Source organism: Sorex fumeus, unplaced genomic scaffold, assembly GCF_029834395.1.
Source record: "Sorex fumeus unplaced genomic scaffold, SorFum_2.1 ptg000079l, whole genome shotgun sequence".
NCBI classification, from domain to species: domain Eukaryota; kingdom Metazoa; phylum Chordata; class Mammalia; order Eulipotyphla; family Soricidae; genus Sorex; species Sorex fumeus.
The window spans coordinates 2,310,206-2,454,384 of NW_026606136.1; the positions used below are offsets into that span (position 1 = coordinate 2,310,206).

Consider the following 144,179-nt stretch of genomic DNA (forward strand, 5'->3'; position numbering starts at 1 on the left):
GGCCAGGACTTTTGTGCTTGGGGAGACTTTTTATTACCATTTCAATTTCCTTGATGGTGATAGGTCTGTTCAGGTATTCCAGGTCTTCTTGGTTCAGCCTTGGGAGTCTGTAGGAGTCTAGGAATTTATCCATTTCTTTGAGGTTTTGATGTTCCATGGCATAAAGCTTCTCAAAGTACTCCCTGAGGATCCTCTGAATTTCTGTGGTTTCTGTTGTAATGACCCCCTTTTCATTTCTGATTCGGTTTATTAGGGTTTTCTCTCTCCCTTTCTTTGTGAGTTTTGCTAGAGGCTTATCGATCTTGTTAATTTTCTCAAAGAACCAGCTTTTGGTTTCATTGATCTTTCGGATTGTTTTTTGGGTTTCCATCTCGTTAATCTCTGCTCTGAGTTTTATTATTTCCTTTCTCCTGTTCGGGTTGTGCTCCTTTTTTTGGTCCTTCTCCAAGCTCTTAAGCTGTGAGGTTAGGTTACTTATGTGTGCTCGCTGCTCCTTCCTGAGGAATGCTTGTAGAGCTATAAACTTTCCTCTTAACACAGCCTTTGCTGTGTCCCATAAGTTTTGGTAACTCGTGTTCTCATTTTCATTCGTTTCTAGGAATCTTTTGATTTCCTCTTTGATTTCCTGTCTAATCCACTCGTTGTTCAATAGTGCACTGTTTAATTTCCAGGTGTTCGATTTAGTTTTCTGTTTTTATGTGTGATTTACTTCTAATTTCAGCGCATTATGGTCTGAGAAGATTGTTGATACAATCTCTACCTTCTTAATTTTATGGAGGCATGTTTTGTGGCTCAGCATGTGGTCTATCTTGGAGAATGTTCCATGTACGCTTGAGAAGAATGTGTATTCAGCTTTTTGCAGATGAAGTGTCCTGTATATATCTACTAAGTCCCTTTCTTCCATTGTTTCCCTCAAATGAAGTATGTCCTTGCTAAGCTTGAGTCTGGTTGATCTATCAAGAGGTGACAAAGCAGTGTTGAAGTCTCCCACTAGTATTGTGTTGCTATTGATGTCTTTTTCCAAATCTATGAGTAGTTGTTTTAAGTACTTTGCTGGTCTCTCATTAGGTGCATATACATTTATTATTGTAAGTTCTTCCTGTTGTACAGATCCTTTGATCAATAAGAAATGGCCTTCACTGTCTCTTATGACCTTCCTCACTCTGAAATCGATGTGGTCTGATATAAGGATGGCTACCCCAGCTTTTTTATGGGAGCTGTTTGCCTGTAGGATTGTTTTCCAGCCTTTGACTCTGAGTCTGTGTTTGCTTTGACTATTGAGATGCGTTTCGCTGTACCTGTTTGGAATTGGAGCCGTTCAGCTTTGTTGCCCAGAGCTGGGCCTCTGTGCCCGTCTCACGCAGATCAGGGGTTGAAAACCCTGTATATAGGACTTTTATGCGCAGACTTTACAATTTCCTCCTACCACTTTTCAATTTGTAGTTATACTTTTCTAATGATTTCTTCTTATACATCTCTAAACACATATCATGTACATCTTTTGGTACCTCATCTTTTCAGAAACCTATCTTTCAAATTCTAATTGAGGTCTTTTGATAGTTTATTTTATGTATCAACTTGACCGGATCATGGTACACCTATATTCAATCAAATAGTATTCTAGATGTTTGTAGAAAATGTTTGAGATATTAATATTTAAATCAGTCAACTTTGGGTAATGGGTGTTCTCCCAACTGAAATTGGAAATTATCTAATTAAAGACCTTACCATAATAAAAATCAACCAGTTTGGTACTGGAGCAATAGCACAGCGGGTAGGGCATTTGCTTTGCACACGGCCCACCTGAGTTCGATTCCCAGCATCCATGTGGTCCCCTGAGCACCGCCAGGAGTAATTCCTGAGTGCAGAGCCAGGAGTAACCCCTGTGCATTGCCGGGTGTGACCCAAAAAGAAAAAAAATTAACGAGCCTAACAGGAAAGGAAACTAACAGAAGCTAGTCTTTTTACTCAATTAGCAACATTTTTCCTTAAGTCTTCAGCCTTCTGATGGAACATATATATTTAGACTTTACCGGAGGTTCCAAAATAATGTGAACACTTTTTTTAAAAAAAAATAGATGATTCTTTCCTCTTCCTCCGCCTACTCAGCTCTATCCCTCCCTTCTCTCTCTCTCTCTCTCTCTCTCTCTCTCTCTCTCTCTCTCTCTCTCTCTCTCTCCTTCTCTCCCTCTCTCTCCCTCTCTCCCTCTCTCCCTTTTTCCCTCACTCCCTCTTCAGATTCTATCTGAATCTCAACTCAAGCTCAGTAGACCTGTTAAATAAAGCAACTGTTTGACTTCTTCGCTACCTTTTGTTGCCTTTTCTCTAAGACAGTAATCAAAAGACTCATGCTGACTTCCGGTTGAGCTGGAGTCCAATCCCTGGTCTCTAATCACTCACATGCCATATAATGTTCCATATGTCTGAACTCTCTAAAGTCTTATTGGTAAATCTGATATCAACTGACAATTAAGCTATGATTCAAAGGAACTAGACAGAATGTTTTGCTTTTCTTTTTATAACAAGCACGTACCTGGCTTACTGGCTTAAAACAATTTAATGAAGTTTTTGATCACACACATTGAACTAGTTTGATTAGTTCACTATAACTGGTACAGAAAAGAACTACTTTAATCCAGTTAAACTTCCTCATAATATAAATTTATATTCTTCAGCGACAGATTGAATTCCTGACATCTAATTCATGACTCATCGCAAAAGAAGAACTTAGTATAGGTAGTTAATATGGATGACTAAGTAAAAAGACTGATCATCAGGGGCTGTGGATAAGGCACTATCCCAACACAAAGGCTGAAAATGACAATTATCCTCATTGATAACACAAAAACTGTTCTGTTCAATACTGTTCCCATTAGACACATGTCTATTAAGTACTTACACTGTAGTCAATCCGAATTTAGTTGTGTAAGTGGAAAATATATATTTAATTTCAAAGTCTTAAACTTTTTAATCTCACTGTTTTACAATACTGGTCACAAATTCTAATAATGTATCAGCCATTGATTTAAGTAAGAATAGTATTAAAAGTCGTTTTCTCCTCTTACTTTTGCTTCTGCTAATGGGACTTCTAGAAAAGTTTAAATTATGGCTGTGACTCTCATTATGTTTTTGTTGGTCACTGTAGGTATGCAATAACCAAACACTACTCATTCATTAGAAGGGTCCATTGCCACCCAGTCAACAGTTGTTCAGTCTCTTTGTCCTCCACTCACCATAGTTCCATCACCCAAAAGCTTGCAATAGAAAAATAATGGTGAGGAGTAGCCTCAGTTTTGTTTCATGAGGGATAAGCCATTATTTTCCTTTATATTCCATTTAACCTTATTGTGCCAGGGGTCTTCCTTCTTTTTAGCAGATAGCAATACTCTTATCCAGGTAATTGACATCATGATGTTAGGGAATGGCAACTAATACACTTCCTTCCATTTGTAAAATGGTTTCATCTACAAAATATTAGGTGATACTGTCTTAACTTACCAGTGTGTGACAGGATAAAATGCCTCCTTTTAACTCTTAATTTTAGAAGAAACTGAGTCATCTCAAAGGAACATTTCTAGTAGCTGGGCTTTGGGCCTGGTGATATATCATTGTGTGGGAGAGCACTCAAGTTATAGGGAACATTGCTTATTCTCCCTGCATTTTCAGGGAGCTCTATATACTTTAATTTGTGCACACATATCCAGTTCTTTCAGAAAAGGATTTGAGGCAGTTTTCAAAAATAAATACAATCAAACAGGATTTAATGAACAGATAAGGAAGCGGTGGGTGTTATTCATGTTCTCTGTGGCAAGAATGCAAATCACTTTTCCTCTTGCCCAGCATAATCATGTTGCTTGGAGGACAGAGGCACAAGTCTGCCCTCTTCAACTCTCTGTTTCAGTCAGTGTTTTGGCATAAAACAGGTGAACAGAACTAGAACTGGTTATTGTGAGTAATGAATAATCCTGAGCTATTTAAAGACAAATCTAGAGACCAGCTTGATCAACTCATCTAAACTTGCTTTTCTCTGGAACCTTTTGAACATGCTACTTGAATTTTCAAGACAGAGTAACTTCTGAAAAGACAACACTTCTACTTCTCTATTTACTGTATCTGGCAAGACAAAAATGAGAAACCAAGGAAATAATAGTGATGCTTCTCATTTTGTTTTCTCTATAATTTGGATAGTCCCCTCACTAAAATCCCCCCTCCCCAAATGGTAACCTGATTTAATTAAGTTGGTTCACTAGCAAAAGTATATGATTTTTATATCTGTGGTCAATTAAACTGCAAAATCTCCACATGCCTAAGGATTATCCTAGTAGCTCTGTTCTTTGGGATCTCTGGATCTACAACAAAGCATGTCTGAGCAATGCAACCAAGCACAGCCACGAAGGGTCTGAAAAAGCACAGCCCAGTGTGTGTGACTGTCAGTCATTACAACAATAAAGACAATGGAGGAGGGATAGAAAATAAATAGAATAAAATAAAATTAAGCTTATTAATTAAAATTAAGCTCCCAGGTCTAAGGTAGCAATGTAGAAATGACTTTAAAAAATAATTGGCTGATCAAGCTGCTTAACGGCCATGATCCCAGAGACTCAAAAACAAATCTCAAAACCCAGTGGTGTTTGGCAGAAATGCATCCGGACTCCACAGTACGCTACTGTTGCCGGGCCACCCCAGGGAGGAAAGGGTGTTGTCCCTCCGCCTGCTCCCTCTTGGCGACTTGGTGGCTGTCATCCTCCAGAGGCCATTGGACAGTCAGGCTTGGGCCCGCAGTGACAAAACTTGTTGGGTCTCACGGGATGGGGGGGGAGGTGGAGCCGGGCCTGTCCTCTCCACCCTAACGAGACCCCAAGTCATCGCCCACAAACGGCCTCTCTGGCTCCTCATCAAGCTGCTCAACAGCCTTGATCCCAGAGACTCAGAAACAAATCTCGAAACCCAGCGGCTTTTGTCAGAAATGTGTCCAGACCCCGCAGTAGGTTACTGTCACTGGGCCACCCCGAGGGGAATGGGTGCTGTCCCTCCGCCTGCTCCCTCTTGGCGACTTGGTGGCTGTCATCCTCCAGAGGCCATTGGACAGTCAGGCTTGAGCCCACAGTGACGAAACTTGTTGGGTCTCACGGGATGGTGGGGGGAGGTGGAGCCGGGCCTGTCTTCCCCATCCCAATGAGACCCCAAGTCATCGCCCACGAACGGCCTCTCTGGCTCCTCATCAAACTGCTCAACGGCCATGATCCCAGAGACTCAGGAGCAGATCTCTAAACCCAGTGGCTTTTGGCAGAAATCCCTCCAGACTTAAGTGTTAAAATTTCAGAATTTCAAAACCACATGGCCCTACTGCAGCCACACGACATCATATGTTAGTCATAACCAGCAATAGAACACACATTGTCTACTGTTGCCTTTTCAGCAGATCTAAGTGTTGGGGTAAATCTCAAATAATAATGGTGGGCCTGGTGTCGAAATATTGAATGTGATCAAAGTAGAGAGAGAGAGAGAGTAATGTGGAGATCATCTGCCCCACAGGCAGGGGGAGGGTGTGGGATGGGAGTATACTGGGGTTTTTGGTGGTGGAGAATGGGCACTGGTGAAGGTACGGGTGTTTCATTGTATGACTGAGACTTAGACCCAAAAGCTTTGTAACTGCTCTCACGGTGATTCAATAAATAAAATTATAAAAAATGGAAAAAGAAAAAAAAAGTAAGGTGGAGTTCATGCACAATTCAATCAGCTAATTAGTGGCTGAATAAATAGCAGTACTCCTACAAAAAAAGAAAAAAAAATTGGGACTTCTATTTGTTGTTGTTGTTTTGTTGTTGTTGTTGCTGTTGTTGTTGTTGTTATTGTTGGTTCAGTTTCCTTTTTTTTTATTTATTGAATCACTGTGGGAAAAGTTACAAAGCTTTCAGGTTTAAGTCTCGGTCATGCAATTATCAAACACATTTCCCTTCACCAATACTTATTTTTCACCAAGAACCCCAATAGATGCCCCCCTCCCAACCCTCCCAATGCCTGTGAGGCAGATGAACTCTAGTTAACAACACTCTATCTACTTTGATTAGATTCATTGTTTCGACAAAAGATGCACCATTACTATTTAGAGTTTACACCACCAAATCCGACATGCTGAAAAGGCATTGTGAAATAATTTGTTTTTTACAGCTGGTCACAAGAATCAAATGATTTTGGATTTCTGGTATTTTACTTATTAAGCCTGGAAGTATTTCTGCTGAGAGTCAGATAATTATGAGATTGCTTTCTGTGCTCTGGAGCTATGGCCATGCCGGAGAACCGCTTGTGGGGGGCAACTGGTGACCTCGTACAGCGTGAAGGACGAGCCGGGAACACTCCCCTTCCCATGAGGTTTCAGTCGCCCTGTCACAACCGGCTCATACCTGGCTTTCCAAAAAGCTCCGAGGCAGCTGCCATCTTTCTTTCCAGAGGGAAGAAGGGGGACGGGAACAACACCCTTTCCCCTCTGGGCAGGCATGGTGGCGTGGATGGTCCTTTCACTTTTCTGCCACAAGCTGCTGGGCTCTGTATTAAATCCTTGTGCTTCAGTGCTTTCTTCTATGAATTGCATTTTGGCCCTGAACTATACTGTACCACCTAGAGTAAGGTTTTGAGAATGTCCTTCAGAATTGGAATTGTTGGAGACAGAGAGCAACTGAGTCAGCAAGCAAAGATGTCACATGAAAAACAGGGACAATGGGAGAAATATAAAACAAAGTCACATGAAAAATTAAGAAACAGGAACACGTATTTGATACACCTGATATTATTCAGATACAGTATCAACATATTTACATAATTGATAGATCACCTGTCACTTATAACAGAGATCTGGATCTGTGATTTTTTGCTTTTTAATTTTTAAATCATTTTTATTTAAGAAATTTAACTAATGTAAATATATTAAGTACCTCTTTCAAGTTGTTTCCTACTGTTTCAATTTCCCTACCAAGAACGTTGCTTGTCCATGGGAACCTAACCTTATAATCTAACCATAGCTGATTAAACTAAGGATTAGCTCCTAACCCCTAAGAAACATGCTGCTAGGCTGGTCTGAGAATCTAATTAGATTCACTCCACTGAGAAATTAAACTAAAAACACAAATTCTGCTACTGAGATTTATTCCGGAGAAACCAGATGGATGGGTCAGAGTGAGTACTATGGTCAGCCAAGACATAACCACATCAGAGATGCAAAGAAACAGAAACCCTGACTTTCAAAAAAGAAATTACCCCACATATCTCACTTTTACCCCCCCCCCCCAAACTCCTACAAAATTGCACACATTTCCTACCTATATTGGCTGACTGGGTCTTATGGCAGAGGGAAGTAGCTCTCAAGAAGAGATTTTCCTTTTCACAGGCTCTCCACCTGATCATTCTCCAGCCTCCATGCTTTCAAAGAAATCCTGCCATGGATATTCTTCCTAAGCAAATGACGTGGCAGCCTAGAGCCACTACCACTGTGAAAGCAGTAATAAGGAGGCAAGTGCTGTGGTAAATCAGTTACTGGTTGACTGGGGTGACTATGATGCCGTGATGTCATAGAAAAGCCATGTATTTACACTGTTAAATGTATTCATTTATGACAATGTGCATCAAGCACTGTGAAATGAAATCTTCAAGAGGACCTACTACACTGTGAGAGATAATGCCCCAAGCTCTTGAAAAAGGAAATTGACACTCAACTCTCTAGGAAACAGGATGTCATGCATTAACCTGAGCTCTTGCAGATTAAGATGGCAGTTTGCTACAGCAGGAGACCCAGGAAAATCAATATTGCAACAATCACCACTACAGCATGAAAGCAACAGCCAGCAAAAGTGCCTTTGAGATGCCATTTCATGCTATAGGCCAGTAGTTCCTTTTCCTAATAGAACATTTCAGCTCTTATTGCTTGGCTCTCAAAAAGAACAAGTATCCTTTCAAAAGAGCCCCTGAGACCCTCCTTGATATCCTACTGGATGACTATGAGACAATCTACCCATAGAACCACACTGAGCAGAGAGGGCAGCTGAACATGAGGAAGCACGGACTGACTTGTGGAAGTAATTAAGGCACAGACAAAGGTGTTGTCCCATCTCCCAAATCACGATCCAAGAGTCACAGCTCCCTTCTGGAAAGAGGCAAGGACCAATCAAACAATTCCCCAAACTGATGAACTTTAAGAAAAGTTACAATTCATAGAAAGAATCCCAGAACAGAAATGAAGCACCCTAAGGGCCAAACAATTCCAAAGTGACCTCCCTATCTGTCACAAGAGCAAGGTAGCTCTGTAGTCACCTGATATCAGAAATTCCCAAATCCACTAAGAGCAGTAAACTGGGTAGCAGAGAGCAGGTTCAAAGGGCTAGAGTACATTCCTGGCATGTTTTAACCCATTAATTCAAGCTCCTACACCACATAACCTCAAGAGCACCACTAGGTGTGGCCCTGGTTGGTCTGTTACGATTGGGTCCAAGAAGCAGCACATCACTGTCTAGCCCACACAGACAGGCTGACAAATATAGCTAAACTATATTTCACAGGCAATAAAAAAAGAGTAGCATGGGCAAATGGTATAAAGAAAAAAGAAAGCAAGAAAGTTTCAGTAATCTACTAAGGGGGTATTCTGGTCTTGAGTAATTTAATATGAGGAATTTGTGTTAGAACAGAGTGAAGAATTAGCGGAGTTGCATGTCACATTACATTTTTGTAGACAACAGCCTATATCTTGTGGAGAAAGAAAATTTAATTCAAATGATAAAAGATACTAGTTCCCAAAGGGGTCAATCTTCAGACTAAGATTTCAAAGGCTTTTGTTTTTGTTTGTGTAAATCTGGCACTCTAAGATGCCCTGAAGGAACCCCACTATTTGTAGGATAGAAGCTTTTAAGAAAGATGTCAAGAGGGAGTACTAAAGAGAGATGTATCATTTGGGACTACAAGTCACTGTTTGTGATGATGAAAGATATTTGGGAAACTGTAGTTGAGATAAGATCATAAACAAAGATGGAAAAAAAGCAGAGATAAAAATATCAAATAAAATAAACTGAATCCTCTGATACTCAGTACTATAATTTAGGGGGTGGGGGTGAGGCTTGTTTCAGTTGCCCTGGAGTAACTCTTATCTTTGAAACTGAACAGTCAGGTGACCTTGAATCCATTACTTAGCTTCCATAGTTGCTGGCTACACATTTGTAGGGACAGCAATATAGTTGATTTAGGACAAATGTATAGATTAAATGAGATCAAGTGTATAGTAACACATGTTTATTGCCCTATTCTTTGGAACCCTAGCCCAATATGTAGGGTGGGAAAGCTTTCCCACACCAACAAGCAATTTTTGACACCTATGTTTCCAAGATATTGAACTCAATCCCAATATTTATCTACCTGGAGAGAACATCAGATTCTACAGGTTAAGGGTTTAGTTCCACAAGATTGCCATCCATATCAGACACTAATCTCAAGTTCAAATTGTTACCTGTGCTTTTAATGACTGGCTATAAATGGCCACTGGCTAGAACAGTTCCTGGAATTCAGGAAACACTCTTAATCACTGGATTACTGATTTATTACAAAGAGTAAAAAAACCCAAAACATCAAAGGACAAATGAAAATATGCAGAGTATGGTCCCAAACAAAGGAGTTTCTGTACCCTTACTGCTTGAACCCATCATGGTGACAAGTGAATGTGCTCAGGTTCCTGGAAGCTCTCTAAAACACTCCTTTGCTGTTTTTTTAAATTCAGGCTTCACTATCAAATCATCATTGATGAACACGTTGATCACTGGCAATTGATTTAACCAGGAGCCCTCTTTCTCCCCCAGAAATCAGACAATGGGACTGAATGTTCCAAGACTGAATTTACATTTGGTGCCCCTCCATCCAAAGAGTTTTCCAAAGCCTTGTTAATATAAACCCAGTTATGGTGAAAGGGACTTCCTATTAATAACTTATGAAATATTGTCATAAACTCATTATACAATATTTCACTTTTATGTTTCTGAAAATGTTTCAAAAACTTAGAACAAAAGATGACATACTATAACAAAAGATTCATTATTTTATCACTCAGACAGTTCTAAGATTTGAAGCACTCTCAGTCCAGAGCTGTGTATGAAAGTCACCTGTATGAAAAATATACCTGGTCACTTGAATTGCCATATATACATATATACACATATATAGTTTTTAAGATACAACATTATGATTTTGACATTGTTATGATCATGTATGAATCCTGGGATCAAAAGGACAATATAAAAGTTTTCTCTGAATGACAACTACTGCTTATTAATCAATTCTCTCTGTACCTGCTGAATAAAACTATATCTCTATACTATAACTATAGCCTCCTGCCCCCCACGCCTGGCTGTCCTCGCCGGGGCCCCTTGGAGGGGAGCGGGTTGAGTTTCCTTCCCCACCCCGACCAGGGCTCCGGCAGCCGAAGACCTCCAGAACCAGCCACCACCATGCTGAGACCACTCTCCACATGCATGAAGGTACCAGCAGAGGAACAAAGGCATGTGAGTCCCGGGGCTGAGATCTCCAAGCCTGCTTGGATCGGGGCTGAGCATCCTCCACCCAGATCCTCCATATTCCAGTAGGCAGGGGTCACACCCACCAACTGGTCCCCTGGTGCCGTGTAATCCCATCAACAGCCAAGACCCATCAACTATAAAACCCAGCTCCGGGAAGTGCGCGGACGCATTTGCGGCTACCCGACATCTTATCTCATTCTTACTTTGGACAAACTGGCAGGCTACTGAATGTAACCTGCTCACACAGCAGAGTCTGGCAAACTCCCCTTGGCATACTCAATATGCCAAATACCAGTAACAATGATGGGTCTCATTCTCCTAACCCTGAAAGAACCTTGAATGTGGCACTTTTTAAAAAAATCTCAGGGCTAGGATGAAGGAGATGTTACTGAGGCCTGCTCGAGGCAATTGACGAACAACAGGATATCTCTCTAGATATCCATATTTGTATATATGAAAATATAGAGAGAATTTTAGGCTGCATTCAAGGTTAAGTTTTCAATATCAAATATATACATATGTATATATAATATTCTAAATGTGATAAATCACACAGAGAAAGCTAAATTCCATGTGATCTCAGATGTGTAATATAAAAACAAAATGAATACACAGAAACATACAAGATGGGTGGTGGATGACAAAAAAACAGGGATAAGGCAGAGAAAATGAGTGAAAATTAAAAGGTATATACTTCATTTATAACAAATTCTGCAAGAGTACTATACAGAATGGCAACAATAGTAACCAAAACTATTACATATTTGAGAGTTTCTAAGAGAGTAAAAGAATATATCATAACTTCTGATAATACGAAATATGTAGAATTAGTGAGATAATGCATGCTAAAATTCTTGTAATAATAATTTTCATCATATATACTCAAACATATATACAAATCACTGTTTTATAAGAAAATACCCTAGTGCTACAAGCCCTATGTTTATTTTAGCTCATAAAAAGGAGATAGATAACTATTGAGGTCAGTTGGGTTTTAAAGGTATAAGAAATGCTCCCTCCAAATTAAAAACAGGGACAAGAGTGATAATATACAAGGCAGCGTGTGTGCCTTTCATACAGCCCACCCTGGTTCAATCCCCAGCACCACATATGGTCCCCTGAGCCCTGCTAGGACCGACCCATGAGTGTAGAGCCAGTTGAAAACCCTGAGCACCACTGGATATAGTCCCCTCAAAAAAAATAAAAACAACAAAACATCTGGTCAAACAGTTTAAAGTTTCACAGGATTTGTGGCTGAACTATATTACTAGCTATTTTTTCTGAACAGCTTGGAAAACTAAGCAATTTTCCAGAAGATCTTGCACTGTGATGGGATGAGAGCTGAGAAAATCCACCAACCAGCCAAAACTACACAAGGAGCTCGGCCAAGACATTGACCTTGCTAAAAGAGCTGAATGGTTTCCATTTTGGTTGGTTTCCATTTCAGTTGGATCAATTGCAGAACCAGGAACATAAACTGAGATTCACCTCACTTGCCAGCTTAACCATGTTCTTACTGAAGATGACCAGAGAGGATATGATGGCATCAAAAAAAGTTCCATATGTTCATAAAGTTCTCATAAATCTTCTTATTCTATCTGGGAAAGTACATACTTAATTTGGGCATTGGCCAACATCTTTTAAATAATCTCAGAAAAATTATCATGATATAAGAAGGTCCAACATTAAAAGGATATTACTGCCAAACAATAAAATTTTGATCGGCTGAAGCTTAGTTGTGCTCTTCATGAAGATATTATTGTCCAGAGAATTTTTTTCCTTGGGATTGGAAAGAGAAATATTATTTTTCTCTTTCTGGCAAAATCTTTTGCTTGTGACCCTATTTGAAAGTCTCAACTTTGCTCTGTTACAGTCCTTTCTTGGAATTTCTAAATTCCAGATTTATTTGTTATTTCTATGATAATGAAAATTGTACTGGAAAACAAAATTCATGTTTTTGTTTCACAGAGTTTTCTCAATCAATCAGATGAACTTCCTCTTCAGTAATAAAACTCCATACCTTTGAGAGGCTTTTCTTTTGACATAGGTTGTATCTTCATAACAGCACAGGCCTTATGGTATGTTGATGTCATTCCCAAACTCACATGCTGAAATTGGATGCCGAATATAATAGTATTTAAAGGTAAAAAGGGGAATTTGATCATAAGAGGGATGCACTCTTTAATAGGATTAGTATTCTTAAAATAGACAGTGGGTCACATCAAAACTAATGAAATCATATGGTCTGGCCCTCATACATCATGAGACAGACATAGATGATTCTTGTCAACTACCCACAGCACATGTACCTAGATTATGTGACCCACAAAAGATGTTATAAATATCCTAACAGCACTTGGAGATGAGGCCTTATTGCTCTTCTTTTGAGAGGCAGCATATAAGGCTGGGTAGAATATTGCGGAAACAGAACAGAGTTAGCAGTTTACATTCTCCAAAATGACTGTCACAAGAGCTCCAGAATTCAGCAGTTCTACCACCCTAAACTTGAACTTACAGTCTCCAGAACTGAAGAAAATAAATTGCTGTTGTTTATAAAACTCTCGTTTTGTTACATAGCTACCTTAACTGACAGACGTGGGTTCCCATCTAGTCATAGCTAAGAGGTCTTAGAAATGTAAAAAATCATACTATAAATCTTTAATTAATAAATTTCCTATAAATGCATCTTGATAAACTTTCTTTGAAAACAATCTTTGTTTCTTTCATAACTGAATAATTCTTCATGATCAAAACAAAGTAAAACATGAAATATGGGGACAGATTTACACACACTTTCCTGCAGTATTACTTTGTAGACATGTGTTATTTTCCCCAACTTAAGTCTTAGAAGATCTGACTAACTAAAATATCTGAGATGCCTTAGTTATGTTCCCCTGGGTTGAAAAACAAAACAGCATCACTATTCCCACTTGCACTCTGTTTAGCAATACAATATTAGAAATACATCTCATGGATTTGATGGGTGTCACTACAAATATTTATTTACCTAAAATATGAGCTCCAAGACCAGAGAGGTAGATCAATGGCTGGAGTGCATGGTTTCAAACAGGAGACCCTGGTTGAATCCCTGGTACACAGGTTTCCCAAGAACCTCTGACAGCATCCCCCAAGCACTGAATCAGGAGGATCCTCTGGGCATTGCTAGGTGTAGATCCCATATAAACAAGGAAGCAAACTATTAAAACACATACATGAGAGCATTTTAATTCTTATCTCCTGTTTTTCGGGAAATAGAGGTGAATGGGTGATTTTTAATCTTTAAACATGAAAACATTTTTTGTTAGAAGTAACTTAACTTTCATTTTGGATCACCAACAGGTTGGTTTTAATTGTTATGAATTTATTTATATGTCTTACACTTTTTGTATACAATTTAATTGTGCATGGACATTTTTTCACTTATCTCCCACAAATCTAAAGTTCATTGCTATCACTATAGTATTAATTTGTATGTGATTTTAAAATTAATATAGACAAAAATTGTGAAGAAACAGCACACTCTTAGATAATAACAATAATTTGAGAAGTTTTCACTGAAGAGTTTGAAATTTAGTTTGGAAAGACACTAACATGTTTAAAACTTTAGATCTTCCAATCCATTGCTATGGAGTCTTCCACATTCTAAATATTGTTTGTATGGTTTTCTGCTTAGAAGTTAATATATTTTTTCCAGAAATTTAGAATTTTTATACCTTTGTAATAGTCTTTTCGAAATTTCATTCTTTCCTTATTTCACGAAAATGGAAATTCAATTGATTTTTGCATACTGGCTTTCTAGAAACCTGATAAACTCACATTGTAATCCACATTATTCTTTTGAATTTTTCATGTATACTATATTATTTATAAATAGTGACAGCTTTATTATTGTATTTCTAGTTCTTATACCTTTCTCTTCTTTTTCTTGACTTAATGTTCTTCCTAATATGTCCATGGCATTGTTGAATAATAATGGTAGCAAAAGTATGTATCCTAATCTCATAGATAAAGTTTTACATTTCACCACTGTAGCACTGTAGCACTGTCATCTTGTTGTTCATCGATTTGCTCGAGAGGGCTCCAATAATGTCTCCTTTGTGAGACTTGTTCTTACTGTTTTTGGCATATTGAATAAGCCACAGAAAGCTTGTCAGGCTCTGCTGTGTGGGCAGGATACTCTCAGTAGCTTTGTGGGCATTTCACCACAAAGATATTTATTATTATTTTATTCTTTAACAAATTACATGCTTTCTGTTTATAGTTGATGTTTGAATAAAAAATTAATGGGTATTTTCTCCACTAAATCAAAACAAAATTTTATTATGTTTTATTAAAATAAGTGATGCGTTAATATTATTGGTGCCCTCTGATTAGGTATTACTACAAATATTACACTTATATGAAATCATTCAGTGATCATTGAAACCAATGATATATTCTATTAATATAAACTTTTTTTCAGATGTAAGTACCTGAGGCTCAGATTGTATAAATACCTTATCCAAGGTCACGCAACTTGCTAAGGATCAGAGATTTGATTCAGGAATGCATTATTTTCTATTTCAACCCTCTTATGTTGTACTAATATAGGAAATCACTTGATCACTTGACATCCCATTATTCATTGATTTGCTCTAGCAGGTACCAGTAACATTTCCATTCATCCCTGACATGCGCTACTTGGTGTCTGCTTGATCCAGGATCATGAAGAGCCTCAAACTGTTCATTCAGAGTCTTGATGAAGAAATCTCACCATCTCGTAGGTGGGTGGCTGTAGGATAACACTGTGCTGTCCTTCCTGCATAGCCTCAGGTGGTTTAGGTAAATTGGGTTGTTCCCATCACAGTGCTCCCATTCCTCTGTGTTTATTTGTAACTTCTTTCTTTGTGCTCTGTTGACTTGTAAATATTGTTTTTCTCTTCTCCTTAAGTCCTTTGCATAGTCTATTCAGAGCAATCTCCTTTTTGTATGGACACAAGAAGACATGCTTTTGTAATATGACTCTCAGTGATATTTTCCTCCTAGGCATCTGTTCTTCACCTAAGCCTCAGCTGCATTTACTTCCTAGCTCTCCCAAAAGCAGGGTCCCAACGAGGGACTGGATGGAACCAGGGCAAGCGGTAAGCTATGTGCTACCCTGGCATCGAGTTGGGCCTGGCAAAAGTGCCATGTTAAGAGCTTGGTCATGGACAAATGCTGTCATGATCCAAAAAGTAATAACTAGATTTGGACCCTGCTAGGGTTAGGAATGATAATCTAGTTTGAGCGCTGTAGTCTGTAGTCTGAATCTGTGGCAAGATGGTCCCAGGAGAGCTCCCTATAAGTCTCAATGTTATCTCTTACTGTGTCCATACAAAAATAGCTAGTATTTATATGTTGATAGTTATTGGACTGAGGAAAAGAGAAAAACACCTTAGGAAGTATTTTGCCCTTGGGCAGTCAGGAAGGGCTTTGGAATGCCTATAGGTGGTGTTCCCTTTGAACTTGGTGGGCCCTCAGGAAGGGCTTTCTTATGTTGATTTGGCTACCTGACAGGGTGGAGTGTCAGCCCAGACTGCAGGGGAGTTGGAGGCAAGAGAGCTGGAGAGAGGAGAAAGCAGGGCAGCAAGATGGACCGTGGAGAGGCTAGCAAGAGGGACAGAGAGAAAAGAACGTAGAAGAAGAATAGAGGAGCAGGCACATATAAGAGAGAGAGCGAGCAGGGCAGCAAGATGAACCACAGAGAGGCTAGCAAGGGGGAACACGTGCTTGAAAGAACCTGGGCTCTCCATCACATAAATTTCTTCTATAGGATAAACTTCCTTGTAATAAACTGCTACTAAGACCAACCAGTCTGGCCCTTGTCTCTTCCTTCGTCTGCCCTTGGCCAACAGCTGTCCCAATCCAGGCCACACACAGTGGGTCAAGAGCACTGAACGCGGGAGGTGAGACAGCTGTCTAGAGAGCCTGTGAACACACAACCTTCTGTGTGCGTAGTTTTTTACAGGTGGCCATGCAATCTTTTGATGTCCCATGGAATCCAGTCAGTAATGGCTCTAGTTCAGTGGTCATCTCCAAATCTCATTATGTGTCCAGCTCATCTGATTTTTGACACATTATGAAACAGTGTCCCTGATTCTCAATCTTCGGCAGAGGTCGGAAATCTAGATTCCCTCTCTCGCTTGAGTGAAGCGTGATACTCCAAGCATAGCTCTTTTGGTTCTTCTTTGAAAGACCCAAATAATGTTCTCACCCTGTTTTCATAAGGTCCAGGTCTCTGAGGAGTATGTTAATGCAGGAGAACAGTGGAGTTGAAGAGATAGATGTGCCTGGAGCTGGAGGTTCTTCATCCTCTTAGCTATTTCTTCGATGCTCTTGAAGGCATTCCATGCCATTCTCTTCCTCCTGAGCAACTGAGGTGCCAGGTCATTTGTCATGTTGAGTTCTTGACATAGGTACACATAACTGCTGCATTCGGAGATGTTCGTTCTGTTGAGAGTGAATGGAATATCAGGAACTAGTCTGTTTCTCATAAGCATTGTCTTCATGAGATTCAGCTGCAATACAACACAGTCAAAGAATTATGTCATCAGCAAAGCAGAGGTGGTGTAGTTGCCGACCATCTATCTTCATTCCCATTCCTTCCCATTCCAGTTATTGCATAAAGTTCTCGAGAGTGGCACTTAAGAGTTTCGGTGAAATTGTATCACCCTGCCGACCACCTCTCTTGACATCGATGATCACTTCCTGGTAGAATGGTGAGATCCTGGTGGTAAGTCTGTAATAAAGCTCATGGAGGATCCTGATATACTGAGTTTGAATTGGGAACGACATATCCATCCTGCAGAATTAGGTATGTGGATCTGGCTATCGAAGAGATCCGAGCAGAAGTTATGTATAATCTTCTCCATTGTCCTTCTGGAAGATGTGATAGATCCATCGGGACATTGGAGGGCAGTCATCTTGGTCTCGTAGTTGCAAAGGACAGGTGGGCATTGCGAATGCGTTTCCCGGCTTCTGCTTCATCTGCCAGCACTGCTCTTCTTCTATCTTTAAGTTTTTCCTTTTTTACTTTTCTGCACTGCTTTGCGAGTTTGGATGTTCACTTGTGGTTGCCTGAGGATTGTACCCAGCCATGTTGGCGAATGAGTTTGAGAGTTTTTGAAGACAGGCATCCTTTTCTGGCTTTCTCTCTCTCTCGGCATTCCTCACACAATCACGGAAGTACTTAACCAGTCAATCATATTTTTCGTCAATGTCGTCAACAACAGCATAGAGGAAATAAATCATATTAAATTCTGGATGTAGAACTAAATGCAAAGTAGGTGTCCTATAAACACCACTACCTTCTGCTCATATTGTTCTCCAAGTCTTAAAAAATATCATATATTTCAAAGTTTATGCTTAATTTGATCTGATTTTAGTATAACATTCTTTAGGGTTAAAGAAAATAAGATACAGTCATGAGTTTATTCCAATTAGATAAATGATCTGAGTTTCTAAACCATCCCAACTCAGAGATTCCACACTTTTCTTCCTTCATTCCTCACTTAATAATCCTAAAAGCAGTAGACCTGACATATCACTCAGCTACATTTTTAAAGATTACTTTGCCTTCTAAATTCATGTTCCAACAGAATGTATTAAGAACATATAAATGATATTCAAATGGTAATGTATCTGGCAACTTCCCAATGTTCTGTTATAACTGTTCAAAATATCATCCTAATTTCCTCTGAAGCATTCTTTTGACCTTTCCTTATACTTTTCTACTACATAAATTTACCATTTCAAGTACCAGGATCCACTGGTTTTCTTCTTTATACTATTAATACAATTTAGGGGCTTGCATACTGTTTTGTTTGTACTGATTTCTATATCTGTCTCTCCACATAAAACTTAATTAATGACACTGTGCCATATTATTTTTGTATTACCACCTACTAAAATATGTGGCTCCAAAAAATGGGTAAAGAATGTGGGTTGAAAATATAGATGGATGGATGGATGGATGGATGGATGGATGGATGGATGGATGGATGGAAGAAAGGATAGCAGGATGGATGGATGCATGAATGGATGCATGGATGGATACATGCATGGATAAACCTGATTGAAAGTGATTTCCTTGCTAACTCACCAAGTAGGGGGAGGAGAGCTGAGGGTGAGTAAAATTGAGAAGAGAGAGTATGACAATAATAGCTGGGAATGATCACACTGGACAAGATCTGAGGGTTAAAAGTAGATAAAGGGCCATTCTATTTTTTTTTGTTGTTTTGTTTTATTAGTGAAATACCATGAGGTACAGTTGTAGACTTACTAGTTGTTGTGCGTGGGTTTCAGTTATACAATGATTGAGTACCTATCCCACCACCAGTGCCCATTCTCCACCCCCACAAATCCCAGTATCCTTTCCATCCCCCCATCCCCTATCCCACCCTGCCTCTGTGACAGGGCACTCCCTTTTGTTCTATCTCTCCTTTTGGGTGCTGTGGTCTGCAGAAGAGACATTGGGTGGCAATCATGTTCAGTCTATAGACTACTTTCAGCATGCATCTCCCATCCTGGGCGGATCTTCCCAGCATGCTTTATTTGGTGCTCCCTTCTCTATCTGAGCTGCCTTTACCCCTTGAGTGTGCGACTGGCCTCTAAGCCATGGAGTGAACAACCTGGTATTTATCACAGCTGTTCTTGGGTGTTAGTCTCTTATTTTGTTACTTTATGTTACCCAGATGAATGCAATCTTTCTATGTCTGTCCCTCTCTTTCTGACTACTCATTTCACTTAGCATAATATTTTCCATGTAGTACGACTTGTGTGTAAATTTCATGACTTCATTGTTTCTAACTGTTAAATAGTACTCCATTGTGTAGATGTACCAAAGTTTCTTTAACCAGTCATCTGTTCTCGGGCACTCAGGTTTTTTCCATATTCTAGCTATTGTAAACACTGCTGCAATGAACAAACAAGTGCAGATCTCACTTCGACTATACTTTTCTGCCTCTCCGGGGTATATTCCCAGGAATGGTATTGCTGGGTCAAATTGGAGCTCAATTTCTAATTTTTTGAGAATCGTCCATATTGTTTTCCAAAGGGTTGGACCAGTCAGCATTCCCATCAGCAGTGAAGGAGTGTCCCTTTCTTGCCACATCTGTGCCTGCACCAGTTGTTTTTGTTCTTTTGAATGTGGGCCAGTCTCTGTGGTGTGAAATAATATCTCATTGTTGTTTTGATCTGCATCTCCCTGATGATTAATGATGTAGAGCATTTTCTGATGTGCCTTTTAGCCATTTGGATTTCTTTCTTTGTAAAAGTTTCTATTCATTTCATCTCCCCATTTTTTGATGGGGTTGGGTGTTTTCTTTTTGTGGAGTTCAACCAGTACTTTGTATATCCTTGATATCAACCCCTTGTTGGACGTGTATTTGGAGAATATCCTTTCCCATTCTGTAGACTGTCTTTGTACTTTGGTCACTGTTTATTTGTGGTTCAGAAGCTTCTTAGTTTAGGATAGTCCCATTTGTCTATCTCTGTTTTCACTTGCTTGGCCAGTGGCGTGACATCTTTGAAGATACCATTAGCTTCAATGTCATGGAGGGTTTAGCCAACTTTGTCTTCAATGTACCTTATGGATTCCTGTCTGATGTTGAGGTCTTTGATCCATTTTGATCTTACTTTTGTACGTGGATTTAGGCAGAGATCTAAGCCCAGTTTTTTGCATGTAGTCATCCAGTTATGCCAGCACCATTTGTTAAAAAGGCTTTCCTTACTCCACTTCACATTTCTTGCCCCTTTATCAAAGATTAGATGATCATATGTTTGAGGGGAGATGTCAGTATATTCAACCCTGTTCCATAGGTCTGCAGCTCTGCCTTTGTTCCAGTACCATGCTGTTTTAATTATTACTGCTTTGTAGTAGAGTTTGAGGTCGGGAGATTAATTCCTCCTATTTTCTTTTTCCCAAGAATTGCTTTAGCTATTTGTGGGGCCTATTGTTCCATATAAATTTCAGGAGTGTTTGCTCCATTTCTTTGAAGAATGTCATGGGTATCCTAATAGGGATCGCATTGAATTTGTACAATGCTCTGGGAAGTATTGCCATTTTGACAATACTAATTCTCCCGATCCATGAACAGGGGATATTTTTCCATTTTGTCGCGTCCTCTTTTATTTCAAGAATCAGCGTTTTGTAGTGTTCTTTGTACAGATCGTTTACTTCCTTAGTTAAACTAATTCCTAGGTAGTTGATTTTCTGGCGTACAATTGTGAATGGGATTGTTTTCTTCATGTCAGTTTCTTCTCTCTCACTATTTGCGTATAGGAAAGCCATGGACTTTTGGGCATTGATTTTATAGCCTGCAACTTTATTATACAAGTATATTGTTTCTAGGAGTTTCTTGGGAGAGGTTTTAGGGTTCTCTAAGTATAGTATCATATCATCTGCAAATAGTGAGAACTTGATTTCTTCCTTTCCTGTTTGGATGCCCTTAATCTCTTTTTCTTGCCTAATCGCTATTGCTAGTATTTCCAGTACTATGTTGAACAGTGGTGGAGACAGTGGGCATCCTTGTCTCGTTCCTGATCTTAGAGGGAAGGCTCTCAGTTTTTCCCCATTGAGGAAGATGCTTGCTGTAGGCTTGTGGTCGATGGCTTTAACTATATTGAGGAGAGTCCCCTCTATCCCCAATTTCGTGAGGGTTTTTATCATAAACGGGTGCTGGATCTTGTCAAATGCTTTCTCTGCATCTATTGATATGATCATATGATTTTTGTTTTTCCTTTTGTTGATATAATAGATTATGTTGATTGATTTCTGAATGATAAACCATCCTTGCATCCCTGGGATGAATCCCACTTGGTCATGGTGTATGATCTTTTTGATGAGTTGTTGAAATCTATTTGTTTGTATTTTGTTCAGAATCTTTGCATCCGTGTTCATCAGAGATATTGGCCTGTAGTTTTGTTTTCTCATGGTGTCTTTGTTTCCTTTTGGTATTAGAGAGATATGGGCTTCATAGAAACTGTTTGGGAGATTTTCTGTCTTTTCAATTTCCTGCAATAGCTTAAGAAGGACTGGCAGTGTGTCCTCTTTAAATGTTTGGAAAAATTCGCTAGTGAATCCATCTGGAACTGTGCTTTTGTTTTTGGGAAGACTTTTGATTACAGTTTCAATTTCCTTGACGTTATTGGGTCTATTCGGGCTGGAGCAATAGCACAGAGGTAGGGCGTTCGCCTTACAAGCGGCCAATATGGCCGACCCGAGTTCGATTCCTCCGCCCCTCTCGGAGAGCCAGGCAAGCTACTGAGAGTATTCGATATGCCAGACACAGTAACAACAAAGTCTCCAATGGAGATGTTACTGGGCCCGCTCGAGCAAATCGACGATCAACGGGAGGGCCTTTACCTTTATTAGGTCTATTCACATATTCTATATCTTCTTGACTCAGCTTTGGGAGATTATAGGAGTCCCGGAATTTATCCATTTCTTCTAGGTTTTCTTGCTTCGTGGCATACAGACTTTCAAAGTAGTCTCTGATGATCTTTTGAATTTCTTTGGTTTCCGTTGTGATATCTCCATTCTTATTTCTGATTCGGTTTATTAGGGTTCTCTCTCTCTGTTTCCTTGTGAGTGTTGCTAGTGGTTTATCTATCTTGTTTATTTTCTTGAAGAACCTGATCTTGGTTTCATTGATCTTTCAGATTGTTTCTTTGGTTTCCATGTCATTGATTTCTGCTCTAAGTTTTATGATCTCTTTCCTTCTGCCCGATTTGGGCTCCTTCTGTTGATCCTTTTCTAAGATCTTGAGCTGTGAAGTCAAGTTGCTTATTTGCATCCTTTCTTCTGTCATTAGATATGCTTGCAGGGCTATAAATTTTCTCCTTACTACGGCTTTAGCTGCATCCCATAAATTCTGGTAGCTCGTGTCTTCATTCTCATTTGTTTCCAGGTACCTTTTGATTTAGTCCTTGACTTTCTTCCTGACCCACTCGTTGTTCAGCATTGAGTTGTTTAGTTGCCAGATGTTTGATTTGGTTATCCATGTCTGTGTGTGATTCACTTCTATTCTCAGTGCATCATGGTCTGAAAAGATTTCTGATACTAATTCTATCTTCCTGATTCTATTGAGGTATGTTTTGTGGCCTAGCACATGGTCTCTTTTGGAAAATGTTCTGTGCGCACTGGAGAAGAATGAGTATTCTTTCTTTTGGGGGTGTAAAGTCCTGTATAGGTCTATAAGCCCTTTCTCTTCTATTTATTCATTCAAAGCCAATGTTTTCTTGCTGAGTTTTGTTCTTGTTGATCTATCTAGAGGCGATAAGGCGATGTTGAAGTCTCCATGTACTATTGTGTAGCTAGCAATGTCCTCCTTAAAATCTGTTAGCTGTTGTTTTAAGTATCTAGCTGTTCCTTCATTAGGTGCATATACATTTAAGAATGTGATTTCTTCCTGTTGTACGTATCCCTTGATGAAGAGAAAATGGCCTTTGTTGTCCCTTCTAATCGTTTTCAGCCTGAAATTAATGTTGTCGGATACTAGTATGGCCACCCCAGCTTTTTTGAGGGAGCTGTTTGCTTGCAGGATTGTTTCCCATCCTTTAACTTTGAGTCTGTGTTTGCTCTGATTGTTCAGATGAGTTGCTGGACGGTTTTAGCAGAATGTTGGTTTCAGTTTCTGGATCTATTTTGCCACTTTGTGTCTCTTGGTAGATGCATTTAGATCCTTGACATTAAGGGAGATTATTGTCATGGGGTTTTGTGCCATCTTTCTGTAGGAGTTGGTTGTGTTTATACGTGTTTTCCATCTTATCTTACAGGAGCCCCTTTAGTCCTTCTTTTAGATTTGGGTTTGAGTGTATGAAGTTCCTGAGCTGTTGTTTATCTACAAAGTGGTGTATCATTGCATCCAATTTGAGTGATAGTTTAGCTGGATAGAGTATTCTTGGTGAGGCATTCATTTCATTGAATTTTTTTCACAATATCCCACCATTGCCTTAGGGCTTGGAGGGTTTCCTCTGATAGGTCTGCTGTGAATCTAAGGGGTGCTCCTTTGTATGTAATTTCCTTCTTTGACCTTGCTGCTTGTAATACTATGTCTCTGTCTACAGCATCCATCGTTCTGACTATGATATGTATTGGAGTGTTTTTTCTGGGGTCTCTTTTAGCTGGTATCCTTCTGGCTCCTTGGATCTGGATGTCTGCATTCCTTAACTCTGGGAACTTTTCAGCAATGATTTCTTTGACTGTAGCTTTTTCATTGGGGTTGTTTCCCTGTCCTTCTGGTACTCCAGTGATTCTAATGTTGTTCCTCTTGGCATAATCCCCTAGGTCTCTGATTCTCCTTAGAGGCATTTTGAGGTATTTCCCTATTGCTTGTTATTCCCTATGGGATTTCTGTTGCTCACCTTCAATCTCGCTGATCCTCTCTTCAGCTGCACTTATCCTATTGCTAAGGGCCCTTACTGACTTTTTAATTTCATCTACTGAATCCTTTATTTGTGACACTTCTTTTTGTAGCTTTTTTATTTCTGCTCTCATTTCTTCCTGCATTTTCTCCACTATCTGTTCTATAGTTTCTTTCATTTCTTCTTTTAGTTTTCTGGATATCTCTTCCATTGATTCTTTGAGTAGATCCTTGAACACCCTCTGCATTTCATCCTGGAATTCTTTATCGAAGAGACCATAAGGTAAGGTAAAGGCCCTCCCGTTGATCGTCGATTTGCTCGAGCGGGCCCAGTAACGTCTCCATTGGAGACTTTGTTGTTACTGTGTCTGGCATATCGAATACTCTCGGTAGCTTGCCGGGCTATAATTGTGGACAACTTCGGTTGAGGATTTGGTACTCTTTTCTTTGTATTCTCCTTGTAGTGGAGATTTGCGTTGTTGTTTTGGTTGCCTAGAGGTACAACCCTGAAATCACAGGTACTGTTCCCTCTTATCGTGGGAAAGGATTTTGAATAAGGTTGGTTGATGGTAGCCACCCTTCTCCCTTTCTAGAGTCCGACCTTCTTCTCAATCAGGCATTATTCTTTGCTTTAAAACTGACATTGAGTGAAGCTTTGGAGTAGGTGCTTTTTAGTATTGAGCTTGTACAGTTCATTTCATACAGGTGTTTTGTTAGAAATGGAGTAGGCAAGTGGGATGTTATTGTATTATAGTAGAGGTGGTCAGAAATTTTTGGTCGGTATTAGGCGACAAAGTGTGGGATGAAATTCCTGAGTGCTCAGATTGGGAAATATAACTGTGGCAGCGTGAGCAGCTGCCAGCCTAGGAGAAGGCCATGCCCACTTCTGGGAGGCCACGCCCCCTACGTAGTGGCCACGCCACCAGCCCGTTCCAGGGTCACTTGCACCCAGGATCCTGGAATTGAGGGGCAATGAACAGGTGTCCAGATGGAGCTGCGGCAGGTGTCCCCCGCTGGAGGGTGTCAGGTTTGGTGGGAAAAGGTGCAGGGCTGGGGGGAGGAGCAGCGACCCCAGCTTGGGCTCCCCCTACCCACCTGGAGGGGAGAGGCTGATTAGGTGATGGACAGTCCCACGGAGTTGTGGCAGGTGTCCCCCGCTGGAGGCTGTCGGGTTCTGGGCTAAAGGGCCATTCTTGATAACCTTTCAGTATCAATATTGTGAATCACAATGTCCAAAAGGGGGGGAGGAAGAGAGAGAGAGAGAGAGAGAGAGAGAGAAAGAAAAGAAGAAAAATCTTAAGAAAGAAGAAGGAGAAAGAAGGAGAGGAGGAGGAGGAAGAGGAGGAGGAGGAGGAGGAAAAGGAGGGAGCCTGCCATAGAGGCAGGCAGGGGGTGGGAGTGATGGGAGGGAATCTGGGGACACTGGTGCTGGGAAATGTACACTGGTGGAGGGATGGGTGTTGTAATACTGTATGACTAGAAATTCAATTATAAACAGTTTTGTAAGCATCTATCTCAAAGTGATTCAATGAAAAGAGATGCCCTCGTCATGATTTCTAAGTGATACTCTTCACATCTATTGACCAGATAGCTGTAACTACGGAAATACATGTTTGTCATTCTGTTTGAAAATATTACCATCTTTTATCATGCTTTTATTAGCAAATTGCTCTTCTGATGATAGTTTGCTTTTTCCTCCCATCAGTTTACCTAATTTGACCCTCCATTATTTTCTAAACATGTGACCAGCCTCCTTTCCTTCCCTTTAATTTATTTTCTATTTGGAGCGATAGCACAGCGGGTAGGGCGTTCGCCTTACAAGCGGCCAACATGGCCGACCCGAGTTCGATTCCTCCGCCCCTCTCGGAGAGCCCGGCAAGCTACCGAGAGTATTCGATATGCCAGACACAGTAACAACAAAGTCTCCAATGGAGACGTTACTGGGCCCGCTCGAGCAAATCGACGATCAACGGGAGGGCCTTTACCTTTACCTTTACCTTGCATTTAGCAAGTGAATAAAGGTAAGGAACTGGTTCAAAGGAGTTCAGACTCTAATGCATTGCTCATGGGGGTGTTAGAAATTATAAGCTCTGCTGTGGCTAAATGCAGTCCTCTGCAAATAAGCATTTAAATGTTGAAGAAGTCCACACTTATATAATTTTAAGGCTTTAAGTCAGAACAACAAATAACCAACAATTATTTTTTGTTCTTTTTTTAAAAAATTTATTCTTTTAATCTTTTCAGAACTCAGTGAAAAGTCTGAGATTGAACTGCAGCTGGCTGATCATTTTGGCTCAATATCTGAGTCCTCACTTTGGGGCCTGGTTAGACAAATAGAGGGCATCCAGAAAGCGATACTACCGGCTGTACCTTCAACCTTACAATATATTTTTGTGATTAAGTGCTTTTGTGCTGTGTGGTTCCATGATGCTGTTGGATGTGCGTGCGTGTGTGTGTGAATGCATAGTTGAAATATGGATGGGTTCTTTCATTCAGCTTGAATGTGAAGCAGATCTCTCAATTGCCTCAGGGTACTTTTCAAATTCCCTGTGATATCACCCAGTTGGAATTATGCACACTCGTTTTCTAAATTCTGCATAGAAAATTGTCAAATTCTCTGTGACATTTACCATAACTCTGAAAATGTATGCTGGGTTTCCCCCCCCTCTTCTCCAACCTCTATTCTCTTTTCAAAAGCCTGTCCTCCTGGCTCCATCTTCTTGAGTGTTAAATGCTTATAGAAACTGTTCATTTTTATTATCAGCCATCTTGCTCTGTTTTATTTTTTTCCTGCTCTGTTTTATTTCCCACAGAATTATCCCATAGTCTAGTCTGATTCTTGCTATAAAAAGAGAACATTATTATTTGAGCTGGTATTCTGTCTCATATGTATTACATTTAGCTCAATAATATCAAAATCCTACCCAGATGGATAAAATACACTTTAAATTTCTAAAGTAAAATAAACCTAGTGCTCAGAATCCTAATCTCTGCTTTCCTCATGATTTCCCTCACTTAAACACTTTCCATGGCTCACTATTATGTGACCAGAGATTTTTTTAAATTTTTACATTTTAGTTTTAATAAATATAAACATTCAGGAAGCCATTGTCTTTGTACTTGCATCGTACCCTCTGTTCATTAAGTATTTCTTATTTTGTCATTAACATGGCTAAAATAGTCATATTTTATGTTTCTTATGGGCACTGTTTACATCTTGCTTTTATTCTTTTTTTAAATATTTTTTTTATTGAATCACTGTGAGATAGAGTTACGAAGCCTTCATGGTCAAGTTTCAGTCATACAATGTTCCAACACCCATCCCTCCACCAGTGCACATTTCCTGCCACCACAATATCCCCCTTTTCCCCCCAGCCACCACCAAATCCCCACAGCCTGCCTCTGAAGTCTTCTTCTTTCTTCCTTCATCATCTCCTCCTCCTCCTCCTGCTTCTCCTCTTCCTCCTCCTGCTTCTCCTCTTCCTCCTCCTGCTCCTTCTCTTATACTCCTCCTCCTCTTATACTCCTCCTCCACTGTGTCATCTTCAGGACACTATGGAAAGCTCGTGGCTCTCTTTCTCACTGCCTGCATTGGGTGATCCCGGATCCACTTCCCAACCTGGGATGGCTGATTCCATGGGTGGACAAAGGAGAAAACAAGGCTGGTTGGTGATCGGTTGCCATTTATTCCATTTTCCCCACGTGCCTGTTCCAGTCTCTAAGCTCATTCTAGTCTAATGCTGCCCTTCATTCCCGTCTCCTCCTGTCTCTCCCGTTCATCTCTCCTCACTCCCTCTCACAGCCATGTCTCTTGTCTCTCCACGCTCCTGCTCCTGCATTCTTCCCTACATTCTTTTCCCTCTGTCCTCTTTGCTAGTGTCTCTGGCTCCATCTCGTTGTCCTGGTCTCTCTCTAGTTTCTCTCCTACTCCCTGCATTGGGGGTAGACACCACACCCCATCTGGTAGCACAAATCAGAGTATCAAAAACCCTTCCTGGTTGCCCATCAGGCTCAAGGGAGGGAATACTCCTCTCCTTATTCCAATAACTTAATTAATATCTTAATTTTACTTCTTAATATTAGTTATTTTGTCCGGACATAGTAAGAGATACATTGAGCTTGTAGGATGGCTCTCCTGGCGACATCTTGCTATAGACCTCAGACTAGAGTGCTCAGGCCAGATTCATCTTTCCTAACCCTAGCAGGTTTCTATACCAGATGTTACTTTAGGGATCAGCACAGACTTTGTCCATGACCATGCTCTTAACTTATAGGGCAGCTCACTGTTTGCCCCGGGTCCATCCAGTCCTTTGTTGGGACCCTGCATTTGGGATGTGAGGAAGTAAGGGCAACTGAGTCTTAGGTCAAGAGAACAGATGCGCAGGAGTGAATATCATTTGGAGTCAATTAACTCTCATGTTACTAAAGCATAGCATTAACTGTCTTCTGTGTCTATACAAAAAGGTCTTTGTTCTGAATTAACTACAGAAAGGACTTAAGGAGAAGATAAAAGTAATATTTACAAGTTAACAGAGTCTGGTTAGGAGATAAAGATAATTCACCAGTTGGGGAAGAAGAGCAAAGAAAGAGGTTACAAATAAACAGGGTAGTGGGAGTACTGTGATGGGAGTAATCCAATAGACTTAAATTCCCTGTGGCAAGGTAGAAAGGACAAACCAACATTATCCTACACTTCTCTTCTTGTTCTCCTCCTTCTTCCTCCTCCTCCTCTTCTTTCTTCTCCTTCTCCTTCTCCTTCTCCTTCTCCTTCTCCTTCTCCTTCTTCTTCTCCTTCTCCTCCTTCTCCTTCTCCTCCTTCTCCTTCTCCTTCTCCTTCTCCTTCTCCTTCTCCTTCTCCTTCTCCTCCTCCTCTACCCCCCGCCCCTGCCTTTCTTTTTGAGCATCATAATGCAGTATCTGTTTGCAATACAGATACCTTCATGTTTGGTCCTTTACCTACTTTCAGCATGCATCTCCCTTCCCGAGTGATTCCTCCAACCATCATTGTCATCATGTTCCCTGACTGCCCTCTTCCTAGCCCTTGAGGCAGGATTCCCAATCATGGACCATTAATCCTGACCCTAGTTTCTACTGTCCTTGGGTGTTAGTCACATACTATGTTTTTCGTTTGTTTGTTTTCTATCCCAAAAATGAGTACAGTCATTCTATGTCTGTCCTCCTTCTGGAATTGTTATACTATAAGATGCCTTGTAATCCCCACAAATTAATTGTAAGCTTGTGAATTACACATATCCTACTCTAGGATATTAAGACTGAGGAATATGGGTTAGGACCCTGGAATATGAATTTCTAAAAAGAAATCCCACTGAGTTCTAATTTGTTAAATTTTCATATGTGCCACACTCAAGGTGTGTGAGGCCTCTCTAAGTAATGCTCATTTAGGATGTACTGGACTGATGACTCAGCAATCTCATTGCTTCTCCCTGTCCTCCCGTTGTTCATCAATTTGCTCGAGTGGGCCCAGTAACGTCTCCATTGTGAGACTTCTTGTTACTGTGTTTGGCATATTGAATACTCTCGGTAGCTTACCAGGCTCTCCCAGTGGGGCGGAGGAATCAAACCCAGCTCGGCCGGGCTGGCTGCATGCAAGGCAAACGCCCTACCACTGTACTATCACTCCAGCCCAAGAATTTGTTTATCTCATTATACAAATAAAGATAGTGAGTATTAAAAAGGTAGTGACTCTTCCTTAAGGTACAAAACTGTTAGATACTACAACAGAAAATCAAATTCACTAATGATTTGGTAGTCAACAATTTTTTCCCCTTCACTGCCTTTCATATCTCCTGTACATTAGTTTCTATTATCAATTTATTATGTTGCATTGTGATCCTTATCATAGTGCACTATATTTTATGGACTTTATAGTTTTCTCTTTCAAAAGATGTGTATCTATAAGAGAGATGTTCTCTTGAAGGTAAGGACCACATTTTAACCAGATACAGTAGATATTTATTATGATAGATGATTCAATAAAGAATCAACTCTCTAAATAACAATATCCCTACTAAATACCAACATATTTTTTGAGTATTGAGGGGGGAGTATCGAGCTGCATTGGGCTATGCACAAGCTTACTCCTGGCCTTGCAGTCAGAAATCATTCCTGGAAGTGCTCCAGGGAATATATGAGGTACTGGGGATTGAACCTGGGTCAGATACATACATTGCAAGTGCCTTACATGCTGCACCATCTCTCTATCCCAAACCTATATTTTGAGCACTTACTGGGGCAACTGATTTTCACTCTGAAACCACTGCATTCATTTTTTAATAGAATAGTTTCCAGTTTACTATTGATGTTTACCTTCTTACATATTTTTTATGCAATTCTACAACTCTCTTATACAAAGAAAAAGGGAAAAAGGGACCTCTTGAGTGGGTAACTCAAAGATTGGAGAAATTCTTTTTATTAACTCATTTTGTCAATGGTAACAGTCATGTTCTGATGTGATATTTCAAGGTATTAAGATTACTGAATGATTCCTACCTTCTATTTTATAGTTTTTTTTAGTCCCACAATTCTTTACATTTCATCCTCCATATCTCTGAGTTGTGAATACTTCATATCTGGGTGACAGATTCTCTTTCAGCAGATAAAAAGAGATTCTGTTGTTTGCAGCCAATAATCATATTTGAGGATGCTGGGGCAACAGTGCAGTAAGTAGGGCAATTGCCTTGCATGCAGCCAACCAAAGTTCAATTCCTAACACCACATATGTTCCCCTGAGCACTGACTGCCAAGAGTAATCCCTGAGTGCAGAGCCAGAAGTAACCATCATCATGTGGGGCCTGTCACCCAAAATCAAACAGAAATCCTATCTGATCTGCATGTTTTCAGAATGATCATTTTAGCCTTGCCTGCTGCTTATTATAATTTTTACAAGCAAACAAAACCTATGGAATAGAACTAAACAAGCAAAACTCTCATGTTACTCTTAGGAGATGAGCTGTGCAGAGCAACCTTTAATATCAATATGCCTTCAATGGCTTGTTTCCAGTTGATTGTTCATGCTGACCCTTCTTATAGAAATCAAAGCAAAGTTTTTATTCACATTTTATGAGACAGGCCGTTTATGATCTCCACAGGCAATGTAAATTCGTGATTCATACTTATAAAAAGCAACAGTGGCCACTGAGTTTGACAACATTTACCCAAAGGGAATAATAAGATTTTATAAGTTTTTGCCAATATTTGCTTACTTGCAGATACGATTAGACAAGGGCAAGTGACTTTTGGTGCAGAGACTGTTGGGGGAAAACAAAGCATTGGAGTTCATGGAATATTAATAATAATAATGATAAAAGCTTATAGATATTAATGTACTTTGAAAGGGAGTATTTAAATGCCCAGATGAAAAGCTAGATTTGAAAGGTGTTTTGTTGGCTCACGGATAAGAGATGAAACTTTTTTCAATAAATCTAGTGGCTAATAAAAGTTTTCAAGGCAGAGGATACACATTCATTCTCTCATCTAATATTTATTAAACACTGACTACGGGTTAGGTACTGTGATAAAAGGATAAAGCATACACCAAATGAGACAGTATGTCATCCAAGTTTAGATGAATGAGCAGCATTGTTTCAACGCAATAGCGTTGCACAAGGGGACTATTAGTTCTATTTCTAATCAATAATCTATTAAAATATGCATGTAGAGACTGGAGATATGGTGTAGGAATCAAAACATATGTCCTGTACCAGACTATCTTATTTCAGTTCTTAACACCTCCTTGAGCATCATCACCAGGTGCCGCTTCAAACTCTCCCCTTAATCCTCCAGCAAGGCAGAGGTGGCTTGCATAATCCTCAATATTGCAGGACTCCAGCAGCCCTGCATCTTTGGGCTCTCACAGTGATTCCCTGTCCTGTTTGTAAAGAACCACATTGAGATGCCACAGAACCCTGTGAGGTCACACCTTCCAAATAAATGCACTAAATTTCTTCTTTGAACCTATTACTCTATTAGGTTCTTTGACATAGGTTAAATGAATATCAAAGAAGACTAAATTATAATTCCTGCCCCAGGGAAAATTAGTTAGAAACTAATTTTAGAAAACTATTTCAAAAACTGATTCTCAAAGCATATATTTATGCTGTAGAAAATTTGTATCTCAGTAACTGATTGTAATGTGCAGGCTATAAGTGCAGTAAGAGTTCAGAGAAGTGAGGTGGTTATGTGCTCATATGAATGGAGAAAGCATTGGAAAGAGAGAAGGCTCAATATATCCTGGAAATAAGAAAAAGTCTGGTACTGAGAAGAAATTTAGGGATATTCATGGACTTCATGCACTTTTTGGTTCATCCCCTGCATTCTCTCCTCCAACTAGACAGATTAGCAACCTGACATTCAGGGAGATGATGGGATTTGTATAAAGGTAAAGAGTTAAATGTTTGACTCTAGACCTAAAAGCTCCTCCTGAACATTCTCATGAGCAGAACACTGACAAGTACTTAAAATTTTAACAATTAGAAAGGCTGTAACTGAAACATTTGCTTTGCTTAAATTTTTTTTGTGGTTGTGAAGCTCATACTCAGAGGTGCTTGGAACAGCGTCACTGCAGGTGGTGCTGCATACATGTATTCAGATGAGGATAGGGGGAAAAAGGACCATGTTGTGTCTGGAATCAAACTTAGGGTTTCACACTTGAAAGCCAAGTGGCCTACCATTTGAGCCACATCTCTGGCCTAATCTTCAAAGGTCTGGGGATGAGACTCCATGGGAGACGCTGTTATTCAGGCTTGAGATTTTGTGTTTGATCACAAACACAGTCCACATTATCACTGTGATCTGCTAATATTATCCCCAGAATAACAACAATAGAAAGGAGAAAATATGGGAGGCGCAGGTGGAACATTCTCAGACTACAGTGGCCCTACCTATTTTGGAAGTTGTTTTTGAAAGATGGATGTGGTTAAAGACAAATTAAGTTTGAAAATATGGCAGTAGATCAGCAATGTCCCCCATAAATTATGTTTTAATGTAAACAGTTGGAGATATCTGAGACCTTATATATCAGTCAATGTCTCATCTATATCTAACATTTAAATCTTCAGAGAGCTTGTTTGGTGGTTCTAGCAGGGGAGTGCAGCTACTCGTATACCCTCGACCGAAGACTGGTCCGTCTCTATCGGGGAAGGCTGTCCTCTTCGACTGAGCGCTGGAGCGATAGCACAATGGGTAGGGCGTCTGCCTTGCACGCAGCCAACATGGCCGACCCGAGTTCGATTCCTCCGCCCCTCTCGGAGAGCCCAGCAAGCTACCGAGAGTATTCGATATGCCAAACACAGTAACAACAAAGTCTCCAATGGAGATATTACTGGGCCCGCTCGAGCAAATCTTCAGAATCTTTTATTTCAGAAGTACAAACATGTCATATAAAAACATAAAATAAAGGAATGAACTGGCATGATGGATAGAAAGATGGGGAGGGTTTATTGGGATGAATGTCTTGGAGAAATAAGTATTGGTTTTATTTCAAGTAAAATATGGAGTTTAAACTAGGAAAACGTACTTGATATAACTATTAAAATGTACATTATATTTAATACATTTTACTGAATTGTTTTCTCATCTTTAATGAGTTATATCTCTGAATATCTCATTAAAAAATAAAAATCACCAATAGTTAAAAAATGATAGTGCTAAGATTCTATTGACTGAAAGATGCACTCCAATTTTATAAATTTTAGACGGTGAATGTTTTCAGTATAAATGAGATACTCAGTATTAATTAAGTCACAATAAATTAATTTATGTTTCTCTTTATAATTTCTAAACTGTATATTATAGCAATGGGGCTGGAACCATAGCACAGCAGGTAAGGTGTTTGCCTTGCACGCAGCCAACATGGCCAACCTGAGTTCGATTCCTCCGCCCCTCTCGGAGAACCTGGCAAGCTACCGAGTGTATCTTGCCCACACGGCAGAGTCTGGCAAGCTCCCCGTGATGTATTCGATATGCCAAGCACAGTAACAACAAAGTCTCATGATGGAGACGTTACTGGGCCTGCTTGAGTAAATCTATGAACAACGGGAGGACAGTGACCTTATATTATAGCAATGACTTTTATGTGGGAACCAGCCTGTTAAATTGAGGCAGGAATAAAAGTAAATGTTAGGAACATGCTTTATTAAATGAGTAACTTTGGAACAAGTTGCTTTATTTTTATAATTTTCAGTTTTAAAATAAAAAAATAGAAATTCATAGCTACTAGTTTAGAAATGTTTCAAGAATAGAAATAACAAGCAAAATGCCTACCATAAACAAGTACATCATAACTTGTGCTTTAAAATTCTCAGCTTAGTTAATCACTGTATCACTGTCCTCCCGTTGTTCATCGATTTGCTCGAACGGGCCCAGTAAAGTCTCCATCACGAGACTTGTTGTTACTGTGTTTGGCATATTGAATTCTTGGTAGCTTGCCGGGCTCTCGGAGAGGAATGAACTCAGGTCGGCCATGTTGGCTGTGTGCAAGGCAAACGCCTTACCTGCTGTGCTATTGCTCCAGCTTAGTTAATAATTGTTCATAATTTGTGGTGATTCTGCACAATAAAACACAATTCAGATACAGTCATTGGTGAAATCATGCAATTCATTTCAATTTGATGGAAATGGAGAATCTCATTTTAACTGAAGTAAGTCATGAGCACAAGCACAAATATCATGTACTCATAGATCCATTGTTATGCAGAATAATGTGACAAGAGAAAGTACCAAAGGTGGACAAAATCTTGGACCTGGACTACAGAAATGAAAATTCCAATGAAGGAGAGATATGAAGAAGGGAAGCAAGAAGAGGCAATCTGGGGAGGGAGGTCGCGGGGTTTGACTGGAGAGATAATACCATGGATATGGCTCTTGTCTCGTATGCAGTTGATCTGGGTTCAATCCCCAGCCCCACATTTGATCCCCAAAGGTCTGCCAGACGTATTCCCAGAATCCCTAAGTACAGAGCCAGGAGTAAGTCTTGAGCACCAGTACCCCCCCACTCAACCCCCTAAAAAAGAAGAGGCAATCTGGAAGCAATATAGGGTCAAGGGTCGGGGAGCTTGGGCTCTTCTGTGGTGTAGAGGTGAGGTATTTCTACACACCTAAACCATTACAGCCAACAACACTGCATGAGTGGAACCCATACAACAATAATTGAACTTAAAAAAGGTGTCTGTCAAAGAATCACTTGGGGAGTGGAAAGGGAACTGATGTCATTGGTGGAGGGATATGGACACTGATGGAGGAATTAGAGATAAGACATTGTATGTCTGAGACTCTGTTGTCAGCAACATTGTAAACCACTGTGATTGAATAATAAATAAATAATACATAAAATAAATTATCAATATAGAATTTTAAATTATCCAAGAATATAATAACAATGAAAGAATAAACTTTATTTTTATTTTATTTATTTAATCTTTTTTTGCTTTTTGGGTCATACCCGGCGATGCTCAAGGGTTGATCGTAGCTCATGCACTCAGGAATCACCCCTGGCGGTGCTCAGGAAACCATATGGGACGCTGGGAATCAAACCTATGTCGGCCATGTTGGCTGCGTGCAAGGCAAACGCCCTACCCGCTGTGCTATCGCTCCAGCCCCAAGAATAAACTTTAAATTAAATATTTCCGTTATAAAATGGCCTGTACTAAGACCTTTATAAGTATATTCCATTATTTAGTAAACTGGGTTTCTAAACAGGGATGAAAGAAAACCCAGTAGATTCAACATCAATGAATCATAACTTCACATTTATAACTTTAGAATTCCTCTAACTAGCATAAATTCTCTTTATCAAAATGCATTTAAAATATCATGACTTCCATTAATATTTTATCTAAATATGTTTTCAAAAGCATTCTTAATATAAAGATAAATTAATCTTAAGATTTATGAGCATACAGATTTAAAACAAGGAGCAAAAGAATAAAATGGAAAAAATTTTTAAGGAAATATAAAGATGAATGAATCTTAAGATTTATGAACATACAGATTTAAAACAAGGAGCAAAGGAATAGAATGGAGAAAGAAATTTTTAAGGAAATAGAATGAGGTTGGGAAAGCAAATTCTGAAATTTACTATTGTCATCTTAGGCAAATCTGTTCCAAATCTCAGAAAACGAAAATAGAACATTTCCTATCACACAATTCTTACAAAGTGTAAATTTAGTTTTTATCATGAGAATTTATATTTCATCATCAATGTTCTTTTCAAGTGAGTAAAAGAAGATGGCCTGATTGTAGAATGCGAGATAAATCATCTATGTCACTCCCACATAAACACACTTTAGATCAAGTTCGAAAACAAATTACAGTCAGGTTAAAAGTCTATTAAAATAAAAACTAAAATGTTGTAAGAAAAGTCAGAAAGCATATTTGGCTAGGAAGGCCTTTCTAAATTCAGAAGTACAAAGCATCACACAAAGAAAATTATTGATTTTATATGACCTCAAAAAATCTGAAAGACAGAGGACAATATCAATACTGTTTAAAGTCAGATGGGGAGAAATAAATGAGGCTTTTGCTTTTAAAAGAAGCAATAGGAAGTGTCTTTTGGTGATGCAGCACTGGGCTGATTTAGTGGATTATTTCAATGTCACTATCCTTGTTGTGACACTAGTTTCGTAAAATACCACCACATGAGAAATTACATTAAGGGCGATTTCTTAAATTTATATAGAGTATTTTTATTTAATTTTTATAGAGTATTTTCTATATTGGTTCCTAATTTTACTCTATGTATTTGCCGTGGGTTTTCAATGTTAAAAAAAAGTTATGGAAATTAATAAACTTACACACCTTTATGTCTGATGTTTGTGTACGTGTAGCACTAACCACACATAGCATCAAGTTCTAATGCCATCAAACCATCATATGTATCCTTTACTTATTCTGTCGACAACTCTCTCCCTCCCTCATCTCATTACCACCATCTCATTTCAAAGCTACATTTATCGTGTTTTGACAGTCAATTTTCTTTGGGGATTTATAGCACATATGAGTGAAATCATCTAGTAATTTTCTTCTGCTTCTTGACTTAACAGTATAATCAATTCATTTAATCCATGTGCTCACATAATCACCATACAAAATTGCTGAGTAATATTCCATTGAGAATATATATCATAACTTCTTTAGTCATCAATGGATGGGTTTTTAAGTTGAGTCCATGTCTTAGCAATTGCTAGCAACGCTGATATTACACAGGTGTTCTACTACTTTTTAAAATTTTCACTTTCATATCCTTGAGATACGTGACTTTAGGAGCTGTAATGCTGAATCATGAGTTTCCATTTTCTCTCTTCTTTTTTACTTTTCCTTTTATTTTTTTCTTATAAGGATCTTCAGGGGCCAGAACAATAGTACGGTGGGTAGGAAATTTGCCTTACATGCAGTCAACCTAAGTTGGACCCAGGACCATCCATATGGTCCCTGAGCACTGCCAGGAGTAATACCTGAGTAGAGAGTCATGAGTAAGAACTGAGAATCATCAGGCATAACCAAAACAAACAAACAAAAAGCATAAAGAGGTCTTCATACTGTTTTTAATAGTGACCATAGCAAGTATATTCTCACCAACAGTGTATAAGAATTCATTTTTCTTCATATTCTGACCAATATTTTTAGTTTCAAGTCTTTCTGATGAAGTTCATTTTCACAGATATGAAGTGGTATATCACTGTGATTCTGATATGCATGTTAAAGGTAAAGGTAAAGGTAAAGGCCCTCCCGTTGATCATCGATTTGCTAGAGCGGGCCCAGTAACGTCTCCATTGGAGACTTTGTTGTTACTGTGTTTGGCATATCGAATATGTCATGGGGAGCTTGCCAGGCTCTGCTGTGCGGGCGAGATACTCTCGGTAGCTTGCTGGGCTCTCTGAGAGGGGCGGAGGAATCGAACTCGGGTCGGCCATGTTGGCTGCATGCAAGGCAAACGCCCTGCTGCTGTGCTATCGCTCCAGCCCTGTATGCATGTTGGTAATGATAAATGTCACAATAAGTAATGAGACTTTTCATTGTGCCTGTATGACATCTGCATATCTTCAGGTCTTTGGGCCATTTTTTTTTGTCAATTTCTGTTTGTTGATGAGTTATGTGACTTATTTATATAATTTATTGCTAATCTCTAGCTTGATGAATGTTGTACAAATATCTTCTCCCAATGAGCAAGTTGCTTTAATTTATGTATAGATTCTTTTGCTATGAACATCTTTCAAATTTGATGTAGAGTTGCGAAGGAACAACTCAAGTGTTAGAGGAGCTACCTTGCGTATGGGAAGTTTAGTTCAAATCCCTACATGTAGTCAGTGTAATCTTGGTAGTTCATTTGTTCCATCCTGGTTGATAGCAAATGCCACCAATAATTTCTAACTACACTGCAACCAGGTTTGTAGATCACAAAAGGTCGGGAGGTGGGGGGGGGGGGGGGAGTGACATCCGCACTCCCACACTGCAAATTGAAAGATGTGCAAGTGGACCAGAAGAGCAAGTAGGGAATTTGCCTTGCATACAGCTGATGTGGGCTCAATTTCCAGTCTCCTGAGCTGGCTCAGGGGGCCATCATTCCCAATAGCCTCCTGAGACCAGCCAGGAGTGATACCTGAGTGCAGAACCAGGAGTAAGTCCTGAGCATCATCAGAAATAACCCCCTAAACTAATAAATAAAATCTTAAAAATTAAATAAAAGATGTTTTTAAGTCCCACAGAGAGGAAATGGGACCACTAAAGATTACATGTGTGAGTATTGTAGTGATCACTAGATGCACCACATCATAACCTGGATACCTCAAGCAAGAGGGAAATACCAGTGAACGCATATCCAAGCACCATAGTTGAAAAAGTGCCAACCTCAATGCGCCCTCCAGTCAGATTTAAAGTATCAAAACCTTATGTGTGATCTCCAGCGAACACCATTGCTGAAAATGTGTAGTCATTTCAGCTAAGCATGTGTTCCTCCCTGCTTGCCACAACAACATTAATAACAAAAAAAGAAAAGAGGAAAAAGAGGGGGGGAAATTAGAGATGAAAATAATGCTTAAAAATAATTTATGTGGCCCATTTATTTCTTTATTTTGCTTGTTTCTCTTGTCATTGGAGTTTAGTTTTATGAATACATTTTGGAGTTCTAATTGTTAGAGCACATCTTCTAAGTCTTCTATATACATATTTTAAGTTTGGGTATTTATATTCAAGTAATTGATCCATTTTGAGTTACTTTTTATGTATGAAGTTAGGGCTGCACCTTCAGTTTTTTTATCATCATAATCAAGGTTACTTTTCCTGTAAAGGGACTCCTATTTTCTATGCGTAAAAAATTAAGTTCGTCGATTACCTCAAGCAGTCCCCAGTAACATCTCCTTCGTCCTAGCCCTGAGATTTTAAAGTGCCATATTCAAGGCTCTTTCAGGGTTAGGAAAATGAGACCCATTATTGTCACTGGTATTTATGTACGCCACGGGGAGTTTGCCAGACTCTGCTGTATGGGCAGGTTACATTTGGTAGCCTGCCAGATTGTCCAAAGTAAGAATGAGATCATGAGATGTTGCACAGCTGCAAATGCGTCCGCGCGCTTCCGGGAGCTGGTTTTTATAGTCTCTGGATCTTGGTCGTTGATGGGATTACATGGCGCTGGGGGTCAGTTGGTGGGTGTGACCCCTGCCTACTCGAAGATGGAGGATCTGGGTGGAGGATGCTCAGCCCCGATCCAAGCAGGCTTGGAGATCTCAGCCTTGGGACCCGCGTGCCTTTGTTCCTCTGCCGGTACCTTCATGCATGTGGAGATTGTTTTCAGCTTGGTTGTGGCTGGTTGTGGAGGTCTTCGGCTGCCAGGGGGTGCAAGGAGGGAAACTCAACCCGCCCCTCCTCCAAGTGGCCCCGGCGAGGACAGCCAGGTGCGGGGCCAGGAGACTCTGCGCTGTTCTCTTCTGGGAGCTGGGTTTTATAGTCTCTGGGTGTTGGCCATTGATGGGATTATATGGCCAAGGGTTACAAATTAAGTAACATTTAGATTAGGTGTTTATAATATATTAACATTTATAGTAAATGTGCATATAGTTAACTCATCTCACACCACCAAAGTGCCTAAGACTCCCTTTCTAATAAACAAAGGGCCAATATTTGCTTTGTATATACAGTTTCTATCAGTTTTTGACAGTTTGATGATTTATGATGTAAACTTATTTCAATATATATTATATAGTTTCAATAGAACTTGGCTTCTAGAAAAAAATCAAAAGCAAAATTATTCTAAATCCTATACAAAATTAACCACATTTGTTGGTTGAGTAGTAATTTTTTATGTAGGTGGATGGAGGGATGGGTGTGTAGATAGATGAATGGAAATGTCAACATGAAAGAAATATTTTGTAGCAAAGTGTAAGTGTATTAAAAATAACTTGTGAAATAATGCTCTTTTTAAGTGGGAAATTTTGTTTTTCCTCAAAAGTCTGAGATATTCTCAAAAAATTTATTTACTTTTCTGATGGATACTCAAACAAGAAGAATGAGTTTTATTTGATTTTTTTTATCACACCTTTCTAGTGTGAGACAGAGTGTAAGAAGTTTCAATTGACTATAGTCAACGTATATAAACATGAACCTTGAATACATAATTTTTATAAAGAAATTTGTTGTTAAAATATGTGGATGATCCTTACTCATAATTTATGAAGATACTTGCTCATAATACTACTTATATTTGAGAATATCAACAGCATAGTGCAAAACATACCAAGGATACATCAAGTTTCTCTTATAAATACATGAATTTTTTCATACACAAATATAACTAATAGAAAAAAAGACAAAAAATTTATGAAAGTTTAAAGTTTTTGCATTTGATTGGCAAGATAGAAATATCGCGAGTAGATACTGAGAAACCAATGTTGATGTTTTTCCATAATTGACTTGTTCACCATAAATATTTAGCTTGTTAAATCACATTTAATAACCATAAAATGTAATTACACAGTATTTACCAATGTCATTTTAAGTTTGTTTCAAATCAGCCAGATTTACTCTACACTACATAAATTCTAAATCACAATAGAGCTCTTAGAATAATCAATATTTAATTAACTTATAATTACTCATACTAACTGCCTTTTAAATTTAAATTAAGTGCTACCATGTGACATTTAAAGTAATTATCACTTTTCTATTAGGTCACTGTATAGTATCTTTATTGCCATAATTTATCCTTATTGCTAGTGAGAGTATTTGTAGTCTCAGAAGATGTATAAATTTGCTGAACATTTAGAAAAACTAGGCACTAGCAACTGTATTGGATTAACTTCTAATGCCATAATTTAGGAGTACAAATAACTCTTTTTTTTTTAATTTAGTAATTCTCATCTTATTCACAGGGACATTACTAATTGCTTTTTGCCCAAATTCCCAAGGGTATGATGAAATTCCCCCCTATTCACAACAATATCCTAGTACTCTGCAGCAAACAGTCAGGATGCAGATGTAAATAGACTACACTGATCCTTGTAAGATGTTGCAGAGATTATCCTCATAAGAAGCTGCAGAGAGCATTTCTTCGAAAACTATGGAAGTTCAGACCTCTAAGTGGCATTGAAATGGTAGCTGCTTCAGTGCACTACATGGCAATTTGCTGGTTAGAAAGCATTTATCAAGTGTCCAGAGTAGTGGGATTTACAAAAAAGGATTAGTTTCAACTAGTATGTTGGAAATGACTTCCAATTAAATTGTTAATTTCTGAGAAGGCTAGTAATGAGTTTTGAATCTCCAGTACCCTTCACGGGGCCTAAATCCATGACTGGTCTTATCGCCATGACTGGTCCTATTACTTAACTTGCTGCACAATGGAAAACCTCAAAAAATTATTTTTAAGGAAGATTCCTTATATCCAACAACAACAACAAAAAGCACTTAAATTTGGGGGGGATAATAGAAGTCACACGATGTGATGTTAGGTGATGACACCAATCTTTGCTCTGAGATTTGCTCCTGGCAATACTCAGGGGACTATGCATGCTGACGTTAAAACCCAGGCTTCTTGTATGCAAGAAATTAAGGTCATTGAGCTCTTTAGATTCTCCCTCTCTCTCTTTCTCCCTCTCTCTTCTGTCTCTCTCTCTCTTTCTGTTTCTGAGTATGTCTCTCTGTCTCTCTCTGTCTCTGTCTGTCTCTCTTCAGTTTAGCAACAAATTGCTTTAGCAATAAGTCAAGCCATGGTTAAAAAAAAAACAAACTAAATGATGCCTGTAACATCTAGTGATTCCAATGAAGTGGTGTGGTTTTAAACAGGCCTTGTGTCACTAGAAAGTGAATTCCAACAAGACTAGCAACTTGCTTTAAATTCAAGAGCACCTCCACTTTCAGTCTGTCAAGAGACACAAGTGGCCTATGGTATATGTCTACCAGTAAAGTGTTTCAATGTTACAGATACAAGAAAGAAAGCAAATCTGTGGGGATCAGGAGTACATGTGTCATTTATAGGGAATGAGTACTTCTAACTCTAAACCCTTCTTTGCAAACACTTTTCAATTTTCCCGCTAATACTATGGAAATCGGGTCAGCCATGTTGGCTGCCTGCAAGGCAAACGCCCTACAGCTGTGCTATCTCGCCCGCAGGGCTAGAGCGATAGCACAGCGGTAGGGTGTTTGCCTTGCATGCAGCCAACATCACCGACCCGAGTTCGATTCCTCCGCCCCTCTCGGAGAGCCCGGCAAGCTACCGAGAGTATCTCGCCCAAACGGCAGAGCCTGACGTATTTGATATGCCAAACACAGTAACATCAAAGTCTCCACTGGAGACGTTACTGGGCCCGCTTGAGCAAATCGATGAACAATGAGAAGACAGTGACAGTGGCAGTAACTTATATCATAACATTATTTAACAGTTTAAACTACTCCAACTTTCTTTTTGTCTAGAGTAAAGTCAAATTCCTCTGTGAATCCACTGGGCAAATTAAAAACATAAAGAAAGAAAAGAATATCTTACTCAAATGAAGTAGTTCATACTGGGCTGCATTCAATCTAACATTTAACCTAACAGTAGTTTAAGCCTCTCCAGGGTATAATATTCAACAATTAAGTTCAAATTACCTCTTCAGTACCTGAGATGCAAAAACGGGATTTTTACCTAAGATTATCTTTTCATTTGTTAATAACCTTGTCCTGACACCTTCCACCTATATAAACCTTCCATTTTATATTACTCCTTGCAAACCTTTCCACTGACTAGATGGGATGCTGCCTCCTTTATGCACCATTTAATAAGACCTCCTATAGACTTTAAACTAGATCTTAAAATTTGTGGCTTTTGTTTTTAACAGGTCCATCAATAACCTTAACTATTACTAATTCAGAGTTCAATGAACCTATACTAAAAAAGAAAACCCTACAAATAATTAATAGTCTTTCCAATATTCCAGAACACTTTTCACACATCTGTGATTAGACATGCTCTTTTCTTTAAGTGAAGTATCTCCCTATTCCTGTGTCCTCCACTCAGCCTGAAAGCTCCTACTGAGTTTTCAGTTCTGTCAGTGATTCTTCTTACATGATCACTTTCTTACTTATAACATTAGTTAGTGGTCTTTTGTGTTCCTGTAGCTCCTTTAGCCTTTATTACATGAGACAGTAGATATGTATTTTTTTTTCCTCCCAGTGAAACTGAATTCTTTAAGAGTTAAGAATAATCTCCTCTGTCTTTGTAGTCAAGTGCTTGGCTTTTAATATTTTGTGAAAGAAAATAAAGATAAAATATTGGCATGTTGGTATGTCATTGCCAAAGCAAAGATTTTGTGAAATATGAACTTTACATAAGGATTCACATGTGTCCATGAAAGAAATGGATTGACAAGTAGAAGTGTTGGTCAAAATATACCAGATGAGCTATATGAAATACATGCCAGGTACTGGACATTCCAGAGATATGCTAAAATGGCATTGATAAAGGGCTGTAGAGAACTGAGAGGTAAGCCAGGATTTAAGGCACAAGGAATAGCTGTGAGACAAACTCAGACATCCAAGTGTGAGAGAGTGAAATACAGCCTGCAGGGTAGTGAGATGTTGAGTGGAACTTAAGTTTTATATTAAACCAAGCATTCCATTCGCATCAAGTAGAAATGTTTCTAGATTTTGAACTTCACTCTGAGTCTCATCTTTGAGAAACAAAATAGGTATGGAGTTGCAAAAGTTCTGGGAGAGGGTTCTGGGAAATGAGACTGCACAAACGAATGATTGTCATGCATTGGTCCAAATGCTGGGCAGATGATCTGGGTTTTGGTCTATACCAATTAAGTACAACGTTAGGCAAAACATTTCAGTTCTACTAGCCTTCATCTCTTCATTTGTAAAATAAAAAGTAAATGTAATAAAATTTACAATTCATTCAGCCTGTGAGTATCTGTACATTTAAGGAACTTCCCTGTTCCTAGAACTTTTCGATCTTTAGGGTTAAAGGGCTGGAGCGATAGCACAGCGGGTAGGGCGTTCGCCTTACAAGCGGCCAAGATGGCCAACCCGAGTTCGATTCCTCCGCCCCTCTCGGAGAGCCCAGCAAGCTACCGAGAGTATTCGATATGCCAGACACAGTAACAACAAAGTCTCCAAATGGAGACGTTACTGGGCCCGCTCGAGCAAATCGACGATCAACGGGAGGGCCTTTACTTTTTACCTTAGGGTTAAAGAGTTTAAAGAGTCTGGCCGTTGATGGGATTACACGGTGCCAGGGGGGCCAGTTGGTGGGTGTGACCCCTGCCTACTGGAATTTGGAGGATCTGGGTGGAGGATGCTCTGCCCCAATCCGAGTAGGCTTGGAGATCTCGGCCCCAGAACCTGCATGGCTTTGTCCCTCTGCCAGTACCTTCATGTGTGCAGAGAGTGGTCTCAGCATGGTGGTGGCTGGTCCTGGAGGTCTTCGGCTGCCAGAGCCCTGGTGGGGGAGGGAGGAAAGCTCAACCCACTCCCCTCCAATTGGTCCCGGCAAGGACAGCCAGGCGCGGGGGCAGTCTCCCCGCCCCGACCAGGGCTCCAGCAGCCGAAGACCTCCAAGACCAGCCACCACCATGCTGAGACCACTCTCTGCACACATGAAGGTACTGGCAGAGGGACAAAGCCATGCGGGTTCCGGGGCCGAGATCTCCAAGCCTATTCGGATTTGGGCCGAGCATCCTCCACCCAGATCCTCCAAATTCTAGTAGGCGGGGGTCACACCCACCAACTGGCCCCCTGGCGCCGTGTAATCCCATCAAAGGCCAAGACTTAGAGACTATAAAAACCAGCTCCCAGACATCTTACTATGACATTTTATTATCTCATTCCTACTTTGGACAAACTGGCAGGCTACCAAATGTATCCGGGCCACACGGCAGAGTCTAGCAAACTCCCTGTGGCGTACCCAATATGCCAAATACCAGCAACAATGATGGGTCTCATTCTCCTAAAGAGCCTTGAATATAATGTCAGGGCTAGGATGAAAGAGACGTTACTGGGGCCTGCTCGAGGCAATCAACGAATAACAGGATGATTTGTGATTTGATTGTGAGGGTTAAAGACTCAAATGTATTACAATTTTCTCAGGATTACAATTTTCCTACAACTACCCAGTAAGGGTGTGGATAGGGATTTTTATCTCTAAGTGATAACACTGTGGGTAGGGTGTTTGCCTTGCACACGGCCGACCGGGATTCAATTCCTCCATCCCTCTCGGAGAGCCTGGCAAGCTACCAAGAGTATCCCACCCACATGGCAGAGCCTGGCAAGCTCCCCGTGGCATATGGGATATGCCAAAAACAATAACAATAAGTCTCACAATGGAGACATTATTGATGCCCACTCGAGCAAATTGTGAACAACAGGAGGACAGTGTAGTGCTTAAGGTTCATTCCTATGAGACCTACACCTAGAACAAAAATTAGCTTATATGATTCACTATAAATATTGGATAAATGAATTGAGTAAGTGTCTAATAATTTCAGTCCAAAATTTCTTCTAAGCGGGGCTGGGGCAATAGCACAGCGGGTAGGGCATTTGCCTTGCACACGGCCGACCCAGGTTCGATTCTCAGCATCCCATATGATCCCCTGAGCACCTCCAGGGGTAATTCCTGAGTGCAGATCCAGGAGTAACCTCTGTACATTGTCAGATGTGACCCTAAAAGGAAAATAAAAGCAAAACAAAAACAAAACAAAAAACAAAATTTCTTCTAAGCATAGGCATACAATTTACATTCCAGACTTATTAAGAAGACCCAAAATGTGTTTCACTTGCATTAATTTGAAAATATAGGTCTTTGTTTGCATTATCAATTTTTGGCAAAAGTATATTTGTTTGGAAATATTTCTATGTAGTAATTAATATTTGAACTACACAATTGCAGCAGAACGAGGTCACAGACATATATTAAATTAATTCCATTTTGTTTTAGATTAACTCCTAAATATTCAACTTATCCCAGGCATCATTTGTGGATGGTACCTCTGCAGCAGATAACTGATTCTAGCTCTTTAAATCAAAGTCACATACTCAAACACTATCACTTGCCAATGAATATTGATGAGCTACAGAAACTCTAAATTCATCATGGAAATACCCTTACATCTTACTTGTTTACATCTCACCTTCTGGAGTTCCAAGAATCCTACCAGGGACTCCAGTTGTGAAATCCCTATACTTTCTTGCTTCCGGTCCTATGGCTGAAGTATTACTTCTTAGTTTACCAGAACTCAAGAGACTCATTCTTCCGGACTTGTCTTTCTGAGTTCCTCAGGCATGTACTCTCTGAAGCTATAATCCAAATTTGGTTCCTGTTCTTTGGAATCTAATTGCCAATTCCAGTCAGTGTCCATGTTGCCGAAGCCCCTCTCCTCTCAGGCTATCAGATGCTGCTATTCTCATTATAGTCTAAATTCTATATTCTAGTTTATTCCAATTTCAGAATTGGGTCATTTATATATGATTGAAGCATAGCATCTGAGTAATTAAAAAGTGAGACTGAAAATAATTTTTAGATACTCTAAGAAATAATAAGATTATAAAGAAAGAGAAATGGATTGGCCTTACATTCAACCTGACAAAATGGTAAACTATAGAAAGGACAACCTAGGTTCAGATAACATAAAATTGCACATGTGCAATGAGAAAGTTTTTCAACACTTGGGGCTGGGTCATTGAAGGAAGCTCTTCCCTCTATTATAGTAAATTTATATTGGATTTACTTGATTTCATTATCTTGGGAATGAAATGCTTTCCATTAGCAAAGAAAGAGCTCCAAAACCACTATGCTTTATTTTTATTTATTTTTATTTTATTTATTCATTTTTATCTTTAGATTTGCTCGAGCGGGCCCAGGGGCTGGAGCAATAGCACAGCGGGTAGGGTGTTCGCCTTACACGCGGCCAACATGGCCGACCCGAGTTCGATTCCTCCGCCCCTCTCGGAGAGCCCGGCAAGCTACCGAGAGTATTCGATATGCCAGACACAGTAACAACAAAGTCTCCAATGGAGACGTTACTGGGCCCGCTCGAGCAAATCGACGATCAACGGGAGGGCCTTTACCTTTTACCTTTACCTTTTATTTATTCATTTTTACTTATATTTTGGGGCTGGAGCTATAGCATGGCAGGTAGGGCGTTTGCCTTGCATGTGGCCAACCCAGGTTCGATTCCTCCACCCTTCTCAAAGAGCCCAGCCACCTACCGAGAGTATCCCACCGGCATGGCAGAGCCTGGCAAACTCTCCGTGGCATATTCAATATGCCAAAAACAGTAACAACAATTCTCACAATGGAGACATTACAGGTGTCTGCTCGAGCAAATCGATGAACAATGGGAGTACAGTGCAGTGCTACTTATATTTTTATTTATTTTTTTTTACCAGTGAATCACTGTGTGGTACAGTTACAAAATTATGAACTTTTGTGTTTGCATTACAGTCATACAATGATAGTTTACCCATCCCTCCACCAGTTTCCATTCTTTCCCACCAATGATCCCAGCATCCCTCCCACCACCCCCATCCTATCCCCCAACACACCACCCTACCTCAGCAGCAGGGCATTCCCTTTTCTTCTCTCTCCTTTCGGGTATTGTTTACAATAGCCAAAATTTGGAAAAAACCCGAGTGGAGTGCCCAAGAACAGATGATTGGTTAAACAAACTTTGGTACAGCTACACAATGGAATACTATGCAGCTGTTAGAAAAGATGAAATCATGAAATTTACACATAAATGGATCAACGTGGAAAGTGTAATGTTAAATGAAATGAGTCAGAAAGAGAAGGACAGGCATAGAAATATTGCACTCATCTGTGGAATAGAAAGTAACAGAATGCGAGACTAACACTCAAGAGTAGTAGAGATAAGGACCAGGAGGTCTGCTTCAGGGCTTAAAAACAGGTCTCACATGCTGGGGGGAAAAGTAGCTCAGATAGAGAAGGGAACACCAAGTAAAGGATGTTGAGAGGACCCATTTGCGTTGAAAGATGCTTGCCGAAAGTAGACTATAGACCGAACATGATGGCCGCTCAATACCTCTATTGCAAACTATGCTTTATTAATACAGTAGTAACTAAGTGGCAGCAGTGCGTGCAGTGGTTCAACCACAGCAGGGTGCTGTCTGCCAACCACTGGGCGACTTGGGACTCAGCGCAGGTGCTCGACCTGGCACAGACCCTCCGTGAAGGGGTCCTGCTCTGCTAGCTGCTCAATTCCATCGACCTCAAGGAGATCAACCTGAGACCACAGATGTCCCAAGTGCTGCCCAGAGATGCAGGCAGGTGCATGCTTGTCAGCGTGCAGATCATTACAAGCCAACTGACCAAAAGCTTCCATTTGGCAGTCTGGGAACACTTGTAAAAGCGATTAGAAGTTGCCCCAAAAGCCTCCGACCGTCTTGGAGAACCCAGCAAACTACTGAGTGTATTCTGCCCTCATGGCAGAGCCTGACAAGCTACCCAGTGCATATTTGATATGCCAAAAACAGTAACAATGATGGGTCTCATTCCCCTGACCCTGTAAGAGCCTCCAATACGGCAGCACTGGGAAGAACGAGTAAGGAGAGGCTGCTAAAATCTCAGGACTGGGACAAATGGAGGCATTACTGGTGCCCACTAGAGTAAATCGATGAACAATGGGATAACAGTGATACAGTGATACAGTAACTAAGTATCCCTGATAAATACATGAAAATAATTCTATCAGTATTGCTTTATATAATTTCCAAATATTAAATGAATTTTATCGTGTGAACTATAATTTCCTTTCACATAAATATTAATTAATATTTTTATTCTTTAGCAATTAAGGCAATAACCTCAAAACTTTTATTCATATGGATGCTACTAATCCTCAACTCTTCAGCCACAAAAAAATGTAAAAGACACAAAATGACTTGGTGGATCTTATAGCATGTGAGTTTTCAAGAATCCATAACAGTAATTTCTAGGTTGAAAAGTCATTCAACTTGATGCACAACTATTAACTCCAGAGTCATCATAAGGTAAATTGGGGTTAGAATACATGGAAATTATACTCCATTAGAATAAGAGAGAGAGAGAGAGAGATGAAATAGCCTATGCTCTCAGCTAACCTCGACTGATTTTAGCCCTAGTGTAATATTGACAAAATCAGCAATCCTGGCAAACACACATTAAAAACATCTCCTCAGTGAAATTTTAAATAATTTTCAAGCTCAAATGCTTGTTTTCTGTAGGATCAGTAGAGTTTGTTTTGCTTTTCTAGTCTGCAAAATTTATAACATGAGACTGATAAAAAGGGACACAGGATGCACTCATAGAACAGAATGGGTATACAATACTTTGGAGGAGTTGGTATTCTTTTTCAAATAAGGAAAGCAGAAGGATTGTATATTTACTGAAGTCCGAATAATTTTAGAAACTAACCTAGGAATTTGTCATCATAAAGCAAATGTCTCTCAGGTTTCCTGTTTGTGAGGAACATGACTGAGACAGGCATGGGTTATAATGCTTTGAGACCCACTACTTTTACCCCGTAGAGTTATATTCCCCGTGAACTGCTCCAAATGGATAGCAGCATATAGAGAAGAGTCCATTCTAAGGAGATGCCAAACTCTTCTAGCAGGTGAGTTTCAATCAAGGACTCAGAAGAGGAGCTGGAGTGATAGTACAGCTGGAAGGGCATTTGTCTTGCACACAGATGACCCGGGTTCGATTCCCAGCATTCCATATGGTCCCCTGAGCTTCGCCATGAGTAATTCCTGAGTGCAAAGCCAGGAGTAACTCCTGTGCATCGCCATGTGTGACACACATTTAAAAAAAAAAAAGGACTCAGAAGAGTTCAGTAGGGCAAGTTTCCCTGTCTTTTTCGCCTGTAGTGGAGCGATTTAAACTACATTCTGTTGATGCTCCTAATTTCCCATTCTCTCCTTACCAATACTACCATTCCTCCTGGTTATTCCCCTTAACAAATCTCCCCATAACTAATTCCATCTTAGTGCATTCTTCTCATACAGCATATGAGAAGGGTAATTTTACAGGGTAATTTTATCATTAATTTACTCCTTACATAAAATCAGGTGAAATTTCTTATAATTGAAAGTTCATTTTTGGTAATACAAAAAAATATTGGGTGAGGCTAACTGTTCAGTGCTCAGGGACTCTAGAAGTCCCTCCTGATGATTCTCCACCAACCCAGTGGGTAGTTCAGAGAGCCCAGTGATGTGTATGTTCTTGTGATCTGGTACCAGGAATTACCCACGCCTCCTTGGTGCTGGCGATTGAGTAGGATCAACTGCATGCAAGGCATATGTCTGAACCCTTTAACAATACCTATTGTAGCCCTCAAGCACTGTCCTCCTGTTGTTCATCAATTTGCTTGAGTGGATACTAGTAACATCTCACAACAAATTGTGGGACTTGTTACTGTTTTTGGCATATTGAATATATCACAGGTAGCTTGCCAGGCTTTGCCATGCAGGAGAGATACTCTCGGTAGCTTGCTGGAATCTCCCAGAGGGGCGGAGGAATCAAACCCGGTTGACCGCATTCATGGCTAACACCCTACCCACTGTGCTATTGCTCCAGCCCTACAGTCCCCTCAAAATTAATTTTTAATTAGCATATGTTCAAGTCCTAGGGATAGGTGGGAAGATGTATATTTTATTTAGGGAAAGAACTTCAAGCATAACTGGGCCTAATGAGCTGAACAATCTCATCAAGCACTAATTTCTAAATTTCACTTCTGATATATTCTTTGGGTTCTCTTGTATATATACATATATTTTCTGTTTTAGGGCTTATTTATTTGTATTGTTTTCATTTTTTATATGACAGTGAAAATACGCTTTGTAGAAATACAAAGTGAGTATCTTAGGTTTTCTTTTGCTTTTCACGCATATAATTTTCCTACTTACCTCCTTATATGCGTGAAAAGTAAGAGCTTGGCAAGCTCTCCATGGTGTATTTGTTATGCCAAACACAGTAACACAACAAGTCTCACAATGGAGACATTACTGGGCCAACTCGAGCAAATCGATGAACAACAGACTGTTCTACAGGACAGTGCTACAGTGCTACCTCCTTTTTATACTTATCATCCCTCCCTCTACCTTTCAAATGTTCTTAATTTCTTATCAACATCCATTAGTTTATCTTTTTATTTTGTTTGATTATTCATCAATTTAATATCACTGTATTGAACACATGGGTGAAATCATCCAGTACTTGTCTTTTTACTTTGATTCAGTTCTGTTCATCGTAATCCACTTGAGTTCCTTCAATATTGTTGCAAGTGGCAATATTTATCACATATTTTTATCCTATTATATATTGAGGGATACCGCAATAACTTCCATTATGTAGTTATTATAAATCACTGTATCACTGTTGTCCAGTTGTTCATCAATTTGCTCGAGTGGGCACCAGTAACATCTCTGTTCGTCCCAGCCCTGAGATTTTAGCAACCTCTCCTTACTCAACCTTCCCACTGCTGCTGTATTGGGGGCTCTTTCAGGGTCAGGGGAATGAGACCCATTATAAAGGCCCTCCCGTTGATCTTCGATTTGCTCAAGCGGGCCCAGTAACGTCTCCATTGGAGACTTTGTTGTTACTGTGTCTGGCATATCGAATACTCTCGGTAGCTTGCCGGGCTCTCCGAGAGGGGCGGAGGAATCGAACTCGGGTCGGCCATGTTGGCGGCTTGTAAGGCGAACACCCTACCCGCTGTGCTATCGCTCCAGCCCTCTTTAAAGAGACCCATTATTGTTACTGTTTTTGTTATATTGAATATGCCACGGGTAGCTCGCCAGGCTCTGCAGTTATTACAAATATGGTATGATAAGCACTGAGAGGTATATAAATTTTTGCATACTTTTTTCATACTCTTCAAACAGATACTTCAAAGTGAGGTTGATATGGTGTATGCTATCTTCATTTTTTAGCTTCTTGAGGAAATCTCCAAGCTGTTTTCCAAACTAGTTGTATGACTGTACATTCCAACTATGTCTAAAGGCCCTTTCTCTACACTGCCTTTATAGGTGTTATTAATATTCTTGCTTATTTTTTTTTATTTAGTAGCCACACCTGCAGTGCTCAGGAACTACTCCTGACTCTGTGCTCAGTGATCATTCCTGGTAGTGCTCAGAGGACCACATGCAGTGCCAGAAAACAAATTTTGGCTGTCCACAAACAAGAAATGTCTTACCCACTGTACTATCTCTCCAACACTGTTATTGCTACTTTTACTTTTGGTGGTAGTGGACGTTGGGCCACACCTGGTGGTGCTCTAGGGTCACTCCTGGCTCTGCACTCAGGAATTACTCCAGGCAAGCTCAGGGGACCATATGGTTTGCCAGGGATTGGACCCAGGTCAGTCACATGCAAGATAAGAATCCTACCCATTGTACTAACTCTCCATCTCCACATTATTGCTACTTTCAACGTAAGTCATTCTCAAAGTAGGATTTGACACTCATGGTGATTTTAATTCAAATTTCCTAATGGTCAGTGTTGGGCATTTTTTTCATATACCTACTGCTCATGAATATTTTATCACTGAAGAGATATTTAGTTAAATCTCCTACCCATTTTTGATTGTATGACGAAGTTTTTTGTTGTTAAGCTATATGAATTATATATGTACATTGGATATTAAATGCTTATCAAACCTATGTTATGTAAACATCTTGTTTTGATCCTTTAACTGTCTTTTGTTTAGCTTATTTTGCTATACAAAATTATTTTTTTTATCATTTAATAGAGTTGTAATTGTTTATATTTACTTTTGTTTTATGTTGGAGATAGGTTCCAAAGACAACTTTATTTCTAATATCATCATGGGACCTTTAACCTGCGTTTTTTTAATATACTTTTTGGCTTCTGTTATTATATTGACATATTTAATAAATTTTGAATATTCTTTGTATATGGAATTAGAGAGCAGTGCAGTTTAATTTTACTGTATGTGGCGGCTAGCTTTTCCTGACACTATTTTTGTAATGATACCACTTTTTCCATAGCATGGAATCATTTCCTTTAGGTTTTTTGGTTTGCTTGTGTTGAAGTCACACCTGCTTTTGCTCAGGGCCTACTCCTGACTCTGCTACTGATGGGGCTGGGACCCCATATGACCATATGCAGAGCTGGGAACTGAACCTGAGTTGGCAACATTCAAGGCAAGTGCCTTACTCACAGTACCACCTCTCCACACCCATCCTTGTTGTAAATACTGATAATACATAGGTATGTTTCTTAGTATTTAAATTGCAGTAGCTCATATGTCTATTTTTATTTCAACTTTTACATAAATTTTATATTTATAGCTCCCTCTTAGAAGGATGTAAATATAAACTTTTACCTTCCCAATATCATTAGCAAAAATTTATGCGTGACTTTTATTAACCTGAATCAGACCACAGGTCTATAGATGAAGAAACTGTGGCTAGGAAAATAGGAAATTCTGATTCATATGGTGCTACTTCATAATCCCAGCCTAAATGTAAACAGTTCTAAGTAATAGATTAATATGGTTCTTGAACATAAATCTCACACATTGAAACATATACTGAGAAAAGGTAAGATGTTTTCCATAATCAAAATTAGGCTGTTCTTTTCTAATGAAATGCTGATTATAAGAATGCGTTGCATATTTGGAAACAGAAATATCCAAATATGGTTTCTAACATTAAAAAACATCAAAGTTACTTGAGGGCTTGTTAAAACACAGTATGTTGCATTTTACCTTCTTATGTAGTAGGCCTGGATTGAGTCATAAAGATTTATGTTCCCAAAGTGTTTCCAGTATGCCATAGAAATTGTACTGGTGGATAAAGCACTTGGGTTGAAAGTGATTGATCCTAGTTTAATCCCTGGCACTTCATATTGTCCTCTGAGCACTGCCAGGAATGATCCTTGAGCATCAGGAGTAATATCTGAGTACTACCAGGTATAGCCAAACCCCTCCCAATAAATAAAATTAATTTTTTTAAAAAAGAAATATTTCCAGGTGACGTTCCTGGAATAACACCTTGACAAACATTTTTATAAATAGATTTTTTTTTAAAAGTACTAAGATCTTAATTATTTACAAACTTTTGGGCACTTTTACATGTATTATCTCATTTAATCATGACAATAATATTAGGAGGTAGTTACTATAATATATTCATCTATAAAATTAGGAAGCTAAGTTTCAAAAGCTAAGTTTATAGTCTGGGGCATTCAAAAGGTTGGAAAACATGCCATGTATGCGAGAAGCCTAGAGTTTGATCTCTGGTACTATATGGCTCTTTGAGCACCACTGGGTATGAGTATGATGGCTTCCAGTACCACTGGACTCTCTGGCCCACAATGTATCTTGGGGAGATGTACCCAGGTTCTCTGAGCATTACTGGGGAGACTTTCCAATAAACAAGTTTATAAAAACATTTGGTTTTAGTAAACAAAAGTTACCAAGTAACTTTATCAAGAACACTATCAGAAAGTGTTACTTGAAATTCAAAAGGATTATAATATAAACTTTCTTAAGACAAACATCCAGGAGGATGACAACTGTCTAGGAAAAATAGAAATCAACTATTCCCCACTATTGGGTTCCCCACGGTCTATGTGATTTAAAGTTTAAAAATCAATTAGCTGCCATTTTCCCAAGATCATCCATGTTAATTACCTTCTAAGCACATATAGGCACATAAAATGGCTATAAAAATGGTAATGCTTTCAGACCAATTTATAACCAAGACCAGAATGCAGACTATAGAAAAATGCTTTATAAAGAACATGCTTCTCTTGGATATTTCTTCTTAAGCTCCTGCTGCAGTGTGAGAATTTAATATCTCATCAAGTATATAGCAGTCATAAACTATCATCCCTTTTTATCTAGTTTCTAATGCAAGAAGAAGCATATTCTTAATAATGACCTAAACCTATCTTAAGAAATAATGCTTGAAGATGGAAAACTCTAAATTACAAATGATTATTTTTAAATTCATGGCAACTTTCCCAAGCAATTTTACTACCCACTTAATTTCTCCAGAAATTACAGTCATTGTTACCCATAATATAAGTAGTCCATCTAGAAAAAGGAATCCCTAGGTTCCTACAGTTTTATTGAATTTTAAAGAAAAATTTATCAAGTCAGATCATAACACATTTTTGCTGCCAAACACTACTTATGTTTACAAAAACTGAACCATAAAATTGATTAATTCTAGCCTTCTAATAACCTGTAGTTGACAAAATGTAACCACAAAGGTCCTAGAGGAAGGGAAAAAAATGAGAGAGTATAAGACACTAGGACTTAAAATTATGAATGTTCACACTGTTGCACTGTCATCCTATTGTTCATCAATTTGCTCGAGCGGGCACCAATAACATCTCCATTGTGAGACTTGTTACTGTTTTTGGCATACTGAATACGCCATGGGGAGCTTGCAAAGCTCTGCTATGCGGACGGGATACTCTCTGTAGCTCTCCATAGGGGTGGAGGAATCAAACACTTATCGGCCACATGCAAAACAAATGCCCTGCCCACTGTGCTATTGCTACAGCCCATTCTGAATGTTATATGCTAAAATTTAATCTTGAGAGCTGCATTTATTTAACAAAGAATAGTCCTAAATTTGCTATAACTAAACCTTGTACTAAACTTTGTAGAGGATACAAAGAACATGAAAATGTGGACAATTCCCTCAACAAATGTATAGTATAAGGAAATTGAGACAAACCTATCCATTTAAAATATCATAACTTATTCAAGCTCATAATCATAACTGAGGGGGGACAAGAACACTAAAAATTATGAGATCTCTAACAAGATTTAGGTAGGTGACTGCCTCTGCTCCAAGAATAATCAAGACATTCAGGGCTAAAGAGATGCAACTACAAAATCTAGAATACAACCAAGTGAAGAATATCACCATCTGTAAAGACAAAACACAAGGGTACCAGGATGTCCTGACGCTACAGGGCAATAAAGAAAACAACAGACACAACTTTAAGACCTAGACCCAGGTGCGGTACATATTACTGCTGCTCATATTATATTTAAGAGAATTTAATCACAAAGTACATCAAGTAAGGGGGAAAGTTGAAAAGTGGCATCTTACGCTGGGTTCACAAGGAAATGGAGAATTGATTTTGGTGAACAACTAGAAGTCTCTTCTCTAGAACTGCATGATTTATTTCACGCAATCCTCACTCTGCAGTGACATGGACCTTTTTATTTCTGTTTTATATATATGATACAACTGATGTTCAGGGTGATTAGTCAACAGTCAAGGTCATGGTGAGCCAGTGAAAAGAACTGGAATTCAAATCATAAGTTATCAATATAGAAGATTTGCAGCCTGTATATCGCCTCAGTGAGAGAGAACTACTATGACATACTTGTTTTTTTTTATTATTCTAAATTCATATGTGGCTATAATATTGATAGAGGATGGAAAGGAGTTCCTTTTCTTTTAATGTGAAAGTAGTTAATATTAATGAGGTATATAAGAGTTTGTGAAAGTTGTGAATTTTGGCAAGAGGACAAAAAAGTATCATCACTAGCTGAATCACAGAGACAGAGAATCGTTTATGTCATGGCAGTTTGTCACTTGCAAAGCTTTCATCCATTTTTTTTTAGTTATTGGGGAAAATGTAGAGTAATGTTATTATAATTAAGTAGTGTCTAAATAGAAATTATCCTTTGATCGATGCAAAAAGGGATTGCAATCAAGGCAGAACTGGCTACGAATGTTAGTTGAAAGCTCGAGCCGAGTCACATGGCATTTGAAAGATTCTGGAGTTGTTTTTATTGTCATTTTGTTTCAGAAGAGCAATTTGATTTCTACAGCCTTTTTTTATTTACCATATTTCAAATGTCTGCCACCATGTACCAAAGTAGACAGATATGCCGTGCCTGCAAAGGCAATCGTGGGCTGCCTGCCACTTGGAATGTGAAGACAGGCAAAGTGGGTCTTTATTTCAAAACGTTTTTCTCTGAAGGTAACTCGTGAACCCTGCAGGATTGTGAATTCAAACGACAAAAAAAAAAAAAGAAGTAAAGGAAGGATGAAGAGAGGCATGCTGGAGGAAAGACAGGAGGAAACCTTGACCAAAAAATATATAAAATATTAAAGAGCTGAGGTATTGCTTAGGATGTGTGAAGTAAATCTTTAAGATGGCAGAGAATGCTCGAGCAGGCCCAGTAACGTCTCCTTTGGAGACTTTGTTGTTACTGTGTCGGGCATATCGCATACTCTCGGTCCAGGCTCTCCAAGAGGGGCGGAGGAATCGAACTCGGGTTGGCCATGTTGGCTGCGTGCAAGGCAGACGCCCTACCCGCTGTGCTATCGCTCCAGCCAGTACCTGATGATTTTTACTAGCTAGCTCATTACTGTGTGCTTGGGAATGATGTGTGTAAGGAGGCTACCACTCACCAGTAGAAGAAGCGAATAGCTTAGTCTGATTAAAAAGGTAAAGGCCCTCCTGTTGATCGTCGATTTGCTCGAGCGGGCCCAGTAACGTCTCCATTGGAGACTTTGTTGTTACTGTGTCTGGCATATCGAATACTCTCGGTAGCTTGCCGGGCTCTCCGAGAGGGGCGGAGGAATCGAACTCGGGTCGGCCATGTTGGCCGCTTGTAAGGCGAACGCCCTACCCGCTGTGCTATCGCTCCAGTCTGATTAGAACATCAAATAACCTTAGTCATAAGACAAAATACTTCTCAGTGAGAGAGCAACAGCAGCAGGAGTCTATCGTCTCACTGAAGAAGAAAGTGTGCTGTGAGCCTATAAATGACAGGAAGCTTGACATCTAGTCATTTAGCATTTGAAAAACGGCTACAAATAAAAGCAAGCATAGCAGAGATGAAATCCGAGGACAATTCAGGTAAGAGAAACCATCAAGCCTACCCACCCCTTCATATTCCATACATGCATCCAGAGAAACATCACACACTCCAGTGCTCTGTGGTCTATGCTGGAGTCCTGCATGTGATATGCATACTAGTAGCTGTGCCTCTCTTCCACTGTGACCTGGTAGGTAAGTGCATGGTCTTGTGTTTCATACCCAACAATCACACCTCCACCCTCAATATTCTTTCCATGGCTGTAGGTCTACTTAAGGAAGCAAAAGAAAAATACTATACAGAAATTAGTTTTTCTCAGATATATCAAATACAATCAATTCACATTAACACTGACCTTGATTTTTTTTTTTTTTTAAACAAAGACATCCTGTGTAATCAGGCAGACAACAGTTTCCCATTTTTTTTCTGGAACAGAAAGAGTTCATTTTTGTCCCATCAGAACTTCCCTGGCTCCCCTGAGACTCAGTGCGGTAAGGATTAATCCTTATGTTAAGCAGATCAAGCAGAAGTAGGTGGGCATGTGGATCCTTTCTCAGGAGTGGCAGGAAGATTATCTGAACTGAACAGGAACTCATCAGGATCTCCCTTATTTTATTTGAGGATTAGGTGTAAGCAGGAACTCATCCAGGGCTTCACTCTCCCTGTGGCCTCTATGAATTTGGTCTCCAATAATAGAATCAATGTAAGTCCAATCAGAATCCCCGCAAGTAATTTTGTGGTCACTGGCAAGCTACTGACAAGTTCATATTGGAGATGCACAAGATCCAGAATAGTTGGCACCATATTAGGGAGAAATAACACTACTCGACACTATATTAAGTTGGAAAACTAACACTACCTGAGTTAAGTAAGTATTATAAAGTTATTGTAATCAAGGCATGGTGCTACTGGGAAAGTCAAGACCAAACTAAATCAGAGGAATCACTGGAGAGACAAAGGAACAAAATAAACAGATTGAAAAATATAGAAACAGCTCTAACAATACTACAAAAATGAATTCAAAATCAACAACAAACTTAACTGCAAAATACAAAACAACTGAATTCCTATCTATCAATAAAGAAAACCTAGATGACATTGGATATGACAATAGTTTTTAATTTTTATATATTTTTTTGTTTGTTTGGGGTCTCACTTAATGGTGTGACTTCTGGCTTGGTGTTTGTGGGTCATCTGGATAATACTTGGAGGACCACGCAGGGCTAGGATCAAACCAGACCTTCTTCATACAGGACTTGTGTTCCAAACTGTTGATCTATCTCTTCTGCCCCAAATGACTTTTTATATATAACACCAAAGGCATGTACCTCAAAAGCAATAATTGATAAACTGGAATTCATTAAAATTTAAACTTCTGCTCTGACAAAAGTCACTGTCGAGAGAATGAGAATACAAACCACAGACTAGGAAGAAGCGTTAGCAAAACATAATTGAGAGCAATACTATTATCCAAAATAAACAATGAACTCTTAAAACCTAACAATAAAAAAACAAATAACCCAATTACAAAATAGGTCAAAATTCTTATCAGGCATTTCGCTGACGAAAATCTACTGATGGCAAATAAGCATATGAAAAGATGTTTCACATAATATCTCATTAGGAAATGCAAATTAAGACACTAACGATATGCCATTACACACCTATTAGAATGGCCTGGAACACTGACAATACCATATGTTGCTGAGAGTATGGAACAAAAGGAACTCTAAGATTGCTAGCGTCTTCCATTAGCAGAAAGTCACCATAACATTGGAAGAGAATTTGGCAACTTCTTAATAAAAATTAAACATGCTTTAACATATAATCATTTCAGCAGTTGCACTTCTAGTATTATCTCAAAGGAGTTGAAAATTTATGTCCAAGCAAAAAATCTGAAATGAACATTTATAGGCAGAGTCTCCTGCCTGGCTGTCCTCACTTGGGGCCCCTTAGAGGAGGGTGGGTTGAGTTTCCCTCCCCACCTTGAGCAGAACCCCAGCAGCTGAAGACCTCCAGTTCCAGCCACAGCCATGCTTAAGACCACTCTCCAAACGTTTGGATGAGCCCCACGCATGAAGGAACTGGCAGAGGAACCCAGGTGTGGGACCCGGGGAGTATATTTCCAAGCCTGCTCAGATTGGGACTGGGTCTTCTCCACGAAGATTCCCTATCTTCCAGTATGTAGGTGTTACACACACCAACTGCCCCCTGCGCCACGTAATCCCACCAATGGCCAAGACACAGAGACTATAAAGGCCAGGTCCCAGAAGCCCAAATGCAGCCACGTGACATCTTATTATCTAGTTCTTGCTCTGGAGAACCTGACAGGCTACCAAAAGTATCCTGCCCACACTTTTACAGAGTCTGGCAAACTCCCTGTGGCATATTCGACATGCTAAAAACCAGTAACAATGATGGGTCTTATTCTCCTGACCCTGAAAGAGCCTCGAATGTGGTACTTTCTAAAATTTCAGGGCTAGGATGAAGGAGACGTTGCTGGTGCCTGCTCGAGGAAATCAATGAACAATAGGATGACAGTGATACAGTGACAGTGAACATTTATAGTAATATAGTTACCAAAACATGGAAGCACCCACTGTGTTCTTCAGTTGATTATAAAATAAATAAACGGACATAGAGTCAAACAATGAAAGACTACTCAGTGTTAAAATTAAATAAGTTATCCAATCATGAAAGTATATGGAGTTGGGGGGTATGGTGCTTCCAGCAGGTCAATCTGTACCTGTGAGGCAAGTGCATCAGCAGCCTGATGGCGCCTTCAGACTTCCAGATACCCCCAAATTGATGCTGTGCCTTTGGCCAGACCCCAAAAACTTGGGGCAAAGTTTACCAAGAAAGTAAATGGCCAAAAGTTAGGTATGTGGGAGACACACCCACAAACCACCTCTGACTCAGCTATATAATTGGAGGCATGGTCTCTCTGGTTCCTGATCAGACTGCCTAACGGCCATGATCCCAGAGACTCAGAAACAAATCTTGAAACTGAATGGCTTTTGGCAGAAATGTGTCCAGTCCCTGCAGTAGGTTACTGGTGCTGGGCTTCCCAGGTGAGAGTAGGTTCTGTGCTTGGCCTGTTCCCCCTGGCAGCCTGGTGGCTGTCATCCTCTAGAGGCCACTGGACAATCAGGTTTGGACCCACAGTGATGAGACACTTAGGGTCTCACAGGATGGAGGTGGAACTGGCCCTTTCCTCCCCAACAGTGAGACCCTGAGTCGCCACTCACCAATGGCCTCTTTGGTTCCTGATCAAGCAGCTTAATGGCCATGATCCCAGACACTCAGAAACAAATCTCAGAACCCAGTGACTTTTGGCAGAAATGCATCCAGTCCCTGCAGTAGGTTACTGGCGATAGGTCACCCCAGGTGGGAATAGGTTTCATGCCTTGGCTTGTTCCCCCTGGCAGCCCAGTGGCCACCATCCTCCAGAGGCCATTGGACAGTCAGGATTGGGCCCGCAGTGTTGAGATATGTGGGACCTCACGGGATGCGGTGGAGCTGGCCCTTTTCTCCCCATCCCAATGAGATCCCGAGTCGCCACCCATGAGTGGCCTCTCTGGCTCCTGATCAATCTGCTTAACAGCCATGATCCCAGAGACTCAGATACAAATTTTGAAACCCAGCGGCTTTTGGCAGAAAAGCATTCGGACCCTAGAGTAGGTAACTGTCTCCAGACTACCCCAGGGGGGAAAGGCTGCTGTCCCTCTGCCTGCTCCCTTTTGGCGGTTTGGTGGCCACCATCCTCCAAAGGCAATTGGACAGTCAGGTTTGGGCCCGCAGTGACGAGACATATGGGGCCTCACGGGATGGGGGTGGAGCAGACCCCTTCCTACCTGTCCAAACGAGACGACAAGTTACCATCATGAACAGCCTCTCTGGTTCCTGATCAAGCTGCTTAATGGCCATGATCCCAGAGACTCAGAAACAAATCTCAAAACCCAGCGGTTTTTGGCAGAAATGCGTTTGGACTCTCAGTAGGTTACTGTCACTGGGCCACCCCAGGGGGAGAGGGTGCTGTTCCTCCGCCTGCTCCCCTTTGGCGGCTCGGTGGCTGCCATCCTCCAGAGGCCATTGGACTGTCAGGTTTGGGCCCTCAGTGATAAGACAGACACACAGGGCCTCATGGGGTGGGGGTAGAGCCAGCCCTTTGCTTCCTGTCCCAATAAGACCCCGAGTCACCACCCACGAACGGCCTCTCTGGTTCCTGATCAAGCTGCTTAACAGCCATGATCCCAGAGACTCAGGAACAAACCTCAGAACCCAGCAGGTTTTGGCAGAGATCTTTCCAGATTCAATTGTTAAAATTTGGGAATTTTGAAATCACTCAGCCTCTATGGAAGCCACGTGACTTTAAAATTTGGGAATTTCCAAATTGCGCAGCCACTACGGCAGCCACGCGACATCATATGTTATTCATAACCATCAATAGAAAACAAATTGTCTATTGTTGCCTTTTCGGCAGATCTGTGTGTTGGGATAAAGACCCAAATAAAATCCCATTATGGTGGGTCTGGTGTCAAAATATTGAATGTGATCAAAGAAGAGAGAGAATAATGTAGAGGTAATCTGCCCCACAGGTAGGGGGAGGTGTGGGATGGGGTTATACTGGGGTTTTTGGTGGTGGAGAATGGGCACTGGTGAAGGTATGGGTGTTTCATTGTATGACCGAGACTTAGCCCCGAAAGCTTTGTAACTGCTCTCACGGTGATTCAATAAATAAAAAATAGTTAGGTGTAGTTATAAAAAAATACTTAGGTGTAGTTCATGCCCAATTCAATCAGCCCAATCAGTGGCAGTCCTAATAAATAGCAGAGCTCCTATATTAAAAAAAAGAAAGAAAGTATATGGAGTAATGCATTTTATTACTGAAAGAAGCCAATTTGAAGATGTTACTTTCTGTATAATTCCAACTATATGACACCCTGAAAAAAGAAGAACTATGAAAATAGTGAAATGTTATGTGGTGATTTTTGTTTAGTAAGAAGATATCATGATAGGCTGATCATTAAGGTTATTAGTGATATGAAAATATCTATTTGACATAATAATGGATTCATATTCTTATATATTTGTGAAATTCCTTAAAATATACACCACCAGGAGTGATGCCTAATGTAAGCTACAAGTTTTGGATTGACGATTATTTTGTGTCAAAGACTTTTCTACACTTGTAAAAATTCCAATATTCAGGTGAAACAAATTAATAATGGGGAGATGCTGTACATGTTTGGGGTAGGAACTATACGGGAAATACCTGAAACTTCTCAAGTTTGCAATGATCCTGCTATTGCTCTAAGAAAATAAAACAAGTTTAATCTTCTAAAAAAAAAAGTATTTCTGATACTATGCACTTCAACTTATGCTAACATTACCTCACCTCGGCAGAATCTCCTGCCCCCTTGCCAGGCTTTCTTCAGGTTAAGTATCCCTCCCCACCCCAAGCAGAACCTGGCAGCCAAAAATCACCAGAATCCAGCCACAGCCATGCTCAAGGTCACTCTCCACACGCTTGGACAAGCTTCACGCATGAAGAAACCAGTAGAGGTATGCGGGACCCGTGGCTGAGATCTCCAAGTCTGCTCAGATCGGGACTTGATCTCCTCCACCTAGATCTCCCATTTTCCAGTAGCTTGGCAGTCACATCCACAAACTGCTTCCAGTGCCGTGTAATCGCATCAACGGCCAAGATCCAGAGGCTATAAAACAAAGCTCCAGGAAGAGAGCAAGTCAGTTTTTCCTTGGAGTCCCCAAAGTCTCCGTCCCACTCAGAGAGCCTGGCAAGCTACCGAGGGTATCTCGCCTGCATGGCAGAGCCTGGCAAGCTCCCCATGGCGTATTTGATATGCCCCAAACAGTAACAATAACGGGTTTCATTCCCCTGACCCTGAAAGAGACTCCAATATGGCAGCATTGCTAAGGACAAGTAAGGAGAGGCTGTTAAAATCTCAAGGCTGGGACGAATAGAGATATTACTGGTGCCCCTCAAGCAAAATGATGAATAATGGGATAACAGGTAATACAGGTGATACCTCATCTCTGGTCTGAAAAGAGTTGTTGTTCATTGAATATAGCTGCTTCTGAAAGATTCATGGCTCTTGACTATTGCCTTCTTCAAGTAATTAGGAAGAAATGGATGAGATCAACACAGATCTATTTTGAAATTATGGTGTTCTCTACTGGCCATTTCTAGGCACAATGTATCTTTTTTTTTTCCCTCTGACATTAACCAAGACCAACTTCACTGGAAAACCTTCCACTTGCAGCACTGCCCCACACTATATTAGTCCTCTACTTTGACTGGGAACAAAACTAGTAATTAAGAACAGAGTACACTGATTATTTTCTTTAATTCTAGAGGCTTGCAGTTGGGTTTTGCATAACTAAACTCAAGGTAGAAATGGGGCTGATTCTTTGTAGAGATTTTCCAACTTCTAGTGCCTTCCTGCATTCTTTGGTTTATGACTTCTTAATTCGTCTCTAAAGCCCAGTGATCAGTACAAGTTACACCCACTATTTTAAAGAGGGTCCAGAAGTAATCATTCAGAAACCAAAAACAAAAAAAAGGCAATTACCATTACCAAAAAAAAGAAACAATTACCACTGATTCATATGGAAAAACATTTTGAACATTCCCAGACCAAAAGGTAACCTACCAATCATATCAAATAACATGCAGAAACGAAAATAAAATTAGCACATAATACAAGGACAAATGACATGATACACAACTTGTATAAGTTAGAAATAATGTGTGCAGTGTAGCTTCACTTACCATAATTAGGAAAACTTCAAGAAAACTGGTAGGTTGAGGGGTGGTGATAATTGGGTATTAGGCCGAGTCCTCAGAGTATGGGGTAGAAGGAGGTACAGGAGACTGGCACATAGAAGGGAGAGAAAGAGAGTGATCAATTAATCTCTCAGAGCATCTGAAACTATCAGGGGAGGGAGGTGATAATATCTACACCATCTTCCATGTCTCCCTGCCTTGATGTCAAAATGAGGGGGTTGTACAGTGCTCAGGTAGCTGATATGGAGGCTTAAAATACAGCAGTATGCTTAGCCTTGTGCATTTCCTATCTTTGCAGGCACCCACAGCACTCTGAAAATTTGTGCTAACCTAAATGCCCCTTCAAAATCAAAGTCATGATTTTTTACAATTATTACAGCCGTGTCAATCATGTGAAAATTTCACACAAGTGTCCCATGTTCAGATGTTGGATTACTTCACTTTTCTTTTGTTACAGTATCTGCTAGCACCCTTATGAGATCTTTTAGGCTTTTCTGCTATCTCAGGACACATCTTGCTACTGTTTGCTCAATGTAAATAGAGATAAAGCAGACAGTGATATCTTGATGCGGAGATGTTGAGTATAGCTCGCAGAGAACAAACTCAGTGATGCCACTCTTGCTGTTTATCTGAAGACTGCCACAAAACAAACAATGAAAGCTATTTTTACTTTTGTCATAAAGTAGGCATAATATTCTGTTTTCTTTTGAGTTAGCAAAAGCTGGTATTAATGTGGATTCTTTGCAAGAGTGAAGTGTTGCTGTGAGAACTTTTGAAAACTAAGGGAAATAAAGGGTATCTAAAACTCTCTGCTTCTGTCAAAACAAAATTAATTCTTTTACTTTCTTGCTTTCATTTTATAAAGATTTTTGTGATTATATTGAAACAGCTTAGTTCATCCAGGATAATGCCCCCATCTCAAAATGCTTAAACATACTGCGAAAATCTTATAGATTCTGGGAATGTGGACTGATTTCGAGAACCATCATCTTGTCAATCAAGAGCACTAGAAGAATGAAACTCATTCTGTTTCTGATACTAATGAATCACTGAATGGGGTGATGATAAAATTATATCTGCTGGAACACACTATTTCATGGAGACCAAATGAGAGAAATCACCTCATGATTTGAGAAGGAAATGATTAGACATCAGGAGATTTGTGGGTCCAACAGAGGTTATGGATCTGCCTTTCACAGCAACTTTGAAATATTTCCTTACAAAAGTAAATGCCAATAGTGTTTATAAACGCTCACATGTGCCTTAAATCTCCAAATACAGTCATCTCCTACTAAATATTTCCAATAACAATTTAATCATTTTTTCTCCTTAATCTTTGTAGAATTCTGTTGTAAAAGATATCTTTGCACCTTCTACACAAAATGCCTCTAACCATCTCCAGAAGCCCATTCCAATTCCTTGAAGAGTCCACTCAAAATTCTATGGAGTAGATGAAAACACAGTTTAGATTTTATTCCAAAACAGATCAAGATAGGAACCCATGGAAATCCCTCCTGAAAAAGAAGCGGGCACAATTCATCAAACTCAAGTCCACCAGCCCTCCATGAGACCACTGTCTCTAGTTCCCTTGTTTAACGCAGGTCCTACCTGAGGACCGCATAATTTAAAATGTTAGAGACAATCTTGGAGATAATTCTTCATGGGCACCAAATGTATCTTTGAGATGCTTTTCATATAGAAATCAGACATTATCTTTTCCCTCTCTTAAAATACAATGAATAATGTGTTAGATGTGGTCTCAATAGCCTTTGAAATATTTCAGGTGAATACCTCAGGCTTGGAAGGTGCTCATGTGAGCTTTTAAATTTACTGGTCAAGTATGTTATATATGGGAGAATTGCCTAGACTTCCTCCTTGCAGGGCAAGTGAAATCTGTGCAAATTTATTCTGCTATACCTGGATTAAAACTTTGGCCATGTGGAAAAGGTTAAATGGAAGTTCATGGAGAAATACACTCAGATGTTTAAGGTTTATGAAATTTAAATGATTAAGTCTGATGCACTATTAAGACAGGTCCAAAGCAATACTGAAAGCTATCCTCATCTAACCACTTAGAGTCCTGTTGATACCAGCTGTAATTAAATGTTCTAAAAGACAAATTGAAGGGATTTTTGTCTCATCCTCTATAGATCAAATTAATCAAAGTAGCTGTACAAGTTAGAAAATTCATCCAAAGACAAGATAATTTAGAAACAAGAGATAAATATTCTTGGAGACAATTATTTTTGGCTCTCTTACATTTTTGCACAACTTACAAGCAAAAATATTATCATATTTTGTTTCAGATGATCTATATAGAATCAATACAGCAGAGAGGCTTGGAAAATACAGTTTTTTTATTAAAAAATTTTTAATAGTGAGACATCATGAGGTACAGTTGCAGACTTACACATTTTTGTGCTTGGGTTTCAATTATACAATGATCAAAAACCCATCTCTCCACCAATGCCCATTTCCCACCACCACGGATCCCAGTATCCCTCCCACCGCCACCCCCCCATCCCAACCTACCTCTGTGGCAGGGCATTCCCTTTTGTTCTCTCTCTCTTATTGGGTGTTGTGGTTTGTAAAAGAGGCAATGGGTGACAATCATGTTTAGTCTATAGTCTACTTTCCGCATGGTTCTCGCATCCTGGGAGGATCCTCCCAACATCTTTATTTGGTGTTCCCTTCTTTATCTGAGCTCGCTTTTCCCCTAGTATGAGTGGTTGGCCTCCAAGCCATGGAGTAAAATTCCTGGTACTAATCTCGTCCATTCTTGTGTGTTAGTTTCCTATTTTGTTACTTTATGTTCCCCAGATGAATGTAATCTTTCTATGTCTATCCCTTTCTTTCTGAGTCATTTTGCTTAACATAATACTTTCCATGTAGTACCACTTATATGTAAATTTAGTGACTTCGTCTTTTCTAACAGCTACATAGCACTCCATTGTGTAAATGTACCAAAGTTTCTTTAACCAGTCATCTGTTTTTGGACACTCAGTTTTTTTCCAGATTCTGGCTATTGTAAAGAGTGCTGCAATGAACAGACAATTGCAGATGTCACTTCGACTATACTTTTTTTGCCTCTCTGGGAATTATTCCCAGGAATGGTATGGCTGGATCAAATGGGAGCTCAATTTCTAATTTTTTGAGAATTGTCCATACTGTTTTCAAAAAGGGCTGAACCAGTCAGCATTTCCACCAACAGTGAAGGAGTGTCCCTTTCTCACCACATCCGTGCCAGCATCGGTTGCTTTTGTTCTTGTGGATATGGGCCAGTCTCTGTGGTGTGAAATGATATCTCATTGTGGTTTTGATCTGCATCTCCCTGATGATTAATGATGTGGAGCATTTTCTCATGTGCCTTTTAGCCATTCGGATTTCTTCTTTGTGAAAGTTTCTATTCATTTCATCTCCCCATTTTTTGATGGGGTTGAATGTTTTCTTTTTGTGGAGTTCAACCAGTACTTTGTATATCCTTGACATTAACTCCTTATCAGATGTGTATTTGGTGAATATCCTTTCCCATTCTATACACTGTCTTTGTATTTTGGTCACTGTTTCTTTTGAGGTGCAGAAGCTTCTTAGTTTAAGATAGTCCCATTTGTCTATCTCTGTTTTCACTTGCTTGGCCAGTGGTGGGACATCTTTGAAGACACCATTAGCATCTATGTCATGAAGGGTTTTGCCAACTTTTTCCTCAATGTACCTTATAGATTCCGGTCTGATATTGAGATCTTTAATCCACTTAGATCTTACTTTTGTACATGGAGTTAGGCAGAGATCTGAGCCCATTTTTTTGCATGTAGCTGTCCAGTTTTGCCAGCACAATTTGTTAAAGAGACTTTCCCTGCTCTACTTCGCTTTTCTTGCCCCCTTATTGAAGATTAGATGCTCGTATGCTTGGGGGGAGATGTCAGTATATTCAACCCTGTTCCATTGGTCTACAGCTCTGCCTTTGTTCCAGTACCATGCTGTTTTAATTATTACTGCCTTGTAGTAAAGTTTGAAGTTAGGAAGGTTCATATAGTTAAAGCCATCTACCACAAGCCTACAGTAAGCATCGTCCTCAATGGCAAAAAACTGAGAGCATTCCTTCTAAGATCAGGGACGAGACAAGGATGTCCACTCTCTCCACTGCTTTTCAATATAGTACTGGAATTACTTGCAATAGCAATTAGTCAAGAAAAAGCTATTAGGGGAATCCAGGTAGGAAAGGAATAAATCAAGCTCTCACTATTTGCAGATGACATGATACTATACTTAGAGAATCCTAAAACCTCTACCAAGAAACTTCTAGAGACAATAGGCTTGTATAGTAAAGTTGCAGGCTATAAAATGAATACCAAAAGTCCATAGCTTTCCTATATGCAAATAGTGAAAGAGAAGAAAGTGACATAAAGAAAACAATCCCGTTTACAATTGTGCCCCAGAAAATCAAGTACCTAGGAATCAGCTTAACTAAGGAAGTAAAGGACCTGTACAAAGAAAACTACAAAAGTCTATTTCAGGAAATAAAAGAGGATATGAGGAAATGGAAAAATATCCCCTGTTCACGGATCGGGAGAATTAACATTGTCAAAATGGCAATACTTCCCAAAGCACTATATAAATTCAACGCAATCCCTATTAGGATACCCATGACATTCTTCAAAGTGGAGCAAACACTCCTGAAATTTATATGGAACAATAAACCCTAACGAATAGCTAAAGCTATTCTTGGGAAAAAGAAAATGGGAGAAATCAACCTCCCTAACTTCAAACTCTACTTCAGTTTCTCATTTGGAAGCAGAGAAGAGGCTTGTTTATTGTCCAGAATGGTAGTTCTATATACAGTCATTAGAAAATATTTGAATTTTGGAATTTCCCAGCTGTGACAAACTGATCACATGCACCACATTCCCTTGGCTCTCCTACATTGCTTTGTAATACTTATGTGAAAGGGGGGGGGAAACCATTTTGAATTCCAAGTTCCCTTCGGTGCCATAAATAATAAAATTCATAATTTATGTTTAAAATTTCTGATTTCAATCCATGAACCTGAGCATACTAGCATGTAAAATTGTCAGAAAGTTAAAAATTACAGATACTTCACAGAGAAGAGAAGTTTGAGGAACTGCATGTGGTCCTGAAGTTTGAACCCAGGTCAGCCACAAGAAAGGCATGCACCTTATCCCTGTACTATTACCTTTCTGGCCATTCTTCAAAGTCTTAAAAATTACCTCTTTATAATTTTTTTCTGTTGTTTTCTGCTAACATGATCCCCACATACACGCATACAAGCACACACACATATATGTAGATGTGTGTGTGCATGTGTGTGTAAAGTTTTTAAGTTTGCGCAATTCTACTAAAGAGTTTATTAAAAGTCATTATTTAAATAAATGTCTTTCTCTTACTTGAATTTATGTCCCTAAATCCAAGACCTTGCACCTATTTATCTTTGATGTTTTAGTTGCTACTATCTATAAAATAGGTGTTTAATAGGAGTTGGATGAATCAGGGTATTGGAAGCAACCAAGTTGAATCCTTCAGGTATCAGTTGTCTTTCTGACACAGTAAACCACACAATTGGCTTGTCTTTATGAATGAAGCTGTAAGATATCTGTGTCCACATATTCAGTCATCATGAAATCATTTGGCACAACTACTCAAATATTCATAATTTAAGCCAATTCTGATGCCCTATCAGAAAAACAGCTTAGGAGCAAAAACAACCTGTTGTCATGGTCCTGGCTTGCAGAAAACTCAAGTAAAAGATCCCTGCTATAATTTATTTTTTTCCCCAATGTCTCATTAATATTCTATGTAAAACATAGTGTGGAAATGCAACTATTGTTACTAGGAATATGGAGTCTTGTCCAAAACTTAAATGTCCTTACCAAACGAAAGATATGAGTACAATGCCTTCCAAGATTAATTGCGATTTTTCCACTACTCTATCATGAAACGCTAACTCATTTTTCAACTTTCCCATAGCTCTTGATTCTCTTCAGCACCCTATTCTTTCTCACTGTTATAATGCATAGATTTGAATGACAGATGTTCGAGGAGGCAGTGGTAGTTCCCACCAATAAAATGTGGTGTCATTTTCTAAAAGGGGGCATTAAGTGAGAACAAATCTCTGTGGGAAAAGATTTATAGTTAGAATGAAAAAGGAACCTTTTCCTTTCTCAAGATCTTTTCTTTTAAAGGGGAATAAAAATTCCCTCTATGCAAGCATAGTTTGATCATAACTATTGTATCTGGCACAATTCAAAAACTCATTTTCCACCAAAGTGAAGAAATATATATGAAACAGCTTCCCCATTCTTCTCACTTTCACTCTCAAGAAAAAGCAAAGGGTATAAAGTTTTGTAGAGTCTACAATATCTGTTTAAAGAATTTGAACACATAAGTAAAACAGATTTTTTGAAATGTATAAGTAATTTTTATTAAAATGGAATCAGATTCCCCATATTCCTTTATAGATATTGATAAGTACTGATTAAAGATAGTGTGATCATTTCTTTCTTTGAACAGGATTATGATTGGATGCATTTTAATTAAACTGCTCTTTCCGGATTACCATATTTTAAGAATGAGTAACTAATCTTTATTACTTCTTTTGTTCCATACTGATCACAGATAACTGTGATTTAAAATAATTTAGAGTACTTCTTTCTAGAATAAAGAAATATGAAAGAGCAAATAATATATTACACTACAGAATCTGTGTTTCTGGGGCCAGAGCTGTAGCACGTGGGTAGGGCACTTGCCTTGCTTGGGGCTGACCTAGGCTTGATTCCTAGAACCACATGTGTTCACTTAACCTTGTTATCCCTGAACACTAGGTGAGGGAAAAGAAGTAATTCCTGAGTACTGCCAGTTGCGGTCACACCCCCTCAAAAATTGTGCTTTGGCTTTAACCAAATTATTTACTATTTTGGAACAAGTTAAATTAGCCTTAGTTTTTTTTTCCAGCTATAAAATGTCATAATATAATGTCAACTTTAATTTTTTTTGCGAGCTAAATAAAATAAGCATCCATAATAAATGTTACATGAGAAATGTTCAAAGATTCAAATACCAGTTTATGAGATTTGCAACCATCTAGAGATAATATAAAACATCTTACTATATAATATCTTTTTTAGCAAAATAGGTATTATTAAAGATAGTATCGTACCAATGAGTTTTGCTAGGTTCCAAGAAATTGTCTCTGGGTCCAATGATTTTCCCAGTAAATATAAGCTGCTAGGAAAAGATAAAAACTGTTTCCACCTCACAATCCAGCAAAACACAAACTGATACTTTCCTCCACAGAAAAATATTCTTTGGTTTCATGTCTCTATAAATTTCATGAGTAAGTTTGACTCAATATAATTTCTGATTCATTAGATTTTTGACTTATTCAACTTGGAACCATGCTTGCTTCTGATGCAGAAGTTGAGTAATCACTACTCTTAGATTGGAATTCAATAAAATATCACATTTCTAAGGAAAGCCCTTTTCCTCAGCTATCTGCCTTTGAATCTTAGGGCTAGTCCAATGTGCAGTTATTTGTCATATTCTCAGTCTCAACATGTTGTATCATTTTCTTGGCCATTCTTCTTAGACATTTATGACACTCTTCACATTTATCTATTACTGAAGTGGCATAAACACCATCCTAGCACTCTGCCTCTGACTATAGGATTTATAGTATCATGATGATTGCATTATAAATCTAAACTCTGCCTTGTTTTCTATGTGTATTTTGGTGATTGTTAAAACAGTGCCTAATGATCATTTTGATACAAAAGTAAAAGCTACCAATTTTATTTGTTACATAATAATGATATTCAAACCGTATTTTATCAATGAGGAAACTGATGCATATAAAGTGCCCAACAGACAAGATAATTCAACCATATAAATAAATATAAATTACTTAATAGTGTCATTTGATTTAGAAGCAACGTCCTCAGGTATTGCTACTATTTGAGTAGAGGTTTGTTACCACAGAAAGAATAATTGGAATAGCAAGATTTGATTAACCTAATTAAAATAAGAAATAGTCATGTGCAAATTGCTATTTTCTTAAGGAAAATTCAGGATAAAATAGCATCACTTTATGAGGAAATGTTGATAGCTGGGCTCCTAATTAGCTCTAAGGTTTCTTTCCTCATACCTCCACATAACTCACTAGCTATTCAATCTTTCTGTGTCCCATAATTGACTAAAACACTCTTTTAATATAAAGCACATCAATTATACTATTTTTAATTCCTCTATCATATTACCACCACATTACTACAAACTTAGTGATTTAAAACAACACCTGTTTTATATCTTCTATTTCTTGATCAGAAGTCTGGGTGTGGTTTAGCGAGGTTCTTTGCTCAGAGTTTCATAAAATTGAAATCAAGTTGTGAATCACTTGTGAAATCAAGTTGTTGTTCTTATCTGATTATTGGAGCTTTCATCCAAGTTCATTCACATAATAAATAGAATTCAGTACCTTTTAATTTAAAAGATGTTGGTCTACATTTTCTCAACCACTAGCTTGCAGTCATTCGTAGCTCCTAGGTGCTGTTCTCAGTTAAGGTTATTGTCATAAGTTGATATAGTCTTGTGGAAATATATTATTCGGTCTTGGCACAGATTAATTTTGTGATTTTGGAATGCTTTAAATTTTTTCATGTAAATTAATGGTAATTAGTTATTGATTTACACCATTCAAACTTATGGTGTTCTTTCACAAAGGGAAACTCTATGCAATAAAACAGTAAACCATGAGAATTTAAATGTATCATATAATGAAATAGAATCCATCATACTCATTATTCCTACCGACACTGAAAGGAAGAGTATTAACATAAAACATGACCTCTAGGTGAATATGCAATATCATACGATTATCACAAAATTTCACCTGCCAAATATGTGTGGCAAATTGACTCTATGAAACTTAAAGTGACTATGGCAAACAAAATACACATAATTGTAGACCAGATCCCCAAATTCCTAATCTCATTAACATAATATCATACTATAAATTAATACAACAGCAATACTGTAACTTGCAAATTTTCTTTTTTTAGTTACAAGCTTTTATGTTTGAATTACAATCATATAACGATCAAACACCCATCCCTCCACAAGTGCACAATCCCACCATCAACATCCCTGGTATAGACCACCTTTACTACCCTCCCACTGCCTTCATGGCAGACAATATTCCCCATACTCTCTCTACTTTTGAGCATTATGGTTTTCAATACAGATACTGAAAGGTTATCATGTTTGGTCCATTATCTACTTTCAGCACACATCTCCCATCCCGACCGATTCCTCCAAGCATCATTTTCTTAGTGATCCCTTCACTATTCCAGCTGCCTTCTCCCCTTGCTTATGAGGTAGGCTTCCAACTATGGAGCAATATTCCTGGCTCTTGTATCTACTGCCCTTGTGCATCAGTCTCATTTTATGTTATTTTATACTCCACAAATGAGTGCAGTCCTTCTATGTCTGTCCCTCTCTTTCTGACTCATTTCACTTAGCATGATACTCTTCATGTCTATCCACTTATAAGCAAATTTCATGACTTCATCTCTCCTAACAGCAGCATAGTATTCCATTGTGTAGATGTACCAAAGTTTCTTTAATTCTGTTCTAGGGCACTTGGGTTGTCTCCAGATTTTGGCTATTGTGAGCAGTGCTGCAATGAATATACAGGTACAGATGTCATTTCTACTGTGCTTTCTTGAACCCACAGGATATATTCCCAGAAGTGGTAATGCGGGGTCATGTGGAAGCTCAATTTCTAGTTTTTGAAGGAACTGTCCATATTGTTTTCCAGAAAGGCTGGACCAGTCGGCATTCTCACCAACAGTGAAAGAGCATCCCTTTTCCCCCGCATCCACACCAGCAATGGTTGCTTTGGTTCTTTTTTGATTGCGTGCCAGTCTCTGTGGTGTGAGATGATGTCTCATTGTTGTTTTGATTTGCATCTCCCTGATGACTAGTGATGTGGAGCATTTTTTCATGTGCATTTTGGTCCTTTGTATTTCGTTTTTGAGGAAGCTTCTGCTCAGTTCTTCTCCCCATTTTTTGATGGGGTTGGGGTTTTTTTCTTGTATAATTCTTCTAGTGTCCTGTATATCCTGGATATTATCCCTTATCAGATGGGTATTGGGTAAATATTCCTTCCCATTTTGTGGGCTCTCTCTCTATTTTGGTCACTGTTTCTTTTGAAGTGCGGAAACTTCTTAGTTTGATTCAGTCCCATTAATTTCCAAACATTTTTAATGTGCTGAAGTATTATGAAAAATGTTTGAAAATTATACTGGTCTGAAAATCATTATATCTAGAATAAACCTGAGATATAATAAAAATTTGAGATTTTTTAGAACACTAAGTACTAGCACAATACATCATCATAAGTATCAGTCTGTAGCTACTGAACAATTAAATATAGTAAAAGAATAATATTAGAAAATATGACAAGATATTGTTGATTTAAAGAAGTATATCAATGTTAGTATTTATGAATTATTATTCTATATTGAAAGAAGCTTCATAATGTCAATACCATTGTAAACTCATCACCATAAATACAAAAAATTTAAAAATAAAAAAGAGCTACATAAACATTAAAGCAAGGTAATTTATTTCCTAAATATATAGATCATTTACATAGACATGAAAACCCTGATCTACTTCTTAGCTTACATTTTTTGCAATTGGAAATTTAAAAATTTTTATTTTGTAATTTTCCACATTCCATTAAATCTGTAATCTCATTCCCCTTTCTTTGTTTCTTAATGAAGTCAGTTATTCCCTTTTCCAGTTAAATTTTTAAATAGAATTTCACTGGTGCTGAAACACCCACTGCCTGCTGTCACCTATAGGCAAAATCCTTCGGAAATGATTGAATTGATTTTTTCAAACAAACAAATGTAAACAGTTTAGTTTGTGACACTATTTAACTTAGAATTACGAATACATTATCTATGATATATTCTCAGCTTGAGTTGAGCTCTGTACCTGTTGCTCAGCAGAGTAGAAATATAAAAATGCTTCTGTTAGGTAAGCACAAGAGTAGCCAAGGATTATTCTCTAATAAATTTTTCTCAAATATGTCATAATAACCATGGGGTCTCAACATGTTCACTATGCATTTTTACAACTGAAATTTAAAGTGTCAACACAAGTGATGACAATAGTATTGTAAACCAATTTACATATCTCATTACCAGGCTTTAACAACATTTAACATGATAATTAATTTAGAGTGTTATATATTTAAAAAAGACTTTATTTTGAATATTGAACTTTATTTTGAATACTGAACATATGTAGTACTTTAGTTCAATTTGAGTATTTTAGCAATGGAAGTATGCTTGGACCATAAAATGTGATTTCCATGATCAGTTATTAATTTATTTTAGTAACACTAACATTGTGAACATTTTTTATCATGCTACTTTTCCAAATGTTTCTAAAGAAGATACAAATAAATGTAAAATATATGGAACATTATTTGAATGTGTGCATTACCAATTGCTGAAATAAAAACAAATTAAAGTTCTGTCTCCATAATTAATACTTTAAGCTCTTATTTATTCTTCTGATATTTCAACTCCAGGTAAAATTTAGAAAACATAAAAATAATTTAAATTTCAGTTAGAAGCGTTTTTATTTTTCTCTTGAGCAAAAGAAGGCTCTGTGAGTCATTGGCATCAAGTGAAAAACTGCCTTATGGTAAATAATGCTTCCTTTTATTGTTAGTATAAAAGTCTGAGCTCTGAAAGTAACCTAGGAGGTATTGCAATTTTTTTTTGGAAAACAAATAAAATAAAATGATCAGTGCAGAGTGAGAATATAACCCGGACTCAGAAACAAGCAGGAATTCTCATATCCTTATTTTTTATTACTAAGTTGCCAAAATATGTTTGAAAAAAATAGGGTAAGTTAATAAGGATGTAATTGAGGAATTTGGCTTACTATCTACTTTCAGGGAAAAGATGCAATCTCTCTAAGATGTTTTTTGCATTGTTTAATTATATACTCAAAAAGCTTCTCCTGATTTTTTTGAGGGCTTTTGGGTGTCAGGGCCATATCTAGAAATGCTGAAAGCCTTAGTCTAGTTTTGTAGTCAGGGATCACTCCTGAAAAACTCAGTCCCTGGGATGCTGGGGATTAAACCTGGGTCTTCTGTGTGCAAGGCAAGTGCCCTATTCAATATATTATTCCTGCATCCCCTGATGGTTCTTCGATTAAACAGGTTTATATCTCTATAAGGTATACTATTTTCTAAAGAACTTTTATGATTTATTCTATAAGGTTCAAGGCGAGTATGGCAAGATCATTGCACAAATGCTCTGGAAATTTTTATCCAAGGGATTTTAAAATATACCAAGTTATCAAAACAAAATTTAACTTTTAAAGATGAATATAGAGGGCTGGAGTGATAGCACAGCGGTAGGGCGTTTGCCTTGCAAGTGGCCAACACGGGTTCGATTCCCAGCATCTCATAAGGTCCCCTGAGCACTACCAGGAGTAAGCCCTGAGTGCAGAGCCAGAAGTAAACCCTGTGCATTGCCAGGTGTGATCCAAAAAAATAAAAAGATTGATATAGTATTGTGTTATATAGACATATTCAATATTTTAGTTGTTGAGTGAAAGTATTTTGAATACCCATTATGGCACTCTGTAGAGTGCTGAATAATTCAAATATCTTCTTATTTTCACTAAACTAATTATACACAGTGTCCTAAAATAAAGGACAGCAGAAATGCTTATTAATTTCTATTTAAGACCTCTCTCATATACATTTTTAATCACCTGAACTACAAATATGATCATCCTTCTCTATAGCCTATGGTCATATACTGATCCTATTTTTGTATAATATCACATATTTCATGTACTCCATAATCTCTTGTAGAATAGGAGTATGACATTTATACTCCCATTCATTTACTCAAAAAGAAATATACTATGCCAAACATATGTTCACTGCAAAGGTAATTAGAATGCAAGTACGATCATCATTTTGATTTTAGTTTAATTGATGAAATAGGATAAGTGGGTAATTAGCACATCATTATTAAATACTTTTATCTATGAAGGTGTGTTAACCTAAGTATTTTCCCACTAGTTTTGGTTCCTATTTCTTTATTATCTCAATAATTTAATACAATGTTGTACAATATATAGAAAATACGTGAATATGTGCTAGATAATATATATTTTGAAAAGACTACGTAAGATTTGTCAGCCCCATTAAATTTTCCTCTTTTGCTCATTTCATAAAGCAATCAAAATTGCTCCTTTAATATATTTGTGTTTTTAGATTCTGGTGGCAAATAACTAATAACAATAAAAATACAGAGTGGCAATTTATGGTGAAAAATTCATTGAATGTCAAATCAGGGAATCCCTTCTTGGCTGGATATCTTACTTTCAAGTTGTGTGAGGTAGATCTTTGTTTAATCTTTTACTCTGGATCTCATTTTCTTATTTGTAAAGTAGAGATAATAATGCGATCTGGACTGGAGAGAAAGAATAGGGGATAAGATACTTGCCTCGATAAACCCAGTTCAGTCCCTGAGCACAGAACCAGGAGTAATCCCTGAGTCAACCAAGTATGCCCTCAAAACTCCTGCCCCATTTCCATCTGACAATGTCGTGGAATGAATATTAGCTCTCTGTCAATGCTATGAGGTACAAATGAAAGAATTCATTTGAAAGCAACTAAAAAATTGAAAGGAACTTTTTTCCAAAAGAGTGTGTAAGCTAATCACTTAATCACTTAACTTCCCGTTAGTCGTCGATTTGCTCGAGTGGGCGCCAGTAACGTCTCCATTTGTCCCTGTCGCGTGCTAGTGTAGCCCAATGGCATCTGTTCGCTCTGGGAACATGAAGGGCCTCAAACCGATCGTTCATGATCTTGACGAAGAAGTCTGACCATCTGGTAGGTGGGCGGCCACGCGGTCTCTTGACATCCCGTGGAATCCAATCAGTAACAGCTCTAGTCCAACGGTCATCTTTAAATCTCATTATGTGTAAGCTAATATGGATGCTTATGGCCAGTAAGAGGTAGCACAGCATACAGTAAGCACAATGAGAGCTTAATTGCTGCTGTAGCTCACTGGCCCAACTTGCCACTCGTATCTGAACAATTAAGTTATATTTTGGCATTGATTTTTCACACTCTGACCACAAACTTGAAGGATGATTAATTCAGGTAAGTGTGTCCTATAAACAAAATTGATTTAATAATTGTAAAAATAGTTGTAACATTTTCAGAAATATTTATGAGAAAGGTAATTATAAAATATACACTTGCTGGTCACACATGAATAGAATCCCTTTGTTACAAATTTTTTTTATAAGTTAGACAGTGTTTGATGTACTAAATATAAGTTATTTTACTAATGTATACACAGTCAAAAAATACCACAGGACCTAGATTTACCCCCACAGTATTCTCTCAAATGGTTCCTGGAGTCTGATGATCAAGATTCAAATCTAGTCTCCATCCCTTAAATCAGGATAATTTCTCCTGACTTCTTATCCATTAAAATGAAAGTGGGTAAGGCCCAATGGATTGCACAGTAGGTAGGGTGCCTGTCTACATGTGCGCAACCTGGTTTCCATCTCAAAACATCACATATGGTGGCTTGAGCACAGAGCCATGAGTAATCACTGAGAAATGCCAGGTGTAGCCCCAGGAAAGAAAAATAAATAAGTAGAGGGGTATTGATAGTCATTTCCACATGATAGTTGTAAAGAATGAACTTAATGATTCATATGGAATATAGGCAGAGTATCTCATTTATATTATTAAATCTTAAATATTTCCTAAGTCACATTTTCAACTTTTTCTCTTCTGACACACTACTCTTTCTACTAACCACAATAAACTGTAAGTACTTACTATCTGGAAGAAAATTCTGGAATAAATTAAAATTCCAAGGATACTGTGCATTTTATCACCAAGAGCAGTTATCTCCCTTGGGCTTTGTATGCTTCACATCAGCAGCAGTCTAAGAGCCATCGAACCTGACAGTGCAATGCTGTATGGATTAGTATCAGCAAACCAAAAGACCCAGTGGGATACAGGACATCTGGGAACCACAGCTTCTTTGGCTGATTCACAGGCTAGCAAAGTATAGCAATCCCAGATGTTCACCCATGCAATACCCACCAGGGCTAAGAAAGATTACAAGAGGGATCAATATGAGTTCCTTCCTCGTGACAGTAATAAGGAGCAAGGGAGAAAGAGTCATCCGGCTGCATGTTATAGAAAGGACTGAAATAATTAAATCACTTTTACTCAGTTCTTAAGGTCTAGGCTCACATGTACTTGAACAGATTTTCCTTCTCAGTGATTTGTGTGTCTCTGTATGTGCCTGTGTCTGTGTGTCTATGTTAAGATTTGATACATGAAGTGCCATTTCTTGAAGAGAAGTTAAACTGTTTATTCCTCAGCTAATCAATACCAGTGTCCAGAGAAAAAGAAATATACTGCTTAATGGCCCACATAATGCTCCTTGGATTCAATGAACATAAACATCAGAACTAGGCTATAAGAGTAGCTTATGGGTCAAATCCGGAAGTGGAGGCAGAGTTCCTCAATTCTGGCTTGTTCCCAACAGCCTCCACACCTTGCCGTATTAGCAAGCTCAGACAAGAACTCAACAACAATTCAACAAATAATATGCAACTCTCAGTTATATTTCCCATCATTCTATGAATATGGACAGAGAAGAAAGACAGCAACCCCAAGCCTGATCCCTCAGTATCTCCAGGCAGACAAAATACAAAGACTTACCCCATCACAGCAAGAATACTAGAGTACAATGGGGAAAACAGAAAGGACCCTGCCAAATTTAATGAGCAAACCAATATTACTAAAGGAACAAACAATACCACCAGCTCAGTAAACCCTCAGATAGAAACTTTAGTGACACCATGATGTGGTTATTTCATGAGCTCAAATAAATGATGGCACAAGCAGTCAGCAAAGCACAAGAAAGTTTAAGAACCAAATGAGAAAATACTACAACTGGAAATGAAGATCATGGTAGAAGTTCTTAATAGCAGTAGTTGAACAATATATCAAAAAGCTCCAATATAAGAAGGAAACCACTGGTAACTAACAGAGCGTGGAAAATAGTCTGAAAAGAAATGAACAGCATACCATATACCTATGGGATGAGTTCAAGAGGAACAATGCAAGAATAATCAGAGCCCAAGAAGAACATACATGAAAATTTGATGAAGAAATAATAGTAAAAAAAATCAATAAGAATTTCCCAAAGTTGAGGAATACAAGCATTGATATTCAAAAGACCTGAAGAGTCCCAGTGAAAAAAAGACTCAAATAGGAAAAACCAAAGACACATTTTCCTCAAAATAACAAAATTCAAACATGACAATATGATCATGTAGCAAGATTAACATAGGAACTCATAAAGAAAGCCCAAAATATTAACAGTAGATGTTTCTAATAAGACTCTATAAGCCAGAAGAGAATGGAGGATGTAATGCAAAACTCAGCAAAATGAACACCTCACCAAGAATACTCTGCCCAGCCAGATTATCATTCAGATTTGAAGGAACAATACAAAGCTTCATGGACAGAAAACAGCTTAGGTAATTAAAATCTTTGAAACTAGCTCTGCAATAAGCACTAAAAGAGCTTCTTCGGGGGTCTGAGAGGTAGTACAGCAGGTAGGATGCTTGCTTTGCACGTGATTGACCTCAATTTGATTCCCAACTCACCACATGTCCCCTGAACACTGCCAGAAGTGGACCCTGAGCACAGGCTAAAAGTAAGCCCTGTATACTGCTGGATATGGCCCCAAAACACGGGACGAGGGGGGGCTTCTTTAAATGACAAGACAAAAATCCCAGTATGTGGCATTGAATAGAGCACCCATTACTGGTGCATATGGTTAATCACTATTAGGTTGAGAAAGGAAGGACTGGAGTGATGCAGGAAAGGTGCCTGCCATAGAATGGGGCCACCCCAGGTTCAATCACCAGCACCACATATGGGCCCTTCAGCTCTGCCAGGAGTGATCCCTCAGAACAGAGCAAGAAGAAAATCCCTGAGCACCGCTGGTTGTGGTCCAAAATTGGCAAAAAAAAAAAGAAAGATATATAGCTTGGTAAAATATTTTATACATTATCAATAATGAATTAACATTTCATTTGAATGAAATGTTCTATATCTGATCCTTAACTATTAAGGATTTTTATTATAATGTTTTACTTAGTTTTACTTCGTATTATAAACACATAAGGGTCTAGAATATAACACTTTCTAAAATAAACCAATATTCCCCTTTTAATGATATAACACTGTACTTTTATAGAACTATTCCTATTTTACCACTTAAATTTTCTTAATTCTCTTCACGCTTACTAAATTTTTACTTGTAAGTTTTGCCTATTCCATGAAAACTCTAAAATGTATGTAGCAAGAAATTTTTTTAAAGTTTTTATTTATGATAAGGAAAGCATGCTGATTATAAGATTACCACACTAATATTCAGGGCTGGAGTGATAGCACAGTGGGTAGGGTGTTTGCCTTGCATGCAGTCTATCTGGCAGACATGGGTTCGATTCTTCTGTCCCTCTTGGAGAGCCCGGCAAGCTACCGAGAGTATCTTGCCCACACGGCAAAGCCTGGTAAGCTGCTTGTGACGTAGTCAATATGCCAAACACAGTAACAACAAGTCTCACAATGGAGACATTACTTGACCCGCTCGAGCAAATCGATGAACAACGGGAGGACAGTACTGAAGTGCTAGTAATATTCAAGTACAAAACAAAATTTAATGCAATATATTTCAGATGCCATAATTGAAAATATAGTTATATAAATGAGAAAATTCAGTATGCTGTTTTATTTTAAATGCTTTATATTTACAGAGGTTAAAATCATATAGCTATTAATCATCACAAATGAATTTTATTGATTTATTTTCTGATAATTCAATTTGCCATTCTTTTAAGTTTTGTTAAAATGAATAATATGTAATATTATGTAATATGAAACATATAAAATAAACCTGTAAAAGAGGCAGTCTAAGGAGTGGGGGGGAATATAGGGACGTGGGTGGAGGGAGAAGGACAGTGATAATGGAATTTATGTTGGAACATTGTATGCCTGAAAAAAGTTCTATTCTGAATAACTCTGTAAATCACACTGTTTAATAAAAATAAAACAAAATAAGTTTTAAAAATAGCTTATCAAAAAAGTAGGTTGTTTAAAATAATAAAATTTAAACATTACTTTGAAATATGCTTTTATTTTTGTGTTAGTTGGAATAAGTTGCTGCAAAGAATCTTTGTCAGCACACTGAAGCATTTTGACATCTAAAGGGTAGATGACATTTTATATGACATGATAATTTTAGACACACAAATACATACAATCGTAAGCAAAGTATTAAGTAGCAAATTACAGCACAATTTTTAGTATATCCCATTTAAAAACTTTGGACACACTTTTCAGATTCTAATCATATAGACCTTCTGCTAATATTAATACAGTCAGATAAATTATGTGTGTTATGGCTCTGTTAAGCTGCAAGGTATTTTATCAGTGCTAGTTACTACACCTCTTAACCCTGCCATAGGATACGGAAGTACATTATATTTACATATTATAAAGCAATTTATACATCAGCCTTCTGATGAAGTTCTACTAAAAGCAAACTTTCCTTCTTTGCTTCCACCCAAATAACAATTATTCCTTCTCTACAATCTCACCAAAGGTTTTTACTACATCTGGAATAACATTTGTCACATCTATAGGTATTAGATGTATTTCTTCATACTCTTACTTTACAAATTAAATTATGAAAGCCTAGGAGGTGGGTTCAATCTTATTCACCTTTTTGGAAGCTGCCCCCTCTACTGGGACTTTTCACCCAGTTGGTCTTTAAGAATCTTCTTTCAGCTATTTTGTCAAAATGTTGTTGTTCAGCTTAGTTATATTTTAATTATGGTGCTATTCATGTTCTGACCCTTAAAGTAAGATAATTATGTAGTCTACTCTTGCCACTTATAAAAATTGGGGGTTATTCACTTGGGACACATTCAGTCTGGTTTATCTTGTGCCTCTCTCACAGCCACACAGGGAACTCCCTCCTGCAGCTCTTAAGGTGATGCTTTCTCTCCATGCTGTCTGAGGTAAGTGGCAAGCGGTACTTTTCCCTAGTGGGAAGGAAGTCAATAGGCTGTATTTTACTGTGACAGCTGGGCCATTTGACTTGAGTCTTATTATACTTGATGGCTACCTTTAGGGAATGTCTCTTTCAATTGTTTATTTTCCAAGTCTCTTGTCAGTTCCAACTGCAGAAAACAAAAGGGGAGCCCAAATTTTACTAATGTACATCCACAATATGAAAAGCACTTTACCCATGAGTCCAAGAAAATATTTTTGTGTAATAAAATGCACAGCTATTTACTGAGTGCCAATTACAGAGTGCATAATGTAAGAATGTATAAACTTTTACAGTCCATTCACAGATATTACAGTTGAGAAAAATACACATTCAATTGTGAAATTAAATGAATTACTTAGAAGACAAAAAATGCAAAAATAAACACAATCTAAACACGACCTTAGTATGCATTTATTTAAGGAAGACAATGCATACTTGTAAAGTCATTTAAATAAGATTTTCAATGAGGGAACTATTGGAATTTCATTAAAGCAATCTTTGTCACAGAGGACTATTGTAAACATTAACAAAGAATACCTGGTCCCTGGACAATGTCATTATGACAACCAAAAATTTCTTCTCATATTTCCAAATCTCCCTCTTGGGTTGCTTGGTCCCTGGTGAAATCACTGTTATCAGTCAAAATAAACTATGATATGCTAGAGTGATAACTTCAAAATTTAGGAACTTAATGCAACCAATATTAATTTCTTCCTAAACCTACATTTCCAAGACAACTCAAAGTACTATGCTTATTATAATGACTAAGTATCAAAGTTTGTGAGTGTCCATCATAGTATGCATATCTACTGTTAGTATGACAAAGTGACCACACAGAGGTATGATGGAAAGAAGAGAGAGTAGAATATGGTCAAGATAGTTGAGAATATCACAAGGTGTCAGTGAAGCACAATTATTGAAAGTGAAGGATATATCTTGAAAAAACATATATCCTTAGGTCCCCCAAAATAGTTTGCTTCCATGGAGAAAAAATAAAAGACTTAAATGAGGAAATCGACCAAGAAACCATAAATGTACAGTGAGACTATGCAGGGAGTAAAAAGACTTTGAGTTTAAATTGCCTGTTAAATTCATTGGAGACAAAAGATGTTTACATGGACTCACATAAGATTCCCTGAACCATAGGTATGATCCCATGTGGCCTGGTACTCAGTGGATGCTGGCTCTGCTCTGGAGAGACCAAGTTCTAACTGCTGGAAAATTTATTTATCTTTTACTATAATGTTGCACAGTTTTAAATATATTTTGTAGGAATAGAGGTCACAGTCACAGTCCTCCTATTGTTCATCGATTTGCTCGAGCGGGCCCAGTAACGTCTCCATCATGAGACTTGTTGTTACTGTGTTTGGTATATCGAATACGTCACGGGGAGTTTGCCAGGCTTTGCTGGGCGGGCGAGATACTCTCAGTAGCTTGTCGGGCTCTCCGAGAGGGGCAGAGGAATCGAACTCGGGTCGGCCATGTTGGCTGCATGCAAGGCAAATGCCCTATCCACAGTGCTATCGCTCCAGCCCGTAGGAATAGAGAGATCACACAAAGTTTACAGCACTTACCTTTGCATGTGGCTGACTAAAGTTGGATCTCTGGCACCAAATAGGATCTTCAAAACATCACATGGGTAATTCCTGAGCACAAATCAAGAGTGTCCCTTTAGCACTGCCAGCTGTGGCCCTATTCTCACTCTCCCCAAATAAAATAAACAAGGGTATTAAAACACTTACCAATAACTAGTTTCCCTTAAACATTTTATACTGAAAGTTCTTCTGTTAGAGAAAACATTCTTCTCTCATTCTTCTCTTAAAGAACTTTTAAGTGAGATGAAAGGCATATGAAAGAAAAGAAGGAGAAATAATACAGATCATACAGGAATACCAACAAAGAGAAAACCACCCTGCCAGGAACACTCCCAGAAAGAAGGAATTTATTAGTGTTTGAGAAAAAACTCAGACAGACTTAATAAATAATTAAGTTTTTAATAAATAATAAATAAATAAATTTAATAAGACTTAATAAATAATAATGATCTGATATAATCTTAAACACAAGTATATTATATTTATATAATCATAAATATAAAGATTATATTATTTAATCTCATTTGAAAGATTATATTAAATACAAGATTGTATCTACATAATCTTTTTTAAATTTTGTTTATTTATTTTATTAGTTAATCACTGTGAGGTACAGTTACATACTTACAAATTTTTGTGTTTGCATTTCAGTCATACAATGGTCAAGTACCCATCCCTCCACCAGTGCCCATTCTCCACTACCAATGATCCCAGGAGCTCTCCTACCCTTATCCCATCCCCCCCCCACCACCACCCTGCCTCTGTGATAGGGCATTCCTTTTTGTTCTTTCTCTCCTTTTGGGTGTTATGGTTTGCAATAGAGGTATTGAGTGGCCATCATGTTTGATCTATAGTCTACTTTTGACTCATATCTTCCAACGCAAGCAGGTCCTCCCAACACCCTTTACTTGGTGTTCCCTTCTCTATATTTATATATAAACCTAAAAATTTGCTTTAATTGGACATTGTCTATTCCTGTGCTTTGTTTTCTTATATACAATATATGAGTGAGAACATTCAACAATATATGAGTGAGAACATCCAGTATTTTAGACACAGTACTAAAGAGGTTCATATAATTCAATTATGCCAATAGGCAACTGGGACATATTTTTGAAGAAAGTATTGTTTTAGAGTGATACAGTTATGAAAGTATGATATATGTACTAATCTGTATAGAATTTTAATTTTATTTATTGAATACAAATTTTTTCTTGAGGTTTCATATTTGCCATATTTTAACATATTAAAATGTTTACATTGTTTGTTGTATAGTGTTACATAGTGCATAGCTATATTTAAGAATATCCAATGAATTATCCTTAATCTTTAGAAATGAGTAAGTGGAAGTAATTCTATATTGTCTATATTTGATTATTATTATTGAAATGACATTAGAAAATATGTATTTCTAAATTATACATTTGTCCCTATTATTTTCTATTATTTATCAAAGTACAAATATGGGCATGCTAATACAGACATATATTGTATGATTTATTCTTGAGAAAACTGAACTAACATAGTCAACAATATATATACACACATATCCACACACATTTAAATGAATATATATGACTTCTAATAATGATGTTATTAGAAAACAAGATGTTTAGGATGAAAAAGAAATGAAAGAGAAAACATGTATTGGGTATTTAAGGGAAAATACATGGTTACCTAAAGAATAAATTGTCGTGGCCTTAGAATTTTCTAAAGCAATAATCAATGTCAGAAAATAGCAGATTAATATAAAAATTCTAAGAAAAATAATTGATATTCTAATAAGTCATTCCTTCCTTTCTTAGTGCAGGATAAACAAAGAATACAAAACAAAGGTTTAATTGTAGCACTGTAGCACTGTCCTTACGTCGTTCATCAATATGATCAAACGGGCACCAGTAACATCTCACAACAAATTGTGAGACTTCTTGTTACTGTTTTGGGCATATCGAATACATCATGGGGATCTTGCCAGGCTTTGCCGTGCAGGCAAGATACTCTCCGTAGCTTGCCAGGCTCTCAGAGAGGGGCAGATAAATCAACCTGCGTCAGCTGCATACAAGGCAAACGCCCTACCTTCTGTGCTATCACTCCAGCCCAAAGGTTTAATTATGTTCACATGTTAGTTTCTTGTAGCTACTATAACAAGTAATCATAAACATGATGATTTGAGAGAAAAAAATATATTGTATTACTGATTTGTTCACTCAAAAAAAGGGGTTCCAGATTTAGAAGCTAACCTCTTTCTATGTTTTATTTATTAGAGATGTTTATAAGAGTGTTTAGAAACATTGGTTTATAAGGATATACAGATTTATATATGAATCTTCATGTATTTTAGACATTAATATTATACTTTTATAAAATTGTATTTTCTGTCCACACCTGGTGGTGTTAGGGTTTACTCTTGATTCTGTATTCTGCGAGCACTCCTGGAAAGCTCAGAGAAGCATAGGCAGTGCCAAAAATCAAATCCTGGGCTCCAACCCAGACCTACTTCCAAGAAACTGAGGCATAATGGCATTAGGGCCTTGTTTGTTGCTAAGGTCACCATATTGCTCCTTAGGTCAGCACAGCCCTGAAATGTTATTCAGCCCAGCCATTTTTTTACTTGATGTTTCACCATGAACATAAAAAGATATCCTAACTCTCATCTCTTCACCATATAACAAACAAGAAACATCTCCAGCTTGCATAAGTTACAATGGTAAAGCAACAGATAACCCCACTGTGCTTAGTGAGCAGAGAAGGTAGTCCTGAAGACTTAACCAGTGATAATCAGTTCTATCACTTGTCTGATAGGACTTTAGAATGGTAATGTTGAAGATGTTTAAGGAGTTTAAAGAAACAATGAAATAGACAGCCAGCAATCAAACCCCGGTTGAACACATTCAAGACGAAAGCACTACCTCTATGAACCTACAAATGTATAATTTAAAAAAACTACTTTAGCAGAACATTCTATTAGATTTCCAAAATATAGAAAGATAGAAAAGATTCTTTAGCTCTATCACCTTTCTCACATTCCCCGCAATCTCCAAAATAATAATTCTAATAAAAATTTAAAGTATTACTTCCTGGGTCTGGAGAGATATGCAGCAGATAGAGCACTTTTCTTGTGCTCTGCCAACCCAAGTTTGATCTCTGACGCCTGATATGGTTCCCTGAGCAGGCCAAGAGTGACCCCTGACCACAACGATGTCCTGAGCACAGCTGGAATGACCCACAAACAACAAAAATAAAGAGAAAGAAACTTATTTCCATGGTATTTCAACTGTTTACATGCCTAAAAGAGAATAAACACTTCCAAATTATTTTTTAAAGTGAAAATAAAGTAATCGCCCAAATAAATACTAGACAAAGAGAAAAAGATTAAGCACATATAAGTTTACCAGAATGCACTGATAATGCAATGTTGGGATATATGGAATTAAGTAGTCGAACAGAAGAAAATAAAATCCTATTGTCAATAACAACACAAAAAATACAACGTCTGAAGAGAAAAGTGTAATGTGATTCTAAAAAGACACACACACCCTTATTTTAAATTGAACCACAGTGAGATACACAGTTATAAAGTTCATGATTGGGTTTCAGTCACATAATGTTCTGACAGAGTCATTTTACCAGTGCACATTTCCCATCACCAATGTCCAGTTTCTGTCCCCCGGTCCCCAGACCCCTTGTCCCACCAGCCTCTCTTTTTTTCTCTCTCTCCACCGCCCCAAACACACATACACACAAACATACACACATTCTCTCTCTCTCTCTCTCTCTCTCTCTCTCTCTCTCTCTCTCTCTCTCTCTCTCTCTCCTCTCTCTCTCTCTCTCTCCCTCTCCCTCTCCCTCTCCCTCTCCCTCTCCTTCTCTCCCTCTCTCCCCAACCCTCACTCTTCATTTGGGCATTATGCTTTGTAATACAGAGACTAAAATATTATCATGTATATCCCTTACCTACTTTCAACACTCAGTTCTTGTCCAGAATGATCATTTCTAACTACTATTGTCATACTGGTCCCTTATCTATCCTAACTGAAACGACTTTATTAAATGCTACAGGGAAACAAAATATAGACATGAACAAAAGAAAAGGCATTTCATGTCCTTAGATACAATGACTCAAGTCATAAAAATGTCAGTGCTCCTAAATAAGTTTGCAATTTTAATAAAAGTCCAATAAATATGTCAACATTATTTTGTCAGAATAATCAAGATGAGTCCAAAGTTCAAATGGAAAAATAAACAAAAATAGCCAAGAATAGTTTGAAGCAGAGAAAAATAATGTGCAGAAGCAAGTTTTAAAATGTTAATACTTTAGAAATTATGTAACTAAAATGTGTGATACTGGCACAGGAAGAAACAGACAAATAAGAGAATAAAATATGTTCAGGAATAGACATGTATGACATTTGAAATAAATGAAAAAAATCAGAATATTTAATAAATAAATTTGAGAAAAACAGACAGAAGACAAGAAAAGAAAACCTCCTTACATTCTTAACAAGAAATTATAAGACAAATCCCAAATGTTCTTAAGGGGGTGGAGGGAGAGTGGATGTGGACTGGGGACAAGCCCACCAGTCAGCAGGGCTAACTCCAGGCTCTGTACTCATACAAACACATAGCTAATTTATGATAAAGGACACAAGAGCATAATCTTGGGGAAACAGAAAGTCTCTTCAATAAATGCTGCTCAGAAACACTGTATATGCACACACAAAAGAAAGGAACTAGATTAGGAACTAGAACCTGCACAACCTTAACTTAAAACGATTAAATGCTTGAATGTTAGACCCCAAGCCATAAAATAGATTGAAGATAACAAAGGCAAACAGTATGATATTGGCTTCTGTGATGTATTCAGAGATTTAACTAGGGAAACAAAAATAATTAGAGTACATCAAGCTATAAATCTCGATCACTTGATCTCCTGTTATTCATCGAATTACTGGAGCGGGTGCCAGTAACGTTTCCATTTATCCCTGTTGCATGCTAGTGTAGCCCAGTGGCATCTGTTCATTCTAGGAATATGCAGAGCCTCAAACCGATCATTCAGGGTCTTGATGAAGAAGTCTGACCATCTTGTAGGTGGGCGTCCACACTATCTTTTGACGTCCCGTGGAATCCTGTCAGTAATGGATCTAGTTCACCGGTTGTCTGTAAACCTCATTACATGTCCAGCCCATCTGATTTTTGATGCCTTGGCAAATGAGACAGCATCCCTGATTCTTGAGCGTTGTCGGAGATCAGAACTCTGGATTCTATCTCTCATTTGAGTGAATCGTGATATTCCAAGCATAGCTCTTTCGATTCCTCTTTGAGAGACCCAAATAGCGTTCTCATCCTGTTTTTGTAGGGCCCAGGTCTCTGAGGCATATGTTAATGCAGGAAAAACAGTGGAATTGAAGAGATGTGCTCGTAGTTGGAGGTTCTTTGTCCTCTTAGTTATTTCTTCAATGCTCTTGAAGGCATTCCAAGCTGCTCTCTTCCTCCTGCGCAACTCAAGTGCCAGGTCATTCATCATGTTGATTTCTCAACCTAGGTATATATAACTATTGCATTCAGAGATGGTGGTTCCGTTGAGAGCGAATGAAACATCCAGAACGAGGCTGTTTCTCATAAACATTGTCTTCGTAAGATTCAGCTGTAGTCCAACCTTTCCACACTCACGGTCAAAGTCGGTCAGCATTTGTGCCGCTTGGCTGATGTTTGGTGTTATTAGAATGATGCCATCAGCAAAGCGGAGGTGGTGTCGTTGCCGACCAAATCTTTATATATAAGGAAAATACTTACATTAAACACAAAGTCATTCCGTGAAAGGGAAAAAAACAAATTCATAAACCATTCATCAAACAAAGGTCTAATATATATATATACATATATGTATATATCTTAAAAAACTTAACAATAAAAACACACCATAAAATGGGGAGAACAAAACAGCCATTTCACCAAAAAAAGGAAGGCCGTAGCAAGTTGCATGAAAAGATGGTCACTATTAGTTATTATCGGGGAATTGCAAATCAAAATGACAGTAAGTTACCACTGAATCACAATAAACTGGGGGTTTTAGGGAATGGGAAATCAGCAGTCATCGGGAAGTTCTGTGAAAGACAATTTTTGGTTTGTTTCTGAGCCACACCTGGCAACATTAACAGCTTCCTCCATCCTCTACAGGCAGTGATCACTCTTGAGGGAAACATACTCAGTACCAGGGATCAAACCACCATTGGCAGCATGCACGGCAAGAGCCTTACCTACTCTACCCTCCAGCCCCTGACACAGACTTTTAATGCATATATTTATAAAATTTATAATTTATAGTTAAATAAAATGTTTGGTGTTATTAGAACAATGTCATGACATTAGCCAAGCGGCACAAATGCTGGCCGACTTTGACCATGAGTGTGGAAAGGTCGGACTGCAGCTGAATCTCACCAAGACAATGTTCATGAGAAACAGACTCATTCCTGATGTTCCATTCGCTCTCAACAGAACAAACATCTCTGAAGCAGCAGTTATGTGTACCTAAGTCGAGAACTCAACACGATGAACGACCTGGCACCTGAGCTGTGCAGGAGGAAGAGACTGGCTTGGAAATCCTTCAAGAGTGTCAAAGAAAATAGCTAAGAGGACAAAAAACCTCTGGATCGGGCATATTTCTTTGACCCCACCATTCTCCCAGCACTAACATACGCCTCAGAGACTTGGACCCTATGAAAACAGGACCAGAACACTATTCGGGTCTCCCAAAAAGGAATCGAAAAAGCTATGCTTGGAGTATCACACTTCACTCAAGTGAGAGAAGGAATTCCGGAGTCTGACCTCTGTCGACAATCGAGAATCAGGGACATGTCTTGTTTGCCAAGGCCTCGAAATTCAGATGGGCTGGACACATAATGCAATTTGGAGACGACTGCTGGACTAGAGCCGTTACCGACTGGATTCCACTGGATGTCAAAAGACCGCGTGTCTGCCCACCTATGAGATGGTCAGACTTCTTCATCAAGACCCTGAACGAATGGTTTGAGGCTCTTCATGTTCTTGGAGCGAGCAGACGCCATTGGGCTACACTAGCACGCAACAGAGATGGATGGAGACGTTACTGATGCCCGCTCAAGCAATTCCATGAGTAACGGGATGTCAGGTTATCAAGTGATGAATTAAATAAAATGTGAAATAAGATTGTGTGACTTTGAAGATATAAAATTAACTTAGAAATAACAAAGAGTAAAATAAAATAGATATCATAAGGTAAAGTTATCTGTCATTTTTTTCTCCTATTTTTTTTTCCTCAGCTGCACATGACTTCCACCAGTTAGTTTTGCTTATTTCTATTGACTTTTAAGCTTACCATTGATCCCACTGTTTTATTTATGTCAAGAGCTATATTAACATTTTAAATTATTTTCTAATGAAAGTTAAACACATGCATTTCAACACATGCTACTGCAGCTTTAATAGAAACATATGCTATGCAGAGTTCTATAATTCTACTGAAGTCAGTGTGGAATTTTGTAGAGATATAATAACAAATCACACTGTCACACACTGTCCTCCCATTGTTCATCAATTAGCTCGAGCGGACCCAGTAACGTCTCCATTGTGAGACTTGTTACTGTGTTTGGCATATCGAATTCGTCATGGGTAGCTTGCCAGGCTTTGCCGTGCGGGCAAGATACTCTTAGTAGCTTGCCAGGCTCTCCGAGAGGGGCGGAGGAATCGAATCCAGTTTGGCCAGGCTGGCTGTGCGCGAGGCAAACGCCCTACTGCTGTGCTATTGCTCTGGCCCATAATAACAAAAAAGACAGAAAATATTTATTCAATACATCAAAAAACAAATGCTTGAAAAGGTATATTTAAAATACAATAGTTATAAAAATAATGTCTGCTAGTTAGAATATGATTATTTTATTAGTACCTGGAAAACTAAAGCTCTTTCTTATCATCTTAACTGTTAGAGCACTCTGAAGAAGGTTAGTTTTCAAATACAAGATAAACTAAGCCACATGTCAAATGACCATGATATCTATAGAAATGCACAATTTCATATATTTTAGATGAGGAAACACTAAACTTTATTATTATTTTATCTTATAACTAATGCATAATATAGTATACTAACATATAATAATAAATGAGACTTACACAAATTAATACATTCTATTATTTTCTCCGTCTTTTTACGCCAATAAACATATACAAAACTACTTGGTAGCCACTGCCAAATGATAGTTTTTTTGCATAAGTAAATAGAACTCATATGTGTTGGGGGCTGGAGAAGCAGTACAGCTGGTAATGCATTTGCCTTGCAGATGACCAATCCAAATTCAATCCCTGGCATTCCATATGGTCCCTCAGCACCACCAAGAGTAATTTCTGAGTGCATAACCAGGACGTATCCAGTGAGCACAGCCTGGTGTTGCCCCAAAACAAACAAAAATTTTATCCTATAAAATATTAAGTCAGGCAATGTAAGAAAGAATAACTATACATTCTGAACTTATAAGTCAATTGCAATTAAATTCACTTGGTATGGCACTTAGCACAATTCTATCTGAAAATTCTATCTAAAAATTCCAGAACTATTAGATTAAGGAATAAAGATGAATATTGTCTATTCCAACATTCCTTATTTCAAACATGAGGCACTAATGGGACAAAGAGAATAAATATTGCTCCCTTTGTCATGTGACTGACTCATAACATCAGAGCCAGTTAAGATCCAAATTTTCCAAACCTTTTTGTCTCCCTTCTATATTAAACATGAGTGTATTTTTATAATGTATGAATAGAGAATGCTTTAAACTTAGAAAACTCAAAAGAGCATTCTCATTAAGTTGCTTTTCCCAAATCATCCATATCTTGATATGTCTTTTTTTCTTAATCACTTAATCACTTAATCCCCGTTATTCATCGATTTATTCGAGCGGGTGCCAGTAACGTCTCCATTCATCCCGGTTGCGTGCTAGCGTAGCCCAATGGTATCTGTTCGTTTTAGGAACATGTAGAGCCTCAAACCGATTATTTAGGGTCTTAACGAAGAAGTCTGACCATCTTATAGGTGGGCGTCCACGTGATCTTTTGTTGTCTCGTGGAATCCAATCAGTAATGGCTCTAGTCCAGCGGTTGTCTGTAAACCTCATTACATGTCCAGCCCATCTGATTTTTGATGTCTTGGCAAATGAGACAGCATCCCTGATTCTTGAGCGTTGACGAAGATCAGAACTCCGGATTCTATCTCTCATTTGAGTGAATCGTGATATTCCATGCATAGTTCTTTCGATTCCTCTTTGAGAGACCCGAATAGTGTTCTCATCCTGTTTTCGTAGGGTCCAGGTCTCTGAGGCATATGTTAATGCAGGAAGAATAGTGGAATCAAAGAGATGTGCTCGTAGCTGGAGGTTCTTTGTCCTTTTAGTTATTTCTTCAATGCTCTTGAAGGCATTCCAAGCCGCTCTCTTCCTCCTGCGCAACTCAAGTGCCAGGTCATTCATCATGTTGATTTCTCGACCTAGGTATATATAACTGTTGCATTCGGAGATGGTGGTTCCGTTGAGAGCGAATGGAGCATCAGGAACAAGGCTGTTTCTCATAAACATTGTCTTCGTAAGATTCAGCTGTAGTCCGACCTTTCCACATTCACGGTCAAAGTTGTTCAGCATTTGTGCCGCTTGGTTGATGTTTCGTGTTATTACAACGATGTCATCAGCAAAGTGGAGGTGGTGTAGTTGCCGACTATCTATCTTCACTCCCATGTTTTCCCATTCCAGTCGTCGCATGATGTTCTCGAGGGTGGCACTGAAGAGTTTTGGTGAAATGGTATCACCCTGCCGAACCCCTCTCTTGATATGGATGATAACTTCTTTGTAGAATGGTGAGATCTTGGTAGTGAATCCGCAATAGAGCTCACGAAGGATACTGATGTATTGAGTTTGTACGCCCTGATTGGCTAGGGCTTCCATGACCGCTTCCGTCTCAACAGAATCAAAGGCCTTCTTTAAATCATTGAACGTTAGACAGAGTGGCATCTTGAACTCCCGAGATACCTCAATGAACTTGGTTATTGTGTGGGATATGGTCGATGGTACTGAATCCTTTTCGGAATCCAGCTTGTTCACATGGTTGTCCTTCATCTAGTGTTCTGCTAATCCTATTCAGGATGACTCGAGTGAATAGTTTGTAGATGACAGACAATAGGCAGATTGGGCGATAGTTGCCAATGTCGTGGATGTCTCCTTTCTTGTATAGTAGTACGGTCTTGCTGGTTTTCCATTGGGATGGAACCTTGCATTCAGACAGGTAGCGTGTGAAGAGTCGAGCCAATGTATTGATGAGTACTGATGGTAAGTTCTTCAGGTGTTCAGGTCTGATCTTGTCTGGGCCAGGTGCTCTTTGTTTCTTTACCGACGAGATGGCATGTTGGATTTCGGAAGGGAGAACATTGGGAACGACATATCCATGATGTGGTATGTGGTATGTGGGCAAGTGGATGTGGCTATTAAAGAGATCTGAGTAGAAGTCATGAATAATCTTCTCCATTGCCCTTCTGGAAGATGTGATAGATCCATCATGATGTCGGAGCCAGTCATCTTGGTTTTGTAGTTGGTGAAGGACGGGCGGGCATTACGAATGTTTTTCCCAGCTTCTGCTGCATCTACCAGTACTGCTGCTCTCCTGTTTTTGAGGTCATCCTTGATGGCTTCTCTGCACTGTTTTGCCAGTTCGGACGTTTGTTTGTGGTTGCCTGAGGCACGTGCCAAGCCACGTTGGCAAATAAGTTCAAGAGTGTTCGAAGAAAGATGGTTTTTTGTGGTTATCTCTCTCTTGGCATTCCTTGCACAATCATGGAGGTGCTGAATCATTCGATCGTATTCCTCATCAATGTTGTCAATGACGGCATCTTCCCATGTTGCAGCAACAGAGCCAAAGAGTTCCCAGTTGGTGGTTGTTCTGGGAGTCCTCCTCTTAAACCTTGCATTCTTTTCTCCTCGTTCTGTGAGGTAGAATTTTGCACGAAGAAGACGGTGGTCTGATCCCGTTTGGAATTTTGGGACAACAGCAACATCAGTTAGGCAAAACCGCCGATTGAATATGATGTGGTCTATTTCATTGTGGAACCGTCCATCGGGAGACTCCCATGTCCAACGTTTAGATTTAGCCTTTTGGAATTGTGAGTTACCATGGAAGGTTTTGGTTGACATGATGAATTCAGACAGTCTGTCACCCTGTTCGTTCCATTCCAGGCCATGGGTTCTTTTTTTCTTAGCCATCACAAATCCACATCTAATTTTATAATATTAATGTATTATCTTTATGTTAACTAATTTTGTTTACTTGTTAAGTGATTCTACAGGAGAAAAGCAAAAAATCTGTACTTTGTGTTGTTTTTATTTATCTCTAACAGAAAGTCTCTGAGCAACAACAACAAAAACAAAAACAAGGACACCTAGAACAGTTTCTATATGATGTTCTTAAAACCAATAGTCTGACTTTCAATAGCATTCCCCCTCCCCGTGCTTCTGTATAAGAAATAATATCGTAAGTGAGACAAGATGAAGATCATGATGTAAAGAACTAAAGCAAAAAAAAAATTTTAAATTATTACTCCACTTATGGGTTGGAGTGATAGCACAGCAGGTAGGGCATTTGCCTTGCAGTTGGCTGACCAGGGTTCAATTCCTCCAGCACTCTCAGAGAGCCCGGCAAGCTATCGAGAGTAACCCGCCCGCACAGCAGAGCCTGGCAAGCTACTTGTGTCATATTCGATATGCCAAAAACAGTAACAACAAGTCTCACAATGGAGATGTTACCGGTGCCCGCTCGAGCAAAATTGATGAACAACGGGAGGACAGTGCTACAGTGCTACTCCACATAAATCAAAACTATTTCTAATGCCCGGTTATATTAACATAGTTAATATGTAGGTAGAGTGTTCAAGAGATTTGATTCCATTCACCAAGCACAGCTATGTCACTTAACCAGTTTCGCCATATATTTGGACACTTATAAGCCCAATGTGTTTAGAAGATTAAATGGAACAATACATGTAATCCCTCAGCAAAGTATCCAGCATCTAGATATACAGCAACTCTTAAATTAGTTATTCCAGACAGGTGACCTAACGCTCAGATCTCAGCATTAGGGTGAGGCAGATAATTCTGAAACTCTAAGGAAATTGAGGGCTGAGACATCGAGGTAATTAGCTTATTCTAATCACGGTGGTGGAGAAATGTCGGTGTCTAAAAAGGAACAGGTTTGCTTTTGGATCGGTGGGGTGCAGGGTAAAAAAAATTGCACCAGCAGCTGGGCCCTCGGCACCTTTGCCCCGGCCGGAATAGAAGAAAACTACATTTCCCAGAGGCCTCCGCGCCGCTTCCGGCGCCACGCGCCGAGGCTACGATGCGCTGACGTCAGTTCCGGTTCCAAAGCCTGGGACTCGTGGGTTCGCGTTTCCGAGCATGGGCTCCTCCGCGTCCCACGCCGTGGAGCCCGTGAAGGTCGCCGCCTCGTCCGAGGCCCCCTGCTCCGCCCAGCCCGCACCCCTCGCAGCAGCCGGGGAGCCGACGCCCTCGGCAGCAGAGCTCGGACTTCGTAACTGCTGGAGCTGTCGCTTGCTCTCCGGGGCGGGGCTGATCGGGGCGGGCGGATACGTGTACTGGGTGGCCCGAAAGCCCATGAAGATGGGCTATGCCCCCAGTCCGGGGACAATTGCGCAGATGGTCGTCGGCATCAGTGAGAATCGGGGCTCAGATCCTGGCAGTGGGGAGGGGACCGGGGAGGAGCGCTCGACGCCACGTGGGGGGGTGGGGGCGGGGCGGTGGGCGGGGCTGGGCTGGGCTGGGCTGCTGTCTGGGACTGAGCACCCCGGGGCGGAGCACCCCAGACGCGGTGCCGGGAGGTGGTTGGGTCGCTCTTGTTTTCCAAATCAAGAACACAAGAACACGTTGTTTAACCTCGTTTTCATCCTCCTAATACCGACACAGCCACCGTCAGTCCCCTCAGTATTGTAGAACAGAAACGCAGTGAATGAAGTAGGGAATGCTGGATTCAACCTTCGAAACTCCCAAGTACTTGACAGCTCAGCTTTTGCTCTTTTGGTTGCTCTGGCCCCAAAGCCAGGATGCTTTTACTCCCGGTCCCAGAGAAAACGGAAGCAAGGGCACCGGATCGTTATTTGGAAAAAAAAAAAAAAAAAAAGGACTTTTGAAGTCCGTTTAGACATGGGTTCAAAGCCCACATTGGAAAAACGTGGCCAGCAGTTCTTACCTGTAGCATTACTTCATTGATGCCTGGATACTTTCTTGCGGATCCCAGTAAAGCAGTTCTTTAAATGTGTGAATGGAATTTGAGATGTTCATATATGCTTTCTTGCTGCTTGGGGATATAACAAGATATTCTTTAAAAAAAAAATAAAACCTCATCCCCACCCCTCTTTTATTTAATATATCCCCCCTTTTATTTAATATACGATTATAATATATGACCTAGGAGTATTACGTTAAGTAAGATGAGGTTTAAATAAGATGATATAGACAAAAGTACCCGGTGATCAAAATGCAGCATGCACATAAAATATATTTGTTTGTATTCCTAGGCATTGCTTGTTGGGGTGTAGTCATCTTGACAGATCCCAAAGGAAAAGCTTACCGTACTGTTTGAACGTGTCACCAGTGAATTTGTCATCTTTTCTACCTGTCTCCATGGTAAACAGAGCAAGCATGGAACTTACGGATGCATGGACATCGGGACACTTGAGATCTGTGCTTACTGCAAGACTGAAGAGACAAATACGGATTGTCATTTATTGGCCATGGGCATTTGTGACCTCAGGTTCCATAAGGACCAATAAATCCCTTAGAGAAGAGAACAGAGTCTGTGTTATATCTGGGGAATGAGAATAAATTTTAACAACAACCAAGTGGAAATGAGAAGCCAACGAGGAAAATTATCGCAACTTTAATGGTCTTTTTTTCTTTTTGTTAAATTGGGTCAAAGCCTATCACCAGGAACTGTGCAATATGTAGAAATACTTAAATTTTGTAACTGTTCTGCTTGCATGTCCCAAGGCTTTGTTAAAATCTTCCCATGAATGTTTCACAGCTATTCTGAGGTGATTTCTTTCATTGGTAATTAAACCTTAAAGAGTCCAGGTGAGTTATCGAGCCTGATTGAGCAAGTCACTGCTGGTGCCCAGGATTTAATTGTCTTCACTATTCTTATTGTTTCAGAACTGGAATGGCTTCAAAGAAGAAAGGATAACTTTTATGAATCAGATAATCATTAAAAACAAATAATAGAACAATTAAGTACCAAAACACATTTAAAACTTTTTTTGTAATAAAAGCATATTTTTCTACAAGTCTTGAAAACATTTCTATGATGAAAGAGATGGTTTGATTTAAAGACTTGTAATTAGTTCATCTTATAAAAGAAATATGTGCTTCCTTCCAGAGGCTTGTTTTTTTCCCTGGCTTCCCTAAAAATGTTACAGGTATCTTGGAACAAAAAGTGAGCAGACAGCTACAAAGCACTGTGGATTTTGAATAGGCTGAGCAAGTACCTTAAGGGCTGTTATTTATTTTTTAGCTTTATATGCAAGTGCCTCAAGCTGTTAAGCTTCACAAATTACAGTAAGACTTGTATTATCTAAGACAATTCATGGTTTGGGTAGAGCTATCTATATTTATATATACAGTTGTGAAGGAAGGTGCTGCAACTTTAAGTCAGCATCAAAGTATTCAGTTAAGTGATGTTTATGATAATACTGTTATGTTGGAAGAGTCCATAGTCCATAGACTTCCCGTGGCAGGTAACCTTCTTGAAGGCCAGTAACATGATGTTGCTCTGAATACCAATGAAGACAACTATTTCAGCTTTAAAAGACAAGCTGGGGACAGCAGCTAATCTAGTAGTTAGCATACTTGCATAGAATGCACCCAACACAGGTCAGGCCCAGACCTGCAATGCAACCCCTGAGCACTGCCAGATGTGACCTCCGGGGGACCCAGCACTGCCAGTATCCCTCACCACAGGTTTGAGCAGCATCACATCCTTAGTTCCTTCCACAGAACTGTACACCCAGTCAGCCAAGAAACACTTGTTTTACTTTTAAAAACACAGATGCGGGGCTAGAGCGATAGCACAGCGGGTAGGGCGTTTGCCTTGCACGTGGCCAACCCGGGTTCAATTCCCAGCATCCCATATGGTCCCCCGAGCACCGCCAGGAGTAATTCCTGAGTGCAGAGCCAGGAGTAACCCCTGAGCATCACCGGGTGTGACCCAAAAAGCAAAAAATAAAAACACAAATGCATATGTGTATACACACACACGTGTGTGTGTGTGTGTGTGTGTTTTAGTTTTTAAGTAAAACAAGTCAGGTCTTTTGATGAATGAGTAGTTACAGTGAGTAAATTTTTAGGTTAAGCCAAAAACAAATCTAACTTAACGGTCCTGACCTACAGGATATTTAATCTGAATGTTACTATGTCTAGAGTTTATACTAATATGAATCTGTAAGTAAAGAAGAGGTTTAAGATTTTTTTTGTCCTGCTCACTCATTTTGTTGTGAATTAAGTGAGCAGAATAAAACTGGGTCAAGACAAAATTGCTTGGTAATGTAAGAATACTAGCTTAATTATGATTTATGGATTTGAGAATACAGCATGGAATTAAAAGTTTATAGAGGCTCATAATTAGTGTTTGCAAAATGGAGAGGTTCTAAAAGTTGGTAATTTAAAATGCCTTTTTAGGTTCTTTGGAACATAGATTAATATGTGACCATATATATGAACACTTTTTTTTACCATGTTCAAGAAACCTTTAAGCTCAGCCTTTCACAGTATGAAATGGTATCTTGAGATGGTGAAGAAACCATTGCTACATTTCTTGTACCTGTTGTGAAATTGCCTTTAAAGGGACTAGATGATGTGATCAGCTAATTATATCTGAACACATTAAAGGGTTGGAGATTTCTCTACTCTTGGAGAAAGTGAAGGGGCTGAGGTGAAGGGTATCTACTAGGTCAATTACTAAGATACCTGTTGGCTGCAGTGGAGTGTCCCAAATGAAAGTCCAAACAGTTTGGGGCTGGGCCTGCGTTAGATCAATTACGGAGACAACTGTTTCTGGTAGTGCTGGTGGTTAAGTGTCCCAAACATGATTTGTACTTCACCTTCACCCTCAACAACGTGTTCTTTTTATTACTGGATTCTTAACCTGACTGTATCTGAATTAGGGACCTCCTGAATCAAGGGAGTTAATCTGACAACATGAAATATATATTGCACTTAAAAATATGTTCAGGGCATGCATATATTCACATGCCTCCCTCAAATCTAGCTTGCCACAACTGTTTTATTGCTTAAACTGCACTGATCAAAGTGACACATCTAAATCTTGAAAGTCAGAAATAGTAAGCAATTTTGAACTGAAAAAATACTTTTTTTTTTAATGACACATAAATCCTTGACCCAATGATTATATAGATATTAGGAACGGAGAGTCAGAGTTGAAAGATCTATAATTTCACGTCATTCAGCAGCATCTTAAGAGCATAGGGAGAAAATATGTCACACTTCTAAATGCATGCCTCTTGGCCTTTGAGGTACTCAGGAATTTGTCATTCAAATGTAAATGAGGTATAAAGAAATTCCTAAAAGGGCAAATGTTAAATGCAGCACTGCTACTAAAATTCACTACTCAGTCCTCTGAACTTGCATATACTTCAGAAATGTGGTAGTCAGGATTCTTAAGATGGTGCTCAAGAATCTCAGCTCCTGGCCTAGACACCTCTAGTATTTAAACACCGTACGTTCTTCTGTAAAGGAATTTGACATCTTTGGTTCTCAGATCTCTTGACTACAAAATAGGGAGATTATCCAAGAAAATTAATTACATGAGTTCATTAGTTAAATTAGTATATGAATATTAGTTACAGGAGACCTTTAAATCTTGGATTAAGGCATAAGCAGGATAAAGATCCTATTCTAGAGAGATCAATGCAAGCAAGAGAGAAAAACATCTAAGTTCTTTTTTTTTTTTTTAATTTTTATTAGTGAGACACCATGAGGTACAGTTGTAGACTTACAAATTTTTGTGCTTGGGTTTCAATTATACAATGATCAAATACCTGTCCCTCCACCAGTGCCCATTTCCCACCACCACGGATCCCAGTATCCCTCCCACCCACCATCCTCCCATCCCACCCTGCCTCTGTGGCAGGGCATTCCCATTTGTTCTCTCTCTCTTATTGGGTGTTGTGGTTTGCAAAAGAGGCAATGGGTGACAATCATGTTTGGTCTATAGTCTGCTTTCAGCATGCTTCTCCCATCCTCGGAGGATACTCCCAACACCCTTTATTTGGTGCTCCCTTCTCTATCTGAGCTCCCTTTTCCCCTAGCATGTGTGACTAGTCTCCAAGCCATGGAGCAAAATTCCTGGTACTAATCTCCGCCATTCAGAGGAAGATGCTGCTGACTGAAGTGGAGGAGCTTAAAGGCCCAAAGGCTAAGAGGGAAAACAAGTAATACTGAAAACAAAAATTCAGTATTACTATTGCAAGGGAATTAATTCTGCTAACTGGTGAGCCTCTAAGAGAACCTGTGGGAATCAAAAACTACAGCTCGATCAATGTCTTGGTTTCAGCCCGCTGGGACCCTAACCAAAGTATTCATGCTGTGAAACTCTGAGAGAATAAATTTGTGGTTTAAGTGGTTTAGTCTGTAGTAATTTGACACATAGCTATAGAAAATGAACACAAGAAATCAGGAATGGTTTGTACGGTATCATCTTAGTAGGTGTTATGCCAGGCTGTATACACATCCCTATTTTGGGCACTCAGGAAGTAACGAGAAGGGGCGTCTGTCCAACAATTTATATTTACAATTACTCAGTCACTGTCTTCACTTGTTTTGTTACTGATGGCTTTCTTGAATAGTTTTTATTTTCAGTTTTCTAGAATGTTGCTATTTAGCAATATATATATGTATATATCATATATTTATTCATCGATTGCCTTGAGCAGGCCTCAGCAACGTCTCTTTCATCCAAGCCCTGAGATTATATTCAAGGCTCTTTAGGAGAATGAGACCCATCATTGTTACTGGTATTTGGCATATTTGGTACGCCACGGGGAGTTTGCCAGACTCTGCCCTGTGGGCAGGCTACATTCGATAGCCTGCAAGTTTGTCCAAGTTTGTATATATCATATATACACATCACATATAATGTGTAGAGCATTATGCTTACTGTTTCCTAAGAATTATTTAATCTCAGCACCCCTATTGTACAGATGAGGCAACTGTGGCCTGAAATAGGTAAAAATTTTCCCCATACCAGGGCTGGAGCTGTAGTACAGCGGGTAGGGCATTTGCCTTGTATACGGTTGACCCGGGTTCAATCCCTGACATCCCAGTTGATCTCCCAAGCACCTCCAGAAGTAATTCCTGAGTGCAGAGCTGGGAGTAATCCCTGAGCACCTCTGGGTGTTACCCTCACTCTCCCCGAAAATGAAGAATTTTTCCAAAACCTCATGTGATAGACCATTACTGGCCTAGCAAAGGACACTTATTGGGAGTCAGGGTTTTGTGCTACTATGATTATTAGCATCCATTCTCAGGTATCAAAATACAAAAATTTAAGTTCTGCCTTCCCGTTTTTTTCTTAGTTATTCCTTATTTTAACATGTTTTACTATCTTCCTGTTTCTAACAGAGTTGGCATTACTTAAAATTCTGACAACAATGTGCATATAAATCCAAGACAACAAAGTCTTACTTTCCTCAGCATATTGCTATACTTCTGTGATTTAACTCTGATCTGTCTCCTAGTTTTGGGCCATTCTTATGAATTTCAGATTCCTTTCCCCAGCCCAACAGTATCCTACATTTCTGTCTACAAACATCCACAGTCCCAACTTGTCTACAATAAATTTCTCTCTCTCTTACCTACTTCTCTTATTGTGTCTCTGTTCATAGTTGTTCCATCTCATCAACTGACCAGGATAGAAACTATGGATTAATCAACACTTTCTTTGACGTAAGTCTTAGTATTTTTAACTAGTTCGCTCTTTTCTATTTCCATTTGTTATCATTTAGGGGCTGGACCGATAGCACAGCAGTAGGGTGTTTGCCTTGTGGGCGGCCCAGCCGAGCCGGGTTTGATTCCTTCGCCCCTCTCAGAGAGCCCAGTAAGCTACTAAGAGTATCATGCCCTCACGGCAAAGCCTGGCAAGCTACCAGTGACTTATTTAATATGCCAAACACAGTAACAAGTCTCACAATGGAGACATTACTGGGCCCACTCGAGCAAATCAATGAACAACGGGAGGACAGTGCAGTGCAGGGTCATCTATAACTATTTCTTATAATAAATCCTTAAATTCATCTCATTTCAAGGAAATGTCTCTGCTCTCCATACTCTACCCAGAGTCACAGGAAAACTTGTCCCAACATAAAACCCTCTTGCATCTCTGATGCTCACAAGATAAAATTCAGACTCCAGCAGGGTTTAGAATGGACTTACTCTATCCTCCATCTCTATCCCTCTTTATCTCTTTCCTGTTCTTGGATTCTGCTCCATGCAACCCAAGTCCGTACCATTCCTACTGAGCCAACTCTCCCTAAAATTCCCATTTCCTGTGTCTTTCTTCATACCATTCTCTTCCTGTTCCATCTGGAGAGTGGAATCTTGTCTTTTGAAGGCAAACCCAAATGTCATCTGCCTGGCGAAACCATCCCGTAAAAGTCATGTTGTTCCTTTTAAGGCTGTGCATATCACACCTTGTACAGACATCTGTCACTGCACAAAAAATTCCTCTGTTTATGCATCTCTCCCTCACCATTTACAGTGAATTCTTCAAGAAGAGGATTATGCTTTTGTCATTTTCATGTTTACTGTCCTTGCTACTAAACATGGCAGGTGCTTGGTTGGTGTTCAATAAATATTTGAGGATAAATGAATAAGAGAGCTAAACAAATGCATGAGGATAAAAGGAAAATACTCTGATCAACAATTTTAGAGTAGTTGGGTAGTATTTAAGGTATGGTCCCTAACCTAGAAGCTTCTTATAACTCATTAGAAATGTAAATTATCAATCACTTTCCAGACCCACTATTTACTGAATCAGAATCCCTGAGAGTAGAACCTACCATAGCAATCTATATTTTGCCAACGCCCATGGGTGATTCAGGTGAACGCTAATTAAAAAAAAAAACAAACGCTGGTGTAAATGAATGTGACAGATGTGAAAGCAGCAAGTCCCAGCTGTAATGGTTTGCAAAGAACTCATGAGTGAAGCCAGGAGATCCAGGTTCTAATGTCAGTTCTGCTATCAAATAAACTCAAATATATATCAGATATTAGATTATATATACATTAGATATACATTATATACATACATACATTATATACTCATTATATACATACATTATATACTCTATATATGTACTCATATATGTATATACTCATATATATGTATATACTCATGTATATATACTCATATATATGCACACATATATGTATACATGTATCTATAAGGTAAAGGTAAAGGCCCTCCCATTGATCGTCGATTTGCTCGAGCGGGCCCAGTAACGTCTCCATTGGAGACTTTGTTGTTACTGTGCCTGGCATATCGAATACTCTCGGTAGCTTGCCGGGTTCTCTGAGAGGGACGGAGGAATCGAATTTGGGTCGGCCATGCTGGCCGCTTGTAAGGCGAACGCCCTACCGCTGTGCTATCGCTCCAATATATGTATATAATTATATAAATATATTTATATATAAATATATAAATATATAATGTATGTATATAATGTATATAATGTATGTATACATGTATGCAGGTACACATGTACTCAATGTATATATACTCATTATATGCTCAAATATATATCAGATATTAGATTATATATACATTAGATATACATTATATACATACATAATGTATATATACAATATACATTAGATATTTGATATAGATATAGATATAGATAGATAGATAAAATTCTTTCCATTTCTCTCTGCATATTACTGGTTATATGGTGTGAATTAAATCAATCATGCTCTCTTATGCAGATTGTCAAAAATAACAAGCAAAGGAATACAGATATATCAAATATCTAATGTCAGTTCTGCTATCAAATATACCAAGTATACTCAGGCAAGTTTCATAACCTTTTACTTATTGGGTCAGCTTTGCGCAGGAGTTACTCCTGGCTCATGCACTCAGGAATTACTCCTGGCGGTGCTCAGTGGACCATATCGGATGCTGAGAATCAAACCCAGGTTGGCCGCGTGTAAGGCAAATACCCTACCCGCTGTGCTATCACTCCAGCCCTAAGTTTCATAACCTTTTAGAACGTAAATGTTAGCCTCAATCAAGTCAGGTTACGTAATTTCTTCCTATATTCAGTGCTAAGATTCTCTTTTTTACTAATTCACAGTGGTCATGCTTGTCTCATGGAGTACTACTCCGGTTTCAAAGGACAGAGATAGCAGTGGGGAACTGAGAGAAAACTGGAAAGAGCACTCTGCAGTAATCTCGTGAAGCTGCCACAGATCACGCGATGCTCCTGCAAATTCACTCTCTGACACCTTGTATCCGCACATGCCTGATGCATAGCAGGAATTGAGCAACCCCTCACCCCAATTAGTGCACCTGGCCAAGCAAACAATTCTGCAGAGAAAGAAAGGTATTCTTCCTGACTCCCTCAGGATCGGATCATGCCCTGAAGCATAAAATGTGATTACCCTCTCCTCCCCTGCAACTGCATAGGCATTCAAAATAAATGTGGAGGGAAAGCAAGGATTGGGTTTGGCGGTGATGTTGGGAGGAGGCATAGGTGCTGGAGGAGGGGGGAGTTTGGGTGCGTATACACACATGCATGTACCTGTACTACACATGCATGTACGTGGACCAAGAACCCAAACGGAAAAATTCTTTCCATTTCTCCCTGCATGTTACTGGTTATATGGTGTGAATTAAATCAAGCATGCTCTCTTATGCAGGTTGTCAAAAATAACAAGCAAAGGGATAGATGCCATCAGTGGGTATGCCAAGCTGACCAATAAAACTGCACATTCAATCCAATACCAAATGCTCTCACATAACATATATGAGCATATTTCTAATGGTGATTCCTTACGTGTGAAGCTGAGTAGACATAGCAAGGCCCACCAGGTGACTTCATCACTGTGATAACTAGCCAAAGAAATTGCCCTTATGCCAGGAAGCAGGATCTTGCTCAAAGAAAGCTCAAAGCTCTCTTTTGGTTTGATAAAAGAAAGCCTTAGATTCTGTTCATAATGTTACCAAAGACATTTCAGTAACTAAAAGAAATTGGGCTTTATATTCTTCAATGTAACTACTTAACAGTCACCTCAGATGCCTCAGTCTCAGTAACTAAAAGAAATTGGGCTTTATATTCTTCAATGTAACTACTTAACAGTCACCTCAGACTGTATTAGTATTCAGTCCTAATCATTATATTCCAGGCACTATGGTGGGTGTGTGGGGAATATTGCAGAGTCCCCATTCCCGTTGGGCTGGAGCGATAGCACAGCCGGTAGGGCATTTGCCTTGCACCCTGGCGACCTAGATTCAATTCCTCCGTCCCTCTCGATACCAAGAGTATCCCACCCACATGGAAGATCCTGGCAAGCTCCCCATAGCGTATTCGATATGCCAAAAAGAGTAACAAGTTTCACAATGGAGACATTACTGGCACCCATTTGAGCAAATCAATGAACAACAGGAGGACAGTGCTACAGTGCTACCCAGCTTCCCTGTTCCAAGAAGTTGAGTGTCTATTAGAATAGATAGACTCTTAAGTGGTGACTGTGCAATAAGGATTATTCACTGGATTCATAGGAGCAAGGGAAAAGATGTCATTTTAGATTTTTTAATCAGACACAGAAATCAAATCTTACCCAAAGCAGAGCCTGGGCACCAGTGGTACAAACTTGACTTGTGTGCCACTCACCATGTAGATGAATAAAGCAGACATATGTCAAGAGTAAGGGTTACCAATACCCAGAGCCAGGCATGTCAACAAACAGAGACTCTAAGAGGGAATTCTCAGAGTTCCTTGACTTGGGGTTGCTTTAAGCAGCGTGCTGTGCAGCCATGCTTAGAACTGTGTGACAGAGAAGTGCAAAATGCCTGTCAAAATGCTTGACAAGTGAAAGACAGGCAAATTGGGGGGATGCTTGCTCTCCACCCTCACCAGCCTGTGAACACCTGTTACTAGAGGAGCAAGCTGAGAGACATTTAGTACATGCTGGCAGCACCCGCAGAATCAGCTCCTCCTCCTGACGCGGTGAAAACCTGATACTTTCTCTGTTGCTTCTGCCTCACAAACCCACTTCAGTTTGCTTATGTAGAGTTATCAGAAGTGAGGAGAGGTAAATAAACTCCTTGAGTAGGTTTTACCTTCGTTGAATATGAAGAGGCTGAACATTCTGGCAGCATTCTTGTTCAGGTGAGAAAATCCACACTAACCCCTTATGAAGAGAGAGTTTCAACTGACATTCACAATCAAATGAAACATTTCACCTGGGCAATGCAGACCGTCGTATATTCCAAGTGGATTTTGCTGATTATTACTTATTTATATATTGTGTCCTGCAGTACCCTAGGTAGAATGAAAACAAAGTTCTTATTTACAGATAAATGTGGTTGTTAGAGACTGTGCGGTCACCAACACTAAAAAGAATTGGTCAAAGGAGGTCAGGTCTTTTAGAACCTTTTTCAGAAGTTTCCAAGGGATACAGGGAGGTGTGTTTGTTCTAAACTTTCTCAATGGGAAGCAGTCTACATTGTGCCTTTCCTAAAACCACAGAAATTCAATGGTCTTCTTGGGTGTGCATGTAATATATAGACCGTGTTCAGAAGCTTAGGAGAAGATCAAAGGGATTGGGACAAAGGAGACAAAACATTTACTATTGAAAGCTGCCAGTTGGGCCCAAGAGATAGTGCATCAAGTAAGGAGCTTGCCTTGCATGCAACCATGGCAGAATTTTTCGCAGTATTTCATATGCCACCCCCCCCCCCCCAAGCCCACCAGGAGTGATCTCTGAGCAAAGAGCCATGAGAAACCCTAAGTGCCCACCCCAGGTGTGCTTCCCCCAAACAAACTAACAAACAACTGCCGGTTGGAAGCTGTGTCCCTAAACAAGAAACTCTTTGCCTCAGCTTTCTCACATAAAAATGTGAAGAGATGTACCCATGAGTAGTTGTACCCATCAGGTTTGGTAAGTAGTAAATGTATTTAATGACTTGATGACTTAGCCCAGAAATGATCATTGATGTTGTTTTGAATTATATACAAAGTGTCACCACTCCTTTTGCCACTGGATTAGGGATTTGGGTTCAGAGGAGAATGCCGTATTACTGAGTATGGGATTGGGAGTTTGACATTATATCAAGCTTTACAGATTCCGGAAATGTTTTCAAAAGTAACCCTGCACGTTGCTCAAGGCTTGTTTGCATTTGCAGTTTGGCTTACTTCATCTCAGTTTTTCACTTGAACATATTTTACTGGCTAGGAATGTAACTTCAAAATCAACAGCAAATGGAGAGATGCGGAGGGAGAGAGAGATAGAGATAGAGACAGAGAGGAGGAAGGGAGAAAGAGAGACAGAGAGAGACAGAGAGAGTAAGCTTTATCTAGAAAAAACTTTTCTTCTGAGAAGGCTCTAGAGTTGGCTCTAGGCAAGCACCAGCTGCAGATTGCTTTGTTATGACTTGGTTTAAATATATCCAGGGCTGAGGGGGAGGAGGGGAAATGACAGAAGTTCTGGCTTCATGCAATGCTTGATGCTTATTTCACCAAGTTGGTGGTGACACTGACATCATACTTTTTCTCGATGAGACTTCTTCATTGACTGCCCGGCTTTGAATTCTTTCTGTACTACTTATTATCTTTTCTTTACCTAGAAAATAGAGAAAACTAGACCTATCTTGCCCATTTCATGTTTTATTTTTTCATGTGGAAGAAAAAATATAAGTGGACTATTTGTCACTGAACCAGTAAATAACACTCTGCTAATGTTATTCATTTCCCTCATCCAGATGTACCTTTTAAAACTATGCCCTCAAAGCTGGAATGATAGTACAGTGGGTAGGGTGCTTACCTTGCACATAACTGATATGGACTTAATCCCTAGCACCCCAAATGGTCCCCAAAGCCCTGCCAGGAGTGATCCATAAACGAAAAAACAGAGTAAGCTCTGATACCACTGGATGTGGCCCCACATGCTAAAAAAAAAGAGGGTGAGGGGGCAGGGGACAACTATATCATCCAAATCTTAGATGAGTGGCACAATTAGAAGTTCTAAATTCAACTTTTCCAAGTTTTCTCATGTTTGTGTAACATTGGACCCCTTTCCATGCAACCTGATTAGCTCCATAAAACCATTACGAGGTGTTAACGCATGAAGAAATGTTATTCCTGGCAACTTGCACGCTAATATTTTTGTTAAATAAAATTTACAGTTTCAAATTTTTCAAGTCAGAGGATTATTCTATCCTTATTTCTCCAGGTAGCTTACATACCAGTTTACATGCTTTGTGACATCTCTTTCTTTCCTCCCAAACTTTGCCCTCATATCTAATAGGCATCACCACAAGAATTCTACTCAGAGTCTCAGCTGTTGGCAATTTTTGGGACTAGCTATTGTTAATACCATTTCCCAATCTCATTCTTATGTAAAATATACCACATACTTTTAAAGGTAATATTCTAGTAGCTTTAGAATTTCTGCCAAGTGCAACATATTGTAATAAATCATATGAACACATCCAGATAGAGACCCAAGAAAGTTAATGCTTTAAATCTTAGATTTTCTAAGAATTATCTCTTTTAGTTTTAAAGAACACGAGTTGATGACTTGTTCTGATAATTGCCTCCACCGTCATTACTAGCAACAAAAGAATGTTGCATGTCTTAAACTCCAGATTGAAACCTAAAATTAGTAATATAATCAGGATCATTTATTCTCCATCTTTAGAAAGTTTTATAACTTTTAGATTGTAGTGCTTCAGTTTTTTTTGTTTTGGGGGCCACACCCAACTGTGCTCAGGACTTATTCCTGGCTCTACACTCAGGGATCACTCCTGCCAGGACACTGGGGACACTGGAGTACTGAAAATTGAACCAGGGTGAGCTGGTTATGCCCTACCTATTGTGTCGTCTCTCCAGCCCCTAGAACTCGGAACTTCAAGTCTCATTTTTTTTTCTTTTTCACTCCAAGAATGGCTTCAATATTGCTAATGGTGGTTTTAAATCTGGTCTCACTTAGCTTAGGAGGTGCTGATACTTTTTGATGGATACTGAAGTGGCTGTGAACAGAGATTGTGAGGAAGCCCTAGAGAGCCTCAGTGATTGTTTTGCACATCATTTATTGCTTGAAATGTTAGGTGAGGTGTAGAGACAGCTGGATGATTCCCTTCATTACAAATCTAATAATTCATTGCAAAATTTTCTTCATCACATCAATTTTGCAGCTTAACCAGTTTGATGATTAGGGTCTTCCTTATATGTGTTAGTTTATCTTCTGTCTCTTAAATTCACTTGTTGCAGTTCTTTACATACTTATTTGGGAAAAAATGATTTATAATAGTGTTTTAGGCCTTATCTCTCTTCTTCCAGGTTATTGGATCAAAAGCCATAGAATATTCTTTGTTTCCCCTTACTTCCCATCATGATAACTAAATTAACTTATAAAAATGTGGCCATTAAACTGATGTGGCTCTAATGTCATGGGGGGCAGTGTAAACAAATAAAAAGTCTATAAATGTGGAACCAGAGAGATAGCACAATGGGTAAGGCACTTGCCTTGCATGCAATCAACCTGTATGTAATCCCTGGCACACCACAGGATCTCCTGAGCACCACCAGGAGTGATCCCCGAGTGTAAAGCCAGATGTAAGTCCTGAATACCACTGATGTGGCCCAAGAAAGACCCCCAGGTCCAAAGTCTATAAATGCTTCAGTTATGAAGTCAAATACCAACTCAAATTATAATCAGAGTCAACTAATGTCCTTTTAGTTGAATGTGCACTTTGTACACATCTTTCTCCTGATTCCTATCAGTGGAATTCTCCTAACCCCCTTAAATTAGAACAGTAAGACCAACAATTTTGCTCAAATAAAGTTGAAAAAAATAAAATTAAAATTTTAAACGGGCATCAATTAATCTTTCAAAATACTCACCTCCTCAGAAAATTCTATAAATTCATCAGAACATTCCTAATTCAGACCTCATATTCACCTATTACCTGGATCCAAACCTATATATGCAGCTATGCCTGTACTCCTTTTCTGCCTTCAACTTCTGACAGAAGTGCCTGTATCAAAGAAAATTTAAAAAAAAATTTTAAAAAGTGCCTCTATCCCCTCTAATTTCAGTCAACAGCAGTCAAAATGACCAATGATCCATTCAAATGACTAGGATCACACCAACCACTTTCCTAAAATTCACAAAAAAAGTCAGTATTTTCCAAACACCCTTAGAGTATCACGAATCGCGACAATCCTGTTATTCATCGATTGCCTCGAGCAGGCCCCAGGAACATCTCCTTCATCCTAGCCCTGAGATTTTTAAGAAAGTGCTATATTCAAGGCTCTTTAGGAGAATGAGGCCCATCATTGTTATTGGTATTTGGCATATTGGGTACTCCACAGGGAGTTTGCCAGACTGCCGTGTGGGCAGGTTACATTCGGTAGCCTGCCAGTTTGTCCAAAGTAGACAATAAGAGATAATAAGATGATAATAAGATGAGATAATAAGATGTCATAATAGGATGTCAAAAACTGGGAGCTGGTTTTAATAGTCTCTGAGTCTTGGCCGTTGATGGGATTACACAGTGCCGGGGGGCCAGTTGGTGGGTGTGACCCGCGCCTACTGGAATTCGGAGGATCTGGGTGGAGGATGCACAGCCCCGATCCGAGTAGGCTTGGATCTCCAAGGGGCTGAGCATCCTTCTCCCTTAGAATATACAGGTTATAAATTTATCTTGAATATCTAGGTTTTACATAACTAAATTCTGAACATATTTTTGATCTAATATCACTCACTTTTCTCCTGAGTTTCAATTGCACATTTTGAAAATTATTATATGTACTAAAATATGTCAAAATATATAAATAAAAATTATATTAAATATATACCATGCATTATATTGTAATATTTTATTATATGCATGCACACCATTATATTTATTATATAATATCTGCACATACATACAAACTATTATACATGATTCAAATATATATAACATTGGGGCAGAGGGAAACTCAACCCACCTCCCTCTGAGGGGTCCGGTAAAGAGCCTGGTGCAGAGGCAGGAGGTTCTGCCCAGCCCAAGCAGGACCCTGGCAGCTGAAAACCTCCAGAACCCAGCCACAGCCATGCTCAAGGCCACTTTCCACACTTTCGGATGAGCCTTATACATGAAGGAACCGGCAGAGGAACCCAGGTATAGAGGGCCCATGGCTGAGAACTCCAAGTCTGATCAGATCAGGACTGGGTCTCCTCCACCCAGATTCCTAATTTTCCAGTAGCTTGGCAGTCACACATTATGTCATATCATCAACAGCCAAGATCCAGAGACTATAAAACAAAGCTCCTGGAAGAGAGAGACACAGTTTTTCCTGGAGCGCCTCTGTTCCTCTAGCAGAGCCCGGCAAGTGACCAAGAGTATCCTGCCTGCACGACAGAGCCTGGCAAGCTACCTGTGGCATATCTGTTATGTCAAAAACAGTAAAAAATAATGGGTCTCGTTCCCCCGACCCTGAAAGAGCCTCCAATATGTCAGCATTGGGAAAGATGAGTGGGGAGAGGCTGCTAAAATCTCAGGGCTGGTACGAATGGAGATGTTACTGGCGCCCACTCGAGTATATCGATGACAGTGATACAGTGATATATAACATTATCTCATCTGCTTTTCATTCCACCTGGAATTCCTCCCAAATATAGTCAGTCTTGTAGCTTATTATGGACATAGATCAGGTGTCAGCTCAAACGCCCTCAAAACGTGTTTGGTCATATCAAAAATGGCTCTACGTTTAGATCCTATTCTTCGGTTTGTTTCTTTTCTGAGCACTCATCACTGTCTGACATTCTACTCAAACCTATGCTGATACTTATTTTCTTATGAATTGAATGTGTCATGAGAACAAAAGTGTAGTTTCATCTACCATTTTATTCTTAGTACTAGAACAGCAGGAGTTAATAATTTATATTCAGCAGGAGTTAATATTTTTCCATGAACTAAAATTGTAAACTCTAAGAGTTGGAGCAATAGTACAGTGACTAGGGCATTTACCTTGAGTGTAGCCAACCTGGGCTTGATCCCTGGCACTCCAGATTGTTCCCTAAGCCTGTCAGGAGTGATCCTTGAGTGCATATCCAGGAGTAACCCCAGAGCACAGCCAGGTGTGGTCAAAACACAAACACAAAAAATATATATTCTGGCCCTGTTTTTCTCCCCGCAATATAAAGTTTTGATCAGTTGATATATAATTTTTGTTCACGATCTTGACCATTCTAGAAATCTGGTTCTGCTTATTCAAGGTATGTGTGTGCGTGTTTGTGTGTGTATGTGTATGTGTGTGTGTGAGAGAGAGAGAGAGGGAGAGAGACAGAGACAGAGAGAGGGCAAATGAAAGAAAGCGTTAGATATGATTTATATGGTATATGGTCTAGTCAAGTTCAGGGTAGATTATAGACACCTAGGCTGCACATACTTAGAAACTTCTATTCAGGTACGAGGGAAGTCAGTGATGACTCTTTTCTATTATGTACATACAGACAAACTATGACAGAAGACAATAGCAGAAAATATAATGAGAGGTAAAGGGAATGACTCAGAGGCAAAAGTGTCTGCCTTGCGAATATGAAACCGAGAATTTGAACTAGATGTCAGTCACTTGTCCACCATCACTTCACTTTACAAAACCCCAGCATCACAAAAATATGTGTACACAACAGTACATTTGAGCACCCAAATAAAAGTGCCAGCACTTGGCTAAGAAATATAATGTCCAGCAAGCACATGTGTAAATGCCATACTGATTATCAATGATAACCACAACTAGGCTTATAGTATTTCAAGTATTACTTTTAAGAACTTTATCTTAATTTTCTACTTAATTAGCATCTCATTCCCTGTAATATGTCTATATTATATAGAATATAAAGTAATATAGTTAATGTTGCTTGGTGAAAAGAATCTGAATTTATTTAATTAAACAATGAAGTTCCTGATGTGATCTAAAAAGTCAGTCTTCCTTGCATCATAGAACTTTATGATGTCCAGAAGACCTTATATATATAGCTACATAGGCAAAGATCTCAACAAATTTTCAGGAAGGGTAGATCAAAATAATTAAATAACTTCATGCTGAAACTGATCTGTGGGGTGAGCGGAACACACAGACATATCTCTTTCATAATATTCATGGCGGAAGGCCCTTTAGGCTTCCATGTAGCAAGACATTTGGAGTTCATTTATAGTAAACCCAGTACTGTTCTCTACTAATAGAAAACAGAAAGTTCTTTGGGTGGAGGGCATACCCAGCAGTTTCTAGGAGCTACTCGATCCAGAGTTCAGGTGTTGATCCAATAGGTGCTCCAGGTCCCACATGGTGCTGGATCATAAGCCCAAGTCTCCCATGTGCAAAACATGTATTTAGCCCATTCATCTAGTCACTAGAGGCTGGAGTGATAGCACAGCAGGTAGGGCATCTGCCTTGCACGCAGCCAACTTGGCCGACCCGAGTTCGATTCCTCCGCCCCTCTCGGAGAGCCCGGCAAGCTACTGAGAGTATCTCGCCCTCACAGCAAAGCCTGGCAAGCTACCCGTGATGTATACAATATGCCAAACACAGTAACAACAAAGTTTCACAATGGAGACGTTAGTGGGCCTGTTTGAGAAAATCGATGAACAACGGGAGGACAGTGGCAGTAACAGTGATCTAGTCACTGACACAGAATGTTCACTTCTAAGCACCCTCTTAGTCAAGTACCAAACAGATGTATACCAATTCACTTCTTAGAGATGGAAGATCCATCTCTGAGTCATTCTCAGGAGCTTGAGCTGTGAAATGGCCTCTTATGCCTTAGAATTACCTCCTTCCTGGAGTCACTAAGAAAATAAACATATTTTTCTATGTCCCAGTTTTATTTCCACCTTCTTTATTTCTCTCCTGGGGGTTGAGGGGGAGGGTTCTCTTTTTTATGTCTCAGGCACAAGTTTGCAACTACTTATAAATAGGGATTTGGGTAAGGGGAGAACTTATGAGGCGTCCAGTGGAGGCTTGATAACGCAAAGAAATTACTTTTATATTGCTAAAATATAGCTCTTTTTTGCATAACCATAGTTTTTGCTCTTTACTCATTTTATCCATACTATAAATTTTGTTTGTTATATGTTAAACGTCTCTAATTCCTCTGAAGGAGGGAGAATGGGAGATAAAAATAACTTTGTTCCCATCACAATTAGCAAAATAAGATGGAATAATGTAGAAGAGATGCCTGCTCCTGACTTATATGATGGATTTGAGGAAAAGCCAAGGTAAGATTGTTAAGTAACAGTGACCATAAACAAATGAACAAGAAATTAAAGTGTTGGAAAAACTAGAGACCATGTGTTAAAATCCAGCATTCTTTTTGAATACTGAAGTACATGTTTGGAGTTCATACTTTAGCTCAGTCCCAGGTGAGAACATTCTAGAAATCTGGTTCTGCTTATTCAAGGTATGTGTGTGTGTTTGTGTGTGTGTATGTGTATGTCTGTGTGTGTGTGTGTGTGTGAGAGAGAGAGAGAGAGAGAGGAGAGAGGACAGAGACAGAAACAGAGAGACAGAGGCAGAGAGAGGGTAAATGAAAGAAAGCGTTAGATCTGATTTTGACTAGCAGCCCTGTTGGCAAGATTACAACCAAATTTAACCAAATCTTCAGCAAATAATATATATTGCTTCAAACAAATAAAAATATTCACCAATATATTTAAGCACCTGAGTTTAGAATGCACAAACTACTGTGCTCGGCATTACGACCATAGACCTGAAATATAGTGTCAGGGTGAGTGGGGAGTTGTTAAAAGACTGAGTTGACAATAGGAAGTTCATTACTAACTCTAATGTGCCCCTTGACATTTACCCAGACAATTTCAGTCTATGACATTAACATGTGATTCTTTATGTGAACCCAAGCCTTGTTACTTCCCCGGAAAGAAATGCGTGTGTCTAGGAGAAATCGAAAATGTTTTAATTTTATCTCTTTCACTAAAAATCCAGAAATAGTTCTAGATATATTGGAAGAATATCTTCAAGATTAAAAATGCAAGATTGTTCTTGTTTTCATTCAAAATTTGAAACAAAAATTTCTACCATTATTTCAGATATTTTTTTAAATGAATCTGCTTGTGCATCTTAAAATATTTATATGTTTAGGAAACAGTAAGCTATTCCATAGTGTCACTGAGGGTTATTAAACTTAAAGTAAAGAGAAGTAGGCATTCTGTTTTTTTTTTTTATAACAAATCCAAAGGTCTTTTCCAATCGAAAAGAACAACTTCCAAGCATATATCTAAATATATATCCGTGTCCAAGGTTTGAACTGCTTTTTGACAACACACAGCATAAATCCTATTTAGGGAATAATTGCCTGGGATAGTGCCGAGTTACCAGGCCATTTAAATCGATGCTGTGTGCTGTTGTACACTTAAAATTATTTACACTGCTCTTATCCTAGCTACAATCTGTTCTCTTTCACTAATGCAGTGGAGAACCATTTACTCAGAATACGAAAGTCCTTCTGATTTCATTTTGGCTCCCACATCTGCTGCTGTGAGTATAAGCCCTAGAAATAAAACCAAATAAAGAAGCACATGGAAGCTTTAGGGGAAATGGGTTTAGAATAAAGATTAATGAAAAATTCAAAGTTCTTTTTCTGACACTTTGTTCTAATTAGCTTTAATGACTGGTTGGACTTGATCTTTTGAGAGATTTGGAAGAATCCTATTCTTCTCTCCTATTTCCTTGTCTTAGTCTAAGTTTTAGACACAGCTTCCATTCAAGACTGTGTACCTCTGCACTCAAGAATTACTCCTGGCAGGCTTGGGAGAGGTTATGGGGAGCAGGGATTGAACCCGGGTTGGTCTCATGCATGGTAAGCACACTGTATTATCACTCTGGCCCCTGATATATGTGTTCTTATGAGCAGAAATGAAATTGATGACAGACCCTAGAATATATCATGTTATCATTTTTGTTTAAATTTTACTTATGTTATTATTAAATCTTCATGTTACTCATATCTACCTGAAAAGTTTTAATTCTTAAGTGATATTTATTATTATCCCCCCAAAATAATAAAAGCAGAGATTAGTTAGAACTAAACTAATAAATCAGACACTGTATAATTAGTGAAAATAAAACAACTCCTGCTATTTTAATCCAAAAGCAAATATATGCTCCTGGATTTTAATGGGACCCCAGAATGGGAACCGAACAGTTGTTTAAGATTAGAACATATTCAAGATTAGGAATTTGAGGATGGAGTTGCTGGGTGTCCAGCTCAGAGGCTTTTTGTTGATTTTATTGCATCCCAATTTTATTGTGAAAAGAAAAAATAATATGATGGAGAGACATCTATCACTCATTTGGATAAGAATTTTAGAGAAATTCCTTAACATTTTTCAAATCAAAATGACTTTATGAGCTGGAGAGATAGTACAGGCATTAAGGTGCTTGCTTTTTGACGTGCTGATCAGTTACAATCCCCAGTCCATACTGTCTGCTGAAAACCATCCAGAGTCACTTCTGACTCTGAGAGAGAGTCAGAAGAGCAGAGAGACATGAATAACGTCCAGGTGTGGCTCAATGCCACATCACCTCCACTCCATGACTTTGTTTTATAATATATTATAAAATTGCAGTTGTGGTAAAATTAGCAGTAGTAATAATAGAAGCGGTAGTAGTAGTTGTAGCAAAAACTGTAGTTGTCACTGTAATTTAATGAACTTCATTGATGTTTTATACTCATAATGATGAATTACTCCCGAGAAAGACTGATTACATACTTTAGAACTTAATACAACTTATATTTCTGAAGTACAGTATATGAAACATTAGTGTGTCTAACATTCACACAGGACTCTTATATAAGTTGATGAATTCTGAAATCTGTAGATTCTATGAAGGTCGGTTAGGGCTCAGACAACTGCATTTTTAATAAGTTTTCAAATGAATCTAATTTAAGTGCTCTGTGGAACACATTCTAGCTTTAAGAATCCTACATTTAGGTACAAATGTTGTAAATAAAAAAACAAGTATCTTCTTCCTTCAAAAAGTCTTTGCATTTGAAATATTGGTCCACTGTTAGAAATGAGGTTGATACTGAATAGTACTCCAGGGATCTACAAATGGTCTATGAGTTGTGATTCAGTCACCCAAGAGCTATTGTATTGCCATCATTTTTCTTCATAGTGATTCCTTAAACCTTAAAGAAGGATTTTTTTTGGTTGGTTGGTTGGTTGGGAGAAAGAAGAAATAAAGGAGACAACATTCAGGTCATATTTTCCCCTCACTATAAGTAGAAGCACAAGAGGAGGTCAAAAGTCCACCAGCCTAGAGACTAAGAAACAAAGTATTGATCTGTGATTTTCTGAGAAGAGAGGTTCCTTTTAATTTTAGAATTCCCTTGACTCAATGTTGTAATTAATAGGAGCTTACTAAATGCCTGCCAAGAGTTAATGGACTGAGGTACAATTTTTAATTATAGCTTATAATAACCTTAAGAGAGTGATGCCCTATGCTCTTAGCTCCAAGATGGAAAATTATTTTAATTTGTTTGATCACCAGTGTGTATAGTTGGCACCAAATTAATGATTATTGTCACTTGATCACTTGATCACTTGACTTCCCGTTAATCATCGATTTGCTTGAGCGGGCACCAGTAACATCTCTATTTGTCCCTGTCGCTAGCTAGTGTAGCCCAATGGTGTCTGTTTGTTCTAGAAACATGAAGAGCCTCAAACCAATCATTCAGGGTCTTGACGAACAAGTCTGACCATCTGGTAGGAGGGCAGCCATGCAGTCTTTTGATGTTCCATGGAACCCAGTCGGTAATGGCTCTAGTCCAGCGGTCGTCTCCAAATCTCATTATGTGTCCAGCCCATCTGGTTTTTGACACCTTGGCAAACGAGACAATGTCCCTGATTCTTGACCATAAACGGAGGTGGGAACTCCGGATTCTTTCTCTCATTTGAGCGAAACGTGATAATCCAAACATAGCTCTTTTGATTCCTCTTTGGGAGACCCAAATAACGTTCTCATCCTGTTTTCGTAGGGCCCAGGTCTCTGAGGCATATGTTAATGCAGGAAGAACAGTGGAATGAAACAGATGTGCCCAGAGCCAGAGGTTCTTCATACTCTTAGCTATTTCTTCGACGCTCTTGAAGGTGTTCCAAGCCTCTCTCTTCCTTCTGCGCAACTCAGGTGCCAGGTTATTTGTCATGTTAACTTTTCGATTAAGGTACATAACTGTTGCATTCAGAGATGGTTGTTCCCTTGAGAGCGAATGGAGTGTCAGGAACGAGGTTGTTTCTCATAAACATTGTCTTTGTGAGATTCAGATGTAGTCCGACCTTTCCACACTCATGGTCGAAGTAGGCCAGGATTTGTGCTGCTTGGCTAATGTTTGGTGTTATTAGAATGATGTCATCAGCAAAGCAGAGGTGGTGTAGTTGCTGACCATCTATTTTCACTCCCATTTCTTCCCATTCCAGTTGTCGCATGATGTTCTCGAGGGTGGCACTGAAGAGTTTCGGTGAAATGACATCAACCTGCCGAACCCCTCTCTTGACATCAATGATCACTTCTTTGTAGAATGGTGAGATCCTAGTAGTGAATCCACAATACAGCTCACGGAGGATCCTGATGTATTGAGTTTGAATTCTCTGTTTAGTTAGGGTTTCGATGACCACTTCAGTCTCAACAGAATCAAAGGCCTTCTATAAATGAATGAACATTAGATAGAGCGGCATCTTGAACTCCCGAGAAACCTCAATGAGCTTGGTTACCATGTGAATATGGTCGATGGTGCTGAATTCTTTTCGAAAGCTGGTTTGCTCGCATGGTTGTCCTTCATCTAGTGTTCTGCCAGTCCTATTCAGGATGATTCAAGTGAACAGCTTGTAGATGACAGATTGGGTGACAGTTGCCAATGTCATGGATGTCTCCTTTCTTGTACAGTAGTACAGTCCTGCTGGTTTTCCATTGGGATGGAAACTGCATTCTGAAGAGCTGAGACAGTGTATTGATGAGTACTGATGGCAAGTTCTTCAGGTGTTCGGGTCTGACCTTGTCTGGACTGGGAGCTGTTTGCTTCTTTACCGATGAAATGGGATGTTGTATTTCGAAGAGAGAACGTTGTGAACGACATATCCATCCTGGGGAATTTGGTATGTGGGCAGGTGGTCATGGCTATCGAAGAGATCCGAGTAGAAGTCATGGATAATCTTCTCCATTGCCCTTCTGGAAGATATGATAGATCCATCAGGACATCGGAGGTCTTGGTCTTGTACTTGGCAGTAATCTTGGTCTTGTAGTTGGTGAAGGACAGGCGGGAATTGTGAATGCTTTTCCTGGCTTCTGCTGCATCTGCCAGCACTGCTGCTCTTCTCTCTTTGAGATTTTCTTGATCGCTTCTCTGAACTTCTCTGCGAGCTTGGACTTCGCTTGTGGTTGTATGAGGCTTGGACCAAGCCGAGTTGGTGAATGTGCTCAAGTTTTCGAAGACAGGAGCTTTATTTTTTGTGGCTATCTCTCTCTTGGCATTCCTCGCACAATCATGGAGGTGCTGAACCAGTTGTTCGTATTCCTATTCAATGTTGTCAATGACGGCATCTTCCCATGTTGCCACAATAGTGCCAAAGAGCTCCCTGTTGGTGGTCCTTCTGGGAGTTCTCTTCTGAAACTTTGCAGCCCCTTCTCCCCACTCTGTGAAGTAGAATTTTGCACAAAGGAGACAGTGGTCCGATCCTGTTTTGAATTTTGGGACAACAGCAACAAATCTCAAAATGGAGATTACCGTGCCTTCTTGAGCAAATCAATGAACATCAGGAGGACAGGACAGGAGGACCGTAACATGGGTCAGGCAAAACCATCAACTTCATTGTGGAACTGTCCATCGGGAGACTCCCGTGTCCAATGTTTAGATTTGGCCTTCTGAAACTGTGAGTTACCATGAATGGTCTTGGTCGACATGATGAACTCGGACAGTCTCTCACCCTGTTTGTTCCATTCTAGGCCATGGGTCCCGATGTGGAGTTCTTCAGCACATCTTCTCAGTCCTATCTTGGCAAATAACATCACCGACAATGATCTTGTAGAAGGTGTGGTCTTCTTTATAGAACTTCTCCAGCTTCATGTAGAACTTGTAAATTTCTCCTTTATCATAACCCGATGTTGGTGTGACGACAACAAAGATAGAAAATGCCGGCAGTGAGCCACATCTATTCAAGTGCAGTTGTCCGATTTGGTTGTTAGGCATTTGAATGAATCAATGCTCATGGCCAAGTTCATGTTGACAAGGACACCGACACCTCTGACGCCTCTTTTGTCGCATGTTCCTAGGAACAGTTCTCCAGTGTCGAAAACGGATATTATTTTCTGTGATAATAAGTGATTATGAACAGTTTTATTTTTTATATGACTACTACATACTCAGATGTCCTTTTCAGGGAAGTGTCTTTTCATCTCTTTCTACATGTTTTGATTGGGTTATTGGTTTTTAACTTCTTGAGCTTTGTCTGTACTTCACATAACTTGGGTATTAGCCTTTTATCATATGTATAATGTATAAATATTTTCATTCATTCAGAAGGGTGTCTTTATTTACCCCAATTTTTTTCCACAAAAAGCTTTAATATTTGATATCCCATTTGTTCACTTCCATTTTTGTTAGCTTTGACAATAGATTAAAATTGAATACAATCCCGAGGACTTTATCCTAGAGAGTTTCATATATGTTTTCCTTACTGTAGTTCATGGATTATGGTTTACTCTCAAAGTCTTTAATCCACTTTTAATTAACTTTCATGTATATCACGAAAGAAGTGTCCTTTCATTGTTTTTTCAATATAGCTATCCAGTTCTCCCAGAACAATTTGTTGAGGAGAATTTTCCTGCTTCACTTCATTTACCCATGTACCCTAAAGATTTTTTTAGGTCACTTTGCAGATTTATACTATGATAATCTCCATTTATTCATACAACTTTATATACATAAATACGTATATACATATATATATACTTATATATGTATGTATTTATACATTGTCTTACTACTTATTTCTGGTTCTTTCTGTGAGTTGGGGATGGCAATTAAAACCACAGGAGTTTCTAATCTTGTTCATTCAATCAACCCAACCAACACCACCATCATTCTATCTCAGGTAGGCACATCAACTAGCCTGACCAATCAGAATATGTTGCTGTCACTGAAACGGTCCTCCCGTTGTTCATCAAGTTGTTCGAGCAGGCCCAGTAACATCTACATTTTTAGACTTGTTACTGTGTTTGGCATATCGAACACATCACGGGTAGTTTGCCAGGCTTTGACATGCGGGTGAGATACTCTCGTTAGCTTGCCAGACTCTCCGAGAGGGGCAGAGGAATCAAACTCGGGTCCGCCATGTTGGCTGCATGCAAGGCAAACGCCCTACCCACTGTGCTATTGCTCCAGCCCATCAGAATATGTATCCCCCTAATTACAGTGATCGGTTTAGGAAGGCACAAGTTACTTAACATTGAAAGATAAATACTAAAAGTAAAAATCTTCTTTGCATTTTACTACCATGCTAATACTGTGGGAGTTTGGATTTGCTGGTAATCATGTTTTACCAGGTGTGATAGGTGTGATAAAAGCAAAAAGCAAGACAAGATCCTTATCTTATACCAGGAGCTAAAGATTACATTTAAAACCCTGGATCTACTCTGGCTTTCAAAGTGCATGAGTTAACATACTCCTTTTTCTCTTGAAATACATTCAGCTTATTCTTGCCGATTAACCAAAAAATGTCTTTCAAATAAAACACTTAATGTTTTCAGAAAAAAATAGGGAATATTTTAATGTAAATAACATTGACCATATAGAAAAGAATTTTATTTTAATATCTTTCTTATTTATTTATAATCTCAATAATAACTCAAGTCACTGTCCTCCGATTTGCTTGAGCGGGCCCAGTAATGTCTCCATTGGAGACTTTGTTGATACTGTGTCTGGCATATCGAATACATCACGGGTAGCTTGCCAGGCTCTGCCGTGCAGGCGAGATACTCTCGGTAGCTTGCTGGGCTCTCCGAGAGGGGTGGAGGAATCAAACTCGGGTTGGCCATGTTGGCTGCATGCAAGGCAAACGCCCTATTGCTGTGCTATCACCTGTTAAAAGACATGAGATAAAACTGTAGAAAACTGAAACTTTCTACTTGACATTTTAAAAGGTTCAAATACTTTACTTAGGTTCTACAAGGATTCCTATACTTTACTTTCACAGACGTTGCCCATGTTCTGTGCTATATGTACTGTTCTAGCTGATTACCATTAACAATATATGTGGGTGCTTGAATTTATTTAAATTTTTTGTGCCTTTCTGAATTTCTAAAATTTAAACAAAATGGTACATTCATTCAAAATGACTTTAAATATGCTAATAATATGAATAAGAGTTAATAAATCAGACCTTAAATGTGCTTGATTCAAGCTCAGTACTTACATATGTTAGTTCAGCTGATCTTCATAACTGATAAGTTTGGCATTGTAGCCAGTAGCATGGTTCTCTCTAGATATTTTTGCCTTCTGTTATTTATACTTTGTTGTGGTATCCATCTACATTGAGCAGGGCTCACTTATGTGACCAATGAGGACTGGGGGAAAGATGTAGTGTGACTTTTACTTCAGAGACAAGTCATGAGATAGCGCTGCAGATTCTCTTGCTCTCTCATAGCTTACCCATCTCGAGAAAGCAAGCCGCCACACTGAGTGGTCACTGAATTTAATGCAGAGAATATGTGGTGTAAAGCTAAGAGTGCCTACTACCTCTCAATCCAAGTCACTATCATGGGAGTGAATAGGTCATGGAGGCTTCTCATACCTTTAGATGACTGCAGATTCAGCCGACATCTTGACTACAGTCTCATGAAAAAAACCTGAACCTGAACCATTCAGCTAAGCTGCTTGTAAGTTTCTAACCCATCGAACATATGAAAAATAAGTTTGGGTTGGTTTGGATTTGAACTAATTTCTGGGAGATTTGTTACACAGCAAGAGAGAACTAATACTGTTGATTTCGTTGCTCTCCCTGTTACAGTGCATGGGGAGGAAAGGTGCATGGAGTCATCTAGTTAATTAAGTTGGTCACTTAACGTCCTACATGCATAAGGTGTAGCCAGTCAAATAGATAATGAAAATAGCTAGGGATAACAATAAGATGAAACATAAAAGAGGGGGTACAGGTCAGGCCCTCTGTACCAGTACCTCTGCAAATGTCAGAAAAACAGCATTTCTCTCATATGTGCACAAAGATGGAGAAAAAAGGAAAAGGATGGAGAACAGTGGGGCAAAGGAACTCGAGATGCAGATTGCTGAGTCCTAGTGATGCGAACAGCAGGCCTCTGACCAGGACATCATGCACGGGCAAAGATGTCAGTGGAAGAGAGGAACAGCGAGGATAGAATTAACATGGAACTTGCATGAGGTCTGGTCTAAGATTTCACATAGCAGATACCTGGAGACTGTGCTAATTTTACATAGGGATCCCCGGGCACACAGACCTCAGGAGCTAGCCAAATTTGCTACAGCATGAGTATTTAAGAAGCTTGGGTTTTGGCATCAGCTTTGCCAAAAGCGATTTTTATATTGTCTTAGCAAAATTTCCCCTTTGTCTGAGTGTTGCTTCTTCCTCTATAAGAGATGGTGGTTTGACCCTAAGATTTTTAATTGTTTTTATTAACTGAAGAAGATGCACAGTTTAATGAAAGTTGAAGAAAATGGGATCATTGGGAAAAGGTAAAATAATCAGTTTATAGAAAAAATATAAGGTGAGCAAACAATGGCCTTTGTTTTAACAGAAGAAATTTTTAAAATATGAAGAACATGTAGACTTAAACTTCACTTTGACCAGCAGGAAGTAAGCAGCTTTATTTGCTGAGGGTCATTGAACAGGGTCCTCAGGGCCTGTCTGCACTGGATGCCAAAGTTGCTAGGCAATGCGAAAGATGTGTATCTTTTTCTGAAACAATATTCAGAGGGAATACATAATTATCAGTCAAATGGAGTATTCCAAGTAGAAAAAATTAAAATATGCAGATAACTTTTCCATTGATCTCATTTCCACACATTTAATGAACAAACTATTTGATCGATGCGATTAAAATCCCTACTTTTAGACCTTATTGTCTTCTTTTCCATTACCCAACTGTCCATCTCCCACACAAAAGAACACAGTGCTGGAAGGCAAAAGATGATGATCAAAAGACAATGGAAAAATAAGCAATATGGTAAGTACAGTAGGTGGTGGTGTGCTGGAAAGTATTCAACAACTAGCTCTTGAGAGAGGCAGGCAAGCTGATCAGTAGAACCTGCCAATTTTCCTGGTGCAAACATTTCCACTGTCTGGTTTCAAGCAACTAATTTGGAATCAACTGAATTTCCGGGTACTTAAAAATCAGCTCTCACTAGGCTAAGTAATAGAGTACAAACATAGCTAGTTTTTCTGAGGCCTTCAGTTTTACTCCCAGAATTTCATGACATGTAGAGCACCTGGAATGGCCCCAAGGGCCACCCGGGCACAATCAGGCCCAAGCAGAATTGGGCCTGAGTCCTGAACCAAGATGTTAGGCCAAGGCTGCTGGAAAAGACCCAGTTCATGTCAGCCCTGCTGGGAGGGCCTCTATAAAAAGAATCAGTTCTCAGCATAGGGTATGTAGAAGCTTATACTTATATTTTTCAGGAGGAGTAAGTCTGCCAAAGCTGGGATAGCAAGTAACAGGAAGGTATGAGAGCAGAATGTATGAGAGTGCAGTGAACTAGGGACTCAAGTGCTTTGTGATGGTAGAGTCCTCAATTTAGCAGAATGAAAAAAGATTGGGAAGACCCAGGGAGGTAATATGAAAAAATCATAGTTTTAATTGAAGAGAGTAGAAAATGTGAGACACATCACAGGGGTGTTTCAATATATGGTAAACTTGGGGTTATACAGCCTAAACTGTAGAATTGTTGGTTCCTGTGAAATTTACTGTGAAGTCTATGACCTGAACAATATGTTAAAAGGTTAACTACTTTAAACTGTTCCCTGGTACATACAGAGCTTCTTAATTGATGTGATGAGGACAATTAGTGAATATGAAGTCCAAAATAAAAATCTAATCTATAGGACAATAAAAATTTAAATCTAATTATAGGGTTAGTTTCTACTTGAAGCTGCTGTGCACATGAATACCTAAAATTAGGGTGAATGGTAGTTGGGATTTACTGAGCTCCCTAAACAACAGAAACAGCATCTAATATTATAAAGGGTCATTTGGGGGCATAGGGGTAATTCTCATCATTGTTTCTAAGAGAGAAGTAGTACAGAAAGTGAGAAAAGTGTGAAAGGTTAGAATTTACCTACATCAACAAACCCTCAAGCCCTAATTCTGCAGATGACCAGAAGATTTATAGAAAGGAGTGCCTACTGTTGAATTTTTATATTGCATATATTCCTGAAATGCAGAATACCTGCTTTTTCCAAACATTTTATACCCATAAAGCCCTCATAAAATCTGTGTTTGTTTTTTGTTTTGCTTTTCACATTGGTGTATCTGAACATCAGTTCAACAGACTAAATTTCACATCTGGTTTGATACAGTGAGTCCTGGAGAGAGCACATGTAAGATAACAGGAAAATGTATAGTGTCAGCAGAATCGGAGTTTGGTGTTCTAACTGGTGATAAAGGAAATGTTGTTGAGAATTCACAAAATATTGACTTGCAGAGGATGGAGCTTGCTTACCCACATGTATGAGGCCCTGGTACAGCTCTCAGGTTCGATTCCCAGCCCATATAATCACACAATAATTTCCTGAGGCACTGAATCTTCCATTAGACAATAACATTGGAATCATCTTGATGAATAAAATCTATAAATATTTGTAAGTAATATTGATCTTAAGGAACAAATGCTCTCAATTGATATAGAGCATTAGATTTTTAATAAAATGTACACATACACACATGCACAAAGAACTTCTCTAAAGTGCCAAACAATTTTACTAGTAAATTTCCTAGAAATATTCTAAATTATGACACTAATAATTAAGCTAATGATTACAAGATTACAATGATGGCACTAATAATTAGACCTTCTAAGTTTAAATTTATGTGAATAAATCTTAATCCAGAAGCTCAATAAAAGTTAACATTCATTCATTAGTTTCAGAATTTCTTATTTGAAGACTGTTTTCAATTTGAAATAACACATAATTGGAAAAAAAAATCCTAGTTTAAGATATTTCTTTGGACACAAATTCCAGATCAAAGAAACACTAACAGTGGTGGCTCACATTTATCAGTTTGCTCTGATTTTCTGATTCATTCACGCTGCTTCATGTCCTAGCTGGTCTGAAAATGTGTGTCATATTGTCAAAGAAAATTTTTTTTTGCATTTTCTAATAGTTATGTTTTCACAATACTGCTTCCAATAGCTCACATCTTTTTTTTGTGTGTGAAATTTTTCCTAGTAGTGAGGGAACAGGGAGTGGCAGGAGACAAGAAAATAATTTAAGTACTGTTAAACTCCTATGTGTATGTTTTTTTTCTAAATACCAGGAAGGATCTTTATACATTTACTTTATTAAATTTATTTAATTCTCAGGGGATGAGAAATAGCAGAGTGGATAAAGTACTTGCTTTGCATAGGCCCATCCTGGGTTTGAATCCCAGCATTTCTTATGGCCCCCAAACACCACAGAAGTTATCCCTGAGTATAGGGCCAGGAGTAAGCCCAGATCATAGGCAGGTATGGCCCCCAAAGTAACAATAAATAAAAAATTTACCAATAATATGTATTTAGTTCTCATTTCTCAGATATATATTATTCTCACTGACAAAACAAATTGAAAGATTAATAAAATGAAGGTACTTGATCAAAATCATATTAATGGAAAATGATAAGAGTCAGGTCAACTTCTTTGGTCACTAAAAGGAAAAGGTAGGTTCTCATTTTGTTTTTTTTTTTGTGGGGGGGAGTCACACCCAACAATTCTCAGGGGTTACTCCTGGCTCATGTACTCAGGAATTACTCCTGGCGGGGCTTAGGGGACCATATGGGATGCCGAGGATCGAACCTGGGTCTGCCACGTGCAAGGCAAATGCCCTATCTGCTATACTATCGCTCCGGGCAGGTAGGTTCTCATGTTCTCAGAAGGCAATATAGTAAACAAAAGGTAAAGGTAAAGGTAAAGGCCCTCCCGTTGATCGTCGATTTGCTCGAGTGGGCCCAGTAACGTCTCCATTGGAGACTTTGTTGTTACTGTGTCTGGCATATCGAATACTCTCGGTAGCTTGCCGGGCTCTCCGAGAGGGGCGGAGGAATCGAACTCGGGTCGGCCATGTTGGCCGCTTGTAAGGCGATCGCCCTACCCGCTGTGCTATCGCTTCATTATTTTTTAAGGAGCAATTGCTAGAATTCAATATATTGTTATTCACATTGGAAAATAAATACAACACCAAACGATGAGGACTCCAAGAAAAGAAAGGATTTGATCAATCTAGAATGAGTACAATGACGTCGCACAAGCTGCCAGTATGGGGTTCAGGCCAGGTGGCAGGTAACATATTAAACATGCCTTGCAGTTCTGAGTACAAGTAAGGAGACTTTATTGATTTTCTCTAGCTACTTGACAGCCTGAGCCATGGGTGATATAGGGCTACAAATCCCATCAGATTCAGGGGAACTTTCTGACAGACTGTGTCTGCTTCTTACACTGCAGTGATGTAGTTGAGCCCTTCTTGGGTTTATATATTCATTATAACCTTGGATAACATGCCACTACAGTTTTAATTTTCTGACTAAAGGACCCTACTTAGAAAATTCTTAAAAAACAGCAATGGAAACTTTCTTCTCTCTGATACATGTTTTTATAGCTATTACTGATTAAATTGTAATTTTATTAACTGATGATTCCCCCCAAATCTCAATTTTTATGTTTTCCTTGAAATATATAATTTCAAACATCATAAAGATATATGTACAAAAATAACTTTCTCTCTCAGTTCATCAAACTGATCTTGTCCAAAATTCTGTTCCTAATGTTTTAAAAATTCACTGAATGAAGTTTTTTTTCATTTAACAAGACAGAAGGGACTAAAATAATACATCTCAATTAAAATACAATTCAGTATCTAATTGTTCTTTATAACAAATAATCAATATATGATTGTGATTCAATATACAACTCAACTATGCTATAAAACTATTTTACCATATCAATCACAAATCATCCTGTTAATCGTCGATTGCCTCGAGCAGGCCCCAGTAACATCTCCTCCATCCTAGCCCTGAAGTTATATTCAAGGCTCTTTAGGAGAATGAGACCCATCATTGTTACTGGTATTTGGCATATTGGGTACGCCACGGGGAGTTTGCCAGACTCTGCCGTGTGGGCAGGCTACATTCGGTAGCCTGCCAGTTTGTCAAAGTAGGAATGAGATAATAAGATGTTATAATAGGATGTCGCGCGGCCGCGAATGCGGCCTCACGGTTCTCAGCTTTATGAAATAAGCAAGAAATATGGCTTGAATTGGAAGGTAGAGGGGGGAAGCAAGAGCAGGCATGACATGTAGTAAATGTGTAGTGTGAAAAAACCAGAATTTTAATTTTTGTGATGAGATCTAAATTCTAGTACTGAGAATAGACATGCCGTTATCCTCCATTTTTCAGCCTAGAATTATATTACCTACCTAATTCCATCCCAATGCTTTGAGGAGCATTACATGAAAAAGGGATAGGCATTTAATGAATTATTAACCACCCTTTAGCAGTTAATTAAAACAAATGACTGAGAATAGTATTGGACATTTTAATTCAGCAAATTCCTAAAATATCTATGCCATTAAGCACACAGTTACCTTATCTTCACAGACCTCTACCCCAGCTTGCAGATGAGGGAAAAGTTTGAGCATAAACAGCAACTGTTAAAATCAATAGTTGTTGGTAAATAGTAGATTCAAGATTATAATGAAAATGCATGAGTTATTCATTTTTAAGTGAACATCTACTTAGATTCCAGCCCCAACCCTTCCACAAATACTAGTCAAGTTATAGACCATAGCTATGAAAGAGTGTAATGACAATAGTAATTAATATTTGTTGATACAAAAGATATAAAATTCACCTCATTTCTCACACAACCTTGAGATAGGTCTCAATTGTGACTAGACAATGAAAATCTAGTCTCTGTGGGGTTATTAAACCTGCGCAGAGTCCATGCCATAAACCCTTGCATGATTAGGGCAAGGGGGCCCAAAAACTTGGCAGAGAAGGCAGTGAGTTGATTCAAAGAGGTTAATTCAAAGCAAAGGGGTGTGTGTGAGTGTGCGTGTGTGTACTTGTGGCCATTTGAGCATCTCTGAGAAAAAAATGGCGTCTCTCTGGTTCTCCCAGTTTTCCTGAGTTTAGTGCATGGTAATTGTCAACTTGTCAACTGCCCTTCTCCATCACCCTCTGATGATTCAAGACATTTCTAGCTCCAGTGTGTCTCTCATTATTTCACTGTCTCCAGAACTATCATTCCTTTCCTGACTCCTCACCAGCATCATCAAGGCCAATTAAGAACCTTACTAGTTGGCTATGAATCTTCATTGGCCTCCTTATATAAATCTTCCTCTACCAGATTATCTGGAATGTTCTTTTTAATATCGAATATCGAATACACAACGGATAGCTTGCCAGGCTCTTCCGTGCGGGCGGAATACTCTCGGTAGCTTGCCAGTCTCTCCGCGAGGGATAGAGGCTTTTGGCGCAACCTCTAATCACCCTTGTAGGTGTTACCATATTTGAGCCCTATCAAATATGGCATGACAATTCTGGAAGATGGGTATTTAGTGTCTTATGATGTGTCGCGTGGCCACTTTGTGGAAAGCGGGTCCGGAAAGCGTCCTGGAGTGTGGCGGTGACTGGGTAGTGGAGGTAGTGTCGATAGTGGAAGTCTACCAGTGGGGTATTTATCTGGGTAGGGTGGGTCTTCTGTGTGCAATCAGATCCGTGGGTGGTTGATGGAAGCAGACAGGGCAGGGTAGGGTGGGGCTCCTGATTAGAATCCCTTTGTCACCTGTGGTTGGTGGGAGCAAGCATAGAAACTCTGTCCCTGGGTCCGCCGAGCTGGAGTCCAAGGTCTCAGAGAGTTCCACTTATCTTGTTCTGTGGGTCTTCAGTTGTGTGTGAGTCTCGGCTGGAGCTGCCACGCGGGTCCGGAAAGCATCCTGTGGTTGGTGGGAGCAAGCAGAGAAACTCTGTCCCTGGGTCCGCCGAGCTGGAGTCCAAGGTCTCAGAGAGTTCTGCTTATCTTGTTCTGTGGGTCTTCAGTCGTGTGTGAGTCTTGGCTGGAGCTGCCACGCGGGTCCAGAAAGCGTCCTGGAATGTGGCGACGGCTGGGTAGTGGAGGTAGTGTCCGTTGTGTATTCGATATGCCAAAACCAGTAACTACAACTGGTCTCATTCACCTGACCCTGAAGGCTTCACCGACACGGCAGCACTGAGAAGGATGAGAAAGGAGAGGCCCACAAAAATCTCAAGGCCGAACTAGGCTGCCACAACGAAGGAAGACAAAAATGATCGTTTGTACTTTCAATGCACATACTCTAGCATCAGATACATCCATCGAGGACCTGATGGTACAAGCGCGAATGATCAAGTATGACATCATTGGTCTGACCGAGACAAGAAGGCATGAATCTCACCATGCCGTTTTCGACACTGGAGAGGAATTGTTCCTCAGAACATGCGATAAAAGAGGTGTTGGAGGCATTGGTGTCCTTGTCAACACAAACTTGGCCAAGAGCATTGATTTATTCGAATGCCTAGCAACTGGAATCGGATGTTTATATCTGAATAGATGTGGCTCACTGCCTGCAGTTTCTATCTTCATTGTCTACGCACCAACATTTCATTATGATGAAAGAGAAATCGAGAAGTTCTACATGGAACTGGAGAAGTTCTATAAAGAAGACCACACCTTCTACAAGATCATCGTGGGTGATTTTAATGCCAAGATAGGACCGAGAAGATCAGCTGAAGAACTTCACATCGGGACCCATGGCCTAGAATGGAATGAACAGGGTGAGAGACTGTCTGAGTTCATCATGTCGACCAAGACCATCCATGGTAACTCACAGTTCCAGAAGGCCGAATCTAAACATTGGACATGGGAGTCTCCCGGTGGACGATTCCACAACGAAATAGACCACATCATATTCAATCGAAGGTTTTGCCTGACCGATGTTGCTGTTGTCCCAAAATTTTGAACGGGATCAGGCCACCGTGAAAAATTCTACTTCACAGAGCGGGGAGAAAGGGCTGCAAAGTTCAGAAAGAGAACTCCCAGAATGACCACCAACTGGGAACTCTTTGGCACTATTGCAGCAACATGGGAAGATGCCATTGTTGACAACATTGACGAGGAATACGATCGACTGGTTGAGCACCTCCATGAATGTGTGAGGAACGCCAAGAGAGAGATAGCCACAAAAAGTCTCCTATCTTCGAAAACTCTTGAGCTAATTCGCCAGCGTGGTTTGGCACATGCCTCAGGAAACCGCAAGCTAACGTCCGAGCTCACAAAGCAGTGCAGAGATGCGATCAAGGAAGACCTCAAAGAGAGAAGAGCAGAAGTACTGGTAGATGCGGCAGAAGCCAGGAAAAGTATTCATTATGCCCACCTGTCCTTCGCCAACTACAAGACCAAGATGACTTCCCTCCGATGTCCTGATGGATCCATCACATCCTCCAGAACGGCAATGGAGAAGATTATCCATGACTTCTACTCAAATCTCTTCGATAGCCATGTCCACTTGCTGACATACCAAATTCCACAGGATGGCTATGTCGTTCCCAACATTCTCCCTTCCGAAATCCGACACACCATTTCGTCGGTAAAGAAACAAACAGCACCCGGCCCAGACAAGGTCAGACCTGAACACCTGAAGAACCTGCCATCAGTACTCATCAATACACTGGCTCAGCTCTTCACTCGCTACCTGTCTGAATGCAAGGTTCCGTCCCAGTGGAAAACCAGCAGGACCGTACTACTGTTCAAGAAGGGAGACATCCATGACATTGGCAACTGTCGCCCGATCTACCTATTGTCTGTCATCTACAATTTGTTCACTCGAGTCATCCTAAATAGGATTGGCAGAGCACTAGATGAAGGACAACCATGTGAGCAAGCCGGGTTCCGCAAAGGATTCAGCACCATCGACCATATCCACACAATAACCAAGCTCATTGAGGTTTCTCGGGAGTTCAAGATGCCGCTCTGTTTAACGTTCATTGATTTAAAGAAGGCCTTTGATTCTGTTGAGACGGAAGCGGTCATTGAAGCCCTAGCCAATCAGGGCATTCAAACCCTATACATGAAGATCCTCCGTGAGCTGTATTGCGGATTCACTACCAGGGTCTCACCATTCTACAAAGAAGTGATCGTTGATGTCAAGAGAGGGGTTCGGCAGGGTGATACCATTTCACCAAAACTCTTCAGTGCCACCCTCGAGAACATCATGCGATGACTGGAATGGGAAGGAATGGGAGTGAAGATAGATGGTCGGCAATTACACCACCTCTGCTTTGCTGATGACATTGTTTTAATAACACCAAACATCAGCCAAGCGGCACAAATGCTGGCCGACTTTGACCGTGAGTGTGGAAAGGTAGGACTACAGCTGAATCTTACGAAGACAATGTTTATGAGAAACAGTCTTGTTTCTGATGCCCCATTAGCTCTCAACGGAACGACCATCTCCGAAAGCAACAGCTATGTGTACCTAGGTGGAGAAGTCAACATGACAAATGACCTGACACCCGAGCTGCGCAGGAGAAAGAGAGCAGCTTGGAATGCCTTCAAGAACGTCGAAGAAATAGTTAAGAGGACGGAGAACCTCCGGCTCCAGGCACATCTCTTTGATTCCACTGTTCTCCCTGCATTAACATATGCCTCAGAGACCTGGGTCCTACGCAAACAGGACGAGAACGCTATTCAGGTCTCCCAAAGAGGAATAGATAGAGCTATGCTTGGAATATCACGTTTCACTCAAATGAGAGAAAAAATCCGGAGTTCCGACATCCGTCGACGATCAAGAATCAGGGACGCTGTATCATTTGCCAAGGTGTCCAAAGTCAGATGGGCTGGTCACGTAATAAGATTTAAAGATGACCGCTGGACTAGAGCTGTTTCTGACTGGATTCCACGGGATGTCAAAAGACCGCGTGGCTGCCCACCTACCAGATGGTCAGACTTCTTCGTGAAGATCATGAATGATCGGTTTGAGGCTCTTCATATTCCCAGAGCGAACAGATGCCATTGGGCTACACTAGCACGCGACAGGGACAAATGGAGACATTACTGGCGCCCGCTCGAGCAAATCGATGACTAACGGGAAGTTAAGTGATTAAGTGAAGTTCTTTTTAAATTTTAAATTTGAGTATAAAATTGTAAATTTGTTCCTAAGTTTTCATAGGATTTCATATTAAGCTTACAATTCACACACATACACACAAACACAGACATACAGAGAGTGAGAGGGAAAGAGCAATACTTGGTCTACCAGCTCCAGCTTTCTTCTCCAACTATCAACTTAAACTACTTCCACTTCCTCACTTTGCTTTAAATATACTGATTTCATTTTAGTTTCCATAAACAAACAAAGTTTTTTTCCTTCTAGCTAGGTTTGCATGTTCATCTTAATGGGTATCCATATTTCATGTGGCTGCTTGAATCACGTAGACTCAGTTTAAATGATTGATGGAAACTCTAAGAGTTTTATATTGTTTTCTATCTTCATGTTCATCTCATTGAAGATGCATATTTTTAGTGACATGTTTATTAAAAGCTGCAAGCTTCATGAAGGGCAGGGTTCATGGTAATCTTACTGCCCTCTGTATTCCCAATATTTAACCTGGTATCCAACACACAGATGATGGTTAGCAAATGAGTGTGAAAATAATGAATTATAATTAATTCTTATAGGAAGAATGCAGAAGGCATACCACAAATACAAATCAGTCATTTTGGCTTCTATTTGTTTGTTGGAGTAGATCTATTTCTTTTGCTTTCATGCTTTTGCTAGAAAAATTATAGGAAGCTTCATCATGCAATTTCCTGGAATTGAAAAAGTCAATGTGCAATGCTTGTAAAGTTCACGGTTTGGATAATTTGCCTTCTATACAGTCCTGTAGCCATGCATTATAGATGGTTCTCTTAAGTAAAAACTGCTGGAGAAATGAATCAGCAAGAGCTAGAAGCTTACTGTCTCCATCCAGACACAGCTGTTTTCCTGGCTCTATTCAATTCTTACTCCACAGCCACCTAATTCAATCAATCATTTTCTGGAGAGAATAGCTTGGTACTTGGTATTTAATAAGAAACACAATTCTCTCCCAGAAACAAACATAATCTGAGTGTCCAAATTAGATTTTTTTCTTCACTGTAATTAATTCCTAATCCAGGAATTATATGCTAACAGCCCTTCACAGTAAAAATCTAAAACTGTTTATTGCTATTGTCTAAAAATACTTATTTCTTTTTAAAGTGTCTTGCCTATTTCATCAGATTAAATGGGCAGGTATTGAACAAGTCAGAAAGTAAACTAGTACATGTTGAGTATCTGTTGGCAGAAGTAACTTTTTAAACAGTGCTTCTTAGATCTTCAGAAAGGAACCCTGTCAAGTAAATGAAATCATTATCTTTTTCTCTCTACATCAGATTAATCAAGCAGAGAGCATAATTAACCTGCCCAAAGTTACATAATTGGTCATATACAAAGCTTGAGTTATAGATCATGTTTATCTTTCTCTGAAGCCCACTCCTTGTGACCAGAAAGTGAAATTCAAATTTGTTTTTGGGTTTTCTGATCAGCCACTCAGTTCAAGTTTTGGTCAAGGACAAAACAAAATTATGGTCCTAAATAATATTTCTGGACCATCTGAGTAGCAGCTGTGAAATATCCCTGTTTCTCTACATCTGGGAACAAAAATAAATCAGGTAAATTTTAATATGGAAGCTAGTTTGAAAGAAATATGTCCCCCTTTTGCCCTTATTTGCTCAGGACTTCCTATCTCTTTGAATATTTGAAAATCTATGATTTGGCAGGGAACAATATTTGACAGACAACTCACCGACAAAGAAAAGCTACAGATGGGGACAACCAGCACAAAGCAGAAGTGCAGTGGGTAAGTATGTGATTTTCACATTAAGTGCAAGTTCTACAAACTTTTGTACAAAAGCCAGCAGAGGCATTCATTGTCTACTACAAACAACTCCAGGCGACCTGAATAGCTAACCAGAAGGATAAACCTTCAAAAAATGCATAATTTTTATGGCTAACTGGACATGATATGTCTGAAAGCATAAAAGGGAGGTGAAAGTGTTTATTCCCCACAAGAAATGCCTATCACTAACTTCCTTAGGCAATGGATATTTAAAATAAGATGAATGCTCAAGTCAGACAGCATTTAGTTATGGTACCTACACATGCCCTATTTACAGAATCCAAATCTGGTTATAAAAATTTTTTAAACCCAAATTTTCTCATCCATAAGATGGAAATGATGGCCATTTTCTACATTTATGATGAACAACAACAAGTAGAGTGAAGGAAAATTTCTTGGTATAAAGGTGTAGTGTACTCTCTTCATTCTAATATTTTAAATCACGTCATTCCTTTTAGTAACATATAGCTAGTCTTTCAGCATTTCCCCAAGGAATTTTTATAGAAAACCTGCTTGTAGAAAGAAAACTATGACACAAAAAATGAGAATGTCAGTCCTCACAGTTCCATGGGTGGATCTTAAGACAGATTCTACTTCCCAAGGAACTACAATGTTGCCTCAATGACATCTTTACTTTGGCTTCTTCTCCTTCCTCATCTCACGTCTCTCTTTTCGTTCCTCTTGATTCATGGAATCACCACCTGCTAGGTTCTTGTCACCAAGACAAACACAAACTGAAACTATTTTGTTATGCTCACATACAGTCGAACCTGCCATTACACTGAATACTCTGAATGAATTTGGTATAATTGTTTTAACTACTTAGTATAACATAGCAAGGATGATTGCAATTTATTGGGTTCCCCATCTGCAAATTAAAGAGAATAATAATATCTACTTCACAGTGGTTTCTAAAGATTTAAGGAGACATGGCATATGAATGTGCTTAGTATAATGTCTACCACATGAAAATCAATTTAAATGTTACCGATTGATTGCTATCATTTATATTATGAGATTAAGAGTAACGTGACATATGGGTAAGCATTTATTAACCTTGTTGACTGAAATATTCCTTGACCTTTTAGCCAATCTTCAGCACATGTTACCCCCTCCTTCTGCATCTAACCCCGGCCTCATACCACATTCTGCTACAGATGAAATATATTAAAACACCAGGTGCATATGTGTGCTGTATTGTGCTACTTAATTTAATTTCAGTTTCTTTCATTTTATCCAAGTTTTATTTGCATTTATTTTTTCAGGAAATAAAAGAGAAAAGAGTGGAGCTAAGCAATCTTTGTGAGTGCCAAACATCAAAAGGTTTAGCAGGGAACAAAATTAAGTGCTGATAAAGGATTTAAAAGAAAATCAGGTACTGAGTGGGTAAAAGATCAAGAAGAGAGGGTTCGTCTCAGCTTAATGGATGGCAGTGAAAGGAGGAACAAAAGTAAGACCTCGATAAGAAGATTAAGGAATGGCCAAAATTGGATGAAAGGGAAGGAAATTAAATCAGAAATACAGGAAATCAGAGAAGATTTGTAGGTAACTCAGAATGTGAAAGAAACCTGAAATTGAGCCCCCTAAACTGTTTCACAGAGAAAGGCAAGAAGCAGTCATAATAGTATAGGATGCTACTGCTGGAAGGGATTTTAACTATCAAGCACAATATTCCCTTTTACAAGCAAAATAACCTAAGATTCAGGGTGGAAAAATATACTAGGCCAGAAACCAGGATTTCTTACCTCAGCTTAGAGATTGGTTCTACTCTATTATTTCTGATAAAAGACTTTAATGAAAAGAAGTGATTTGATCTAACTGACAAATGAGGCATATGATTAGAAAATTAGATCATCTTATCATTTAAAAGGATAATCATTAATAAATCTTGCTATAAAAAAGGTTTACTTGGTGTTGTTTCTAATCACACAAAAATTGAAAACAATTTAATTACCCAATCATGGCAGGATGGTAAAAGAATAATGTTACAAATAAAACAACAGTCCTTTAAAAAAACATGACTTCTAAAAGATGTGAATGGACTCGGACCCTTTCTATAATACCGTGGGGGAAATGAGATACAAAAGTAGTGCAACTATGCTCCAATGATGGCAATGATTCTCTGTTGTAATAGATGAATTATTTTTTGTTTAAACCTTTATATTGTCCACAATTTCCACAGTAATGACCCATTACTTTAGAACTTAGAGCAAAAAATGACATTTTTTCCTTGAAAAAGGCTTGATTAGAAGTAAGAATGCATGTGAAATTTTCTACTTTCAGAACAGAGATGCAATTCTTTTATTCCTTCCAAGTGTGGGAGACTTATCACTATTATAATTCCTCATTCTGTGCAATAACTTTGTACATCCTAATTGCTGCTGAAAATTAAGTAGAATTTATGCTATAATTAATTAGCAAAGTCATTTATTCAGCTAGTATTTTCTAATAACTGCATTATTCTATGACGACATCTTCGCCTCAAAAGGTGCATTTACCTTTGAAGCTAGGGCAATGAGCAATGAACAAAAAGACCAAAAAACTCCCAAATTTAAATTTAAAGATCATGGTGTGATGAAATATCAAATGAACAGGGCAAATTGGTAGACTGCAATGTGCACGATCAGATGAACAACATGGCAAAGCCGGACCTTGAAGGTGGTCGTTGTTTCCCCTTCAGCACCTGGGTTCTCTTTGTGCAGGCTGCTGGCGTATTAGCTGCCATGCACTGACAGCTGAATCTCTTAGCATCTATTCTCAGCTGAAGGATAGTTACTGTCCTTACTGTCTGTAGCTATCTCGCCCACATAATTCACTCTTCCAATGCCTAACTGATGGGCAGCCAGGAAAGGGATGGTGTGGATGCCTGGCCTCTTGGGAGGAGAAGCTCAATAGAAAACAATTGTAAAAGTAAAGGCCAGTTCCAGATTACCCCCATGAGATTGTTAAAGTGCTTAATGTGACTGACACAATCAACTTCTATGTTCAGTCCTGCTTCCCTATCCCCCATCACAAGTCTTGTTCTCAAGGGCACTCCCTAACCAACTTTCTGCACGCGCATCTGTATTTTGGAACTTGCCATCCATGGAACTGGTCCAACACAGTCCCTCCTCAGAAAGAACATATACAATCTGACAGATGAGAAGGAGACAGCCAGGAGCAGGGCCAGGGAGAGAACAAAGACAGAATCCTGGAAGCAGAAGGGGAGTGTTTGAATTTCAAGGAATAGAAAGGAAGTTTATTGCTGTTTTGCCCAACTCATATAGCTAGAATATAATGGAATAAGGATTCAAACCTGGGTTTGTTTGCCACAAAAGTCGATGTTCTTTCTGCCAAATTATGAGCTTCCCCCAGATAATATGGGTCTTTGTTATGTGAAATACAAGTGTTCTATTTTAATCATGAAGCATTAGCTCTGCCAATATAATCACCAAGTTGTAAGTTCTGTGAATTGGCTCCGCAGATACCTCTGTGACTTTATTCCTAAAATATCATTACTTTAAGTGTCTTAGTAGTTTAATTATATCCAATTAAATGTTCTTTCATATTATGAAAGCATTTGAAAGGAAGCATTTAAAAACCATGAACACACCTTTATTCTACGTACATACTTTGTGAATACATTTATGTGTAGATAATAACTATATTACATCTTTGATTTAGCCATGATATTAATTTAAAAATTAACCTGGGTTTTATTTTCTCATTTGGGAAAATACATTTATAAATGCTTTCATGCTGTACCTTCAAAACCAAATACATTTTTTCAGTTCCAATCAAAGAGTAGTTGATTGGATTTTTAAAAATGATATGATAAAACCCACCCTGTCTCCTCTTGTTTAGTTATTTCTTTGCCTTCAGAGTTTTAGCATATTCTATCTGAATTACTAATTCATTAGTCAACTATTCACCAAAACATCATCTACTGCACATTGCCAATTTGACAGATTCTCTAATACCAGCACTATGTTGGTCACTTTGACTACACTGTGAAAAAATAGCTCCTCTTGAGGGATCAAAATTTAATAGTGAGACCTGGGCATAAGGAATTATCATAAAACCACTCCAGTAAATGTTGAGTTATAAAGTGGGTGTCTGGGGGCTGGAGAGCAGGTGGGGCATTTTTCCTTGTGTCTGGCTAACCTGAGTTAAAGTTTTTGCACTCCATATGGTCCCCTGAGCAGGAGTGATCCCTGAGCACAGAACCAAGAGTAAATACTGAATACAGTCAGTTGCAGCCCCCAAACAAAATACAAAACAAGTGACTGGTTAGAAAGAGAAACAGAACATAGTGCTGTGAGCATTCATAACAAAGAAATGTAATTTGAACCAGAAATGAAGATAGATAAAAGACATTGGTAGATATAAGGGTCAAATAAGGTTTCTTATGGAACTGAAAAGTGATATGAGATCTTAGAGGGTGGAAACTGAAAAAAAAAAAAAACTATCTTTGGAAGGAAGGCCCATATCATGCTCAAGGATCTGAAAAAAAAAATATAGCCCAGATACATGAGATCTGAAAAGAGAAAAAAATGAAACTGGATAAATCAGGGAAGGATAAAAGGATCAGGGATTAACAATCCATGTTGAGGGTTTTAATTTAGTTTTTATAATAGCAATGGAAAACCATACTCAGGTGCCAGTTTAATTAGACTTTGAGTTGACAAAGGTAAGTTAAATTCCTTTCCTGGTTTTCCGGGCTTACAAATCTAATAGGGGTTACAGATGGCACAAAATTATAAGATTGTTTTAGAGACAAGCTACGGGTGTAATGAGAATATTGTGGAGGATACCTAAACATATTAGTGTCCAGGGCAGGCTTCCATGAAGAAGAATCTGTTGGAAAAGTTTCTTCAGACTTCATATCTTACGTACATCACTGTCTATTCCTGTAGACATGTCCCAATATTACAGGACTAATTTTTGTGGAATCAAAATACCAAAAGAATAACAACATTACCTAACAAGGATAGCAAGATACATTTCCTAAAATGTTTTTGTTTCTTGACCATCTACAATATGAAAAGCAGAAACTAGATGCTGCCTTTATAAAGAATGACAAGTACTAATTCATTGTTGGGCATCTTTGCTTTTATAGTGAAATTTCTCTAAGTAATAAGAAATTCTGGGGGATCAGAGCAATAGTTCAGTGGGTAAGATGCTTGCCTTGCATGCAGCTGATCCAGGTTTGATCCCTGGCACTATCCACAAGCCTCCCTAAGAGTATTCCTGGAGCACAGAGCCAGGAGCATACACTGAGCACAGCAGGGCGTGGCTTTAAAACCAAAATAAATAAAATTTTGTTCTGCAGTCATTTGTGGAATATAAAATAACAGAATGTGAGACTAACACCCAAGGATAATAGATATAAGGGACAGGAAGATTGCTCCACGCTTGGATTCTGGCCTCACATGCTGGGTGAAAAGGTAGCTGGGATGCAGAAGGGACCACTAAGTAAATGATGCTTGGAGGGCTAGCTTGGGATGGGAGATGCATGCTGAAAGTAGACAATGGACCTGTAGTAGAGATGGCCACTTACTACCTGTATTGCAAACCATCACACCCAAAAGGAGAGAGTGAAAGGGAAGGTGTCTGCCACAGAGGAAAAGGTGGGAAGAGGTGCGGGTGGCGGGTGGGAGGGATACTGGAAACATTGGTGGTGGAGAATGGGCACTGATAGAGGATGGGTACTCGATCATTGTATGACTGAAACATAATCGTGAAAGTTTGTAAGTCTGTAACTGTATCTCATGGTGATTCATTAAAATAAATAAATAAATAAATAAATAAATAAAGATTTAAA

General features: G+C 39.1%; 1 protein-coding gene across 1 annotated transcript; it reads left to right on the forward strand.

The window, feature by feature from the left end:
- The first annotated feature begins 98,284 nt into the window (after nt 1–98,284).
- On the forward strand, nt 98,285–100,300 carry DMAC1 (distal membrane arm assembly component 1). Its single transcript, XM_056130584.1, has 2 exons — nt 98,285–98,582; nt 99,445–100,300. Exons 1-2 carry the CDS (start codon nt 98,309–98,311, stop codon nt 99,507–99,509), a joined length of 339 nt encoding a protein of 112 aa, XP_055986559.1. The 5' UTR covers nt 98,285–98,308; the 3' UTR covers nt 99,510–100,300.
- The last annotated feature ends 43,879 nt before the right edge of the window (nt 100,301–144,179 follow it).

What these genes read in the sequence shown, in the direction of transcription:
- DMAC1 (XM_056130584.1), top strand. Translation starts at nt 98,309, where the DNA reads ATGGGCTCCTCCGCGTCCCACGCCGTGGAGCCCGTGAAGGTCGCCGCC. An exon ending in GCAGATGGTCGTCGGCATCA is followed by an intron (nt 98,583 to 99,444) that starts GTGAGAATCGGG and finishes TTGTATTCCTAG; the next exon opens with GCATTGCTTGTTGGGGTGTA.